The sequence below is a fragment of the Neovison vison genome, chromosome 6, assembly GCF_020171115.1.
Source record: "Neovison vison isolate M4711 chromosome 6, ASM_NN_V1, whole genome shotgun sequence".
Lineage (NCBI taxonomy): Eukaryota > Metazoa > Chordata > Mammalia > Carnivora > Mustelidae > Neogale > Neogale vison.
This window is the reverse complement of record NC_058096.1, coordinates 209,916,243-210,043,142: the sequence shown is the minus strand read 5'-3', so window position 1 is coordinate 210,043,142 and position 126,900 is coordinate 209,916,243. Positions and strand designations below refer to the sequence as shown.

The following is a 126,900-nucleotide window of genomic DNA, read 5'->3' as shown; positions in this document are numbered from 1 at the left end:
GGGGTTAGGGAGAAGCAGAGGGAGAGGGAGAGAGAAGCTGAAGCAGATACCATGCTGAGGGCAGAGCCCCACACAGGCTCCATCTCACGACCCTGAGGTCCTGACCTGAGCCGAAACCAAGAGTTGAACGCTCCACCGACTGGGCCACCCAAGCGTCCCTCAAGGGGCAGCCTCTTTAGAAGCTACCCAGAACTGCTTGGTCCTTGCTTGTGTCTCTGTGCCCCCTTCTAGTCGCTAGGAGCCCTTCTCCACCTGCCAGCCCGGGCCAGTCTGAATAATCCATCGTTCTTGGCAGGACGCCAGCTTTCTTATATTTTCCGTTCTCAGATGCTCCAGGCCCAGGGGCCTGGCTGGCTCTGCGAACACAGATATTAATTAGCATTAATTAATAACCCCTGAGGGGTGAGGGAGCTGCCTGTAGATCCCCAGGCTCTGAAGGACCCGGAGGCTGACTTGGGTCCCTGGTATGTGGCAGCTGGAGCCGGAGGTGGGCCTTGAGGTGGGCGAGGGCCCCTGCCATTGGCTGTTGGGGTCCACCATGCTCCGAGGGCGGGGCCCATCGATGGCACCAGCAGACAGCCTTAATCTCCCGGGCCCAAACCCCAGAGGTGGAGACTCGGGTCCTGTGGGGGCCTGTGGCTGCAGAATAGCAGCTGGACTGGAGGAGACCCTCACCCCGTGTGCCCAGAGATGGAGCCTGCAGTTCCCCGAAAGGCCACAGGTTCAGCTCAGATCCCCGCCTGGCACCCGCCGTGTGTGTGTGTGTTTCATGGCAGGCCCACACTGCCACCGCGCAAGTCCTAACCAGTAGCCACAGCTGTGACAATAGGCCACTGCGGCCAGCTCCGCTGCTTATCAGCCAAGTGGCCTGGAAATAGGGATTCCATGTACCTAGGCATCAGTCTCCCTATCTGTAAGATGGGGCTAACGCAATGTGGACTTCGTAAGATACTTGCAAAAATTGAATAAAATAATGCCCCTAAAATGATGAGGGCAGTGCTGAACACATTATAAGCTGACACAGGGAGAGAAGACACCGCCATGATTGCGCTAAAGCATGGAGGTGTTGGGTTGGGGCGGGAGGGGGTGCCTCCCCATTCAGGCCAAGTCTGATCACAGAAAAGGAATCAGACCACACTTAGGATTAGTCCCAGGGTGGTGTTGCCAGGGTGTGGGGGGAATGGGGGCTGAGCTGTGTCTCCTCAAAAAATATGTGCAGGTCCTAAACCCCAGTCCCTGGGAATGTGACCTTACTTGGAACTAGGGTCTTTGTAGGTATACTTAGTTAAGTTGAAGTTAGGTCATCCTGGGTTAGGGTGGGCCCTGGATCCAGTACGACTGATGTCCTTATTGGAAGAGGGGACAGGAACCTAGAAGACAGAGGCTGAGATCGGAGAGAGGCAATCACACACCAAAGAACGCCCCCGGCTGTGGGAGGTCACTGGAGGCCGGGAGGGACCCTCCCTCTGAGCCTCCAGGAGAAGCCAGCCCTGCCCGCGCATGATAGCGGACTCCTGGCCTCCAGAATATGGGAGAATCCGTTCCTTTTGTTTTCAGTTACCAGTTTATGGTACTTTGTTTTTGTCAGCCCTAAAAACCCAAGACAGGCATCTGTCTTCTTTTTTTTTCTGAAGTCATGTGGTGTCCCACAGCACTGTAGCTGATTTCCTCATCCTTTGTCAATGGACACATGGGCTGTTTCTCGCTTTGCATGGTCGCAAACCAGCCTGCCAAAAACACCCTAGCTCCCACCTCCACGCTCGAGAGCGCTTGTTCCCAGAAGGGGAACTGCTGGTGGCGGGTGGGAACACTGCCCGTTTTCATACACACTGCCAAGGGCCCCCCTCAAAAGTGCCAGGAAGTTTACCTCCACTCTGAAAGAGAGCACCCCAAGAGTTTGTTTCAAATGTGGGTCAGAGCTGCCCAGTGAGGCTGCAGTCTGGATGAAATGGTGCTTCTGTTCTAAAGAGAGCTGCGGAAGTGTTCGTGACCCATCCTTTGGGTGCTGTGTGGGGAAGGAACTCTCCTGGACTTCCTTGAACCTTGGGGGGTGGGTAGAGGGCAGAGATCCTGGATGCAGACGAGTCTGGTGAGAGGTGAGTCCAGAGAGCATGGGTAGGGGAGAGAGGAAGTGGGAAGGGAAGGGAGGGCAGTCAGTGAGGGTGTTTTCACAAGGGAGTGTCCACTACTAGCAAGTGGGGCTCAGTCCTGCTAGGGCCCTGAGACACCAGGTTGAACACACCCCTCAGAGCTTTCCCACCAGGGGGTTGGGGAGCCGGGTATTTATCCCGGTATTTATCCAGCACTTCTCATTGGCCACTGGGCAAGGGCTGCTCCATCGGAGGTGGGGGCGGGGTGGGGGGGGTGGGTTGCTTTCCAGAACTTTCTGCCGGCCCTGGGAACGGTCCGGCTTCTGGGGCTGGCAGTTGGATGAAGGGGTCAGCAGACCCAGGAGTGCCACCGGGATACGGGTGGGTGCTGGCATTCTGGGAAATCAGTGATAGATGATAAACAGGACAAATAAATCCCAGGGCATGTTTGCCGAGGGGGAATCTGTTGAAGAGAAAGAGTCAATTAGAGCAGGGCAAAGGTAAGGTGACAATGTTGTAGGTGAAGGTCCCTAACACCAAGCTGCGCACAAAGCAGGAGACTAATAAGTAAACATCCATCCCTCAGTGCTTCTCTCTAGTCCACAAAGAGACGTCAGAAGGGAGGGAGAGGGGGAGAAGAGAGAGAGAGAGAGAGAGAGGCTGGCCGGTGTGGAACAGGCACCTGGGCAGGGTGGGAAGGGAGGGAAGGAGGGAGGGAGAGGAGGCTGGTAATGATGCTGAAAAGTAATTGGCCCTTCTCTCTGGGAGGCAGTGAAACTCTAATTAGAATGAAAATGTGGTTTAATGAGGATGAAAACGGTAATTGTGCTGGGCAGCTCAGTCCCCAGGTCCCCACGGTGCCACTTTCCCAGGGGGCCTTTCTGGATCTTGGAGGGGCTGGGGTAGGGACTCCAAGATGACGAGGGGCATTGGTGGGGCCTGTTTCTCCCCTGAGAGTCCGCCCAGATGGCACGAGGTAAAGATGGCTTACTGGGCCCCACTTGCCCCAGGGCTGGCTCCAGGCGCCCACAGGGGCCCTGCCTTTCCATCCCACACCTGATGCTCAATAACAATACAGCAGTGATGCTGAAGCACTGATGTTGTTTATTGAGCACCTACTATGTGCCAGTCCCTTTACAGAGGCTAACTCACATTATGATTAAAATTATCCCCATTTTGCAGATGATAAAACTGAGGCGCAAAGAAACCATATAGGAGAGTATATTAAAAAGATGGTGACAAAAGTAGCCCCAAGTAGCCAGGGGTTTTCTTCCTTAGCCAAGTAAGTGCTGGGGGAACCAGGGCTTGCCAGCCTTTGAGGCCAGGGACCCCTCATACAGTTTCCCTGACCATGCTTGAAGTGTCACCCATTCCTCTCCATCTGCTGTTTCTCCTCTACTAGAGGAGGTGGGTGTGGCTGGGTGGGCCATTGGGGTGACTGGATTTGCAACACCTAGGACCCTGGAGGAGAGAGAAGCTGTCAGTCATTGTAGTGGGCTGCAGAACTGGGACCGAAACCCTCCTGACTCCTAGGCCTCAACTTCCTTGCCATGGAAAGCTGAGGTGTTGTTCAAATGAAGATTTAAGACTTGGATAAGATTTGGATAAGACTGAAGTTATAAAACTTCAGAGTCGGGGCGCCTGGGTGGCTCAGTGGGTTGGGCTTCTGCCTTTGGCTCAGGTCATGATCTCAGCATCCTGGGATCGAGCCCCACATTGGGCTCTGTGCTCAGCAGGGAGCCTGTTTCCCCCACCCCCCCACCCCCAACCTGCTGCCTCTCTGCCTACTTGTGATCTTTGTCTGTCAAATAAATAAATAAAATCTTTAAAAAAAAAAACCTTTGGGATCTCCATTTTCACTTCTGGAAATACCAATAATACGCAGTCTGCAACAAAGACACATCAGAACACAAACATTCATTGAGGCCAGGTGGGCAAGAAAGCAGATTTGTCTGGCCCTTCAAAGTGATCCTAGGTCAAGGAAGATTAGATTCTTGGCCATATATAGGGCAGATAAAGTGTTAAGAACCTTAATATACAAAGAGCACTTATGAACCAATAAGAAAAAGACAAATATCCCACGTGTGAAATTGGCAGAGCGTAAATAGAAGGCTCACAAAGGATTGATAGAAAGTCACCAAACTTCTTTTTTTTTTTTTGATTTTTTATTTATTCATTTGACAGATAGAGATCACAAGTAGGCAGAGAGGCAGACAGAGAGAGAGGAGGAAGCAGGCTCCCAGCCAAGCAGAGAGCTGGACGTGGGGCTCCATCCCAGGACCCTGGGATCATGACCTGGGCCAAAGGCAGAGGTTTTAACCCACTGAGCCACCTAGGCGCCCCGTCACCAAACTTCTTGCAAGGATGCGCAGTCCAACCATTTATCACCTAAAGATCCATTTTTAGGGACACCTGGGTGGCTCAGTCAGTTAAGTGTCTGCCTTCAGCTCAGGTCATGATCCCAGGGTCCTAGGATTGAGTCCCACATCAGGGTCCCTACTTCTCCCTCTCCCCACCCATCTGTTCATGCTCTCTCTCACTGTCTCTCTCAAATAAACAAATAAAATCTTAAAAAAAAAGAAGACTTGTTTTTACTTATTGAGCTTAACAGCGTGTGTGAAATTTTGGGGATACACACTTGTGAGCTCTCGTGGGAGTGCAAACTGATACAACCTTCATAGAGGCCGGTTCCAGATCTTTGTATTAAACAGTTAACTGTGTGAGCTCTCTGACCCAACAACTCCATCTCTGGGAATATGCACAGATCTATAAAGCGTAATGCAGGGTGGTTAAGAGCCCCATAATCATATGGCTGGGGTTCCAGTCCTGGCTCCATCATCTGTAAGCTATGTGCCCTCAGATACATGAATTAATGTCACAGAATCTCCATTTTCCCACCTGCACATTGGGCATATCACGAGGACTCCATGAGATAACGTGTGTGAAATGCTCATTTAGCACCTCTCCGAGCACATAGTAGGGGTTTTCTACTATCACAATAGACAAAAACCCTTATAGAAAGCTGGGAAACAGTGAAAGTATCCTTGCCCAAAGGGTCAGCTAAATACAGAGCAGAACACAAAAGTGAGCCAACATAGATTCATTGACACCGAGTGACCTGCGATATATGGACAGAAAAGAAGAATCTCAACGAAATAATGGCCATATATTTAATATATGATGAATCTTTAATATATGATATGATACTTAAGGTTTGCATAAGACATCTTTAAATGTAGGTGCTATGTTTCAGATACACATGAAAATATCGGTTGTTCAAACATTTTACGAATTTATATTTACTCCGTATAAAGCCTGCACAGAGGCTTTCAAATAGCAAGCGACTTTGTTGAATTTCTTCCAAACGGATATTCAGGGACCCAGCTAAGTTCAATTTTTAGATATGCCGTAATTAACATGGGACTTGAAAAAAAGAACGAAAAACAAAAAGAACACAAGTTTCAAACATCACATATAGCCACGTACTTTCAAAAGCATTTTGACCATGAATCAGGGCATTAATTTTTCTCATTGTAATGTAGTCTTCCTTAGGTTGAGAACTGAAGTAAAGATCTCATGAAGTAATATTTATCCTGTCTCTGTGCACTGAGTTCTGACATTTTCTATTCTCTTCTGTTCCATTTTGAAAGGCAGGTTGTTCTCATAAGCACAATATTTCTTCTCTTCAAGGCTTTGGTGGATGTTGCTGGACTGCTGGGTAGTGACAAGGAAAGGGGGTTGGGAGCGTGGGAAAAGTGTTATTTGACTTCACACCTGTTAGTGGGTTTTGACGTGTATGTGTGAACTTACGTGCACGTGTGTGCATGTGTGCATTGCGTGTGTGTGCCCACACGTGTGTGTGCATTTCACATACTCCTAAGTGTGCTCGCGTGTGCATACAGATAGGCACATGTGTGCCTGTGGGTTGGGATGAGGGCTGGGATGAGGGAGAGGCAAGTGGGGCAGTCACCTCCGGAGCAAAACCTCGGGGGGTGTCAAAAAACTCAGTCATCAAGATAAATATTTTAATGCAGTGTTTTTAAAAGATCAAAATAATGGAAAAATCCATGGGCACAAAATGCCAAATTTTTAAATAGAGCCAGTATCTGGCCCTGACTTCAAAAACCAGCCTCACTCACTTCAGCCTAATCCCGATCCTCTGTACACACAAGAGTTTGTACGTGTGCTTGCACGCACATGTGCACGTGTAAATGAGTATCTGTGGATGTGAATACATGTGTGTTTGCATGTATCATGCATTTATGGGTGTGGCGTGTGTATTGCAGCTGCATTATGGCAAGCACGTGTGCATATAGAGGAATTTGTAGGGCCTGTGTGTGCACGCGCACGCCTGAATGCCCAGAGAAACATCCAGAAAGATGTCCTTCAAGCTAACTATACTTTCTTCGGAGAGGTGAAAATTCAGGGGTTTTTCTCTCTTTGTCACTGGCCTTGATTTCCCCCCTTGGTATGTGTCATCTTACAACCAGAGTGAAAACAAGAAAGCCAACTTCACTATGGAGGGAAGGTCTTGGGCAGGGGTTTCCCTCAGGGAAGCTGCTGAGAAGGAAGGAATTGGGAGAGATCCCCAGATTTACTCACCATCAATAATTGCTGACATTCACTGAGCATTGCACTGTGGGCCAGGAACTGTCATCTCTTTGTTCTTCACTCACGGCTGGGTCTGTGGAAGGCGCACAGTGCTGAACACATGTTTGTTGAATGAAAAAGTGAATGAGCCCCCCCCCCTGGAGGCAGGACTGCTCTCCCTCTGTCTGAAATGCCCTTCCTGATGGTTCTCACATGGCCAGCTCCTTCTTGCCATTTACTTATTTATTTTTAAAGATTTTATTCATCTATTTGAGAGAGAGAGCATAAACAGGGGGAGTGGGAGAGGGAGAGGGACAAGCAGAATCCCCACCAAGCAGGGAGTGACACAGGGCTTGATTCCAGGACCCCGAGATCATGACCTGAGCTGAAGACCTCACCCCTTCTTGTTTACCACTGTGTCCCCAACCTTCACACTCCTGGCATATAGTAGGTACTCAGTAAACATTTGCCGAATAAATGAATGAGACACCCCCATCCCGTTACAAATGAGGAAATTGAAGCTCAGAGGTTCAAAGTCACCTGCCCAAGGTCACTGTGTTTTTCAGGTGGCGAGACCAGGACCAGGATTTAAACCCTTGTCCTTCTGAGACCAGAGCCTGGGCCATCAACCAGGACACTACCCTCTCCTCCAGATGGCATCAGACCGTGTGCCCGATGCTCCAGTGTGTCCTCTGGGTCTCCGGAGGCTGCTTACAAGTGGACAGTTTGCCAGAAGAGGCCCTGGGGATGATGGAAACAATAGTTTCTGTTTATTGAGCACCTACTGTGTGCCATGAGAGGGACTCAGAGAGGCTGTGCCACATGCTAGAGTCCCACAGCTGATGCACGAAACATGGCCTATATTGTGGGTCGAATTGTGCCTCAAGAAAGATATGTCCAAGTCCTAATCCTTGGAACATGTGAATTTGGTCTTACTTGCAACTAGGGTCTTTGCAGAAGTAATGAAGATAGGAACAATATAAGAACATCTTGGATTATAAAGCTGAGCCTAAGTCCACTGACGAGTGTTTTCATCAGAGACAGAAGAGAAGAGAGAAGGGCAGAAGCCCATATGAAGACGAGGCAGAGACTGGGGTGATGGGGCCAGAAGCCAGGGAGCCCCAGAGCCCCCAGGAGCTGGAAGAGGCCTGGGAGGATCCTTCCCTGCAGGCTTCTAGGGGATGCAGCCCCCAGGACACCGTTCAGACTGCTGGCCTCCAGAACTGTGGCATCATCTGTCATCGCTGCCCCAGGACATGAACGCAGTCTGTTCGTTCACAATTTAGCATCACTGTTGTCCAACGTAGAGAAAAGTGGAAAGGACTGCCCAGCGAGCAACCACGTGCACGCCCACCACCTTGAGTCTGCAGGTGATGCTTGCCTTGATTTATTTATCTGCCCTTTCACCATCTACCCACCCACCTCATTACTATTTTTGCGAAATAAGAATTAAAATATTTTAGAGCGGATTGAGGTTCACAGCAAACTTGTGGGGAAGCTACAGAGATTTCCCATACACCCTCTGTCCCCACCAAGCCACGCCCTCCCCCCTCCCGCTTATCACCAGCCCCACCCGAGGGTGCATTGTTAACAACGGATGGGCCCGCCCTGATGCGTCGTAGCCACTCCTAGTCCACAGCGAACGGACATTATCCTTCTCTCTCCACGTTGTACATTCTGTGGGTTTGGACCAATAAAGAATGCCGTGTATCCACCATTATAATCTCATTTGGGGTATTTTTCACTGCCCTAAATATCCTTCCTGCTCCACCTGTTCATCCCTCCCAGCCCCCACCAACCACTGATCTTACAGTCTCCATAGTGTTGCCTTTTCCAGAATGTCATCTGGTGGGAATCATACAGTACCCAGAGCCTTTTCAGATTGACTTCTTTCACTTAGCAGTGCACATTTAAGGTTCCTCCCGGTCTTTTCACGGTTTGATGGCCCCTTCCTTTTTTTTTTTTTTTTTTAAGATTTTATTTATTCATTTGACAGAGAGAGATCACAAGCAGGCAGAGAGTCAGGCAGAGAGAGAGAGAAGGAAGCAGTCTCCCTGCTGAGCAGAGAGCCCGATGCGGGGCTTGATCCCAGGACCCTGAGATCATGACCTGAGCCAAAGGCAGCAGCTTAACCCACTGAGCCACCCAGGCGCCCCGGCCCCTTCCTTTTTAGCGATAAATAATCCCCCCTGGTCTGGATGGACCCTAGTTGGTTTATCCCGTCACCTCATTTTTTAGTGCATTTCAAGGTACGTCCCTGCCTGCTTGCCACTTATTTTAACACAACAGCCAAAAGGATTTTTTTTTTTTAACAGTCAGATCATGCTCCTGCCCGGCTCAAAACTTTCCAGAGGACCCGGTTTCATTAGAGAGAAACCCGAAGGCCTCACTGTGTCCCTGTGCCCCTCCATCCCTCTCACCTGTCCCCTGCCATCCTCCTGGCCTATGCCAGCCCATATGGTCACCACTGGCTACAGTGTAACTTTTGAGTGTTTAAAAATGACCAAATTCATGGGCACCTAGGTGGCTCAGTGGGTTAAAGCCTCTGCCTTTGGCTCAGGTCGTGATCCCAGGGTCCTGGGATCGAGCCCCGCATCAGGCTCTCTGCTGAGTGGGGAGCCTGCTTCCCCCTCTCTCTCTGCCTACCTCTCTGCCTACTTGTGATCTCTCTCGCTGTCAAATAAATAAAATATTAAAACAAAATAAAAATTACCAAATTCAGATATGCTCCAAATGAAAACATCCCAGATTTCAAAGACTCAGTACAGAGAAAAGGATGTAAAATATCTCATTAATCATTTTTTATATTAAGTGCATGTTGAATGGGGAATATTTTGGCCATAGTGGGTTACATAAAATATAGGATTACAATTAATTGCATCTACTTATTTTCTACTTTTTAAAGTGTGGATACCGGGAAATTTTAAATGACCTGTGTGCCCTCATTTGTGGCTTCTTCCTATTTTTGTTGTTCTGCGCTAGTCTAGGATGTCCACTCCAGGAGGGCGGAGGGATTAAAGGTTCCCTAGATATTTGGTGAATGAATGAATGAATGAATGAATGGACAAACGAATCCAAGCCTGAATGGCCCCAAAGAGGTTCTAAGGCAAAGATTTATTCGCCCCTGGCAACGAGGAAAGACCTCTGCTGCTGTTCTTTAGGAGTTTCAGTGTGGGGAAGGGGGGCACCGGCAGGTTCATCCCAAGGCAGACCCCTGAGCGGCTGGCTCGCTGGCCCTTGGCCCCCCTCCAGCCTCCGGGGACGAGGGCCAGTCTCCGTGGCTGAGAAGGCGGGGCCTCGGGGAGGGGCACCAGCGCCAGGCGAGGGGCTGCGGAGCAGGCTCCGCCCGGCCCGGGTCTCCTCCCGGGGGCTGGGCTGGCGGGAAGGGGCCGGGCTGCCCGGCAGGCGGGACGGAGCCGGGGTGTCTGCTATCGACCGCACCGGCCGCTGCAGGGAAGCTTTTAGACCCGCCAGCGCGTCCCGGCGGGGGGGGGGGGCGGGGGTGGTAGCGGAGGTCTGGGCTTTCCCTCCCCTACCTGGGGACGGCTGGGGGCTTCCTTTGTTGCCTCCACGTCCCGCCCAGTCGCCAGCGAGGCCTGTAGGCTCTGGAGCTCAGATCGGAATCCCACTGCTCACGCCACTGCCTTCACACCGGGGGCGGCACCACCTGCCCCGAACTTTGCTGAGACACTATTTCCATCCAGCAGGTTCTGCTGCCTGCGTGCTCGGCACGTGCGCGGGTCCTGGGCCCGCAGCCCACCAGCGTCTGGAACGTTTCCACCAGAAGGTCTCAGAAGAATCCCAGCCCTCTCACCCCCACCCCTACCCCAAGCATTATTCCGATTTCTATCTCTGTGGGTTAGTCTAGCCTTCTGGAGAATTTCATGCCAACAGAAGTCCAGAGGGCGGTCTCTGGGTGCTGCTTCTCAGCCATGAGCATCCTGAGGTTCCCTAGTCTCCAGGATCTGCTGCGCAGTACTCCGTGTTGTGGATGGACCTCAGCCTGCTCATCCGTGCTCCTGTTGGTAGACATTTGGGGTGTTTCCAGCTTTTTGGCAAGAAGGAACAAAGCTGCTATGAACATTTGCCAACAGATCTTTGCGCAGACATATGTTTTCCTTCCTCTTGGGTAAATACCCAGGAAGGGAATTGCTGGGCTGGAGTGTGTGACTTTATAAAACAGAAAACACCTGGCAAGATGTTTCACGCTCGCCAGCTGCGGATGAGAGTTCCGGTTCCTCCATGGCTTGCCAGCACTTGATATTGTCAGCCTCGGATTTTGGCCAGGCTGATGGCTTGTTAGCCTGGACCATTGCTGTGACCTCTGCCTCCAATTCCTGCTTCTGCCCTGGATCCCCCAAGTTACTACTCTTGCCCCACCCCCAAACTAGGTACATGGTTTATCTTTATTATTTCCCTTTTCATTATAGAAAAATTTTCACACACGTGCAAAAATAAAAGACGAGAAGAGCCTGGATGGCCCGGTCATCTGACTTCTATAATAATCCACATTTTGCCCATCTTGTTTTATCTCTCACCTCCCAACTTTTTTTTTAATGGACTATTTTATTTTTTTTAAATTTTTTTATTTAAAGATTTTATTTATTTGTTTGACAGAGAGAAATCACAAGTAAATGGAGAGGCAGGCAGAGAGAGAGAGGGAAGCAGGCTCCCTGCCGAGCAGAGAGCCCGATGTGGGACTCGATCCCAGGACCCTGAGATCATGACCTGAGCCGAAGGCAGCGGCTTAACCCACTGAGCCACCCAGGCGCCCCTAATGGACTATTTTAAAGCAAATCCCAGGTACCATATTACGTCTATGAATAGCGCATGAAACTCCTCAAAATTAAATCAAATGACATCATGGCCTGCCTTGAAATAGTCCAGAGGCTTTTTATGGCTTAGAAAAATTTCAGCCTTCAGGTTCTACTCCTCCCCTGCCGTCAGGTGATGCTCCACTCACATTGTGCTTCTTGTCCTGACTGCACTCCAGGCTTGTTCTTGCCTGGGGGCCCTTGCAAGCACGTGCTATTCCCTCTGCCCGAAATGCTGTTCCCCCCAGGTATCTGCACGTGGTTCCTGTGGCAGGCAGCATCTGAGATGGTATCCCAGGGTCCCTGTCCCTCGAGTGAGGGCTGGACCCCTCACTTCTAACCAATAGGATGCAGCGAAAGGGACGGTAAGTCATTTCCAAGAAGAGGTTATAAGACTGTGACTCCTATCCTGGCGGGCTCTCCCTCTTGCTAGCATTCTCTCTTGTCCTCTCGCTGGCTTGCTCTGATGAAGCCAGTAGCCATGATGTAAGCCGAACTATGGAGAGGTCCATGTGGCAAAGAAAGGAGAGTGGCCTTCAGCCAACAGCCAATGAGAACAGAATTCTGCCAATAGCCCTGTGTGTGCTCTTGTAAACAGAGCCTCCGTGGTGGAGCCTTGAGGTTACCGTACCCCCCGTGGAGGCCTGGACTGCTGCCTCAGTGAGAGACCCAGTCTGGCTAAGCTATGCTGAAGTTCTTGAGCCACGGATGCCGGAGGATCACCCATGTTGTTTCAAGCCACTAGATTTGGGGGTACTCTGTTATACAACTCCCTCACCCCCTTCAGGTTTTTGCTGGAAAGTCACTTTCTTCACATTTGAGCCTTCCCTGGCCACCCCATTTACATTGCTACCCCAAGCCAGCACTGCCCCTTCCTCTTCCCTGCTTGATTTTCCTTATGGCTTGACCTTATCACCTTTGATTTTATTTTATTTTAATTTACTTAATTTATTTTAATTCACTGCCTGCCTTTCCTCCTGCTAGAACATTAACTCTTAGAGGACAGAGGACTCTGTTTTGTTCATTACTGCATCCCCAGCAAAACACTGCTAGGAACACAGTAGACCCCACTGAGTTTAAAGATCCAACCATCACACTTCAAACAATCACACACATCCCACGGTCCTGGGGACTGAGTCCTGCATCAGGCTCCCTGCTTGTTGGGAAGACTTCTTCTCCCTCTCCCCCTGCCACACTCATGCTCTCTCTTTGTCCCTCAAATAAATAAATAAAATCTTCAAAAAACCCACAAAAAACAAAAAACAAAAAAACTTGAAAGCTGTTCTTTTGTTTGTTTGTCTCTTTGTTTTTTAAGAAAGAGAGAACACATGTGTGTGGGAGCAAGGCACGCCCCTGGGGGTGGGCAGAGGGAGAGAGCAAATCCCAAGCAGGCTCCATGCCCAGTGTGGAGCCCGACGCAGGGCTCAGTCCCACAATCCTGAGATCATGACCTGAGCCCAAATCAAGAGTTGGACGTCCAACCCACTGAACCACCCAGGTGCCTGAAAGCCAGTCTTGAAGAGATATTTTGTTTTTATGTGTGTGTGTGTGTGTGTGTGTGTTTAAAGATTTTATTTATTTGTTTGACAGAGACTGAGAGAACACAAGCAGGGGGAGCCGCAGAGGGAGACAGAGAAGCAGGCTCCCCGCTGAGCAGGGAGCCCAAAAGGAGCCCAATGCGGGACTCAATCCCATGACCCTAGGATCATGACCTGAGCCAAAGGCAGACGCTTAACCAACTGAGCTACCCAGGTGCCCCTTGAAGAGATATTTGTAAACTCATGTTCACAGCAGCATTATTTTTTTTAAAGATTTTATTTATTTGTTTGACAGAGAGAGATCACAAGTAGACAGAGAGGCAGGCAGAGAGAGAGAGGGAAGCAGGCTCCCCGCTGAGCAGAGAGCCCGATGCAGGACTCGATCCCAGGACCCCGAGATCATGACCTGAGCCGAAGGCAGTGGCTTAACCCACTGAGCCACCCAGGCGCCCCAATAGCAACATTATTTTTTAAAGTTTATTCATACTTTTAGTAATTGCTACACCCAACGTGGGGCTCAAACTCACGACCCTAAGATCAGGAGTTTCATGCTTCTCTGACCGAGCCAGCCGGCCGCCCCCACAGCAGTACTGTTCACAATAGCAAAAATGTGGAAGCAACCCCAGGGCCTGTCAGCAGAAGAATGGATAAACAGAATGTGGTGCGTTCATACACGGGACTACGATTCGGCCTTAAAAAGGAAGGGAATTCTGACCCAGGCTGCAGCACAGATGAACCCTGAGGACATTATTATGCTGAGTGAAATAAGCCAGACAACAAATACTTGTGATTCCAGTTCTAGGAGGAACTTAGAGTAGGAAAAATTGTGGAGACAGAAGGTAGGATGGTGGGTGTCGGAGGCTGGGGGGGCGCGGAATGGAGAGTTAGTCCTTCACGGGGACGGAGGTTAAGATTTACAAGACAGAAGGAGCTCTGGAGGTGGACAGTGGGGATGATTGCATGGCACTGTGCCTTCGCCAGAGACACTGGACCCTTAAAAAATGGTGACGATGGCAGGGCACCTGGGTGGCTCTGTCACGTAAGCGTCTTGATCTCAGCTCAGGTCTTGATCTTGGGGTCGTGAGTTCGGAGCCCACGTTGGGCTCCACCCTGAGTGTAGGGCTTACTTAAAGAAAAAGAAGGGGGTGTCCCCCTTCCTAGAGCCAAACTGTGTGCAGACCATTCCTGCTTGCTACTCTCCTCCCCCAGTCCGATCTGCATTCCTTTCACATCTCCCCAGCTTTTTGGGAACTTTTCAGGGATGGGAAATCTTCTTCCTGCCCAAATATGGAACCAGAAAGCACTCATGGACTTGGAGAGCTGGGGAATCTGGCTTGGGCCCCGTCCGCTGGGGCTCCTTTGTTCCTTCTGAAGCTGCCTGGACACCCATGGCAGGAGGGGTCGTCCGCACTGGGGACACCGTCCTGCATGAACCACACTTTGGACGGGTCTGTGACGGCTGTCCTCCCCATCCCTCGTTCCTGGGTTTGAGGTCCATGGATTTGAGTCACTACAGGGCTCGGCAGGCCCTGCTCCTCCCTTCTGCCTTTTGCAGGTGCATGGAGGAGCCACGTTCACAAGGGTCTGTGGGCCCACACGACACCGAGAAGCCCCCGCCCTGGCTAGGGGCTGGCTGTTTTTCCATTTGCTCTGGTATGGACTGAATGGTGTCCCATGTGGGAGCCCCTCATCCCCGGTGTGACTGTGCATGGAGAGGGGGACTTTAAGGGGGTAATTAAGGTTACATGAGTTCAGAAGGGTGGCACCCCGAGCCCAGAGAACCGGTATCCTTATAAGAAGATGACAAGACCAGGATCTCGTGCTGTCTGTGCACACGCACAGAGGCATGGCCCCGTGAGGACACAGCGAGGACACAGCTGTGTGTCAACCAGGAAGAAAGCCCTCACCGACACCTTGGCCGTGGACTTCCCACCTCCAGAGCCGTGAGCTGTAAATCTGATATTTGTGTATAGATCTGTTGTTTGCAAGCCAGTGAGTCTGTTCTGTTGTGACAGCCTGACCTGAAACAGGACAGTGACCTGGCTGCTTGTGGCCCTGGGATCACCTCGCCTCACCCTTTACTAGTTTCCCTGGACGCGGCCCCACACCTTGGCTAGGCCTTCCTCGGAGGTCCCCTTGGCATGTGCCACCTGTCACCCATCTCTAGTCTCAACGAGTGATGAATATTGGGATGGCCTGGGGAGCTTTCACAATGAAGACCCTCAACCCTGGTCGGAGAGTCTGAAATCATTGGGTGGGTTTGGCTTTCGGGAGCTTTCAGACGTCCCAGGCTGATTCCAACGTGTGGACAGTGTGAAAACCCACTCATCTATAGCAGAGTTTCCCAAGACAAGGCCCATCTGTCCTCCTGGGGGACATTAGGCAATGTCTGCAGACATTTTCGGTCGTCACACATTGGGGCGTGGGTTTTATCAGCATCGAGTGGGCAGAGGTCAGGGACACAGGGAAACATCCTACAACAAACAGGATGGGACACATCAGGAAACTGAGCCAGCCCCAGAGGTCAGTCCTGCCGAATCCGAGAACCCTTGCCCCTAGGGGCACATAGACCTCGTTTTCCCCATGTGAAAGTGCACAACCCCACGTCAGGGGCAGGTGCTACTCTCCTCCCATTTTGCAGAAGGGAACACTGAGGCCCAGAGAGGGGCAGTGACTTGGCCACGCTCAGACCACAGAGCTGGGTGCTCACACCGCTCTCTAGCACAGAAAACAGCGAACAGTGCCCCTGACATCATAGAGAAGAGGAGAATCACAGAATCCGGGAGGGCATCCACGAGGCCCAGGGGTTAAGCATGCAAATTCAGCAGCCAGTCTGTGACCCTCTGGCTCTGACCCTTCAGGCAAGTGCTCCACCGACCCCACCTCACCCCTGTGCCTCAGTGTCCCTGTTCCTAAAGCAGGATTACGGCAGTCCTGAGACCTGCATGGGTGGGCTTGGCGGGGGCAGGGCCAGTGAGAGGGTGGGAGGGGGTCCCCTCGGAGCAGGTGGGGAAGACTCAGCTGTTATCGGGGGAAGAGCAGGCCAGGCTGGCCTAGGGAAGAGCCAGTGGGGCTGGAATAGAAGGAGGGAGGGGGGCCCTGCTGCATCCTCATGCCTTCTTTTCATCCTGAGCCAGATTTGGAACAGGGCCAACTCCACGTCCATCCGGCGATTACACACACTGGCTCACGGAGCCGATTCTGCACATCTCTTCCTAGCTTAGGGCTCAGTGACACCACATTCGCAACTTGAAATCGACCAAGGTGGGAAAACTTACACCATGGAAATTGGCAAACACCAGGCACGTCAGATCCCTTTGCCCCCCGCTGGCTCCCCAGCAGCCTACGGCTTACACCCCTCCGCACACCCCTCACACTCTCCGTCTCCATACAGGCTGCTACAACACAATGCCATAGGCTGGGAGGCTTAGGAACAATAAGCATTTATTTCCCTACGTTCTGGGGGCTGGAGGCAGGAGCTCAAGGTACGGCCGGATGTGGTGTCTGGTAAGAGCCCTCTCTCTGGTTCATAAACGGTGGTCTTCCTGCTGCATCCTCACACCACGCAAGGGGCAAGGGAGCTCTCTGAGATCCCTGTTAGGAGAACACTGACCCCGTTCTCAAGGGCCCCACCATCATGGCCGAATCACCCCCAGAGGAGGCCCCACCTTCTCACACTATCCCTTTGGGGGTTCAGAGTCCAACATCTGAATTTTGAGGGGACACAAGCATTCAGCTGGGAGCACTGCCCTACCCCTCCCCTGCTGTGGAAGGTGAAACCACTTTTCCAACTCAAAACAGACCTTCCCAAATGGCAAATACCAACAAGCTTAATGGCAAGGGAGGGGTGCGCCCTGAGGAGGCCCCTCCCAGCTGACCCCTGCCCACCCATCCTTCCGGATGAACAAAGCCCTCCTTGCAAAGGTGAGGCAGGTGATGGAGGAGCCCGAAGACAGCATCACATCCGAGGGTGACAGAAGTGTCACGAAGAAAACTGCAGCAGGATAGGGAGAGAGTGAGAGACGGGGGCTGGTCTGTAGATTGGGGAGCAGGGAGAGTCCCTTTTTGCAGCTCATGAAGCCCCCGCATCTTTCTGCCCCCCCCCGCCGCCCCCACCACAGCAGTCACTTGGGTGCCCTGAATCTTTTTTCTTACAGATTCCCTCTCCTCCCCACGTGCCCCTCCACCCCTGCCCCTGAATCCTTCTTAAGGCCCCCGCCCACTGCCCTGGGGCTGCCCAGCTCCCAGGACTTTCGTCATGCAAAAATTTCTCAGCTCCAAGCTCATTTCTGCTTGTTGAACTCATCTTTCACCCAAAATTGGTTTTGCCGCCTGCTCTGGGCAGCTTCCTTGCTCTTGTTAGAAGGAGACATGGGCAGTGACTAGGAGGTCACCCTGCCCTTCAGGGAGCTCCATGGTCGTCACCTCACTCTGTCTATACCCACCCCAGTGTAGGAGCCATTGAGGGTGGCAAGGCACCCCCCACTCCAAAGCCCAGGGCAGATCCAAGGCTTGTCTGCCCCTGCATGCCTGCCTTGCCTTAGTTTCCCCATCTCCCCACCCCAGCCTCTCCTGGAGGAAGCTCTAGAAAGAATTTTCAAACACTAGGATGAGGCAAGGCAGCCTGTCTCTTCCTCCTGCTCATGCCGGCTGGGGCCCAGCCCCAGTGGTCCCCCAAATGGGGGCAATTCCCACTGAGCTTGGACAGAGACCATTCCCATCCTCCCAGCAGCTGGAAGCCCCCCAAAATCTTAGACACCAAGTTGCATCCGCACCCCACTTGCCCACCCTGCCCCCCAACCCCCAAATCCGGGGGCTGGAGCCAGAAGCCGTGCCTTCTGTTTACAGATTGAGGAGGGGGGAGAGGGGTTGGCAAGTTTTAAAAGCTCATTAAGGCCTGAATTCTTTTTATAGATGAGGTTTCCTGCGACTTCTCTTTCCTCCACCCCCTCCGCCCCTCCCTGCCTTCTGAATGCCGTATTTATTTGAGTTAGAAAAATAATGAGGTCCCTGAGGTCGCACACAACACCTCGGCTCTCTAATCAAAGTATTGCTGTGAAATTAGAAATATATAGAAATCTGCGTGTTGGCCCGCGGGCCACCGGCCACGGATGCGAGCACGTTCACCCAACGCCACCCAAGCCCCACCAGACTGTCTTGGGGGGAGGGATATAATTAGCTGTTTTCCAGCAAAGTCTCTGCAGCAGAGAGCGGGATGGAAATGCCCATGGTACTCCCCAGTGGGGGCTGTGGGATGGGGTGCAGCCCACTCTGGAGACATTCCTGTCTGAAGGGGAAGAAGGATGGAAGGCTGGGTCCCGCCAGGCTGACTCCACCAGGGGTAGGGGTTCGACACTTCGGAGGCACTCAATCAAATATGCAAAATGAATCAATGAAAGAACAGTGACAAAGGACCACTCCAGGCCCGGGGCTGGTCTGCCTGGCCTTGGAGACCCACGTGATACTGGGGACGGAAGATGGGAGTAGTTTCTGTTTTCGGGGGTGGGGGGGGGCTCTGTCTTTAAATCTGGCCAGCCCTAAAGCAGACAGATTCAGGGTGCTTGTGGGGGAGCTGAGGGCCAGCGCCTGACCCACCATGTCTCTCCCGCCCCGGCCTCCCTGGCCTGCCTGGACCGGAGCAGGCAGCCCGTGACATTTACCGAGTCTTAGGGTGGCTTTGGCGGAGGAGTGGGGGGCGAAGGCAGGGAAGCCCGCCGTGTTTGTAGAACCTACGTGTGCGCGTATGTGTGTGTGAGTGTGTGGGACCATCGTGACTGTGTGTGACTACGTGTGAGAAGGAGAGTGTGTAATTGCGAGAATGGGGGATGGGGGTGTGGCGGGGAGCTTGAGGGTATGGGCGGGTGTGAGGCTTTTGAGAGTGTGTGTGTGTGTATGTGTGTGTATGGGACTTTAAGTGTGTGAAGGTGTGTCACTGGGTGAGGGTGTGAATGTGTGCGTGGAGGTGTGAGAACGTGTGTGCGTGTGGGAATTTGGGGGCGTGTGCGTATGTGACTATGGGGGGCCGTGGGTGTGTGTTTGGGGGGTGGGGGACCTGCTGGCTCGGGCTGCCTCGGGCTGCTCCCTCCCTGGGGCTCCGGCCTCCCTCAGTCTGTGCCCCCTCATGGCCCCAGCTGCTTGGGACACTCACCCTCATCCCATCTGCCCGAGGGGTCAGGTCTTCCCTCAGCCCAGCCCCCTCCTCCCTCCTTCTGGGTGTCTGCTCTTCTATTTCACGCTTGAGCTTCTGGGGCCTCTTTCCACTCCTCCCCCATGTCCCCTCTCCGGTGGGGGGGTCCAGGGGCTGGGCCACCTCGGAGCCCTTCTCCCTCGCTCCCCAGAGGTCCTCCTCCAGGTCCCCTAATTGTGTGTGGGAGACCCAGAGAGGCCGCTGCAGGGAGGTGGGAAGGGGATGCGAGCCTGGGGCCGTGGGGCTGTTTCCAGGAGATTCTTCCACCCCCTCCACTGACAGACTCTGGGTGCCCAGAGAGGAAGAGGGAGGGCACTGCAAGCTGACCCTCTGCTGTGTGGTTCTCAGCCTTGGCCGCACCTCAGGCACCTGCTCTAAAATAACTCTGATGTCCAGGCATCTCCCGCCTCCCCCGTACCCCACCAAGGTTGCACCCCCCCCCCCACAGCTGGAAGTAGCTAGAAGTACAGGGTCCCAGGCAAAGTCCAGAGTGGCTCTCAGCGGGATGTCGTTGCCACTGCGACCTTCCAGATCCTTCTCTGAGGTGGGACCGTCCTGTGCTCTGAAGGGCGTTGAGTGGCCTCCTTGGCCTTCTCACCAGACACCTGTAGCACTGTGCCCCGGGCCCCCAAGTCGTGACAACCAAACATGTCTCCGGACATTGCCGAACTGCCTCTGGGGGGGAGAATCGCCCCTGTGAGAACGTCTGGGCTCAGGGGACACGTGGGCCTGGGATGGGCACCATGATGCCAACCCTTTGCTGTCTCCCCGTGCCCTCAAAAAGCTCTGCTCCATCTTTTTTTTTTTTTTTTTTTTTGGCCACATTCTCCCCCTCAACCCCTGGAGAAGGAGACCAAGTGGGGAAGCAGAAGGAAAGGGGGATGAGGGTTGGTGGGGCCTACGGGCCCAGGACTGCAAGAAATGGGGGGTGGGGATGGGGGCTCCCCTCAGATGCCCAGAGCTCCGGCGGGAGCTGAAGGAAATGATTTCCACCTGCCTTCTCAGCAGCGCTGCCCCAAGGCTGCAGATTAAGAATCAATTAAGAGCGGGAAGAAGGATTTGCCAAGCGGAGGCGGCGAAAGCTGGGGCGCTGGGCTGCAAGACGGATGGGGGTGACTGGCAGGGGCGGGGGGGGGCTCAGTGGGCCCCAGAGGTCAGGGGGGAGGCTCGCTGAGACCGCAGTCCAGAGTAGTGGTGGAAATAGTGCCCGCCTCTTAGGTTGGTGGGCGGATTTAAACGTGTAGGCTCTAAGCATAGTGCCTGGCTTGCCAGGTGTTTGCTAAATAAACATTAGAGGAAGGATGGGGCCGGTCCTCCCCTAGCTGTTGTGGCTGGTGGTCACTGCGGGAGACACTGCCGGTGTCCCTGCCCAGGCCACATCCCCTGTCCTGGGCCAGCGCACCCACCTTCTGCCTGCTTCCGATGTCGGCTTCCAAGGACCCACGCCCGCCCCTTCTCTGGAGCTTGACCTGTACTGGGAGCCCTGTCCTCTGGTGATACCAGGGAGTCATTCTCTTCCATTCTCTTCCCCCCGAGGGGCAGGCAGCCCATAGCCAATTGCTGTCTGATATGGGGGTACTAGAGGCCAGCCACCTGGCCTCAAGTTGGAACAGAGGATGTAGTTCACACCCCCGAGCTCCCTGTGGGACTGGGCTGGGGCTAGATCCAGCTGAACCCACATCCCGGCTGAGCCCCTTCCTCTGCCCGTCCTGCTTCCCTCACTCTCTTTCTCCTGGGAGTCCTCTCCCCCAACCTCCGAAATCACGGGCATCCGGATTCCTGCCTCAGGTGCTGTTTCCAGGTGGTGCAAGTGGACTGAATATTTGCAGTCTCCCCAAATTCCCGTGTTGAAGCCCTAACACCCCCCCCCAAGGTGATGGTATTAGGAGGTGAGGCTTTGGGGAGGTGATTAGGGTTAGATGCGATGGTGAGGGTACCCTCCCCACCCCCCATGGGATTAGTGTTCTTCTCCCAACAGGTAGAGACCAGAGCTCCCGCGCGCGCGCCCACCCTGCCTCCCTCTCCCCCTACTCTCTGTCACGCTCCCTCACTCTCTCCCCCTCTCTCTCTGCCATGTGAGAACACAGAAGGTGGCTGTCTGTAAGCCAGGAAGAGAGCTGCCACCAGCAACTGAATGTGCCGGCACCTTGATCTTGGACTTCCCAGCCTCCAGGACTGTGAGAAATTCATCTGCTGTTGAAGCCACCCCCCACCGCTTCCCCATCTATGGTGTTTTGTTAGAGAAGCCCAAGCTGAGATGGTCACCTTCATAGGAGGAAAAGCCAGTCCCTCACACACCAGCTGGAATGCAGTCTTAAAAACTGAACCCCATTCCCTGTGAGCTCCAAGGCAACCTCCCCCACCCCCACAATTTCAACTCCTATTTCAAATTATATTGTGCTCCTGTCCGTCCAGCCACACTTTTCTAACCTCCCCTTTGCCCTCAATGACCAAGATGATGCTTTTTGATTTCTAATTATTTGTCTGATCAGTAGTATATTCACACGTTCAAAAAAAATTAAATACACAAAGAGGTGTTCTTTGAAAGGTCTGCCTTCTTACCCCAGGCCCCACTGGCCCAGTTTGCAAACCCCCAACAGATGTTCATTATTACCAGAAGCAGATATATCTTTCTGTAGTGTCTTTATGCAAGTACAGGCAAATATGAATATTTTTTCTGCCCCCTTTTTACATTCTATTCTGTACAGAGAAATCTTTTAAAAGAACAAATAGAATCATGGTTCTCCTCTGTTCCAGATTCTCCTATGTCTCGACCTGGGCATCTTGGGCAGGACGGTTCTTCCTGACGGGTGACTTGTCATGATGAGGGATGTTATGTGTCCCTGCTTCCATATCCAAATCTGATAATCAACCCCAGGCATTTTGACACCAAACTCTTGCCCATTTCTTCCCCTAATGTGGGGGGTGGTAGTAGTCCCTTCTAACCTTTCTCTGGTGCTGCCTCCCTTGTGCCCCTACCACTCTGGCCGTGCTAGCCTCCTCACCATTCTCTGAATACCCCAGGCATGCTCCCACCTCAGGGCCTTTGCACAGATCCTTCCTTCTCCTTGGGATCCTCTTCCTCAATTACCCCCATGGTTAATTTCTTTTTGATCCTTATTTAAATGTCACCACTTGAAAGAAGATTTCATTAACCACATATTTAAATAAATTCCCTCACCCATCATCATGTATCACTTTTGTAACAAATTACCCTAAAATTTAGTGGCTTCAAACAACAAACAATTGTTGTTTGAACAACAATTAGCCTGGGTGGCTCGGTTGGTTAAGTGTCTGACTCTTGGTTTTGGTTCAGGTTGTGATCTCAGTGTCGTGAGATCGAGCCCCACGTCGGGCTCCATGCTCAGCATGGGGACTGCTTGAGATTCTCAGTCTCCCTCTGCCCCTCCCCTGTTCTCTCTTCCTTTCTGTCTAAAATAAATAAATCTTTTAAAAATTATTTATTATCTCACAGTTTCTGAGGATCAGGAATCTGAGAGCTGAGCGGTTCCGGGTCAGGGTCTCTCCTGAGGTTGCCATCAGGATGTTGTTGGGGCTACAGTCATCTGAAGGCTGGGCTGGGGCTGAAGGAACCTCTTCCAAGATGGCGCACCCACATGGTTGTCAGTGGCGGTGGTCTTGGCTCCTCACTATGTGGGTCTCTACAGAAGGCTACTTGAGTGCCCTCACTACAGGAGGGCTGGCTTTCCCTAGAGCAAGTGATCCGAGAGAGAGGCTGAAGCCCTGCCACGTTCTGTCACTCGTGTCACACTCTGTTCATTAGAGGATGGTCACTCAATCCAGCCATGCTCAAGAGGCGGGTAGATGGGGCTCTGTTTCCTGACAGAAAGAGTATCAAAGCATTTGTGGATGTATTTATTTCATAATTCTATTTATTGTGATATAATCGACATATAACATTACATTTTTTAAAAAACATTTATTTATTTTAGAGAGACAGAGAGCATGAGCTGGAGGGCAGAGGGAGAAGGAGAGAGAACCTAGGCCGACTCCACGGTGAGCACGGCGCCCGATGCGGAGCTCATCTCCCAATCACAACCCAAGCCGAAACCAAGAGCCGGTTGCTCACCTGTGTGCACCAGCCAGACACCCCACAACATTTCATTTTAAGTGTGTAACATAATGATTATACACACACACACACATATATATTATATGTATATTATAATGATTATATATACATATATATATGCCATGGTCACCACTATAAGCCTAGTTCACACCCATTACCCGCCAGAGTACCAATTTTTTTTCTTGTGACGAGAGCTTTTAAGATCTGCTCTCTTAGGGGCACCTGGGTGGCTCAGTGGGTTAAAGCCTCTGCCTTCGGCTCAGGTCATGATCTCAGGGTCCTGGGATCGAGCCCCACATCGGGCTCTCTGCTTAGCGGGGAGTCTGCTTCCTCCTCTCTCTCTCTGCCTGCCTCTCTGACTACTTGTGATCTCTGTCTGTCAAATGAATAAATAAAATCTTTAAAAAAAAAAAAGATCTGCTCTCTTAGCAATTTTCCACTAGGAAGTACAGTATTGCTCACTGTGGCCACCATGCTGGACATTCCAAGCACGGGGCTTATGTATATTATATCTACAAGTTTGTACCTTTTGGCCAGCTTCACCCATGGGTAAAATGGGTGTGGGTGGACATATTCTAAACCCACCACGTTCTACCGTATGATTTCTTCTCTTCCCATGGTAAAAGGATATAGATCACTCATTTTCTTATTTGGGGCTCTCTTGTCCAGCTATCACGTAAGGTCCCCAAGAGCAGAAACTCTCTCTTCTATACCCCAGCACAGAGCAGCTGCTGGATCACGAGGTTTTCGTTTGTGATTCTTTGAAGCGGAGCCTGAAGTGAAGATTCAAAGGCAAGTCGTTTATCTAGGTGGTGACCCCAGGAAGCACCAGTGGGGGAGCGGGGAAGGGAGACAGACAGGAGACAGCTGGTGACTGAGGGTGTCTCCTCCAGCCGGTTGCCCCCGAGGGCAGCTGAAGCTCACTTGTGGATAGGGGCCAGGTGGGGGGGACCTCTGGGAGGTGGTGTCAGCTGGGGACCTCCGGGAGACAGTGTCAGATGTTGCTGAGAGGTGAAGGAGACGCCCATTTGTTCACCGCCTTCCGGCAGGAGAGACAACCCAGGGTAGGGAGATCATTTCCTACCATGCTCAGACCCGAGGGGGCTTCGAGAGCTTTAGAGAGAGCCCTCCAGCCACGAGCTGCTACAAATGGCAGCATCTGGACCACAGCAGGAGCCTGCTGAGATGGTGAGGCTGGAGGGATGTGAATGGGGCATCAACAGCTTCTGCTACAGCTATTAGTTGAATAATTGAATACAAAATTTTCAAGAGTTTCCTGGCGCCTACAGGACACTTTGGAGAGTGCACAGAGAACCACCGTGACCCTCCCTTATGTCCTGATGCTACATCAGGGATGGCAAACTTGAACGAGGACCCTAGGGCACAGCGTTGGGAGGCAGTAGGGAGTGGTGGGGACTGTGGAAGATGGGAGACACATTCCTGTTACACTCTGGTCAGTTACTGCCTCATGGGAATGTAGGCCCTGGCTTACCAGATTTTCTGGTTTTTATTGGAAGGGCAGACATCTGGATTTTTGTGTAAAATCATTAATTATTTAAGCCTTGGAGATCAACCCAAATATTTCTTAAGACAAAGCACACCTGTGGGCTGGTTTTGACCGGTTCTCACCCTCTGTGCTAGCCTTGTGGAGCAAATTACAGCTCTAAGAACCTGGCATATCTTTTAAAAACCCAAAACCTTTGCACACATTTGTTTCCCTCTGCCTCATCTGCCATCCCATTCCTTTTTTTTTTTTTTAAGTTTTTTTTTTTTAACAAAGAAAGAGAGAACATGAGAGAGAGAGAGAGAGGGAGGGAACACAAGCAGGGGGCATGGGAGAGGAAAAAGCAGCTTCCCACTGAGCAGGGAGCCTGATGCGGGGCTTGATCTCGGCACCATGGGATCATAACCTGACTGAAGGCAGATGCTTAATAACTGAGCCACCCAGGCGCCCATGTCATCCCATTCTTTTTTTTTTTTTAATTAAGATTTTATTTATTTATTTGGTAGAGAGAGAAAGATCACAAGTAGGCAGAGAGGCAGGCAGAGAGAGCGGGGGAAGCAGGCTCCCCACCAAGCAGAGAGCCTGATGTGGGGCTCCATCCCAGGACCCTGGGATCACGACCTGAGCCGAAGGCAGAGGCTTTAACCACTGAGCCACCCAGGCACCCATGCCATCCCACTATTATGGAAAACTCCTATTCATCCCACAAAACTCTACGCAGAAATTACTCAAAGCAAAACTCCCCTGAAACTCCTCCTAAGCATTTTCTTATTTTATTGAGTAGATTTGTTTATCTCTTCCTCCCCCGCTCTCCCCCCGCAACCGACACACACCATCTGGGCAGCCTGGGACTAGATCCCAGGACTCTGGTATCATTGCCTGAACCAAAGGCAGATATTTAACCGACTGAGCCACCCAGGTGCCCTGTATTTGCTTCTTTTCTCCAATATTGTTTGTGAGATTCATCTGTGTTATTGGAGATGGCAATGGTTTGCTCTTTTTCACTGCTGTGTAGTATCCCACTGTCAGACTATACTGTAATTAGTCTGTCTGCTCTACTCTTCCAGGCATCTGGGTCATGGGACTATTTACCCAGGAGCGGAATTGCTCCGCTGTGAAGAAGTAGGTCATCAGCTTTCAGAGATGTAATGAAACAGTTTTCCAAAATATTCTCATCTACTCTCCCACTGCCAGTGTGTGGGGTTCAAGCAGCAGAGTCATCTTCTTAAAATGTACATCAGACCAAAACCCTTTAATGATTCCTCATGGCTTTTAGAATCAAGACCAAACTAACTACCATGGCCTTTGGCCTCTCCTGGCCTCCTTCCCCCCAGCTCTCTGCTGTTCTTCCTTCCTCTTGGCTCCTGGTCACCTTCCCAGATGGTTCCCAGGGCTGGCCTATCTTCGGGGCCTTTCACTCACTGTCTTCTCTCCCCAGAAGGCTGCCCTTCCTCAGGGCTCACCAGCTACCTTCTCTGTCCCCATAACTCAAATCAAGGGAAATGTCTTGAAGACCCCTTTCCCAATGTCCCTCCCTATCTAAATTAGCTCCCTGGGTTACTCCTGTGGCTTCCTGTTCTTTCCCGTCAAGGCATCTATCACGGTTTAATCATGACAAGTTTGTGTGATTTGGCTATTTATTTCATCTATGCCTGCACATCATGCCCGTTCTAGTCCCTAAATGGCTTACAGGTATATGGTGCTTGTTCATGAAATTATACATTTAAAAATATATTGAACACACGTATAGCCCTCTGGCCCCTGTTAGACCCATTCTAGGCATTTTTCAAATATTATTTAATTGAAATGAATTAATTTCACTTTTCAAGTATTAGTGAAAATTAATTTCAACTTTCAAATGTTAATTTATTTCATTGGCTCCTCAATACAGCCAAGGAGGTTATTATCCTATTGATAGATAAGAATATAGAGGTACAGAAACACCAGTGCCCTCAACCTCTTCAGAGGCTCGGAATCCACCCCTGCATCCTTCACCTCTGACCATCTGATGCAAGAGGAGGAAGAGTAGTGGAGGATTTAGCAGGATAATTTAGGGGGTTGCGCTGGAGGTAGAACAATCACTTCCTCTGTATCCCATTGGCCAGAACTCTGTCACATGAGCCTGCTCAGCTATAAGGGAGGCTAGAAATGTAGTCTTCTCGTGTGTATAGGAAGAGGAAATGGGTTTGGTGAGATCATGGCTTCATGGTCATGAGTGCCTACTAAGTACCAAGTACCTTATCCATGTTCTGCTGTTCAGTGCTGGAAAGAAAGACAAGAAAAGAAGAAAAAGAAAAGAAAAGAGAGAAGAGAAGAGAAGAGAAGAGTAGAGAAAGGAAAGGGAGGGAAGGGAAAGAAAATAAAGGGAAGGAGAAGAGAGGAAAGGGAGAGAGAGACAAAGAAAGGGAGAGAGAAAGAAAGAAGAAAGAAGGAGAAAGAGGGGGAAGGAAGGAGGAAGGAAAAGGAAGGAAGAAGGGAAAGAAGGAAAAAGGGAGGGAGAAAGAAGGGAAGGAAGGAAGGAAGGAAGGAAGGAAGGAGAAAATCAAATACATAGTAGTAAATTTTTTAAAAATAAAATTTTAAATTAGTAAATATTTTTTAGGGGTACCTGGGTGGCTCAGCCATTTGCATGTCTGACTCTTGATTTTTGGCTTAGGTCATGATCTCAGGGTCATTAGATCGAACCCCATGCCAGGTTCTGTGGTCAGCAGAAGTCTGCTTGGGATTCTCTCTCTCCCCCTCCCTCTGCCCCTCCCCCTGCTCTCTCTTTCTCTAAAATAATTTTTTAAAATCTTTAATAAATAAATTAGTAAAAATTGTTTAAGTTCTTAAATCGATAAAATTTGAAATAAAGTATAAGAAAAAAAGTGATCACATGATATGTACGCATGGACAGAGGGTGTGGGGGGCATGGAGTAGGGATGGCCCTGTCCCTGTCTATGGGGCCACTAGTCCCGGACAGCAGAGCCCATTCCCAGATGAAGTAGATTCAGCCAGTGGAGTGAAATACCAAGTGCTCCCTGGAATCCATTCTCCTCTTTCCTTTGGGTATTAGCATCTTCTCAGTTTAGCTGGGGACATGGTTCCCCTGTTAGAGACTACTATCCCAGCCCCGCTTGCAGCTACGTGTGACCATATGACTAAGCTCTGGCCAGTGTGTGAGCATCAGCGATGTGTACAACTCCCTGGTATGTCCTCCAAGGAAACCTTCTGTCTTCCACTTCCCTTTCCCTGATTCTCAAAACTCAAGAAGGAATCCATAAGTGATGTGGATGGCAAAACTGTCCCACCAGCCCTGGACCTAGGCTAACCTCTGGATACTTACATGAGCAAAAAATAAACTGCAAGTTTTTTATAGTCACTGCAATTTTAGGCCTCTTTGTCACAGCATCAGACTTTGTGCAGGACTAACGCAATATTAGCTCTTTCCAGGCTAACTGCTTGGTAGCTGACCTACCTCCTCCATTCCTGTCATCACAGTACCCCCTCCCTCTTATAACTCTGATGTCCTGCACAAATCTTTCTAGATGTGTCCTGAGAGATTACTTTCAGGCTTCATTTATTCAAGATCCTAATGCTCTGGGCTTATCAAACCTTCTGTTCCAATCACCAGTCCACAGAGCTAGGTTCATAGAAGTCTGACGTTTTTGTTTCCCTGGCATCACTTTCCTTTCTACAGTTTTCCTTGGAAGAACCACCTCCAATCCACTTTTGGTCAACATGGAACCCCATGGCAGGGTCAAATCCCCCTCGTCTCTAGTGATGGAGCATATGGCCCAAGACGGGTCATTAGAACATTTCTCACTTCTGGTTGGTCCAGGGATGGACCAACTCAAGATAGTAGATGAGAGACAGACAGTCCTCAGACTTTTGCTGCAATTGTTGGGAAAGGGTATTTTCTGTCTGCCGGGGTTGCTGAGTTGTTGGCATGTAAGTCAGGAATGCATGGGACCATCTTGCTGCCACTTGTTGACAACTAGCCTGAGAAAGAGGCTAACACAGAGGAAATATGAATCAGGAAATGGACAGAATCAGACTCCTACTGACATCATTAAGTGCCTGGATCTGGTCATGCCTGAAGTCACACAGCTATTGTTCTTTTTCAGTGGTATGAGCCAAGGTCTTCTCTTTTTTGAATAAGTTATGGAAACTAAGGGTTTTCTTGTGTGCAAACAAAAATTGTTCTGGCAGTTGCAAAGACTTCACCTCTGACCTCACCCAAGGGTGACAACCCAGTGTTTACTCCATTAGACTGATCATCCACCTCCTACTCCGGGTCTTTCATTCTATCAGAAAGGAAGAAGAAAAGCTCCACTCAAGCTAACTTAAAATAATAATAATAGTCACCATCTTGTAGAACAATAAGTTCAGAGTTAGGGCAGCTCCTGAGTTGATTAATTCAGTGATCCAATGGTGTCATCAACTCAAGTTCCTTCTGCCCTCCCTGCATCTTAGTTTTGTCCTAAGACGGGCTCTCTTCATGGTCCGAAGACAGATTCTAAAACTCCAGGTGTTGTTCGCAGAAAATAAGAGATTCCAGCAGCAGAAGAGACCATCTCTTTGATGTGTCTTTTTTCAAGAGGAAGGAGCCCTTTCCTGGTTCTTCCTAACCTGAAATCTGGCACGTGCTGCCTGGGTTTGGGGTTCCTCCAGAAGCACACTGGGAAGCACAAGTGGATTGCAAGCAGTTTATCTGGGGTGTAAATCCAGGAAACACTGGTGGGGAGAAGGGAAATGATACAGGAAAAGGAGGGCAACAGACAGAAGGTGTAAATAAGCAGTTACTGCAAGGGGACCTGAGGTCCAACCCCACTGGGTTACACTGCAGAGACTGTGGACATGGACATCTGAGATGTCGCACCCAAGTGGAGCGGGACCTGCAAATCGATCCTCTGGTTCCCATCTGTCATAGACTGAGGGCTGCTCCCAGGCTCACTTCCGACCTGTTCCTCGTGTGGATCAGGAGAAACCCCCAGGCAGAGGGCCGCAGGTGATTAAGAATGTAGTCAGCACAAACTCTGTAAAGTTCGCAGGTAGAAGTGCTTTTTAGGGGCGCCTGGGTGGCTCAGTGGGTTAAAGCCTCTGCCTTCAGCTCAGGTCATGATCCCAGGGTCCTGGGATCGAGCCCCATATCGGGCTCTCTACTCAGCAGGGAACCTGCTTTCCTCTCTCTCTCTCTGCCTGCCTCTCTGCCTACTTGTGATCTCTGTCTGTCAAATAAATAAATAAAATCTTTAAAAAAAAAAAAAAAAGAAGTGCTTTTTAGCTTTTCAGGTGGGACAGTCCGTGCTGCAACTAGTCAACCGTGCCCTTCTAGGGCAAAAAGCAGCCTGAAGAAGATACGTAAACAAGTAAGGATGGCCATGCCCTGATAAACTTTATTTACAAAGGCGCCTCGCGGAATGCCAACAGTTTCAGGGGCCATGCCCCAGCCAATCATCAGTGAGGGGAAGGGAACGCCCAATGGATCTGGACCAATCAAGACCCAACCTTCGGAAGCACATGACCACTCACACTGCAAATGGATTGGCTGCTACGTTGTCCTAGGTTATTGAGGGGGGGGCAGGGGTCAAGGCCAGGAGGAGAAGCCAAGTGCTGGCAGTGCAGAAGTCCAAAGAGCAGGTACCAAGCTCTGAGATTTGTTTTTGTTTGTTTGTTTGTTTGTTTTTGTTGTCTGCATAGACGGTTGATGGCTGGAACAGGTGCCTGAAGCTCTCACCCTGACCCAGACCCAGGCCTGTCCGTCCCGCTCAGGTGGGGCAGACCAGACACTGGGTCCATGTGGGTTTCCCAAGGCACAGAGGAGCTGGAAAAGATGAGAGAGGAATTGGAGTGTGGCCTTCCATCTCATTAGCTCAGGTCCGGGACTTACAGGCGGAGCCTTCCAGACAAATCCTTTCTTTCTCTGAAAGCCCATCTTCCAATACTCTGCAGTCATTAAGCAGAATGAGGCGGATCTGGATGTGCCGATTTGGGGAGGGTGTCCAAGCTATATAATTAACTGGAGAAAAGGCAAGTGTGGAACAGTGCCTCTGCAATGATCCCCGTTTGTGAAAGGCAGAGGATTCTGGAGTGTGAATACAAAACGTCAGGGCGGATACACCGAGCAGGTCTTAGCAGGGCTGTATGGAGGCCGAAAGAGGAGCAGCCCGGAGAAGGACTCAACTCGACATGCTCTCCCTTTGACAGGGCTTGCATTCGTTTCATTTGATCACGAGTGTGCATTGCTTTTCTGCGAAAAGAAATTCTCATACCCACTGATGCTTTGTTGCTGTAGAGATGGGAAAGAAGTTAAAGAGGGAATCCCATAAGCTGGTTTCCCCCTAAGCAGGCCCTAAGACAGGGATTTAGATGCAAGCAGTTTAATCTGCAAGGTGATTCCAAGAAACACCAGTAGTGAGGCAGTAAAGGGAAGCATATATTTTTGAGCCAGTTCCCAATGTGGTAACTAGAATGCAGTTCCGCTGTTGACCTCCAGGAGGCAGCAGAGAGCACGTACTTCAGAGTCCGCTCCCCAGAGGAGAGAGCTGGGGTACTTATCCTCCAAAATTCTGTCTCTTGTTGAGGATGGTCACTCTTGGGAGTGTCCGCTCCCAGCACTTTCTGCCTGCAGACCCCACATGCTTGTATAAAAGCCTCAGGCAGGGGCGCCTGGGTGGCTCAGTGGGTTAAATCCTCTGCCTTTGGCTTGGGTCGTGATCTCAGGGTCCTTGGATCTAGTCCCGCATAGCATTGAGTTCTCTGCTCAGTGGGGAGCCTGCTTCGTCCTCTCTCTCTGCCTGCCTCTCTGCCTACTTGTGATCTCTCTCTGTCAAATAAATAAATTCTTAAAAAAAAAAAAAGCCTCAGGGAGAGAGACACGGGGGTGTATGCGCTAAGGGATGTAGAAATAGCACCAACCATATTTGCTTTACTGTAATAGAAAACAAGAGTTTGGACTTGAGCAGATGTGACAGTTGGATTTTACATCAACTTGGCTGGGCCATGGTGCCCAGATATTTGGTCAAACATTATTTGAGAAGTTGCTGAGACAGAACTTTTTTGGGTGAGATTAAGGTTTAAATCAGTGGGCTTTGAGGAAAACAGGCTGCCTTCCATTGTGTGGGTGGGCCTTATCCAATCAGGTGAAGGCCTCAAGAGAACAAAGACTGATGTCCCCAAGCAAGGAGCTCTGCCAGCATACTGCCTTTGGACTCAAACTGCAGCTCTTTCCTGGGTCTCCTGCCTTCTGGCCAACTCTGCAGATGTAGGATTTGCCAGCCTCCATAACTGCATAAGTCAATTTCTTAAAATAAACCTCTTTCACTGTATACATATAAGAGAAGTCAGAGAAGTCTCCTTTGTGAGTGACTTGCTTTAAATTTAAAACAAAGGAAAGTCAGTTTTGTAAATAAAATAAAAAGGCGTGAAGGGGACCACCTCTATCATGGTGCCTGGCAATTCTCCATAAGCCACACTTGCAAAGGCTTGAGCTACAACAAATCAGGTCCCTTTGGTTTCGAGGTTTTTTTTTTTGAGTGTGGGATGCGGGCCTCATGGAGCTTCTCCTTTTGCTTTTCCTGTAAGTAGCTGTTGGAACTTAAAAGTGTTTGGTTGTGTTTTTTGGCTTCACACCCATTCCCCATCTTTCCTGATCTGCTTCTGTTGAGTGTGGGTCGAAATAGTCTAGACCAGGCTTCCCAAACTCCCCCCTCTTCCTCCCTCTGTGCACTCTCTCTTGCTCTCTCATCTCCTGGCTGGACAGAGAGCATCCTCCCAAGGGCTCGGAGGCCCTAGAGTAGGTGGCACCACAGAACAGAGGGAGACTGGGTTTCCAAGTCGAGCAGAGCTTCACACCATGTCAGTGAGAAATAAGTCTGTAGCGTATTAAGCCATGGGGTTTGGGGATTGCTTGTCACAGCCACTGGGGTGTACTGATTCTGACTAATATATCATTTAAGCTTGCTTAATCCTCTGAAACAGTCCTCTGACATAGGTTCCATTGTTATCCCTGATCTATAGTTGAGGAACTGAGGGGGCCAGCCACACAGCCAGGATCACACAGGAAGTGAGAAAGCTAGAATTCTAACCCAGACCAGTTGCCTTCACAGCCCACTCTGACTCTCGGTGGTAACCTGCCAGAAGGTGTGAGTCAGGGCAAAGACAGTTCCCCTCCCTGGCCCTGAATTCCTTCTCCTACACCAGATCTCCTGCTCCCATGTGTGTGTGGGGGGGGGCGTGCAGTCAGCCTTGAGCCTTGTCCTCCCTTTTCTATCAGGGAGAACTCAGATGTAGCTTGACCTGCCCCTCTTCTTCTCAGAGGAGCCCACCCTGAGATGACATACGAGAGACATGGTACAGGGCTGGCACTTAATAAACTCTCAAGTGTTTGAGATTATTATCGTGGATAGTGGTGGGCACTGGCCAAAAAGCAGCTCAGCTCAATGGCTAAGCTGGACAGGTTCGGTTTCAATCCCACCTTCACCATTTGCTAGCTGTGTGACCTTGGGTAAGTCAGTCCACCTCTCTGTACTTCAGTTTCCCCATCGATAAAATGGGACTAACAATGCTATCGATTTCATAGAGTTATTGCAAGGATAAAGATATAAATAAGATGCTCCAACAGTGCCTGCCCCTGGTGTTAGGTTTTACTGTTGTTCTAGCGCTGTTCCTTATCGGGTCCCACCTCCTAGGTCCCTAGAACAGCTGGTTCTCTGACCGGAGCCTCCCCAGGCTGCCCACTACCTGCAAGACTCCCCCTGCCTTCCCCCTTTCCTGGCTCCTCACTGCTCCTGTCCCAGCCTGGGCTCCTGTGCCATTCCCTCCCCTCTCATTTGCCCCTCAGCCCCAGGGTGACCAGAACCCCTGCCTCGTGGGACAGCTTTCTAGCACTTTCCCCTTTTTAAGAGATTGACTGCAATTTCTATAATAACATCACATTAGCTAGAAATTAATGTCCTCATTAAGACAGCAATTAGGCACATTAGCGCAGCAATAAAAGAGAAGCTTATGAAATAATTGCTGGTTCCAAAATGCCTTTAATTTAGTGTTTTATATTGCGCCGTGTTATTAATTTTTTCCCTCGGCAGAAGATAATAAGAGAAACATTTGAATTGTGGGAAGGTTTAAAATAAAAAAAAAAAAATTAAAGGCAAGCGATGTTGATGCCTTTAGACAGATGATCTTTCTTCTTCCCTAAGCTCCCAGCGGTTCCGGAATCCATCAGATGATGGGAGGGATGGAGGTGGGGGGAGGCCAAGCCTGGGGTCCAGAGGAGGCTGGAGCCAGACCGTCTTTGATCCCAGAAGCAAGAGGAGTGGTGCCAGGTTTCTTCTCCCTGGAAGATAAATACCTGTTTGTTTGATTTTTTTTCCCAATGGTTTCCATCTCCAGAATTCAAGTACTTTCAGCAAACGTTTCCTCGGTACTGAAGTAGCTCTATCGCTAGCATCAGGAGGTTCCCAGCCTGGTGGAGGAGACAGGTGTATAAATGAGAAAACGCCCCGACAGACTGGGAATGGTGCTGTTTTGCAACCAGAAATGAAATCATGGATCTGGGACACGCTCATCCATGGATGGTGAAATCACTGGGGAAAAGGCAGATGAGGAGTATTTTGGTGCCCCCATCTGAAGCCCCGGGTCAACATTAACATCCCTAAATGTGGCACAGCTGGACACGAGGGGCTCCTTGGGGGAGCAGCAGAAGGACCCAGCACCACCGAGTGTCCTTGTCCCAAATCTAGAATCTTCCCTAGCTGTCTTGTGTTGGGTTCCCTCCAGTAGAGGACCCGAGACAAGGGTTTCAGAGCAGGTGTAGTTTATTTGGGAGGGGACCCTGGGAAGCAGGGGGAGGGGTCTGGGGAAGTGAGATAAGGAAGGGAAGGAGACTGTTTCAGGTAGCGGTAAATGCCATAACAACCACAAAAATTAGAGGAAGGAGTTATGAGGCGCCAGAGGGCGGCATGCCTGTCTTGAGGTAGGAGTGGCCTCTTAAAGGAAGGGATATGTGAGCTGGGACATAAGAGGTGAGGGAGGGACCCACGTGAAGATCTAGGGGAGGAAGTTCCAGGGTGGGGGGATGGGGCGCTTCACAGCAGGCACAGAGAGCTGACCTGTGAGTGGGTCCAAGCTTGGAGGGTGTGAGGCTCATCTGATGTGGCTAAAGGAAGTGAGAGCGGGAAAGTGGAGGGGTGTGGCTAGAGATCAGAAACGGAAGGAAGGAGATAGTAACCAAATCCAGGGCTGGAAGATCTGAGTCCAGTTCTGTGAGGAAGGGCAAGTTATGCGTAATGCACCCGTGCATCTGTCAGGCTCTGTGTCGGTTACCTATTACTCTTTACACTGCGTAACAAACAACCCCAGGTCCCATGGCTTAGCCAGTCAGCCTTAATGACAGCTCCACTGTCTACGGATCAGCGGGACATTTCTGGTCTTGGCTGGACTCGTCCATGAGTGTTGGGTCAGCTTTGGGCCTGGGAAGGACTCTGTCACAAGTTTGGGGCTCAGCTGGCCATATGTTGGTCTAGGATGGCTTCAGCTGGGAGGACAGGGCTATCTCCTTTATGTCCTTCACCCTTCCACCAGCTAGCCTGGGCTTGCGTCTGGTGACAGAGGCAGGATTTTCGGCGAGCAGAACTGAGCATCTCCTGAGCCCCAGATTCAGAAGCGCCTGGGCACTTCTGTTGCATTGGATGGACCAAAGCAGATAAATCACAAAACTAGCCCAGATTTGAGGGGTACAGAAATAGGCCCCACCTCCTGATGGCAGGAGCTACTCAGTGTGTACAGAGTGTAGACAGTGAGGACATCGAGCTGGATCCTTGTGGCAGTCATTCTACACCAGCTCTGGGACTTATTTGCAAATTTGGATAATCACTCCCTATCCCTCTCTGGTTAATCCCAAGGCATTCTAGGGTTCTTGACTCCAGCTGTAGCCCCTCTAGAGTTTCTCTTGCCCAGGTTTGCTCTCTTCAGGTCTCAACAGACCTGTAGCTTATACTGTTTAAATTTCTGACATGGCTTGCCTTCTTCCTCTGCTCTGGGGTGTGACTGGAACTGAAATTTGTTACCAAAATAGTTGGCTCTCTTCATAGTGAACCAAGAGTCGGTGTCAGCTACCGCAGGACAGAGGTTAGTCTGTAGGGTACCCCTGAGCAAAGGAGAAAGGGGCACTCACAGCATGGCTTGAGCTCACTCTGTGCCCCCTTGTGCAGTGTCCAACCTGCCCAACCATTCCAGCTTACCCTGATTATGGGATTGGAGAGGAAGAGGGAAGAGAAAAAAGAAGGGGAAAGAAATTCCACTGGGATCCAGGGCATCATTTAACCTTAGCACTCTGGTCAGATGAAGAACCTTCCTCAAATGGATGAGGGGCCCAGTGGGGAGCTGCAGCCCATCAAGCCAAGAAGGGCAGCTGGACAGGCAGCCTAACCTCTGTGGATCAAGGCTGGACCAGACCCTGTAGAGGAGGAGGGTCAGGAGAAGGGAAAAGAAGACGTAGGAAAGTCCCAGTTGAACCCACCCATCTAAGGGGAAAGAAGAGGATGGGAAAGTCCCAGTTGAATCCACCTATCTACTTCCCCACCCCCCATCCTGTATCCTGAGGAAATCAAGTGCAGTTGGGTTCTTGGTTGCCATAGTGACTGCCACAAAGAATTTTGGGGGGGAAAACACCCCGGGGGCATGAAGAAGCAATTCGGGCTCTCAGCTCTGGGAGGCAGGGGGTGGGGAGGAGGAGACTGGGATCAGAATCTCCTGGGGAGGAAAAGCTGAGGGAGCTCTGCCAGGGTAGGTGGTGTCAAGGAGCCTGGAACCTTCTGTGTCTGCTCCCCACTCCCCGCCAGCTATCCGAAAAGATAATGAGGGAAGGCAATCCCAGCTCTGGTGTAGAAGCTTCCAAATCTAAGCCCGGATTTCGCAGGCCCACCTGGGCGGTGGCCAGGTCCCCACCCACTGTCTGTGGGGGCGGGGCCTCCATAGGATTTTTTTTTTTTAGATTTCCGATTCAACCTTGTGGTGCTGGCTGGGGGAATCACATGGGCCTGAGACCCCTCAGATTATCCCTCCAACTCAGGAAAGGCCCAGCCTCAGTGCCCAGCCCCTCCCCCACACACCCCATCCTTCAGGCTGAGATGGAAAGGTCTACATATGCTGGGGTGCGGGGAGGAGGGTGGATTTAAACTCCCAGAGGGACCCTGCAGCCCGCTTTTCCTCCCTCTAGCTTCTCTAAACCTCCAAGAAAGCAGAGAAGGCACAGTGTGGTGGCAGCTGCGTGCTTTTTTTTTTTTTTTTAATCTGTTAATAAAACGCAAGTGAATCAAATCCGCTCCAAGGGAAAGGGGGGGAGGCGGCGGCCAGGCAGGGGCCATGGTGTTTGCAGAAGTTGGAAATTTAATAAGAAAGGAAAATAAAAATAGCCACGGTGCTGGAGACACAGAGAGAAGGTTGGGAGAAGTCTGCGGGTGTGGGACTCCAGGCTGAGTGGAGACCCTGCGGAGGAGGGACAGGGGGAGGGGCTCTGGAGCATGAGAGTCCCCAGAGTCTGGAGAGGCAAGGGAGGCCCCGCCAGGGGCAATAGGAAGGAGGGGGCTTGGAGTCCCAGCCAGAGTGGCCCAATTCCCAGGCAGATCTTCCACAGGGGTAAGTAGACCATTGAGGTTGGGGATTGGCAGTCTGAAAGCCTAGGTAAGGAGGTGCAGCTCCTGGCTTCTTGATCTTTGAGCTGGTTGGGAAGGATGGGCACCAGCAGGGCTACCCATGAACAGCTGTGCAGGGTGCTCACTGCACAAGAGTGCCGGACAGAAGCCAGAGCAAGGGCTGATGTCCTTCCTCTGTTCCCCCTCACCATACCCTTCAAGGGCCCAGAGGAAAAGGTGACTTTTAAGGACCCACAGAAAAGGTGGAAACAACCCAGATGTCCATCAGCAGATAATGGATGAGCAAATGTGGTCCATCTGTACATTGGAATACTATTAAGCCCTAAAAAGGAGTACTCTGATACTGGCATATGCTCCAGTGTGCATGAAACTTGAAAACGTCATGCTCAAAGAAGCCAGACACAAAAGATCACACATGATGCTTTTGACGTGAAATGTCCAGAATAAGTAAATTCATAGACATAGAAAGCAGACTGGTGGTCGCCAGAGGCTGGGGGGACAGGGAAAACTGCGGAGTGACTTAATGGGTACAGGTTTCTTTTTGGGGTGATGGGAATGTTCTGGAACCAGGTAGAGTTGGTGGCCGCACAACACTGTGAAGGTACTAAATGTCATTGAAGTGTATACTTTAACATGGTCGATTTTATGTTAGGTGAGCTTTACCTCGGAAAAAAAAAAAGGAGGGAGGGAGGGAGGAAGGAATGAAGCAAAGGAAGAAAGAAAAATAGATCATATAAAGATGAGGGAAGACCAGCTGGGGCCCTGCACAGCACTGATCCCACCTCCTGTACCCCCAAGAAGCCCAGAATTGCTGACAGGCCCAGAGGAGAATAGCCTCGGAATGCATTCATTTAGTCAACAAATATTTACCAAGCGTTTACTTTCCACCAGCAGCTATACGTGGTGGTGGAGGAATACACCCCTGCCCTAGGACTGACACTCCAGTGGGGTGGACTGACAGACCCAGCAAGCACCGCCTACTGGGCCTTGGGTGGCCGCACATGCGCACTGTGCAAGCAATAATATGGGTGGCGGAGGCCGGCAAGGACACCTCGAGCCAGTTTAACTGGGTGACCTCACTGAGGAGGGGAATTGTGAGCCAAGCTCTGAAGCAGGTAAAGAGGAGTCACATGGCACGTGGTGGAGGAGAATTCCAGGCAGAGGGAACAGCCAGTGCAAAGCATTGAGCCTTATTATCCGAAATGAGTAACACTAAATGGGGGGGCGCTCAGCAGTTGTTAAGGTTCTGCGAGAGGCTTTTTTTTTTTTTAAAGATTTTATTTATTTATTCGACAGAGAAAGATCACAAGTAGGCAGAGAGGCAGGCAGAGAGAGAGAGAGGAGGAGGAAGCAGGCTCCCTGCTGAGCAGAGAGCCCGATGCGGGACTCGATTCCAGGACCCTGAGATCATGACCTGAGCCGAAGGCAGCGGCTTAACCCACTGAGCCACCCAGGCGCCCTGCGAGAGGCTTTTAAAAAAATGTTCAATTCTGTCTTGGATGAGGCACCAGCTGGAAGATGGCACAGCCACAATCCCTGTAAATGTGCCCCCCACCCAGCCCAAAGTCTTGGATGTCTTTTCTTTTTAAGATTTTATCAGAGAGAGAGGGAGCACAAGCAGGGGGAGCGGCAGGCAGAGGGAGAAGCAGGCTCCCGGCTGAGCAAGGAGCCCGATCTGATCCTGGAACCCTGGGATCATGATCTGAGCCAAAGGCAGGCACTTAACCCACTGAGCCACCCAGGCGTCCCAAGTCTTAGATGTCTATCAGCAGTTGAAGATGCCCAGTGAATGCTAGGAGCAGGACAGCGCTCACAGCAACAAATCCTAGAAAGGACTTCTGCGGTGCCAGATACTACCATTCTACTCACTCATGTAATCCTCACAGTAAACAGCAATGACAACAAAAATATTATTACCTCTTGTGCATGGCTGGCTCAGTTGGTGGAGTGAGGGACTCTTGATCTCGGTATTGTAGTTCAAGCCCCAGGTTGGGTGGAGAGAATACTTAAAAAACAAGAACAACAACAAAAAGGGGCGCTTGAGTGGCTCAGTGGGTTAAGCCTCTGCCTTCGGCTCAGGTCATGTTCTTGGGGTCCTGGAATTGAGCCTGGCATTGGGCTCTCTGCTAAACAGGGAGCCTGCTTCCTCCTCTCTCTCTGCCTGCCTCTCTGCCTACTTGTGATCTGCCTGTCAAATAAATAAATAAAATCTTAAAAAAAAAAAAAACTTTTTAAAAAAGGTTATATCTCTATTTTCCGGGTAGGGAAACTGAGCCACAGAGAGATGAAGTGGTTTGCCCACATCGGCAAGAGGCAGCTGGTGGATCTGAACCCAGGTCGGCTTTCCCTGTATCCAGGTGAGCAAGGCCTGTGACTTTCTTCAGAAGCCCCATCCTTCAGGGTCTGGAGGCCTCCAGGTCTGTGTCTGAGTTGCCTCTGGTCCCGGGGCTCACAGCCCAGCCAGCAGAGGGTCCCAGGGGCAGGGGAGTTGGCAGTGACAGGTGATTGATGGTTTAATAGCTCAAGCTGGGACCCGGGCGGTCCTCGCCCACGCCATAGCGGGCAGCCCCTGGCAAGAGGCAGAGATGGGATAATTCGGTTACCATAAGGACGATGAAAACTCCAGAGAGAGAGAGGATGCGCAGACCAGGGGAGAAACGGAAGCTGGTCTGGCTGGGCTCAGATGGGAGGGAGGAGGCAGCTTCCCAGTCCTGTCGCGGGGTCAGGGCCCTGGCAGCCTCAGCCCCTTGCCAGCCGCAGCTGACTTCCTGTCTTGAGAATGGGGAGGCCTAAAGCCAGGAGCGAGAGGCCACAGGACGCAGTCGGGGCCTCAGAGGAGAGGGCAGCCTGTGCCATGGCCCGAAGGGGTGGGTAGGGGGCTAGAGAGGACTGGGGGCGCTAGGTACCCAGGTCGGAAGCCTCCTGTCATCCTTGACTTGATTCCTGTCTCTCTCTCCATGTCCTTTCCTCCACTCACATCCAAACTTGGACTTCACTTCTCCCACCTCCACAGCCCCACCTGGTCCAGCCCAGCATCGCCCACCTGGACCCGGACCTGCAGCCGCCTCTACCCTGGCCCCCCGCAGCCCGGCCTCGCCTGGAGGTCTGTTCCCCCTCAGCCCCCCAGGGGTGCCAGTGAACACCTGAGCTGGGTTGCTGCCCCTCTTCTGTTCAGAACTCAGCCGACTCCCCCCCTTAGATTGGTTTCCTGGTGCTGCCCTCGGGAATTCCCACCACACACCTGTATCATCTCAAGTTCTGGAACCTAGAGTCTGCTCTAGGTCTCCCTGGGCTGAAATGTCAGCTGATGGTCAGGCTCTAGGGAAGGAGCCCTCATCTCATTCAGTGGCTGGAAGAATTTAGTTCCTTGGGGTTGTAGCCCCGAGGTCCCCATTTTCTTGCTGGATGTCCGCTGAAATGGTGGCCCGCACTCATTGGCTTGTGGCCTCTCCCACCATCTTTGAAACCCGCCGGGAGAGTCCTATGTGGCATCTCTCTGACCCCCTTTCTGCCTCCCCCTGTTGCCTTTAAGGATTTGTATTATTAGATGAGGCCCACCCCATAATCAGGATTATCCCCCTGTCTGAAGACCCTTACAACCTAATTACATCTGAAAAGTCCTTTTTGCCATGTGAGGGAACATAGTCACAAGTTCTGGGGATTAGAATGTAGATGTCTTTGGGGGGGGGCATTCTAGCTGCCAACCTCCTCACTCAGAGCAAAACCCCAAGTCCTCCATCATCCCTCTGCCCTTGTCTCCCCACTTTCTTCCCTTCCTTCCTTCCTGCGACCTGGGCCTCCTCACCAGGCACATTCCTGCCTCAGGGCCTTTGCACAGGCTATTTCCTGGACCTGGACTATCTCCTCCCAGAAATCTGCAAGTCTCCTCCCTCACCTCCTCCAAGTACCCCCTCCCATGTCCCTTCCCCAGGAAGCCCTTCTCTATACCCTCCCCTCCCTCATTTACAACACCACAAACCCCCTTTACTACTTTCTTTTTCCCCACTGCATTTGCTGCCCTGGGATACACCAAAGATATTTACACGCTTATCTTATCTCTTGTCTGGCTCCCACCCAAATGTCTCCTCCACCAGGAAGGTCTCTTGTCTCTGCTGTTCCTTCCTGACTCCGCAGTGCCACCCCATGCTCTGCCCCCGGCACCCAGCAGTTGATCAATAAATATTTGTCAGATGGAATGGAGGGCAGGTAGGGCCCCAGTGTGAAGGAAGACCCAGGGTCCAGGGGAAGGCTGGAGGGAGGTCAGTATGAGGGGGGAGAGCAAAAGACCTTCTGGAAGAATCCTGGAGTCAGGAGGACACTTCGAGGAAAATGAACCAGCATGAAGCAGGTCTTACTCAAGGGGTGGGATCAAACGGAGTTCTAGTTTGGTTTCCTGCAGCAACTTAATGTGCTTTCACTGGGGAGGAGGGGGGCGGGCAGGGGTGTCAGCTGGATAAACTCTCAGCTTCCCGACTGTTCCATGCATCTCAGATCACAGATGCTCTTGTGGTCGCCTGAAGTCACAAGGCAGCTTAGGCAAGATTCAAGACCAGAATGTCCAGATCTGAGCTCAGATTGTGGTTTAGACTTAAATATGCCCACGCCCCCCACCCCGCCTTCCCCAGGGCCTGGTTCTGGGGGCCCAAAGTGGTGCAGGGGCCCATCCTTCCCTCCCTCCCTTCCTCACCTTTCTTGTCACACTTAAAGAAAACCAGAGCTGAACAAATGTTAAAGCGATGAAGATAAATTTTGTTTTTTAAAAACTATTGCGGTAGGGGAAAGAGAGCTCAGTGTAGAACCGGGCTCAGTTCTGATTTACAGCCAAGGAGCAGGGTCGGGGGCAGCGGATGGAAAAATACTAGGAGCAAACATCAGGAGGAAGGGAAGGTTCTAGCTCCACTGACTTAGCAGGATTCTTGCTAAAACTGGATTCTATAAGGAAGGACACGGAGAAGCCCAAGGTTGAGGACCAGTCAACACTCAGGATCTGAGCTCAGGGAGGGAACGGGGAGTGTGGGGGGTCAAGTGGCGGTCCCCAAAAGGACAGGTCCCACATCCTCACTCCTGGAACTTCTATTTGGAAAAAGGGTCTTTGCAGATAGGATTAAGTTAAGAATCCTGGGATGAGATCATCCTGGATCAGCTGAGGAAGTGACGAGTGTGTCTCTCTATAAGGGACAGAACAGGAGAGGACGGAGACAGCCGTGGGGCAGACAGGGGCAAACACAGAAATTACGGCAGTGCAGCCACCAGCCAGGGCGTGCCTGGGGTCACTGGAACTGGAGGCAGCCAGGGAAGATTCTGCTTTAGGGGTGCTGGGCTGGCTCACACCTGCAGTTCACAAGCTGACCCCCAGCACCGAGGGAGAGGAAACTCCTACTGTGTTAGTTGACGTTTGTGGTCCTTTGTTGTGGCAGCCTCAGGACGCCAGAGGGCAGCTGGTCCTGGTGGAACCGACTCTGTGGTCAGGAGATGCTGCCTTTTCCCAGGCCTGCCTGGTGTTCGCAGCCCATCCTGCCTTTTGTAAATGTTTTTAAGGAACCCTCCCACCTGGCCCCTGCCTCTCCCTTAAGACCTGCTCTCTGCTCAGCCAGATTCTCTCCCCCATTGGAACCCATCATATGCTCGCAGTTGGAGTCCCAGCACCTCCTCCAGGAAGCCCTCCTGGATGTACCCTGTTGTTTTTGATCTACCAGAGCAGTCACCAGCCCCTTTCTTCTGCCCTCCAGAGGCCATGAGGTCCCCAAAGTCCAGGGGACCCACAGCAGATTTTCCAGGACATCCTGCTGATGTTTTGTCTTTCCTTGGCTTGAGGTGAGGAAGGCACTCTGCTCTGTCCCTTTTCTCTTCACGGGGAGAGAATAAAGCTCACAGCACAGCCTCCTCCGAAGAAAACCTCCTTGTAAAATCCTCTCCAAACCTGCCTTCCTCAAGCCCTTTAGACCCTGATCAAGCGAGAGTCATAAAACCTATTGTGAGCCATCAACTTTCAAAATCTTGGTTTAGGGGCACCGGGCGTCTACCTTCTGCTCAGGTCATGATCCCAGGGTACTGGGATTGAGCCCCACGTCAGGCTCCCTGCTCAGCGGGGAGCCTGCTTCTCCCTCTCCCACTCCCTCTGCTTATGTTGCCTCTCACTGTCTCTCTCTCTGTCAAGTAAATAAATAAAAATCTTAAGAAGAAAAGGAAAAGGAAAGAAAAAAAAATCTTGGTCTGATGCTTCTCACTAGTCATCATATCTACTTATTTTGGGTCTAAATGAAAATGTCCATCTTAGCATCCTGTCACTCCAGTAATATCCAACGCTGGGGGCCTCTAATGTTTCTCCCTGAATATTCCCAGTTCTCCACCTTCCAGGAAAAGGATGGGTGGCACTTCCTGGTTCCCCTGGGGTTGGCTGGAGCCGTGTGATGAATTTTGGCCAATCAGCTGCAAGCAGAAGTGATGACATCACTGCCAGTTTGGGGCACTTAATTGCTCATGCAGGACCCTGCAGGACTCTGCTCTCTCTCTGCTGCTGTGACTAAGAACATTCCAGATAGTTGCTGCCCCATCAGCCTATATCCTGGCATGAGGATGACCCACACAGAGGCCCCATGTGGTCCCAAATGGTCATGTAGCATGAGCAAGAGATAAACCTTAAAGTCACTGAGATGTTGGGGTTACCAAAGCCTGGCCCAGCATCTCAGCTAGTGTATTAGTATTCTGTGGCTGCTGTAACAAATTATGGCAAATTTGATGGCTTAACACAGCATTTATTCCCTTACAGTTCTGGAGGTCAGAAGTCTGAAATCAGTTTCACTGGACTGAAATTAGAGTGTAAGTAGGACCCTGCTCCTTTGGGAGGTTTTAGGGGAGACTCTGTTTTCTCGACTTTTCCAGCTGCTAGAGCTGCATTGCTGTGTTCCTTGGCTCATGGCCCCTTCCTCCATCTTCAAAGCCAGCACTGTAGCCTCTTCTAACCTCCCTCTGCTTCCCCCTTTTAAGGACATTTGTGATTGCATTTAGGGGCCTCTCAGATAATCCAGGATAATCTCGCATTTCAAGAGCCTTAACTTAATCCCTTCTGCAAAATCTCCTTTGCCATAGAAAGTCACATTCACAGGTTCCAGAGCTCAAGAACTAATATCTGGGGGAGGGGAGCATTGTTCCACCTGGGACAGTGGGTTCACCTAGAAGCAAGGATTCAAATGCAAGTCATTTATTTGGGGAATGGCCCCAGGGAGGAGAGTGAGGAGATGGGGGGCTTGAGCTATGCCAGGAAGCCTGGGCCTGGCCACACCTGAATTTCAGCCCTCTTAGGGTACTGAGAGCACCCTGAGGTTTAGCAGCTTGAGTGACTGCTTTAAAATCTAAATTGGACCTGGTCACTTTCATGATCAGAACCCTCCATTAGCTTCTCAGAAAAAAATCTATGCTCCTCCCCACAGCCTATAAGCCTCTGTCACCTCCCTGCCCTCATCTCTTAACCACTGTTGCCCTTTCTCACCTCCCTCCGGCCTCCTCAATGCTTCTCAACACACCAATCAAGTTCCAGCCACAGGGCCTTTGAATGTGCCTTTCCTCCCTCCAGAAAAAATCTGCTCTCTGGGACATCTGCATGGCTTGCTCTCTCTCTTCACTCAGGTTTCTGCTTGGGGCATGGACTGTCCCCCAATATCCCTTTTCTTGTCTTTTTTTGTAAATAAATTATTTTTTACTGTGATAAAATACAATCCTGAAGTTTACCATTATAACCACTTCAAAGTGCACAACTTGGTAGCATTAAGTATATTCATAATGTTGTGCAACCGGCACCACTGCCTCATTCCAGAACTTTCCATCACTCAGTGGAAACCCTATACCCATTAGGTGGTCACTCCCTGTTCTTCCCTCAATTTTTCTTGTCTTTTCTATTGATAAGGCACCTTCATTTTTAAGCTGGGCACATGACCCCAGGAAAAAGACTTCATTTCCCGACCTTCCTTGAAGCTATGACATGTGACTTTGTTCTGGCCAATAACAGGTGAACCGTAGTGATCTGTGCTCCTTCACCTTCTGGGCGATGCCCTTGAAGGGGAGGAGTGGAGCCTCCCCTGACCTTTCGCCTCCCATTGGCTGCAAAGTGGCCATGCTGGGGAGGCATCTTGGTCCACCAAGAGAGCATGCAACTCTTGATCTTGGGGTTGTAAGTTCAAGCCCCACGTTGGGTGTAGAGATGACTTAACTTTAAAAATGTGCCTCTCGTTTGAGCCACTGCAATGTTGGATTTCTGTTCCAGTGGCCAAAATGATATTGTAACTACCAATTTGGTAATAGAATTTAAAATACCTGGCATTATCTTAGTGGGTGGGCAGATGGTGAGGATTCACACAGGACAGGCTGGGAAGCTGGTGGCCCTTGTCACGCAGGGACAAAATGGTTAGGTAGCCCATTGCTATAGACCGAATGTGTGTTTTCCTCCAAATTTAGATGGTGAAACCAAATCCCCAACAGGATGGTTAGTGGAGGTGGGGCCTCTTGGGGTGATTAAGTCATGGGGATGGAGTCCTCGCAAATGGGCGTCCTCACTGCTCTGCAAAAAAAGACCCCAGAAAGCTCGTTTGCCCCTTCCTCCATGTGAGGACACACTGAGAAGACAGCCATCCATGAACCAGGAAGCCGGTCCTCACCAAGTACCAAATCTGCCAGCTCCCTGATCTTGGACTTACAGGTTCCAGAACCAAGAAATAGATATCTTTTGTTTATAAGCAACCCAGTCTATTGTAATCTGTTGTAACAGCCCAAGTGGATTAAGCCACCTGGCATCTGTGAGACCCTTGAAGACAGCCTGTAGCTCTAGGTGGCTTAGTCTGTTTGGGTTGTTATGACAGAGACAATAGACTGGATGTATTACAGAACACGAGCCTTGCAGCTATGGCCGCCATGCAAGTCAGAAATGACCTGTGTCCTTTAAGCCATAATACTTCCCTCCCATCAGCATCCTTTCGGTTCCCAAGATCAGATGGCAAAGTTCTGGATGTCAGACTCAGGTAGTGGAGGAGACTGCTTAGTGAGCATACGGGCGGTGAGGGGGACCTGCATTTGGGGGCCGTGTCACTACAGCAGCCTCACATTTGCCTTAACTAATACCCACAGAAGAAAAATGCTTCCTTCATCAACCGCTATGGGGATTCAAGGAGGAAATCCACATAAAGCCACGAGCATGTGTCTGGCACCTAGAAGACATCCAATAAATGTTCGCTATTTCCCCACCACCTCCACCTCGGCTTTGGGGAAGAAGATGCCCCTTCCCAAACTGCTGGGGAAGCTCCTTTGCTATGTCTTTTGTTGCCAGGCATGAAACCCAGTCCCCTGTCTCCTCTGCAACCACAGCTCCTGTCTGGCAGACCCTCTCCCGCAGCTTGCTCCCTGCCTGATTCTGATAACTCTGTTCCCTCCCCATGTCCCTTCCTTCCCAGTTAGTTCCCTTAAACCTGTCCACCTCACCTCCTGAAATGCTCCTCTGCTAACCCCCAAAGCACACTGCCAGCAGCTGGCTACCAGGGGCCAGGACCAATTTCTTGCAAAACTTTTTATGATCCTCCCCTGACTACTAAGTGGTTAAAAATATCCACTCCGCCCAGGCAATTTTGCTAAGCTGGTGTCAGGGGGAGAAAGGGAGACGAGGGAGAGCTCACAAATGAAGCAAATTGCTGAAAATCGGATTTTTACTGTCTTATCTAGGAGCCACATGAGAGGAGAGGAGATTGCAATTTCTGCCGGAACTTTCTCACATCCCCGCGTCTGGGGCAAGCAAGTGGTGAGAGCAGGGGAGGAGCAGGCTGGAGGAACCTGGGAAGGAGAACAGAAGGAAAGACAGAGGCTGAAGAGGGAGGGAATAGGAAGGTGGGGTGGGGGGTGGTGAACAGGAGGAAAGGAGCAATAATTAGGGGCAGCCTTGAGAAAGGCTGGGGGTCCCCAGGGTGTTGGATGCCAGACCCCAGCCAGAGGCTCCTGCTGAGGCTGTACTTCTTTTGGAGATCCTTCACCCACCCACAGAGTCTGATTTTAATTGTCCGGCAGAGACGAGTGTCCATATAGGGAGGAGAAAGGGAGACAGACATAGGGATAAAGGCCATGTTCCAATGGAGACAGACACTGGAGTGATGTGGCTACAAGCCAAGGAATGCCTGGAGCCCCCAGAAGCTGGAAGAGACAGAGGAAGGTGGCTTTGGAGGTACACCTTGCTTTTGGCCCAGCGATAGTGACTTCAGATTTCTTGCCTCCAGAACTGTGAAAGAACACTAATATTATTTTAAGCCACTCAGTTTGTGGCTATGGGTCTGTTACAACAGCCCTAGGCCACCCATCTATACCTACAACACTGGGCAACTGAAAGGATTAGATGATTGAATATGCACCAAGGGCTTAGAAAAGTGCTTGTCATAGAGTGGGGAGACACTGCAGATTTGTTGAATGGATGAGGAAGTGTTCAGTGAGCTCCTATCATGTGCCGGTGTTGTGCTAGATGCTGGGGATAAAATGGGAAGCTAGCCCCAACCTGGTCTTTGGGCTCATGACAAATAAAACCTAGTTAGGGGACAGATGTGGATCAAATCAACATTCTAGTGAAGTGCAACTACCTAGTGAGGAATGGGCTCCAGAGAAAAGAACTAATTCTCAAAGAGCTTAAACCAGCCAAAACTTGACATAGATGGTGCCAGGGAGAGGTGTGCTAAAGGATGAGTAGGTGTTAAAAAGAGGATATTGGAGGAGAGGGAGAAACTTTGCAGATGATGATAACCATATGTGCAAGGGACCTGAGGCAGGAAGACGGCTTGGAGCATGTGCAAAATAGTGGGAAGACCAGGGTGGCTGGAAGAGAGGACAGGAAGGGGTAGGGGAGTGCAGTAGGAAGTTGATGCAACGAGCAAAGGTCAAATCACTCAAGACCTTGTGGGCCATATTGTAATTTTTGGCCTTTATTTTAAGAACCATAGAACTATTACAGTCATCCAAGTGGGGTTGATGATGGCTTGGACTAGAATGGTTGATGGAGATGGAGAGATGTAGGCAAATTCAAGGGATGGCTATAAAGGCAGAGTCCACAAGATCCATTCGGGGAAGTAGAGTTCATGAGACTTGGTGGTAGATTGGATGTGGAGGTCTGGAGAAAGAGATTTCATATAGACTAGGGCATTGAAGGTCTGAGATACCTATAAAATATTGAAATGAAATGCTGACAAGGTATTTAGATGAGGCTGTAGTCCTCTGGAATATAAATGTTATGGTCATCATTTATGGTGTATCAGTCAAGACAGGCTGCGTTATGCTGCAGTAACAAATAAGACCAACTTTTTGGGGGCTTCAAACACCGAAGCTTCATTTCTTGCTCATACTACATGGCTGTGATGGGTCAGAAGGAGTTAGGGTGGCAGGGGAGTTGTGGGGGGAAGACGTGGGATGGGGTGCCTGGCTAACTCAGTCGATGGAGCATGTGACTTTTGATCTTGGGGTCATGAGTTCAAGCCCACATTGAGCTTGGAGCTTAATAGGCTTACTAAGATGAATGAATGAAAGTGTGTATGTATGTATGAATGAATGAATGAAAATAAAATGCAATCACAAGAAAACAAAATAGAAGGGGTGGGGTGGATATGACTGCCCTCCAGGACCAAGGCTGATAAAGCAGGCACCATCTTGAATGTTGCCAATTGCCATGCCAGAGAGAAAGATTACTCTGGAGGGATCCCTTTCAGCAATGACATGATCCAGCCCAGAAGTGGCACATGTTAGTTCTGCTCAAAATTCATTGGCCAGAACTCACCATAGGGCCCCATTTAACCCCAAGAATGCCAGGAAATATGATTCCCTGGAAGGGGAGAAAAATATTTGGAGAGCAGCAGTCATGACTTAACCACATTGGCATGAAAGGGTGGTCTGGAGAACGACGGAGAGCCCCCTCAAACCCAACATTTAATGACCCTATAAAAGTAGGCCTGGGGGAATGCTAAGATTTTTCTGTGCATTGGTCTGGTGGCTGCTACAGGCAGAGGTCAGGCAACCCAGACATAGGCATGCCAGGAACTGAGAGATGAGAACATGGCCAGACTGGAGATCTTTCCTCCAGTAGTCTGATATTCTCCTAGAATCCCATTGCATTGGTTAGGTTGAGGCTGGGAAGACAGGCTAGGAATACAGAAGGCAATCTAGATATTTCAATAGGGACAAATTTAATGCAGGGAATCAGAGCCAGCAAACCCACTGAGAGGGCTGGGGGGAGTCACACCCCAACATCCAGGAAAGCAGCATATACAGGAGCCATAGAGAATCACTGTTGATGCTTGGTGACCCCAAGTGCCTACTCTCAACATCAGAAAGTGCCAGGCCAATCTCACAGCTGCCATTTGCTTGCCATTGACAGGACAAATGATGGCTCCTGTTTCTCTTCAGCCTAACAAATCTTGCATGAACTTTTCTCAATTGTAGACTCCACCCCATAGCCCTGCTGACAAGGGAGTCTTAGACATGTAGTTCTCAGACTCTAGCCCCTGAGGTACAATGAAGAATCAAAAGAGATGCAGAGTTGCTAATAGATAGTTGAGCACTCCCAAAAAGGTGGACCATGGAGACGGTGGCCGGAAGGGTTTGGGACCCAGTGACGTGCTGGTGAGGATTCCGAGTGATCATGGGCCATGGGGTGGACCCCCACTCCACACAGGCAAGACAGCTCCCTTGTTCCATGAGGCCATTCCTTCCCAGGCATCTCTTGGATTGTGTTCCTCCCTATAAAGCAGCAAAAATTAGATGACAGTGTGAAGCCTGAGTGATAAAGGGGGGGGGGCTCAGTCCATGGAGCATGAGACTCTTGATCTCAGGGATGTGAGTTTGAGCCCCATGTTGGATGTCAAGATTACTTAAAAATAAATTCTTAAAAAAAAAAAAAGTAAAAAATGGAGTCGTATTCACTGAGCTAAAGAAATGAGCTATCAAGCTACAAGAAGACATAGAGGAAGCTTAAATGCATATTGCTGAGTGAAAGAAGCCAGTCTAAAAAAGCTACGCACTGTAGGATTCCAACTATATGACATTCTGGAAAAAGCAAACTATAGAGATAGTCAAAAGAACCAGTGTTGCGGGGTGGGGGCCACGGGGGCACGCGCAGAGGGAGGACTAGGTGGACCACAGGGGATTTTTAAGGTGGTAAAACTATTCTGTGATAGTGAAATGGTGTTTCCATGAACTCTTGCGGTTGTCAAAACCTGTAGAACATGCAACACTGAGTGTGAACCCTGACACAGGGAGTGGACTGAATTGATACTGGTTTATCTGCTGTAACGAATTGTCACACAAATGTAAGACGTTAATGACAGGAGAAATTGGAGAGGTATATAGAACCTGTCTGCACTGCCTGTACAATTTTCCTGTAAACCTAAAACCGCTTCAATGTATATAATCTAGAGCCACCGGGATGGGTCAGTTGGTTAAGCGACCAGCTGGTCATGATCTCAAGATCGTGATCTCAGGTCGTGATCTCAGGGTGGTGAGATCGAGCCCCTCATGTGGCTCTGCACATTTTTTCTCCTTCTCCCTCTGTCCCTCTGCCTCCTCTCAAAAAACTATATATATATATATATATATATATATATGTTTGATTTTAAAAACCAAAGCACCGGCTCCTTGGGGCTGGATCATGCTCCAGTCAGCAGGTAGTCTCTGATAAACAGAGGTAATTGATTGCTGGAGCCGCACAAGTGCTCTAAGCATGAGCTCCCAGCCCCTACGGCTGGCAGCCATGAACCTCACGCTTCTGGCAGACTAGGGAACTAGGCTGGGCTGCTTCCCCTGTCAACCTGGAGAGTCTGTTTCCAGGGTCTGGGACTCCCTCACCTAGAACCATCTCAGGCTCTCCTGGATTAGTAAGCTATGGGGCCTCAGTTTCACCATCCATAAGTGGGCATGTAATATGTAATAGTTAGCATAGGCTCAGTTATGCTACGTAACAAGCAAGCCTGGGTTGTTGAGCTAGAAGAGGCTGTGTTTCCGGGTTCCAGACATGCTGCTTGTCCGCAGTCTGGGGAATGGGGCTCCTGAAAGACACACGGTAATGATACAGCAGGCCCAGGTTTGCAGCAGGTCAGCATGGCCGTAACAGATATTTCTGATATTTCTCAGCCACAGAAGCAGCCAACACACCGATGCTGACACTTTTGCAAACACGGCTGCCAGACGCCTGGCCCCTGCCTGGAGCCAAATGCTTTTCTGTCCTTCTCTCCTCCCTGCCCCACATTTCCTTTGGAGCTGGAGGTTAATAAACTCATCACTGATGAGCAGGGAACACGTCTGCAGAGGTTTTAATTACAGCAGAAAATTGGCCCAATTGGTATTTAATGTAGAGTAAGTGTCGAGTTAACTGGTCAGGGCAGGACAAGCTGAGGTTTGCATGGAGGTGTCCTGAGCCCTGCCTGGATGGTTTTCCCTGAGAGCCTCGAAGGGCAGGGGCTGCTGTAGTGTTGGCTCTCCCAGGGCTGCTACTGCACTTCAGAGATCCTGGGGGAGAAAAGGAAGCAGCCTGAGGTGAAGGGGTTAGAAGACATTTCTGAAAGCTCAGCTCAGGGCTCTGCTCTCTGGCCTCTTGGCTTTTCTCCTTTGCGATGTCTGACCTCCTTCTCTTCCAGGCAGCCTTGGAGAGAGTGCTGGCGCTTGCATGGACAGGGTGTCGGAGGAGCAGGAGAATGGCGTGGAGGGGAATTGGTTGGGGGTGGGGCACAGCTGCAGGAGCTAAACTGTTGTGTGTGTTTTTTTTTTTAAAGATTTTATTTATTTATTTATTTGACACAGAGAGAGAGCACAAGCAGGGAAAGAGGCAGAGGGAGAAGCAGTCTCCTGATCAGCAAGGAGCCCAATGTAGGGCTCGATCCCAGGACCCTGAGATCATGACCTGAGCTGAAGACAGATGCTTAACTGACTGACCTACCCAGGTGCCCCGGAACTAAACTTTCTAAGTAAGGTGTGGGAGAGGAGAAAGTGCCCCGCTTCTTCCACCTTGCCTCTTGGATCTGCCCCAGGGGAGCTAACAGAGGAACCTTTTTGGAGAGCCTGTGCTCAAGACAGAAAAAAAAAACCCAAAGCCCCAAGCAATAGGAGGCAACGGGCTAACAGAAGCCAAGTTCACCCAGAATCCATTACAAGCGTCACTACAATTTTCCATACATTCCAGGAGCCCCCAGGATGACTGCATCCTGTCCAGAGAGACCGTATAGATATAAAAGCATAATTTCTGGAATCAAACTGCCCAGATTCTAACTCTGACTAGCTGGATGACTTAAGGCAAGCGACTTAACCTGTGTCCCAGTTTTCTCATCTGTAAAATGGGGGTGTAATTTCTAATGGTGAGGCTAGGTGAGGCCGCAGAAACAAAAGAAACTCAACATCTCAGTGACTGAAAATCACAAGGTTTATTTCTCACTCATGCTTCATGTCTGCTTTGGGTCATCGTGGGGAGGCTCTTTTTATCATGGTCACTGGTGGAGCAGTCACACTCCAGAACATTCTAGAACATTGCTTCCGGTCATGCCAAAAGGAAATAAGAGCTTTGGAAGGTCATGCACAGGCAACTAAATGCTCTAGTTGGGAATGACAGGTGTCAGTTCCACTCACAACTCATTGGTTAGAACCAGTCAGGTGACCTCCTCCACAAGAAGGGCAGGAAGCACAGTTCTTGGCCAGCAGCACTGATGGGCCTTCTACTTACAGGTTGTCATAAAAATTAAGTGAGGTGGGGCACCTGGATGGCTCAGTGGGTTAAACCTCTGCCTTCGGCTCAGGTCATGATCTCAGGGTCCTGGGATCAAGCCCCGCATTGGGCTCTCTGCTCAGTGGGGAGCCTGCTTCCCTTCCTCTCTCTCTCACTCTGCCTGCCTCTCCACCTACTTGAGATTGAAATAAATAATATCTTTTTTTAAAAATTAAGTGAGTTAATAAATGGGAAATGCTTAGAACAGCGCCTGGCATACAGCAAACACTCTTTCCATGTTCCTGATTTTGTGTTTGACCAGGAAATGTGACCTCACCCAGGTCTCTGATGCTGATGGAGCAGGATCGAGATGGACCAGTGGCTGGAAGCCTGAAGATGTGCTCCAGGTGTGTGCCAGGGACATCCAACTACCGAGGCACCGATCAGGGCATACCCATGCCTGACCCTGAACTCAGACAAGACTACAGAGTTCCCCCATGCATTCCAGGGAGGGAGATGCAAGCTGGAGCCTGCCCAGACCCTCCAACAGGCAGCCCCCACCTCCAGAGACCTACCTTACGCCCGTGCCATGCATGCCACCCTGGGCGAGGACAAGTGCTCATGGCAGCTTCAGCGAGCGGCCCGGACCTCCAGAAGGTAGGAGGTCCTACCACCTGCCGCTACCCCTCACCGTTCTTCACTTACCTGTTGGTTGATGACCTTTCCTCTTGGTCGTAAGGAGCACTCCCTCAGAGGAGTTCTTGACCCAGAGACGGTGACAAGTAACGCCTGTGAGGAAACAGACCCCCAGAGTCATAGTCCCTTGCTCAGGGTCTCCCAGCAAAAAGTCATAGAGGCAGGATTCAAACCCAGGCTGGTCTCTGTTCCGAGAGTTAAAATATGTCACCACGCTTCCTCTTGGAGTCCACGTCTGCATCCCCTCTCCTCTACTAGCTCCCCACAAGTCCCACCAGCCTCCCTTCTGGACCCCGCCCCGCAGAACCAGGCAGCTCGGGAACCCCTGGTTTCCCCACCATCCGACCAGAGCTCATTTCAAAGGTGGAAACCGAGGCCTCCCAGACAACCAGGGAGACCCCTGAACAAGGGACATCGCCCAAGGGCAGGAAAAGCGCAGGCAACTCCAGGTAAAGCCAGGTGCCCTCCACAGACTCTAATCATCCCAGAAGAGCCCAGCCAGGCCCGCACCAGGAGGCTTCTTCCAGCAGCTTTGGCTTCTGCAAGAAGAGGGGAGAAGAAAAGCAGTGCCCTTTGCCAGCTCCCCAAACATCCTCCAGCGCCCCCCAAACCCACATGGGGACAGTGGGGGGCCGCGGCTGCCCAGGAGGGGCCTATTCCCAGCTTCCTCAGCCAGCGGTGGATTCCCAGACTGCGGGGAGCAGGGGGTGGGGTCCTGGCGCCCTGGCTGGCAGAGGGAAAAAAAGTGCCAGCGTGCCCCACCTCCACCCGGGGGACCTCCCTGCGCGTACATTTTGCGCTGTCCGTCCTCTGCTATGATGGGCAGAGATGGCCCCCAAAGTGCTCTGGCTTCCCTCATTCGCTGCAAGCTAAGCCCTGCCTGGGGCCTCCCTGCCCAGCAGGGGTAGAAAAGGCGAATTAAGGAGGATTTAGAGACCCGCCCGCCAGCTGAGAGATTAGATGAGATCAATATACAGAGGGCCGGGTGAGATCCCGCTGAGGGGCTCCTTAAGACCCGTGACCCTGAGAGGTAATTAACAGGCTTGCTGGGGTCAGCCAGACCCCTCACCCCCACCTCTACCCTATTCGGCAGCCCCCACTGGGGGCTGGGCTGGGGTCCTGGCTGGGGTCCTGGCTCCCTATTAGTCCTCCGCACCAGCCCTGCACAGGTTCAGAATCAAGGTCCTCCTCCAGCCACCTCTCCCGGGGGGCCTGGAGGGATCACTGTCTAGTCTCTGTCCCCCTTGGAGCGCTTGCCACCTGCCGGAAGCTGTCTAAAGCTTTATAGAGCTCCCTGATTTTTCACCACAATTCTAGAAGGCACGATGCTATCATGATGAGGTCTACTCTGCAGATGGAGAAATGGAGGCAGAGGGGGGTGAGGGAGCTTGTCTAAGGTCACACCACAAGTAACCATGAACCTGGGATTCAAATCCAGTCATTCGGGGTTCAGAGCTTGGGCCCCTAACCTTCTGGACTACAGTCTTCTGCCCTTCCCCCCACTCCCCTCCCCTACACAACTGGCTTTAACCCCTAAACAAGGCAAGACCAATAACCTCAACATATTGTCCCCCAGGCATTTTTCCAACACCTTTAACCACCGGGATCTCAACGGAGCAGCCACATGCAAGAGAAAACTCTATGACCTGAAGTACATGACACAAAGTCTGTGCATCAATGAAAGCATGTGACCCAGAAGGTGTATAAACTCCAGAAAGAGGGGGGATTCCGTTGATCTTGTCTCGAGGAGCCTAACACCTGGCATGTGGTGGGTGGTCAATATATTTTTGTGGAATTGAATTGAACTGATGGCCGTGGCCTTTACCTACAGCCCCTTTGCTCCTAGTTTAGTCACAATAACAACTGGCCAGTTTACTCAGGCTAGACAAACCAGCAGTGCTGAAGGAAAGAATGGGAAGAAGTCTTGCCTCCAGCACTTACTAGCCCTGCCTGCCTTCTTCCTTCTGTAAAATGGGTTATTGTGAGGGTTACAGAAAATTGTTAACAAATGTCTAACATGGTGCCTGGTACCTAGTGAGGACTAGATAAACATTAACTTGAATTTTTTAGGGGCTAGCAGAAAAACTATAAAAATAGACATAAGACCTCAAAAAAAAAAAAATCCAAAAAAGGAAGGCTGAGATCCTGTTATCTATAGAAAGCCTGAAAGGGAATTTGAAGAGCTACCTGTAACCCTGATGTTGTGATAAGAGCTGGTATTATCAATCCTGGACATTTGCACCTCCCAGCAAGCTGAGGAAGTGGGTACTACAACTACTGCATTTATAGATGAAGAAGCAGAAGCTCAGTGAGGTTAAGAAACTTCACCAAGATCACACAGCATGTAGCAGCCAGGCTGGGACTCAGACCCGGCTCTGTGTGACCTCAAAGTCCTGCCCCAAGAAAGACTAGAAGAATAAACACGTGAAGATCAACGGAGATATCCTTAAGGCTGGAAATGTGGGAGATCTCTTTTGCCTTTCGGTGCGCTCTGAGTGTGTTTCCTGCCTGTGCTAATAACAATAATAATAAAGCTAAATATTTTTAAAATTCTTTCTAAATATAACCCTTTAGGTAAGAGGAAAAGCTCAAAAGGAAAAAACCCATTGTGGTTAGGGTCCCCACGGGAAGCACTCTGTTAAGTAGGTGACTTGCGGTCTGTTATAAGAATGAAAGAAGCTATAGTATAAGGGAGTGTGGGCCCCTGTGAGGCTGGGGAGCCATTACCACCCTGAGGAGCTGTGGTCCCACTCAGGTGAGTGGCCAGCTTGCAGGACCGGCTCAGAGCTAACCCCACTCCCCACCTGCTCTCCATCTTCAATCAGAGCCTCCTTTTGGCTGAAGCTGAGGAAGCCAGAAGACCAGGGAGCCCCCATCTGCCCCAGCACCCCAGGGAAGGGTGGAAGAGGGTGAAAGTTCAATCTTTTTTTTTTTTTTTCCGTGAGGGAGAAGAGGGGCATAGGGAGAGGGAGAGAAAGATTCTCCATGCTGGGGGTCGATCCCAAAACCCTGAGATCATGACCTGAGCCAAAATCAAAAGTCAGGCACTTAACTCACTGAGCCACGCAGGCACCCCAATGACGCGTCAATCTTGAAAGCCACATGGGAACCACCTTATCCTACCCTCCTTAATGTAGAATTCAGAACCGGGGAGCTCTTCCACTGGTGGAAACCCCTTTTGGAGAAATATTTATTCTCCTGCATAAGATGGTACAGACAAGGACTTTGGCAAGAACAAAAACCTGGTAATAATCTAAGATCTAGCTGCGGGGAATGATCAATTATTAAGTGAATTATGGCCCCTACTATGGGAAACGAGACCAGGAAAAAAAAAAGGCGGTGCAAAAAAGCACCCAAATCTATTGTGATGATAGTGTGCATTGAATTGTGCCCTCTCCCTGCCAAAAAAAAGCACGCCCAAGTCCAAACCCCAGTACGTGCGAACGGGGCCTTATTTGGAAATAAAGTCTTTGCAGATGCAGTGACCTATGGCTCTCAAGTTGAGATCACTCTGGATTTTAGAGTGGGCCGCAAGCTCAGGGACTGGGGTCCTTACACAAGAAAGGAAAGGGGGATTGGAGAAACACAGAGAAGAAGGTCAAGAAATGCCAGGAACCCCCAGAAGCTGGAAGAGGCCAGGAAGGATTCTCCCCTAGAGCCTTCCCTGGGAGTGTGGCCCTCTTAACACCTTGATTTCCGACTTCTGGCTTCCAGAATTGGGAGAGGACACGTTCCTATTACTTTAAGTCCCCCAGTTTGTGGCCGTGTGGTGCAGCCCTCACAAGATACACATATCATGAATACAGTGATACAAGCAACTTTCGTAACAATGTGTGCAGTGTGATTCAATCCATGTCAAGACTGCTAGAAAGCACGAAGTAGCATTGTGGTCAATGGCCTGCCGACTGCCCTGGGGCCATCTGGAGTCGCCTGAGGCTTTGGTGGACAGTTTCCACACAGGCTTACAGCGGGACACCCCAAGCAGCCACATCCCCACCTGGGGGACTTCTCTTAGGGGTGGGCAGTGCTGTTACTGGCCCGAGGAGCAGCCCTTAGTCAGGGAGGCATGGGAGCTGGTGGATATGCCCCAACTCGGTGGGGGTGGGGGGCAACGCAGATGGGGGGTGGGCAACGCAGATGCACAATCAACACCCAGCTGTTCCCAGCGGGATTGAGCCCTAGGGGTCCACAGGGGTCACCTGTGCACTAATGCCCCACCCTGTTAGTTTCCTACCTTCCCTGTTGTACTAATTATCTAATCCTGCTTAACAAATTACCCGAATTCAGTGGCTTAAGATGATGATCATTTATTATCTCTCATGTTTCTGCGAATCAGGAATTCAGACAGGACACAGGGGAACTGCATGTCTCTGCTCCCCAGTGTCTGAGACACCTCAGCTTCAAGCCTCAAAGACGAGGGCTGGAGTCCTCTGAAGGGGACAACTCCTTGCACGATACGTGGCTGATGCGGGCTGTTGCCGGAGGACCTAACCAGGACTGTTGTCTGTAACACCCACATGTGGCCCCTTGCCGGATCTGGGCTTCCGTACAACATGGCTGGATGCCAAGGGCAAGCACTGAGAAAAAGAAAGGAGGAGGAGGACGACGATACTGAGGAGGAGAATAGGGAGGAGGAAGACGGAGGAGGAGGAGAAAACAGAGCAAACAAGGGAGAGCCAGGTGGAAGCCATGCTGCCTTCTGTGACCCAGCCTCTGAAACCTGTCAGAATCACTTTCTTTACACTCCATTGGTCGGAGAAGTCACAAACCCCACCCCGATTCAAGGAGAGGTGCACAGACCCTGCCTCTTGTGGGAGGAGCACGTTGTAGAAAGAGCCTGGACCAGGTGATAAAAATGAGGGGTGGCCATCTTGGAAATCACAACCTGCCTTTCCTTTTTGACTTCACCAATCCCTTACAGCTGTTCTTGGGATCACCTCCCAGACCCACAACTTGCCCCCAAATCTTTGCTTATCTCCGAGTCGTTGTCTTGGAGGGAACTCAGATTAAGACATCGCACAAAGACTGCATTTATACAGGTGGGTATAGTATAGGTGTATGTAAATATTTAGGAAAAGATCTGTAAGGATATACCCCAAACAGACAACAGTGTGTCCTCTAATGAGGAAACGGGGATGGGGACAGGAGGGTTCATCTGTAATACGTGCATTTTTTCCCCCGAGGAGGGATTTCCTACATCCCTTGTAGAACATAACAGACGGAGGGGCAGGATCAGGAAGCACTCATGACTTATCGCCGACCATAACACTGGCCTTGAAGCAGCTATGACTCTCTTAGTACACACGGGGGCCAGGAAGATAGGACATAGGCGACATCCTCTCTGTACCCTCAGCAGGGAACCACCAGCCCATTTGACAGCTGAGTGGAGAGCTTGGGGTGGCTCAAGGATCCAGGACTTCTGGGATCCTGAAGAATGCCCTCTCTATAAGAGTACTCGAGCCTCTGTTACCTAATCTATGAAATGGGTATTTCAATGGTCATCCCGCAAAGCTGCTCATGAGGGTTACATACATTATTACACAGGAGAGTGACTGGCACAGGACCTGGCATCTAAACACAGCAACAGATGTATTGAGTAACAGCCATAGTCGGGAAGTTGTTTTCAGTGCTTTTCAGGTGTGAGTCCTCATAATAAGCTATGAACCAGGAGCTATGATTGTCTTGATTTGGTAAAAGAGGAACCAGAAAGGTTAAGGAGTGGGTCAAGGCCACACAGTAAGGCTGCCAGACCCTCCACCTGTCTTTTGACTCTAAATGCAGTGCTCCCTCTACCCATCACCCCGCACTTCCTTGGGGGGGGGGACAACAATGAATAAGCAAACAGGAAAAAAAGCTAGAGAAAGACTGTTTTCTTGGCCTTTTAAAGGACTAGGAGGACTAGTATAACCCAGGGAGCAGATACCCCTCCCCTTTCCATCCTTAACTACTGTCTGGGTTCCACACAGAACCTCCTCTCATAACCAGGGGTTTGGGACAAAGCTGGTAGGAGCAAGGATCTCCTTCAAGATCAGAGGCAGGGGGTTCCCCCTCCCCCGACTCCCATTTCATTTTAAAGGGGGGAAAAGCTCCCCATGCAATGAGGCTGAGCAGCGGGTTCCTGGGGGCCTTGCAGCCCTGTTGTCATAGCAACCAGACTCACTAGCAGTTTCTAGCAGGAGGTGGCTGGGCCCACAGCTTGGGCTGGAGGGGATGAAGGGGTAGGAAGGAGACCTCAAGGGCACCCCCTTGTCCTGAGACTGGACCATCCATACCCAGTGCCAGAGGAGGCTAGGAACCCACATCACCCCAGAGACCCAGGGAGGGGCGCCACTACCCTTGAACTTCCATCCTGAATCTGGGGCAGCTGCTTAAATTTTCCAACTTTTGTCCACCCTGGAGCACTATTGTGAAGCCTCAGAGGAGGAACACTCGGTTTCACACTGCCTATGGTCCATACACAGCTTTAGGGGACATTTTCTTTTGTGTTTCCTTCTCCCCTTCTTCACCCTTGACTGAGGTATTACTCGGATAAGGTGAACTGCACAGATCTTAAGTTTCAGCTCAATGAATTTGCATGCATGTATATACCTGTGTATCCACCACCCAAACCAAGAGAGAATATGTCCATCCCTCCAGAAAACACCTTCATGCCCCTTCCTGAAGTCCATATCCCCCAATCTGACTTTGTCATCATAGATGAGTTTTGTTTGTCCTTGAATTTCATATAAATGCAACCATACTGCATGCCCTCTTCTGTCTGCTGTCTTTGACTTAACATTGAACCTGTGGGACGCATCCTTACCATCACAAGTATTAGTACCCTGTGCTTTTTCTTTGTTGTGTAATATTCCATTGCAAGACTGTGCCACAATTGGCTTATTTATTCTACTGTTGATGGATATTTGGCTTGTTAACAGATTGGTTCTTGAGATAAGCTGCCATGAACATTCTTGTATGTGAACACAGTGTACATTTCTATTGGGTAAGTACCCAGGAGTGCATCTGCTGGGTCACTGGGCAGGTGTGTGTGCATTTTTAGGAGACACCATCAAAGAGTTTTCCTAAATAGAGTGACTATAGCATTTTACATTCTCATCAGCAGTGTATGAAAGTGCCGGGATGCCTGACTGGCTCAGTCGGAAGAGCATGCAACTCTTGATCTCAGGGTCCTGAGTTCAAGCCCCACATTGGGTGTAGAGATTACTAAACAAAAATAAAAATGAGTTAAAAAAAAAAAAAAGTTCCAGAACACCTGGCTGGCTTAGGCAGTAGAGCATGACTCTTAACCTCAGGTTCATGAGTTCAAGGCCCACGTGGGCATGGAGCCTACTTTAAAAAAAAAAAAAAAAGCTCCAGTTGTCCACATCCTTGCCAACACTTGGTACAATCAGTCTGTTCCATTTTAGCCATTCCAGTTGGTTGTGTTGTGGTATTTCATTGTTTTATATGCATTTTTCTGATGACTGATGGCATTCAGCGTCTTCTCGTGTGCGTATTTTCTACTTTGATACTCTGTTTTGCTAACTGTTCAAGTCTCCTATCATTTTATACATTTGGTTATCTTTTCCTTACTGATTTGTAGGAGCTCTTTATATATCATGGACATGCATCCTTTGTCGGAAACTATTACAAATATCTTCCTTCTGGGAGAATATTTCCTACGCCAAATTATCTCCCTAAGTTCTGGACGGAGAGCCACGAGAGTAAATAACCTCAGATTATTATTTTTCCTGTTCCTTCTTCATGAAGAAGACAGGTGCCCTGACTTCCAAGAACTTTCATCCCCATTACATGCCCATGACAAACCAAGAACTTTCCATCCATTATATCCTTAAATCGTTACAACATTCTTATTTAATTCACTTATTCAACCTATATTTGAAAATCTAATAGATGCCAGGTATTGTGGGACACACAGAATAAAAATCAAGGTCTAAAAAGAGACTGTGTTCCAGTGAGGAATGGTGAGGCAGATTGTAAACCTGCAGACAAATAATCAAGGCCGTATCAGAGTGGGGAAAGTGCCAGAGAGGTGGATAGGTGGTGGATAGTTACTGGGGGTGGTTGGAAGAGTCCCAGGAATGAAGTGACATGGAGCTGGGGCGTGAAGAAGGTGGTAGAGCTAACCAAGTGAGATCTAGGGGGGGAGGGTGTTGTAGGAAGGGGAACAGTCAGTGCAAAGGCTCCATGAAGCTGGGGTGCAGGAAGCTATGGGGAGAGGGATCCCTGGGGAGAGGGATCCCGAGGAGGCCGAGTGAGGGATTTGAATCGAATCTAAGAGCCATGGGGATGGATTGCAGTGTTCTGAACAGAATGACATCATGAACTTCTTGCCTTTCCAAAGACCCCTCTGGGCACCTGCAAAGACTGAGAAGAGGAGCCCAGGGCAGAAGCAATGATAATCCAGATACAAGAGGGGGGCAGGACTAGGGTGAGGACCATAGAAGTGGGAAGAAGTGGGTGATGTGGGGGGGGATATTTTCTTTTCTTTGAATGAAGTATTACATGGATAAAATGAACCGCACAGATCTTAAGTTTCAACTCAGTGAGCTTTGTGCATGTATATACCTGTGTATCCACCACCCATACCGAGACAGAGTATGTCCGTCCCTCCAGAAAATGCCCTCACACCCATTCCTGGAAGTCTATATCCCCCAGTCTGACTTTGTCATCGTAGATGAGTTTTGCCTGTCCTTGAAATTCGTATAAATGCAACCATACCGCATGCCCCCTTCTGTCTGGTGTCTTTCACATAACAGTGAACCTGTGGGAGAACCATGCTTCAGGTTCCAGTTGAAGATGGTTATTATCATCCTCAACTTAGAGGGAACTGAGTCTCAGAGAGGTCAAGTGACTTGCCCAAGGTCACACATCCAAGAAATGAGGAAAGGGCAAGAAAATCCAAGTCTGACTTTTCAGATATGAAAGATACCATGTTGTGTGTGGCATGGCCTTAGAAAACCTAGAGATAGGTATCCAGAAGGTGGGGGACAACTTGGTGAGGGGGGTACTGCAGACCCCCAAAATCTACCTGTCTCTATGGTGGTCCCTATTTGCTCTACGCTGCAGGGCAGGCAAGTGGCAAGCTGCAAACTGAACTGAGATCCAATGTGGCATGAGGTGTCCCAAACTAGCCTGAGCCCTGTATATCCAGCGGGACCCATTCAGAGATGAAAAGGATCCATGGGCCTTAGGAGATCCAGTAAGTCCTGGTTGGTTGTTGAGTATTTGTGTGTGTGTGTGGGGGGGGGGATGGTGCTTGGGAGCTCCGGCTGCCAGCCCCATTAGCACCACCGTCATTATCCCAGATTTATGTGTGTATAATTCCACCCCCCCCCCCAATCGCTCCAGCATCTCCCCTGGCTGCAAACCCGACTCCCCCGGAAACAGCCGCGGAGCCGCCTGCCACCGGGCCATTAGCACGCAAGGAGGGGGGTGTGGGGGGAGCGAGCAGTCAGCAGGGAAGGGAGAAGGGGGGGCGGGAGAGAACGAGGAAAGAGGAGGGAGGCGGGAACTGGAAAGGATGGGAGTTGGGTGGCAAGATGGGCGAGCTGAGAGGAAGGAAACTGGGCGGGGAGGGGTTAGGGGGTCCAGGCGGCTGTTTGGGGGGGAACACGCGGCCCATCGGACTTGGCCGCAGAGAGCGGGCCCAGGGGCAGCCCATACTGACGAGGGACTCCGCTGGGCGCCCTCGGTCCAGGAGTTACTCCAAAGCCTCGCTCCCGGACGCCCTTCTGGGAAGCGGCCCACTGCGTCCCTCCGTGGAGGAGCCCATCTTCAGGGGCTGCCCCTGCGCGGCATCGGGATCCGGGGTGTAGAGCAGGATGGGGGGCGCCGGCTGCTGGACCCCTGGCGCGAAGCGGACTACCCCCCCCCCATGGCCCCTTCCTCCCCGCGTCCCGCCCCGCCCTCCGGGCTGGGGGCGCACCAGAGGCCCCTCTATTCCGAGGGAAATCAATGTCGCGTTAATGTAAGATTTCCAGGCGTGGGGGGGGGACTTCATAAAAGATGCATTGTTTCCACTGCCTGCTCGCCGCTCCCTCCCCAGCATCCTGCAAGATGGCGGCGGCCCCAGCGGAGGGCGCAGAGCCGAGCCGCCGGCCGGGGAGGGGGCTGGAGGGGGGAGAGTGCGGGCCCTCTCTCCTGCTGGGGAAGGTGGGAAGAGAGGCCGGGATGAAGGAAAGAAGGGGAAGAGAGGGAGAGACAGAGAGGGAGACAGAGAGAAGGGGGGCGCTGGGAGACCGGTGGGGAAGCGGGAGCCAGTCAGAGAGAGGAGGGCAGGATGGGGGGTTGGAGGGGCGGTGGGGGGAATGGCTGGGAGCCTGGAGGAGGGAAGAGATAGGCAGCCCATGGAGGTGGCACCGCGGGAGTCTGGAGATCTAGCCAGGGAGCTGGGAGGGGGACGGAGGGAGGGGGGAGGCAGGTGAGGGGGGAGGTTGGGGAGGGGGCAGGAAGGATAGCGGTCTGGGATGGGGTGAGCGAGGGAAGGAGGAGGGGAAGGAAACGGGTGGGAGGGGTGGAGAGAAAAAGGCAGTGAGGCGAGCCTGGGTTAAAGGGAATGGACCTCACCCCACCCCAAGCTGTCCCTAGGCTACACCCTCCCCTCCAGCCAGGGTCCCTGCCTGGCTCTCTCCTGGTTCCTGTGCACCCTCTCCGTGTAGATGAGCCAAGGAGAGCCATCCCCCAACATAGAGGTGGCTTCACCCCCTTGGCCTGGCTCCCTCACCCTCTTTCCTGCCTTGGTACCAGAAGTGCCAAACTGAGAGGGAACACACCTCCCCCATCAGTCTTCTGGGCAGATGGGCAGCCTCATCCCTCTGCTTTCCCAGGTTTCTGATAACCTCCCCTGTGGCCCGTCTGCCCTGCCCAGGCGTTGGCATGGGGCAAGACCCCTACAACGTCTCAACTCCAGGCCTACAGTGTGGACCCGGAAGATCTCCCCCACCTTTCCTTAGCAGGGATGGATATTTGGGTACATCTGCATCGGTTTTATTTTCTGGAGAGGCCTTTTGAGGTGCCCAAGAGGGGAAGCGGAGGCAGAAGAGAGCCTAGAACCCAGTGACCTCCTTACTCCCCAAGGGTCGCATCCTTGGCCCCAAACCACTCTGAGGACCTCCACTTCCTTGCCTGCTCCCCCATCCTCCCATTGGCAACCACGATGAGAGTTTTAAGGCCCCCCATTCCAACCTTCCTGCTGCACCATAGGGGAGCTCCCAAACGCCTGAAAATATCTTTAAATTAGGAAAAAGAGCTAAGCCGCCAGGGTCCTTTGGTCTATTAAAGGAGGAGCACAGGCCACCGGCGCCCCCACCCCCTTTACTCTGGTTTTGCATTTGAAGCGCTGACAGCAGATCCAGCTGGAACAATGACGGGGCCTGCCCAGCCGGCCCCAGCTGCTTCCTTTTCAGTGGCCCTGTGCCCCCTGCCAGGTGTGCCAAAATTAGGATGGCTCCCTTCTCCCGTCCTTTTCATCCCCCCAGGGCTGCTGGGGCCTCTGAGGCGCTAATGAAACCCCTGTTGCTGCCTTCCCTTTTCTTCGCAGAGCTGGCCTGGGGGAGGCTGAGGCATGGCTGTGCCTGGAAATCTGTCCTCTAAGAACTGCCCCCTGGAACATATTCATGTGCTATCCTCAGTCGGAGTCTTCATGCAGCAGCTCCCCGCTTTCCCCCTCCCTACTCCTCCAATCCCTTAAAGTCCCCTTGACAGCCACCTCCTCCAGGTAGCCCTCAAGCCTGCTGGCATTTGCTCTTTCTCTTACGGTTGGGCAATGGAGTCAAGGCTACCTGGGCCACCTCTTTCTGGCTATGTGGCCTCCCCACTGGGTGGCTGACTTAACTGTTTAGAACTTCAATTTCCCCATCTGTCAAATGAGGATAATTACAAAAGCCTATGTCAGGAGTCTTTTATGATGCTGAAAAGAAGTAGTGTCAAGTGGGTATGACAGCTCCTAGCCCTGTTGCTCCAGCCACACTGGCCCCTTGCTGAGTCCCCAAACACACCCGTGTCCCACCTGTGACTTCCCACTGGCACTTCTTTCTAGATCTCTCTACAGCTCCTCCTCTCTTTATTCCCGTCTCTGCTCATATGTCCACTCCTCAGAAGGAACTTCCTTGGCCACTTAGCCCTCCTCACTTGTATTATCACCTCCTGACATTATATTACTTACCTGAGCTCAGGCTCTGGAACCTGGGTTCAAATCGTGGCTTCACAGTTACAGGCTGTGTGACATTGGGCACGTTACTTCACTTCTCTGAGTCTCAGTTCCAACATGGATGAGCCCTCAGAACAGTGCCTGGCCTACACAAGGTGTAATTCCCAGAACTGATATTACTTGTGTTATTTCTGGGTGCTCCCCCCTCCCTCCTCCCCTCCTGAGGGCAGAGACTGGAGGGGAAGCGTTCAGTTCATTCACTGTTGTATCTCCAGTGCCCAAATGGCCTGGCACACAGTAGATGTTCAATAAATATTTGCTAAAAGAGTAACTCAGTGAGGTTCTACCGGTCCTGTCTGAGCCTGTCTGAGGTCTGTCAGCAGACGGTGCAGGGAAAGGTAAGCATGTGATTATCTGAACTTCAGTTGCTTTGGCTGTAAAATGGGGACAAAACTGCAACTCTCTGTGGTCAGGGTCCCTTAAGGAACCTAGAGGGATAGTGAGGGGACCCCAGGAACTGGTGGGTCCTGGCCCTGGTGCCATCTAGCTGCTGGTCTCCCACAATGCCCGGTGCCAACTCCAGATTGTTCACAGATGGAAAAGCCACTTTTTGTTTAAACCACTGCAGCTTGGTGTTTGATACTTATAGCCCAGTGCATCCCCGAACGGTGACACTGAATTTCTCTGAATCTCTAGAAATACTACAGGCAGTGTACTTGTTGGTTGATTTTTTTTTTTAAGTTAGAATATGGAATGAGGCTCAGGCACTGCTGCATAAAAAAGCAGAGGCATGGACATTTAACTAGGATGCATTTAACTAGGTGTTGATTAGGAAGAGAGAGTGTTATGGGGGGCATTGTGTCCCCGCTAAAAGAGAAAGACATATTGAGGTCTAGACCCCCAGTATCTCAGAACGTGACCTTATTTGGAAATAATGTTGTTGCAGATATATTTAGTTAAGATGGGGTCAGACTGGAGTTGGGGGGGATCTTAATCCAGTGTGACTGGATTATAAATTTATTCTAAAAAACAAGACGCGGACACAGGTACATGCAGGGACAATGTCACAGAAAGACGGAGGCAGAGGGGCACCCGGGTGGCTCAGTCGGTTAAACATCTGCTTTTGGCTCAGGTCATGATCTCAGGGTCCTCTCCTGGGATCCAGCCCCACCTTGGGCTCCCTGCTCAGCGGGGAGCCTTCTTCTCCCTCTCCCTCTGCTCCTCCCCCTGCTTGTGCTCTCTCTCTGTCAAATAAACAAATAAAATCTTCAACAAAATAAAAATAAAGACAGAGGCAGAGACTGGAGTGATGCGTCTATACCATAAGAAGCACCAAGGATAGCTGGCAGCCTCCAGAAGCTAGAAGAGGAAAGGAAGTTTCCTCCTCTAGAGCCTTCAGGTGGAGGGTAGCCCCTCTGATGGGTTTCAGACCTCTGGCCTCCAGAACTGTGAGATGAGGCCTGTCATTTCAAGCCCCTAGCTTGTGGCCCTTTGTGTGGGCTGCCACAGGACATTTATACAGGGGGGACGGCAGGCAGCAAGACACAGTGCTCAAGGTGCCCTGGATCTGGAGCCAAGCATTTGCCCACTCCTGACCTTTGGGAGCTTTAGGACCCTCTGCAGTCCCAGGGCCCAGACACAGACAAGAGTGTCCTACATCAATGGACACAGCAGCACCGAAAGTATCTGGAAGCCTTTCCAGCTGTCCAGAATCCACCCCCCAACCCCCGAATTAATGCCACTCAGATGCTCAGCACGCTCTGCGGTGGCTGCTGTCATTACTGTGGATTTCAGGTTATCCATGCCCTTGGCTCCCCAGCTAGGCTGGGATCTCCCCGAGGGCAGAGAATGGCCCTTTCAGGGTGCAAGACAGAACTACCTTCTAGAAAAAGCCTAGGGGTATAAATTGGCTTAGGTTCCCAGGCACTCAGCAATGCCTGTCTGATTGAAAGCAAAAGAATTAACCTGGGACTTATGAGCTGAGTGTCAGTGAAGACCCCAGTGCTAGTGTTGAAACTGCCTGGGTCTAGATCCCAGCCCTGCCCTTAAGGGAGTGGCTTTGTTGCTCTGTGCCTCATTTCCCTCCCCAACTATAAAACAGGATAATGACAATCCTACTTTGTAGGACCATTTTGAGAATTAAGTCTTTTTTTTTAATTTTAAGATTTTATTTATTTATTTGAGAAAGAAAGAGAACATGAGCAGGGGAAGGGGCAGAGGAAGGTTCAGACTCCCCACTGAGGAGGGAGCCTGATGTGAGACTTGATCCCAGGACACTGGGATCATGACCCGAGCCAAAGGCAGAGGCTTAACCAACTGAGCCACCCAGGCTCCCTGAGGATTAAGTCTTTTAATCCATTTCGAGTTCATTTTTATGAGTGATGTAAAAGAGAGGGCTCTAGTTTCATTCTTTTGCATGTGAATATCCAATTTTCCCCAGCACCATTTATTGATGGACTGTTCTTTCTTTCTTTCTTTCTTTCTTTCTTTTTTTCTTTTTTTAAAATTTTTATTTATTTATTTAACAGAGAGAGAGAAATCACAAATAGGCAGAGAGGCAGGCAGAGAGAGAGGGGGAAGCAAGCTCCCCACCAAGCAGAGAGCCCGATGCAGGGCTCAATCCCAGGACCCAGAGATCATGACCTGAGCTGAAGGCAGAAGCTTAACAACCTAAACCACCAAGGTGCCCCGAGACTTTCTTTTCTGTATTGAATATTCTTGGCTCCCTTGTCAAATATCAATTGACCAGATATGCATGGGTTTGTTTCTAGTCTCCTAATTCTCTTTCATTAGCCTGTGTGTGTGTGGTTTTTTTTTTTTAATGCCAGTGCCATACTGTTTTGATTACTACAACTTTGTAGTATGATTTGGAATCAGAAAGTATGATGCCTCCACTTCTTTCCCTCTTTCTTAGGATTCCTGTGGCTCATTTCAAGGATTAAATGAGATGGTGCCTGTCAGGTACTTCGAAGTCAGGGGCATATAGTAAGTATATGGGCTTAATGAGTGTAGCCTCCATGTCTGGGCAGGCAGCGCTGGTGCAATGTATATGTGAAAGAAGGGAGAGAGCTACCTCCCAGGGCCTGGAGGTCAGTGCTGGTGGCCTAACAACCTTCCTTTTATGTGACTCCCTTTCTCATGCAGGTGCTAGAAGAACAAGGGGCTGAACTCAGGGTTAGGAGAGAAACCCAGTCCAGCCTGACTTGATACCTGAATTCCCTCCATCATTATTGAGCACCTACTGCATGCCACCATCTGATTCATGATTGATTTGAAGGTCCTCCCTGACTGTGGAGAAGTAGCTGGATGGAGATTGGAGGGGAAGGGTGTCCCTTACTCTAACGAAAGTGAGAGATGGGGCTAATTTGGCATGAAGTGGGAGCCGGGCAGGTGGGGAGGGAATATGGATTTGGGATTGGCTGGGAGTTACGGTTGACAGGAATTGTTAGTGGACTGGATGTGAGGAGTGAGAGAGAGATGAGAATGTAAAGCAATTGAGTAGATGGTTTACCAGGCCCTGTCCCCCCCTCCCACATTCCTGTGGCTCTGAGCATGTCCAGTTATTTGTCACCCTATAACAAGTTACCCCACATACCTAGTGGCTTAAAATGATACATGTGTATTCCTTCACAGTTTCTGCTGGTCAGGAATCCAGGTATGACCTTAGCGGGGTGTCTCTGGCTCAGGGTCTCTCACAGAGCTAAAACCAAGATGGCAGCTGGGGCCGTGGTCTCTTCTGAAGGCTCGACTGGGGAAAATCTGCGGCCAGGCTCACTAGTCACTGGCAGGATTCAGTCCCTCACTGGCTGTTGATCAGAGGCCTCCTTCGGTTCCTTGCCACACAGGCCTCTCCTCAGGGCAGCTCACAACATGGCACTGGCTTCCCTCGAAACAAATGAAAAAGAGAGTGAGAGAAAGCACCCAAGATGGAAGCCACCATCTTTTTGGAAATTAATCTCGGAAGTGACATCCCAATCACCTTTGCTACATTCTGTTGGTTAGAAGAACGTCCTGGAGCCCCATCCACACCTGAGGAGAAGGGATCACACAGAGTGGGGATCACTGGAGGCTATTTCGAGGCTGCTAGCTCAGCACGCACATCAGTCCAATGGCTTCATACCGCCACACCAGTAACTGCCTGGAGGCTCTCTCACTGCAGACGCACCTCAGGCTTGCCTGGGGCAGCCCAGTTCTAGAAGATTCATTGGCCCTGCTAGCATACCTCACCCAATGAAGGCTGGATGTTGGCGGATGAACAATCCAGCTTCCTCACCGCTCATATGAGATAATTCTGGGGTGAATATCCCATAGGTCTCCACAGGGAGTAACCCCAAGTTATCCCAGTGTGACCTGCTCTTGAACACAGTCTTTACTGGGCACCCTCACTTCCCTATCTCATCTCCCCTCTCTTCCACCAGGGCTTCCTGCCATTGCCTCCCAAGTAAACCACTTGTACTCAGATCAGGGTGTCTCCTCTGGAGATCCCAACTGTGTTCCTTTCCTGGGCCTGCTGTAATAAGTTACCACAAGGTGGGTGGCTTAAAAGAACAGAGTTGTATTGTCTCATGGCTCTGGAGGCCAAAAGTCCGAAATTGAGATATTAGAGGAGCTGTGCTCACTCCAGAGGCTCCAGGGCAAGATCCCTGCCTGCTTCTCTCCTGGCTTCTGGGAGCTACAGACATTCCTTGGCATTCTTTAGCACATGGCCACATCACTCCAGCCTCTACCTCTGTCTTCTCCATGTGTCCTCTCTTCCTAGAAGGACACTTGTCATTGGATTCACGCCCCCACCCTGATCTAACACAATATCATGGCATGGCACATTAGCTAATGGCATACACAAAGACCCTGTTTCCAAGTGAGGTTTTAGATGTTTGACTAGGAAGTTCCCTCTACCCGAATGGCATTCTTTCCTGCAAATCCATCCATTTCACCTTCAAGTTTCTGTTTGAGGGTCCCTTCTGCAGTTTGGCACAGGGGACATGGGAGCCTCACTTATACCAAGATCCTATTATCTGTTCTCGTCTCACCTGATACTCCTTTGTGAACAGTTTCCACAATTGTATTACGTAGTTTTGAGCAGTTTTTTGTTGTTGTTGTTGTTGTTTGTTTGTTTTTTTAATATTGCTCTCCCTCCTTCTAGAAAGTGAGCCTGGGAAGGGCAGGACCCAGGAGATCACTGTGTCCTTTATACCTAGTTCAGGCATGGTACATAGTAGGTGCTCAATAAATATGCCCAGGAGGTTTCCCAACAAATTACTCTGTCCCGGTGAGGAGGATGCTTCGGACCTCAGACCAGCATCACCCAACCAGATAGGTCACTTGGTGTCTCAGCAGGATGTTCCAGAATTTTCTTACATGCACATGCGTGCGCACACACACACATACACAGAATGAGCCACCCCTCCTCCCCTGTCCCCAATTTCTCGATGGAATATTTTTTCCCGGAGCAGAAAATGAACCATTATTAAAACAACACGGCTACCGGCGGGAAAACCCATTTGTGGCGATTTATACCGCGTCACCGCGGCTGCTGAGAGGAAATGGGAGGAGAAGCGCGGGGTTTAAGCACTGGGTGAAGAATCGTGTTCCATCAGAGAGAGAACAGATGGGTGTTTTTTCTCCCCTCTCTCCCCCTGCTTAGGCTCCGCGTTAGGAATCCATGTCAGCCGTGGGTTTGTTCCTGGTGGTGTGATGGGGGTGACAGGGGAGAGGGAGGCCGGGCCAGACTGCTGGGCCCCAGCAGAGGAAGGGCCTCCCTGTCTCCCTGCCCCCAGCCCCCTCTGTCCCCTGGGTCTGCTGGCAGGTGCCTAACATAAGCCCCTTCCTTTAATGTTTACATTCTCCTATCACCACCTGGGATTTTCCTCTCCCTTCATTTCCTCCCTCATCCACCCTGTTTCCTCCAAGGCAGGACCACGCCCTGTCCCTTCATCCCTGGGGTAGGACATGCGGAGGATGTGTCCCCACCAACCTGGGAGCACACTGAAAGAACGGGGGGCTTTTTCATTTGTTTTGCTCGTTTATCCACACCCTCCCCCCCAACACAAAAACCTGATCCAGAGCCAACTTTGGGGTGGTGGGGAGAAGAGACGAACATGACTGAGTCATTTAGCTGTTTAAAAACCATCAGGGGCTTCTCTCCTTCCAAGTTGAAACCTGTTAGTTTGCCTCCAATGGCCCTTCCCAGTTTAGACCCCAAATACCTGTTCACTTTCATCCCCTCAACATCCAGCCCCCCTTCCCCGACCCCAGGCACCTTCTAGTCAAAACCAGCGGCCCATGTGTGGTCCCCATCTCTCCCAGCATGCCTTGCACCGTCACCTCTCTGAACGTCCCGATTCTGGTGCCTGGATGCCTTTCCCCCTCCGTGTCTACCTCCTGAGCCCTTGGGTTTGGCACCCAGAGCCCAAACCAGCCCACCGATGCCATGTGTTGAGCCCATGCAGGGTTTAAAAAAAAAAAAATTCAAGGAGTTGCCAGCTCTTGAATATCAGGCAACTGTTGCATAAAAATCTGTATTCCGGGCTTTTCATCAGAAGTTACAGCCGCTGAGGGGCTGAGGTCACATTCTCAGCAGGGGGTGGCACTCAGCAAGGGTGGCCCCCTGAGGAGAGGGCATGGGTTTGCTGGTTCCAGGGTTCTCATGTGGTGAGTGGTTAAGGGGACTCTGGACCCAGACTGCCCAGGCTGGAATCCCTCAACCTCCCTGTTCTGGAATCTTCCAAGTGCCCACCTGGAGCGATTCTCCTCACTTCTCCTTCCACCCTGGTGTCCCAGGAGACTGGGCTGTGTGGACTTCACCAACAGGCTCCCGGATCCTCTGGCTTGTGCTGGCTTCAGCCACTGAGGACCCATGAGGTGGGGGAAGAGGGGAGCAAGGGTATTTATTCCCTGGTTCAGCCCCTTACGCTGTGGCGCCTGTGGGCCCGCTGTGTCCTTGTCATAGGTTACAGGCACTCACCATCCATATCGCCTATGATGTCTCCAGGTTCGGACAACCTGCCTTGCCTCACCTCTCAGAGCTAGGGGTGCTAAGAACTCCCCAATTTTATGAGCCTAAGGAATGGTGCTCCTCATGGTTCCCCACATCTGTCCACACTTTGTAAATTTATTGCCTCATTGGATTCTGCTTACATTACCCACTTGGATCATGTGTTTCCTGCCAGGGCCGGCTGATTCAACCCCTGTGCCTCAGTGAACCCACCTGGTCAATGGAGATAACCATTATACCTGCCTCTAGGGTTGATGTGAGGGTTACATGAGTTTATATCGTATAAGGAAAGGACTTAGCAAGTGTTGATAAATATTAACAATTATTACCAGCCTTCAATACAGATCCTACCACCCCTTACTCGCTCCCCAACATGAAAGCTGGGGGTCACCTGTGCTACTGCTGACATGGTTGGTCTTGACTTGGCTGTCTGGCGTGTCTGCATTCCCTGCTGTCGCCTGTGGGATGTGGCTCAGCTCTGTGTCATCGACCCTGCTAAGAGAGTTTCCCTCCATCCTACTGCACACCCATCCCTGATCCTCTTCTCCATTGGTAGTGATCTCAGCACACTGAAATGATAAGACAGGGCTGCTTAAAACAAGGAATTGGTTCTCTTGGTTCTGGAGACCAGAAGGTTTTCTTTTGTTTGCTGTTTTTTTGTTTGTTTGTTTCTTTGTTTGTTTGTTTTTTAAAGATTTTATTTATTTGAGAGACAGAGAGAGAGCAAGCACAAGCAGGAAGGGCAGAGGAGAGGGAGAAGCAGACTCTCCCTGAGCAGGGAGCTCTACATGGGGCTCGATCCCAGGACCCCAGGACCATGACCTGAGCCGAAGGCAGCCGCTTAACCCACTGAGCCACCCAGGTGCCCCCAGACGTTGATATCCAGGTGTCCACAGGGTTGTGCTCCCTCCACCAGCTCTAAGGGAAGTTCCTGCCTTGCCCTTCCCAGCTTCTGGTAGTTCTTGGCTTGGGACCGCATCATTCCACACTCTGCCTCTCCCTCTGCGTGGCCTTCTCTGTGTCCTCTCTCCTTCTCTTCTCAGGACACTTGTTATTGGATTCAGGGCCCACCCTGATCCAGAATGATCTCATCAAATGATCCTTAACTTAATTACCTCTACAAAAACCCCCTTTTCCAGATAAAGTCACACTCGCAGGTGGACATCTTGTGGGGGCCACCATTTATGCAGGACAGGCCCCACAGCTTTCTGGAGTCCTGCCTTGCTTTCTTCTCTCTCCACTTTACTCAGTTTTTGGAAGTCAGGGGATAACCAGAGCCTGGACACCCACTTCTTGCTCCCTAGCCCACAGTGGGGGATGAAGGTGGGGTGGTTTCCTTGCCAGGAGGGGAGATGTAGGCCCAAATGCAATCTGAAGGCCCTCTGTTTCCAACGCAGGCCGAGCCCTCAGGTAGGCTGCTTCTCTGTGGGCTGCCAAAGAGCTGGGGTGAGGCCCCCACCTTCCCCGGAGCTTGCAGAGAACACTCGGCAAGCCCCCCAGAGGGTCCCTTCGGTGAGAGGCTGGGCTGAGTGGTTGTCATTCCTCCTTTGTATGCCAGAACTCTCCGTTCCCTTCAACAGTCTGCCAGCCGGCCTCTGACCTGCAGCCTGTTTCTTTCCAGGCCTGACAGGTTGGGTTCAGAGGGAGCGCTCCCCTGAGCTGAAGCAGATTTCTTTGCCTCCAAGCTGCTGTAGCCCTCGCTCCCCACGAATGCCCACAGAAACCACTCTGCCTTTCTCCAGACAGTGATGCCTCCCTTCCTTCTGACGCAAAATGGCCAGCTGACCCAGGGCTCCGTCTCTGACAGCCTCTGTGAGTTAACATTTTTTTCTTATCATTTCTTTTTAAGGTATAATTCACCCAACATAAGATTAACCATTTTAATGGGTACAATTCAATGCATTTTTGTATATTCAGGTATTGCAGAACTATCACTGGTACCTAGATCCAGAACATTCTCATCACCCTAAAGGAAACACTATATGAGCAGTCACTCCCTGCTCCCCCTCCTCCAGCCCTGGTCAACCACTGATCTAATTTCTGTCTCTCTGAATTTGCCTATTCTGGACATTTCTCATAAATGCAGCCTACAATCTGTGGCCTTTTGTGTCTGGCTTCTTTTACTTGGCATAATGCTTTCAAGGGTCATTCATATTGTAGGGTTAACTCTTTTATTGTGAAGCACATACTTCTTAAGAATATAGCTTAAGAATGCAGAATTTAAAAAATAATGTTCCATCTTTGTTACCACACCTGGCTCAAGATATAGAACATTCCAGTCTCTTGGAGGCTCCTTGAGGCCACTTCCCAGTGAACCGTCCAACCCCAAAGTATCACTTGCCCAGCGGCCCTCACCTGAAGGTGATTGTATTCCACCACACAAGGGACACATGTCACAACTGGCTTCTAGTGGAGAGAGACCCGGGATGCTTCTCAAGATCCTCCAACACAGAGAATAGGTCTCCCACAACAGAGAACCATCCTGCCCCAAATGTCAATGGTCTACAGTTAGGAAAAGTTGGGTCGCCAGACTCCATAGATTACCTCCATCTGTCCTTGAATGTCATAGAATGGGATCACACAGTAGCCTCCTTGTGTCTTGGACTCTTGCTCAACATTATGTCTTGAGATTCATCAGGCACCAAGGCTCTCCACAAATTCCTAGACCATCCTTTTTCATTACCGCATCATATTCCATTGTGTAAATATGTAATTACTTTCCATTTGCCAGTCGATGGCCACTTGGCTGGTGCCCTGGGGTGTCCAGGGTCTGAAAATCATGAATGTGTGTCTTTGGGTGGGAATAAGTGCCCATTCCCACTGGGAATAAACCCAGGAATGGAATTGGTGGGCTGGGACAATTTAACATTAATCAATCGGTCGGTGCTAGCTAAAGCTCAGGGAATTTTGCACAAAAATCCTGTATTCTGGCTTCTGTTGAAGAATCTATTCTGGCAGCCCCGAGCCTGACTTTGCACGTGGTAGCACTGACTGGAGTTAAGTAGTAGCAAGTGGCTGCTGGCTTAAAAGGGGGGTGCATCTCCAGCTCCCCATAGCTGCCACCCTCCCTCCTTGCTGCCTCACACCTGCCTCATTTCTGTTTTTGTTCCCTGGTAGGCATTTGGCTTTGTGGCACCTGTCCTGGACCCGTGCAAGGTCAGGAATTGATTCCTACCTTCCTGTGGCCATGGCCTTGACCTTCACGGGGCTCTCACCTCCCTTCTCAATACCCTTTCCAATTCCACTCCATCTCACAGAGCGAGCCTGCAGTCCCTTCAGACCTCTATTTTTCAGCTTGTGGGTTTCTGCTGTCGGATTACAGGCCACTTCCCAAAGCAGCCTTCTCTACTCTCTGGCAGGGGAGGGCCTCCCAGGGGTACTCTCCCATAGTTCCCACCTGTCTTCCATGGCTCACATTTGCATTGACAAGTCCTTGCCAGCTCCCAGCCAACTGCGACTGCATCTGTCTTATTCATTGCCACTTGCCCACGACCGGCTAAATGCACAGGGAATACCGACCATGGGGCATGGGGCATAAAGGGGAGAGAGGGAGAGCACTCTTGCCAGGTAGAATAAACCATTTACCTCGTCGTGCCCTCTGCAGAAGCAAGCTGGGCTCCTGGGATGAGCTGGGCAGGCACACGTCATCCTCAGAAGCTCTTTCCCCATGGCTGGCCCAAGAGGGTCTCCTCCAGCTATATCCCCCCCCACCCCGCCCCGAGTCTCTAACAGTGAAGGATGGCGAAGCGCAGGGCACCTTCCCTGAGGTCCTTAACTTCCCACAGGCCGACCCCCCCACCATCCCAGCCGTCCCTAAGCTCTGTCCAAATGTCTCCCAGTCAAGTCCCCAAGGCGACTCCTTCACCTCTAGTACTCTCCCTGACTCTTCACCTTCTCCCCTGTCTTCCTTCCCCCAGCTTTGCTCGGTGCCCTCGGTGGTCTCCTCCCAACTGCGCTCTCTCACCAGAGCCCTTCTCGCTCCCCAGCTCACACCCCCCTCCCCCCAAGCACCCTGCTGACTCCTCCTCCCTCATCTTCTCACACCTCCAACCTCCCCTTGGCTTGTTCCTTCCTCTCAGCAGCCCCCACCACAGACACGCTCCCTTCATTCCCACTTTGTCCCCTCACCCTCCAGCTCCTCCGCTAGCTTTGCGCTCTCCCCTCTCCTCCCGGGTTCCAGCGGCCGCGCCTCCCGCGCACCTAGGGGGGAAGGGGCGGGGCCTCCTCACCTGGAGGCCGCAGAGCAGCGGGGCAGCGGCCCCTAGCGGCCGGGGAGGGAGGCGCAGCTGGGCGCCCCTCCCGGTCTGTACCTAACTGGGAACCAACCACCATTCCTGCCTGCGCGCTGCTGTCTCCTTCCTGGACTCTTCCTTTTTGGGAGTGAAGGGGATGGGGTGTTTACAGTTCTCAGTGATGTGTCTGTCGAAAGATGACATTTCATCAGTCCTGATTGGGGCGAGGCGGGGGGCGGGTAGTGCAAAGGTTAAGGCATTCTTTTTTTTTTTTTTTTTTTTTTTTTTTAGGTTAAGGCATTCTATTGGCTCTGCCTCTAGGGTATGTCTCAAATCTGACCACTTTGCCCTCACCCAGTCCTGCTCCAGGCCTCTGTCTCCTCTTAACTGGCAGCTACTTTCCTAGTCTCCTGGCTCTTTCTCAGATTCCCCCTGTAATTCTGTTTTAACTGAGGAAAAATCCATATAACAAAATTAACCACTAAGTATTTTCAAGTGAACAATTCACTGTCATCTAGTACATCCGCAGTGTTGTGCGACCCCCACCTCTATCTAATTCCAGACTTTTCCATCATCCCAAAAGGAAACTAGTACCTGTTAGCAGTCAGGCCACCTCTCCCTGTTCCCCAGCCCCTGACAACCATTAATCTGCTTTCTGTCTTTATGGATTTAGCTCTTCTGGATATTTCATATAAAAGGAATCATACAATAGCTGGCCTTTTGTGTCTGGCTTCTTTAACTCAGCATAGTGTTTTCAAGAGGCATCCACGTCGTAGTGTGTGTCAAGATTTCATTCCTTTTTATGACTGAATAGTATTCCCGTGTGTGGATAGCCAACCTTTTGTTTATCTGTTCATTCATTGATGGTATTAGGGTTGTTTCCATCTTCTGGCTTCTGTGAATGCTGCTGCTGTGAACATTGGTGTACTAGTATCTATTCGAGTACCTGCTTTCAGTTCTTTCAGGGACACCCTCAGGGGTGGAATTGCTGGGTCATATGGCAATTCTATGTTGTGGTCACTGGGGAAACACCCCTATAATCTGCTAAACATTTAATTAGGAACACGCCATCCTCCTGCTCTTAGCCCTCCCTTGGCTCCCCATGTCATGAGAATCTAATCCTGACCCTCCTTGTGGCCCTTGAGGCTGTGCCTCATGGTCCCACCATGCTGGCCTTTTTGCTCTTCAAATAGTCCAGCCTGTTGCAACTGCAGGGCCTTTGTACTTGCTGTTCACTCTTCTTGGATCACACATGATAGGCTCCTCAGCTTTCAAGCTTCAGCTCAACTGTCTCCTCCTCAGAAAGCTCCCACAATCCCTGCATCTGCCCCAGAACCTCCCCACCTCATCTCCTTTCCCCCTCACTCCCTCTCTCCAGCCTCACAGGCCGAGTCATGGATTTTGCCCACTCAGTGTGTTTCTGCCTCAGGACCTTTGCACAGGCTGTGCCCCCTGCCTGGAACAACCTTACCCTTCCCCATGACTCCTCCCTCACTTCTTTCAGTGTTTATTCCAAATCCCAGCTTCTTTGAGAAGGCTTCCCTGACTTTCCCTATCTAAAATTGCAGTCACCAGCATGCCCTGTTTTGTCTTTAGTCTTCTTCATAGCACTAATCATCTGACATCCTGTATCCTTTGCTTGTCTGACTTCTCATCTGTCATTCTTAGAATGTCAGCCCCAGAACAGAGAATCTTCTGCCTCGTTCACCACTGTGTCCGCAGCAACTGGTACAGTGCCTGGCACACAGTAGGTGCTCCTTAGACATTTGCTAATTAGCTGAACCCTCCCGATCCCAAAGACAGCAGCTGATGTTAATCTCCACCCACTCTCTATCCTCCTGGCCCAATTCTGAGACCTTTTCACCTTGCTTTTCACTTGAGTGAGGGCATAGGATGGGATAGGGTTCAAACATTGTGCTAGGTGTGGTACAGGGAACCTCCGAAAGGGCCAGGGACACACAGAGCCTCACCTGTTCATCCCTCAAGGCTTGGACACATCTGCCATCCGCTTTCCTAGCACCCTGCTCACTTTCCAGGGGTAATTCCAACGTGCCTCCTGTTTCCGCCTTACCCACCAGAACCAGAATGCCCCTGAGAGGACTTCCAGGCTTGCTCTTGGGGCATTAGGGCTTCCTTGATGCCTAGCCCCATGCCTGCACTAAGAGCATGTAAGGGGCGCTCTGTATCCGAGGAATAAATAGAAGGAGCGAATGTATGAACCGAATAGTAAAATGACCTGCGGGATTATGCATCTCGTGCTGTGCTGTGCCAAGTGGGCTCTAGGAAAAACTCAGCTGAGCGCTTCTGGCCAGCGGTGAAGGTTGGGGCATTGCTCAGTTCCTCCTGAGTCCAGGAACACGTTTCATCCCCATCCTCCGTCCTAGCCAAGTCTGAAGCCCGAGTGCCCCGAGGTGCTAAGGTGGGCAACACGCAGGGTCCCCCAGATGGGAGGATCAGAACGTGAGTTGCCCTCAGCGCGGGACACCCTGGGTGTGGGGTTTTTCTGGTATAGGGTGCACAGGACGTGGGGTACCCAAGGCGCGGGTCACGCTGGGCATGGGAGAACCCGCGGCGCACCGCAGGGTGCCGGAAGCAAGAGTCACCCCGGGAGTAGAGAGTGGACGTACGGTGCACCGGTACCGACCTGCATGGTGCAGGGCACACGGCAACCGGGCAGGACTGCGCGCTCGGGCGGACGCGTTGGTTCCCGGAGCCAGGCAGTTCTCGCCGCCTCCACTGCGGCTGCGCAGCTGAGGGCTGGGGGCTGGAGGGCTGTCAAGGCTCTTTCACGCCCCCATCCTCTCCCCATCCTTTGCCTCCTGAGTCCCTGGCCCGCGAGGCCAGAAGACTGGGATGGAATGGCGGCTGGCTAAGCGATCCCGGCTGAGAGCAAGGCAGTAGGAAAAAGAGGAGGGGTTGGGAGGGGGTCCTGGCCGCGATTTTTTCAAACTGAGCCGGGAGTCCCTTAAAGCATGCCACCCCTTCGTTTTATACAAGTAAAAGCCACCCCTTCCCGCAGTCCCTGGAGAACGCAAGTTAGAACCACCTCACCTCCTAGGTAGGCTCATCAATCCCTAAGGTTGCTCTGCTGAAGAGGCGGGTGGGCTGCTCAGGGCGGGGGAGGAGGGGCGGGGAGGCGGTTCGGAGCCAGAGGGCTCTGGAGATGTCCAGCTTTCTCTGAGCTACACGTTTTTTCCCCCTTCCGATCCTGCTGGGTGTATAGAATACAGCCTTCTCCCCCCCTTCCCCTCCCCCCCGCCCCTGCAAACCAAAACCTTCCATGGGTCCTGTCAGGGATATATCTCAAAGTGGGAAACTGAGGTGTGGACAGTTAAGACACTCTCCCCCATCCCCACACCCAACACACCAGCAGTTAAGGAACCACAGGTAGATGAACTCCTTTCCGCATCCACCAACCTCTGCTTCCTTCACATTTGTTCTCTTAGATCCAGTTGTTGGGCTGCACCACCCAAATTCAAGGCTTGAGCTCTATAGCTGTAGAGTCCTGGGCATGAAAGGGAACCAAAGGTGGTCCACCCACCCTCTCCCCACTGGGAAGTTTTGGGGCCTGATTTGCCCCCAGGTTCTGGGCTATGAAAATCCCTCCCTAGTCCTGAAATGAAGGCTCTCCATAAAAGGGGGTGGAGGGCAGTTGGTTGCCATGGAGGTTGCCCCTGGTCACCCAGCAGGCCTGGAAGTCTGGTGTCTCCATTTTTCCCTATGTTCAGCCACCAGGATATGCTTCTTGGAAGGGATTCTTAAAAGCCAGGTCAGTGTGCTTGCAGATGTTCAATTTAGGCTTTCTTAGATACTCAGCGTTCCCATTCAAGTCTGGCCCAAGTTTTGTGTATTTACCACCCCAAACCCTCCACTGCTACTTCCACCCTATTCATTACCTGTTCTGCAAAGCCAAGCTTGGGTGGCAATGCATTCTCTTTCCTGGAGACAGAAACAGGGGTTTATCCTCCTCCCCTTCTTCAGCCCTTTCCCTTCCTCTATAATCTAGTTCCAGATTTGTCTGCCCTACTTCTCCACCACACCTCACTGTGCATATGCCCACTCTGGACCCATCAAGATTCAGCCAGGACTTTAGACTTTGCTTGCCCTGGCTGCTTTACTATTTAGGCCCCGCTTGGATGGACTCCCTTCCCTGAGGATCCAAGCCAGGGATTTGCTCCTCCTCATCCAACAGTCTTAGAGTTGCACCCATCTTTCATAAAACTGAGCCTGCAGCCAGGCTTCCAGGTCCCATCTCCCTAGATCCTAACCGGATCTTACCTCAAAGGACCCTCCAGCGGTCTTCACCCTTGCAGTTTTCCCCCAGCCCCCACCTGGCACTGAGTTATCTATTCAGCTGAAGTGCTTATTTTTGGCCTGGGGCCCGGTTTTATAGCCCCCACTGTGGGTCTTGGCAGTGACAGTCTGGTTCTGGGGATCCAAGCCAGGTTGGACACACTTCGCCACCCTGGAGAGGGGGTGCAGGGCTCCCTCTGCAGCTTCAGCCTGAAACCTGCCCCTCACCTCACTCAGCCAGATGCCTAGGAACCCTCTGGTTCCTTGCCCTACTTCTTCAAGCCTACCAGCTGCAGTGTAGTTGCTGGGCTGTGAAATTCCGTACCAGGTTTTAGATCCTGCCAAGAACCTAAAATTCAATTTTTTTTTCCTCTCCGCCCGCCCCCGCCCCCCCCCGTCCGTCTCCCCTCCCAAAGCGAGACTTTTGAGGCGTTTATAGATACAACCTCCACCTAACACTGCCCTTCCCGCTCCTAATGCCCCGTCAGCTCCAAGCCCATGTCCAGTTGCCCAGGACCTTCTCCCGGGGTCTTGTCCTGTCCCGCGGATTCCAGTCCAGGCTTTGCGTCCCTCCCCCGTCTTTTATTGTAGGTCTGGTCTCCCAGGGTAGCAGCCTCCTCAACGCATTCCCTTCGCATCGCCCCTGGATCCTGAAGCTGTTCTTACCGGCCTGCATCGTTGCAGCCAGCGCTCCGGATCCCTTCGTGCTGGAGTCCAGCCCTCCTTTTGCCCCTCCCCCTTGCACGTCTCTGCCAGAAAGATTGGGGCAGCCCGTGCCGCCTCAGCCACTAAGCAGCCCCCTCCTGAAGCCCCCTGCGAGCCCAGGTCTATGAATTCTAGGCCAGGTCTTGCTTACTCCCACTGCATTAGGCATGACGCATTACTCCGTCTCCCGAGGATGAGTCCGGCCCCAAATTTGCGTGCCCCGGGTGCCTTTGGCCCTGTCGCAGCTACCCGCCGCCCCCCCTTCCTCCCATCTTTGTCTAATCCAATCCGGGTTTTGCATACCCCTTCCAGAGCTCCTCCATTTCTCCCTTCGCCCGGATTGGCGCCTTTCCTTTACTTAACAGCTGGCGAAATCCTCTCCGGGTCTTCCTTGCGCCCAAGTCTCCCTTCCCCCACTCCCAGTTCCGACGCAGCGACCCAGCACGTCGCCTTCCCTCTCCTGGCTTTTCCAGAGGAGTTGGAGGAAGCTGAGGGAAGAAAAATCCAGTCCGGGTTTTTGGGTCGGCCCCCGGTGCGCTCCGGTTGGTTGCGGCGGCCGATCTTCGGCGGCGGCTCCGGGCCGGGTTTTGCGCGTGCCCGCCGCCCCCCTCCCGGAGCGGGTGCGTCGGGGAGAGGGGCGAGCAGGCGGCTTGTCATTGCTGGTGCCCGGCGCCGGCTCGGTCCGCGCGTCCTGCGGTGCCCACGGGCCCGGCCCGGCGCCCCCCCCTCCGGCCGCCCCGGGGGCGCGACGCCGCCGCGCCCGCCTCCAGCCGCGCCCCCCCCAGTTCCGCGCCGCCCGCCCCCAACCCGAGCCCCCCGCGGCCACTGCGGGGAGCCCGAGCCGTCGGCGCGGGAGCTGTTGGCGCTGCGGCGCCTCCGCCCCGCCGTCTGCCGAGGAGGCCCCGGCGGATGGGGCCGCGCGGGCCCCGGAGCGGCGCCGCCGGGCGGCGGGGGGCTGCAGGGGCGCCCCGGCTGGCCCGTTAACCCCCTCGGCCGCCGCCGCCGCCGTCGGAGGGGGCTGGGAAGTCGCCTGGGCGCACACGTGCCGCCTCCGTCGGGGCCGCGGAGCTGCGGGGGAGATGCGGGCCGCTGTCGGCGCCGCCTCGGGGGGCTCCGCCTCGCCCCAGCCCCCTGAGCTCTGACGCCGCCCCCGCCCCGCCGCCTCCGCCGCCTCCCTCCCCGGGAGGGGCGCGGACCCGTTCGCCCCCAACCCCGAGCCTCCGCTGCCGCGAGGGGGCCGCCTCTGGAGCTGTGTAATCCGCTTTTTTATTAAATTTTTTTTTTTTAATTTTTTGGCTAGTGGCGGCGGTGCTGGGCTGGGGGAAGGAGGGGACACGGAGGCCGCCCTCGCCCCGCCACCCCTCACCCTTTTCCCCCCCGCCCCGGTTCCGGGAGATGTGCCGGGCGGGGGGCCGGGGTTCGCGGAGCCGCAGGAGACACGCGCAGGGCCGACCCCAGAGCGGCGCTGGACAGGTGAGTGTCTGCGGGCCCAGGGTGAGGGGGACGCAGCAGCACCTGGGCCAGGTGTGCGGGCCGAGGCGGCTGGGGGGAGGACGGGAGCCGAGGCCTGTCCGGGCCGCGAAGGGGGAGGGGATATTGGAGCCGCGGACTCCCCGCACCTGAGCTGGAGGGGAGTCAGGGGCGGCCTGCACTCCATACCCACCCGCTTGAGGGTCAAGAGGGACGGCCCCCACGGAGCGCCGGGGACGCGGGGGTGCGGATGGACGGCCGCGGGGTGCCGGCGGGGGGAGGGGACCGTGAGTGTGCCCGCGCGTGGCTGCGTGTGCCCGCGCGCGCGCCAGCCTTTGTGGGGAAGCGGCGCGGCGGTGCCTGCGTGTCCCCGGTGCGTGTGCGCGCGGGTGCTTGGCGCCCTGTTTGTGTAGGTGTCTGGGTGTGAGCGGAGAGGGTGCGTGTGCGCGCCGCGCGCGGGCCCCGGCCCCCGGAGGAGATGTGTCGGGGGCTGGCACCGCAGGATGCTGGGCCGGGGATTGTTTTTCTCCTGGAGGCAGAGACGCGGTGGATGGGGAGGGGTCTGTTTGGGTGTCCGGCCGGCCAGCTGCAGCCCGGGGGCCAGCGCTGTCAGGAGGTGTGCGGCGGCATCTTCTCTCTTTCTCCGTGGTACCTGGTTAAGCATGGGTAGCTGTTGGGTTTGATCCACCCAGATCCGGGCTTTGAGGGGGGACAGCCTTTCCTCTCCCCCAGGTGTTCATTGGGTAGAGCTATGGGGTTTCGGCTGTCATCCTCGCCTCTGAGGGTCCCGGGACAGAAGTCCGGACCAGGAGAGGGTGGAGAGTGCTGTGGGTGCTCCAGGATCGGCCAGAAAATGCCCCCGCAGGCATTGGCCCAGTGCACCCCTGGCACCCATGTGAAGACAGCACCCTGCTTGCACAGCCCCCCGCGCACAGCCCAGTCCCTGCCCGTCCAGGCTAGGTCAGCACCCAGCCCAATCCTTGTCCAGCACCTCAATCTTCGTTCCTGGGCCATGACCACCGCCCCACTCGACCCTCCCCGGCCTTGGCAGCCACGGGGGTGTCCCGTCGTCCCAGTCTTGAGGCAGGGCCCCCTTTCTTCTTGGCTTCTACAGGACCCAGAGTCTGGGTTTGTCTGCCCACATCCAAACATGTGGTGTGCCTGGGGGAGCAGGGGGAGGGGTTCAAAATGGCTGCCAAGATGGCTGGTCGCCTCTCCGCCTTTCTCTGTCTGTTTTTCTTTCTCTCTCTCCCTTTTCTGCTTGCTCTGGTCCCTTAGCTGCTACAGGAGTCACCACAGAGAAGGGTTTGGACAGTGTGGGGACAGGTGTGGGGGACATTAAGGGTGATGTCTGCTCTAGGCCTGTTGACCTCGATGCTTCTTGGAGAGAGGCTGTTGGTCTCTGCTCTTCTTTCCAGCACCCCAGGGGCCGGCAAGAGCTTGTAACCTGACCCTAGACTCAACCTCTTCAGCCCAGCTAACAGCTTGGGGGCTCCCTGCCCTCCAACTGGCTCTTCTAGGCCCTGATACCCTGAATTGATCATTTGGGGTATTGGGGTGGCCCATGGAGGATTCCATCTCTCATCCTCTCTGTCTGCCCCATGGCCAGGGGCTCAGGACTCCGGGTGGGCCTGGGTCAGGCCCCAGCTGTGGGGGCAGGTGACTTCTCCTTCCTCCCCTCTCCCCACCCACTAATGCCAAATTTATTACTTAAAAGTAGGATGAAAACAGGGAGAATAAGAGAAGGAATACAACCTTCATTATCATATCGAGAAAATTATCCGTGATTTTCCTAACTAGCAATTTGCCTGCCATGCCGTTCAGAACTGACTTGCCCATTAATTACAGAGATGAAAAATCATCTGGAAAACGGAAAAGGGAACTAATTCGATCCCTGGCTGGCGGCAGTGGCACCCATGCACTGAGCCACATACGTGTGGGCTCACATGTGAGTGTCAGCCCTGCCGCTGGTATGGCCACCTTCCCCCTCTCCCCAGTGACCTCCCACAGGGCCTTAGCCTGCCCCATGCTTGTTGCTTCCGCCCTGTAATGCCCCACTAGGCCATCCCTCCGAAGGGCACCCATCCCAGCCTCCACTCCTGGGGAGCTGCTAGTGCCTGATCTTGGACTCTGAGGCTCCCCAGGGTTAGGGAGTGGGGAGCTGGGGAGCCAGCCTACCTGGGCCCTGGTGCCTGTAGGGAGGAGGTGGAAGGGAGACTCATGAAGTCCTGTTTCTATTCCCAGTGTGCTCTGGGGAGTCCCTTCTCCTTGGGGGCCTAGGAGAACCCTCCAGATATGTGGGGGAGGGGCTGGTGCGCTCCCTGGCTGGTCTGGACTCTGGACCCCCCTGTACCTCCACCTGTGAGAGCCACCTGCATCTGGAGTTTGCAGCTTCCCTATGGTCCCTCCCCAGCTCCTCCCCAACCCCCCAGCTGGTGGGTGAGCATGAGGTGCTTCAGCCCCAGCATGGGCATCTCTTGGGGGGTTGCTGATCCCAGGAGGTTGTGCTGCTCTGCTAGAGTGGGTACCCCTGATGGGAAAGAGGAGGAGTGAGACCCCTGCAGTGCATCCCACCCCCCCCGCCCCCTCCTGCCCTGGCCTGGCGTGGGGAGCTGGAGCTCCGGGTCTCTGCTCCCCACTACCTCTCCAGCCATCTGTGTGGCCAAGGACGAGTCTCTGGTTTCTGTGTGGGCTCCTCTCGAGGATCCGATTTCCAGACACCAGACACTTCCCCTCTTCCAGACCCCTCTTTGGGAGGCGGGAGGGGTTCCCTGGGTCTGGAACCAGACCTGGCTGCAGTGACCCTGGAGGAGGTGCCTGGGCTGGGTCTTGGCCACCCCCGAGAAAGGGGAAAGCAGGGTCCCAGGATGGGAGGCTGCTGCTGAACAGAGCCATGGTGGTGGTGGGGGGTGTCTCCCAACCCCTGGAAGCCAGTCCTCTGTCAGATGTCTGTGTGTGCTCTGTGTGTGATTGGGATGGGGACCTGGTGAAGCCTGTCCCCGTGTCATTGGGCTAGCCCCATGTTGGTAGGGGTCTCTTCGGAGCTGGTGCCATGAGTTTGGTGGAGACCCGTGTGTGTCTGCAGCTCTGCACGGGAGCGGGGTCTGCATCTTAGGTGCACCTGTAGCCCTGCGCCCAGGGGTGCATACATGGGGCTTCTCGGGCCAAGGCCCGTGCACCTCTTCATGTAGTCTGTGAGCACATGCCTTCTCTACAGGTGCTGTGCTTGACGGTGCTGTAGGGACAGTGCCTTTGTCCTGTCCTCTTGGAACTCATAGTCTGGCCACACATAGCAATTTCAGTCAAGAGGCTTGTGTCACAGGAGCCAGGGAGAAAGCTTATGTCTCCTTTCTGGAGTGGCCAGGGTCCCAACTGCGGGTGGGAGGGCGGCCTCAGAGTTGAAAGGTAGCAGCCCGTCTGTCCAGGCGCCAGCGCAGATCAGGCCATGGGGCGTCTTGGGCTTTGGTCCTGCGTGATCCTCCCCATCACTTCATCCCCTTCACTCCCGCTTTCCTTGTGGCTTCATCAACATTCTAAGCATGATTCTACCCCAGGGCCTTTGTACTGCCTGTTCTTCCATCTGGGACTCTCACCCAGACATCTGTAAGGCTTTTGCTCCTTCACCCAATTCAGATGTCACCCTGCCCCCCAGTAACCTTTAACCCATGCAGCCTCCCACTTACCTCCTGACTTTTCCTAGCACGGATGGCTTTTCTCACACTGTAATTTCTTGATTTATTATGGCTGCTTATTTATCATTTGTCTCCCCAGCCAGAGTCCAGGTGCTCAGGGAGTTTGTTACTCGGTTTGCTTTTGGATCCAAGATGCCTAGACTCATACCTGGCCCACAGTAGGTGTTCAAGCAGTCTTCCCTGAGTGTGTGGGAGGGGGTCTGTTGAAGGCCTGGAGACTCCCAGGTGAGTCCTCTGGCTGTGCATGGCAAGGACTCCCCGTCCACCCTGCCCCTCTGGGGGGACTGAGAGCTGCCACTGGGGGTCTGACCAGGCCAGCTCTGCACCTGTCTGCTATGCCCACCTGTGAGTACTCTCTCTGAGGTGGCCTCGTGGGTGCCCTGTGGGTGCAGGTACCTGTATGGCCCACCTGCCCCAGAGCTGTGTGTGAGCTGCTGTGTGTGCATAGCTGTGTGTGTGCTGTGGGGTTTAGAGCCTGGGGTGGGACACTGGAGGCACCCTCTGCTCATGCAGGGGATGGGAAACCCAGGGTCAAGGCCTGAGCAGCCCCTCCTCCTGGGGCACTGTCTCAGCCTCGCTTGTGGGGCGAGACCCTCATGTTGTTTCAGTCTGTGTGGGCCCTGGTGAAGCAGTGGAGCAGAAGCTCTCTGCTTTCCCACCTCGAACTCCAAAACTGGGGGAAGATAAAAATTTCAGTAAATAGACACTGAGACTAAAAATAGCCCTGCCCCCCAAAGTTAAGAATAGCCAGGGCCCCTCCCTCAGACACTCAGAATGCCCTGGAAGTCAGGAGGGGGCAGGCCAGGAAGCCGAGCGGGTGCCTGTGTCTGGCCGCGGAGAGGAGGTGTGGGCAGCCCGGGGCCGAGGGCCGGCTCTCTGGGCTGGGCTCTCGCAGACACGGCAGTCTGGTGTCGGGCCGGCTGTTCTTTGTGATGACTGTCCCGGGCATCCTGGGACTTCGGGCAGCGTTCGTGGTCTGTGCCCTCTAAATACTAGTAGCATCCCTCGTGCCCCCCACCGGCTGAGACACCTAAATGAGTCCGAGACATCGGCAAACAGACTGGGGTAGAGAACAAGACGGTCCCTCGCTGAGGAAGACCGTCACTCAGGACGGGGGTCGGCAGACTTTCTCTGTGAAGAGCCGGATGGTCACTCCCGGAGTTGGGAAGCTGGCCTAGCTGCCCTCGTGCGTCTTCCCCCTCTGCCTCTTCACAACCTTCCCGAAGTGGCAAGAGCTCTCTTGGGCTCCTGGCTGTGCAAAAACAGTCAGTCACTGGGCCCCAGGTGGACGCTTCTGCCCCAGAGCGCCCCCAAGGTTCCCTTGTGGTGGAAGTTGGGGCACCTCTGAGTGCACCCTCCTCAGCAGAAGAGCAGCCCTGTTGGGCCACGCTTGTGCACTTAGGGACATGGCAAGTCTGGTACAGTCTGTCCCTCTCACCTCCCTGCCCTCACCACTTCCCACTCCCCCATACTCCCCCAGTCACCCTGGGGGTGACTCAGCCCCAGGACCATTGCATGGGCTGTGCCTGCTGACAGGAACTCTTTTCTCTTCCTTGACCACCTGTATGGCTCCTTCCTTACCTTTGTGGGGCTTTGCTGAAGTGTCTGGTCATTCTAGATCACCCTATTTTAAATTGTACACACACACACCAGAGCCCCTGTTCCTCCACAAAACTAGTACATCATAGAATTGGCTTTTTTAGTGCCGTTTGTGTCGGACTCATCCGTGGATGTCTGTCCAGCTCCTAGGTCAGTGTCTGGTACCATGGTGCTCTAGAAAGGATATGTGGGGTCACCATCTATTATTTCCAAGCCTTGTAGCCACCCCAGGGGAGAGACAGTTCAGAGGAAGGACACAGCCCAAAGTGGGCAGAGTTGGGATTTGAATGTAGGACCCTGGGACTCTTCCCTCTTGCCCGCTGGACATCATCTCTACCTCCCTCTGGCCTCTGTAGCCACCACCCTGCCCCTTCACTGCCAGCATCTAGAGGCCGGGAGACTCCTGCCACCTCCCACCCTCTGCCTTGGCCATGGCTCCTACCACTTCTTTCAGCTGTGCGCTGTCATGCTCGAAGTGCAAGGCTTGAGGATGGGCAGTGAACAATACGCAGTGCAAATGTACCATAGGCCTCCATAGTGCCAGCTTCCTGTAGTGAGGAGCTTAGTGGAGGCACTTGGCCAGGCTGTAAGTCAGGGGGGCTTCCTGGGGGAGGGGGCCTCCCAGCTGCAGCCTGGAGGGAAAGGAGGGATAAAGTGGAGGGGGGAGAGAGTATGTGAGGAGAGGCCTGCCTGAGTTCAGAAAGAAAGTGGTGGCTCCAAGGGGAAAATGTAAGAGGTTTTATGGCCAGCCATGTAGAAAGGAGGCTGGAGGCTGGTCATGAGGGCAGAAGGATTGAGTTTGTGCCATGAGGTGTGTCCTTGGGGCTGGGAAAGCCTATGGAGGAGTCAAGGCCCCCCAGACAGGATGGGAATATTCAGCATGAGTTTTCTGGCTCCTGGGTGGGAGAGAACCCCAAAGGGAAGAAGGGGGGCCAAGAAGCCAGTGGGAAGAGGAGGCCGCTGAGGGCTGTCAAAGTGAAGGCTCTGGAAAGGGCCTTGAGACATTAGAGATGGGCTGGTGTGGGGGTTCTGAGGACAGGAGAGTTGACATGGTTTGCTGGGTGATTGGTAGGAGGGTGAAGAAAGGAAGCATGGGCTACATGGCAGGATTCTGGCTTTCATGGCTGAATGGACAGGAAGAAAAAAGGGGTGAGGGTGGGGTTCACCCACTGCTCTCAGCAGCCCCCCACCTCCTCCCAGTCTAATCTCCTTTGGCAGCAGAAAGAGTCTTTGAACTGAGTTAGGCTACGCCCCTCCTCTGCTCAGAAGAGCCCCTCCTTGGCTCCCACCTCACTTGGAGAAAAAGCCTGTGTCCTACCCTCGACTCACAAGGCCCTGCTAGCTCTGTCCTTTAATCTCCCCTTGCCCTCACCTCTTCCCACTCTCCCCCTTGCTCACTGGGCTACAGCCATGCTCCAGCAGATCCTACCTCGGGGCCTTTGCACGTGCTGTTCCTGCTGCCTGGGAGGTTTTCCCCGCCAGGTACCTAGATGGCTCATCGCCTTGACACTTCTGTTAAAATGTTTCCCTCTGGGAGAGGTGTTTCCTGAGTACCCTATTTACATTTGTACCCACAGATAGGCCCCCACAATCCCCCTCCCCTTCAGGCGTATTTTCTTCTAAAGCGCTTGTGACCCAGTGGGAACTATGTAACTATGCACTGAATAGATGACCTGTTCTCTGGGTCTGTTTTGTCTCTGTTCATTAAACAAATTAATAAGTGCTTGTTCTTGCCCAGGACTGGCCACGCAACAGAGAGCCATACTGACCTGTGATGGAACTTTCCCTGAGAGGTCCCCAGCTGGTGGGAAAGATAGACGTTCAACAGCACAGCCCAAATCCAGTTAGGGGGGCAAATGTGGAGGCTCAGTGTGTCATGAGTGTGGGCGTAGGAGAGACCAGCCAATACAGGCAGTCCTGGGGGCAGAACCTTTTGAAGGAAGAGAGGGGGCAGAGACAGGCACCCTGGCACTGTGTTTATGGGAGAGGGAGAAGTGTGTTGGGTTGGGGGCACCTTACGAAGCTAGCGCAGAGACGGGATTGACCAGGTGGCCAGAGACCAGAGCCTGAGATGCCATGCTAGGGCATCTGAGACAATAGGGAGCCATGGAGGGTGGTAGGCGGGAAGGGACATGGTTGGGTTTTCATTTTACAAAGATCCCTTGGGCTGGATGGAGAGCACATGGGGTGGGGGAGGCAGATGGATGGGGGAGACCAGGGAGGAGGCCTCAGCGGAAAGCGGCTGCTTCGAATGGCTCCCACCCCACTGTGGTCCAGTGCCACTGGGCAGCCGGAGTGACCTTTTAAAGCGGACAAATCAGACAGGTCCCACCCTGTGGCACTGACATGTGGTGGGAGGAAGATGGCAGATAGTAAAGTCATGGCTGGCATGCCGGTGATGGGTGCCAGGCAGAAAGAAGCCAGGATAGGATGGAGGAGTGCTAGGAGCAGCAGGGCCTCGCTGAGCAGGCGATGCCTTGGGGAGGCAAGGGAGAAGCGGTGTGGGGCTCTGGGGACGAGGGAACCACCTGTGCAAAGGCCCTGAGATGGGACCATCAGGTGCCTGAGGGTTTCCTCTAGGAACCAGGACTGAGTGAGTGAGCAAGGAGGAGAGTGGGAGGAGCTGAGGGCAGGAATGGGGCAGAGTGTACCTGGCCGAATGGGCCCCAGGAAGGACATGGGCTTTTGCTCTGAGTGAGGTGGGAGTCTCAGAAGGTTCCCAACAGAGGAGGGATGTGCCCTGACCCGGATGCTCACTGGCGCCCTCTAGCTGCTCTGGGGCCATCAGGCTGTGGGCAGCAAGGGTTGGAGACCTGAGGGGGCGGCGGGTCTGACCAGGGGGCAGGTGATGGTGCTGGACCAGGGAGGGAGTGGGAGGTGAGCAGATTCCGCAGGAGGGGCTGCAGGAGCTGCAGGGGTTTGATATGAGGGTGAGAAGGAGAGAGGGGTCCAGAGGGGGCACTTGGGAGGACTGGACTGCCCTCTGCAGGAGGTGGGGCTGGAGTGGAAGGTCTGGGGAGGACTCTGTGGTCTCTGAGCCCGCAGGGCCCTTCGCAGAGGAGGGCTGCGCGCAGGGCACTGCCCAGGCTCTCGTTCCACCTCTGTGAAGTTTATATGTTCGTCCCTGAGGCAAGACGGCGAAACAGACTTGAGAACGGCCAAGAGCTAAGCCGGAGGCCACAAAGCAGATTCAGACCTGGGAGGCCCTTTCCCCAGGACCTGCTGCATCTTTTTTTTTTTTTAAACTTTTGTTTAAGATTTTATTTATTTATTTGACAGAGACAGAGGGAGAGAGAGCACACAAGCAGGGGAGTGGCAGGCAGAGGGAGAGGGAGAAGCAGGCTCCCTGCTGAGCAGAGAACCCGACCTGGGGCTCCATCCCAGGACCCTGGGATCGTGACCTGAGCTGAAAGCAGTCACTTAACCTACTGAGCTACCCAGGTGCCCTGGTCAGCTGCTTCCTTACTCTGCCATTTCCTGAGGGCTTCCTGGAGGAGGCAGGCTTGTGGCAGTGGTCCCTCAGGCTGCTAGTTTCAGGGCCAGAAGCAGGAGACTTGTGTGGTGGGGCTCCGCTGTGAGGTGGCCCAGAGCCCCCTCTGCTGGTGCCCGCCCCCCAGGCATTCAGACTCCCACCCACTTGAGCAGAGGGTTGCCATGGCAACTGCACTCTAGGGCAGACTGGAGGCGCCCTCTCTCCTCCAGCAGCTGGTTCTCCTCCTGTCACCTACCCCGGCCCCATTTAAGGGCACCTGAGGACAGAGCCTGGGCCATGTTACCCGCCCCCAGGACCCGTGCTACATGCTCCCTTAACTTGACGCTGACATGGGGCTCAGGAGCAAACAGAGGCGGGTGTGGGTGGGGCTGGTGGACTGTCCACATGACCTGGGGGTTGGACATGCCTGGGCTCTAGTCCCCCTCCCTGGGGAGGCAGTAAGCCCGATTTTCCAGGCATTCAGTTAGGGTCATCCAAGTCTACTGAGGCTTGAGGTGGGAACAGACGCAGGTGCGGGTTCATCTGGCCCTGTGGGGGCAGTGGCTCTGGGTGTGCCCAGCGGTGGGGTTGGCTGGAGGAGGGGACTCTCCCGGCCACCAGAGGCTCCCCAGGCCAACCTGTGGGGCCAGGCTGCCTGGGTTCAAAGTCCCCTCATCACTTTGGTGCCCCTGGGTCCTCCTATTCCTCCTCTGTTAGATGTAGGTGTGTGCCTCTCCCCCATCCCTCTGCCCCCTCCCCCAGCCCTGCGTACCGAGTTCCTCTGGGTTGAATGAACTGTGTGTTTGCAGTGTTTGTGACGGGCACCGAGGTGTCAGCCACTGCCCCTGGCGCCACGGGAGCTTCCAGGACTGGAGCTCCAGCAGGCCTCCCAGTGCCATAGTTTGTGCGAGGCTCCCAAGGTTTGCAGCTCCGCCCTGTCCCCATCTCTGTCCCAGCCCACCGTTTGTCCTGAACCCCCATGTGAGTTTGCTAGGGCTGCTGTGAGAAAGTACCCCAGAGGACGGCTTTAACAGCAGAAACTCACTGTCCTAGTTCTGGAGGCCAGAATTCCAAGGTCAGAGTGTGGGTGGGGCTGGTTCCTCTGGAGGCTCTGGAGGGGTCTGCCCCATGCCTGTCGCGTAGCTTCTGGGGGTTCGCTGGCAATCCTTGGCTTGTGGGCCATTCGCGGGCAATCCTTGCCCGACCTCTGCCTCCATCCTCCGTACCGCCTTCCCTGTGTGTTGTCTGTGTCTAATATCTCCTTTTTATAAAGACACCACTCATACTGGACTAGCGGTCACCTTAATGGCCTCATTTTAACTTGATTACCTTTTTAAAGACCAGATAAGGTCCCATTCTGAGGTGCTGGAGAATAGGACTCCGACATACCTTTGGGGGGAGGGGCAGTTCAATCCATAACACCCTCTCCCGAGGCCTCGGGAATGGGCAGGCTCAGGCCTCCCAGAGTATGACTGCCACCTGCCCACATCAGACCTTGCCCCCCCACTTAGGTGCCCACTTAGGTGGGCACCAGGGGGCAGGCCTGGAGAAGAGAGGAGGGGACAGAGGTCCTTCCTGGTTCCTAGTACTCCAGCCCCAAGATGGGGCCAGGTTCTGGGGGCGCCTGGGGCTTTCTGTGGGGAGCTGGTCTGGGGACGGGCCTTCAGGGAGCAGTGGGTAGCCCGAGGGGAACACTTGAAGTGATGGCGCCTAGGCTGTGTGGGTCAGACTTGGCCCAGAGGTCACAAACATCTGTCTCCAGCTGCTCCCAGCACTGTCACCTTACGTTCATTCAGTAAAGATTTGTCTGAAGATGCCTGTGTATGTGGGTGCCCGGAGATGGACTTGGGATCGTCCATTTCTCTGGGGGCCTGGGGGTGCAAAGGAAATCCCCAAGGGGACAAGTCGAGTCACAAGGCAGTGACGTGATCAGTGGTGATGGTAGTGACAGCTGCTGCGGGGGACACTTTGCCGTCACTACATGTCAGCCACGGTCCTGTGTGTCACATGAGTGAGTTCATCTTGTCATGCAGCTGCCCTGTGGGGTACCCCCATTTTACCAAGAGGAGGTTCCAGGATCGGTGGGGGGCTGGACAGGCAGGCACTGACCACAGCGGAGACTGAAACAGTCTGGGGCAGCGCCCCCCGCATCTCTGAGGAGGGCACATCTGAGCTGAGATCTAAGGGCCATGGAGACAGGGACATAGGCTGGGGTTCTGCGTGGCCTCACAGATGGGGGAGCTGGAGCCATGGCAGGGCCGTAGCTGGGACAGAGTGTCGAGCGGTCTTTAAAAGCGTGCACCCCTCCCCCCCAGGAAACAGCTCAGGGTCCTCAAACAATGAATGGCTGAACAAGATGCCAGCCATGCTCGTGGGGGAATATTACTTGGCCCTGAAGAGGGATGGTGTGCCGCCCTACGTGACGGTGCGGATGGGCCTTGAGTGAAGGAAGCCAGTCGTGGAGGGGTAAGCACTGGCAGACTCCATGCAGATGAGGTCCCTAGAGGAGACCGGTTGTTGCCAGGGGTGGGGGCATGGGAACAGGAGGGGCTGCTCCTGAGGCCAGAGTCCTCTCTGGGGTGATAACAGAGTTTCGGAAATAGACCGTCATTGGGGCGGTCCAGCACAGAGAAGGCAGTTAATGCCACTGGATAATACACATAAAAATGGTTAAAATGACACATTTTATGTTATGTATCTATTATACCATGATTTTTTAAAGGCCTCTCTGGCTGCCAGTGGGGAGCCCAGAGTATAGGAGCAAGAAGGGCGGGGTGCTGCTGGGAGGAGGTCAGGGCTGTCGAGAGGGCAGCTGCTGGGGACAGACAGACACCGGCGTGACCCGGAGGTGCAGACCCAGGACTTACTCCCAAACGACGTCGGGGTGAGGGAGAGGGAGCCACGAACTTTAACTCCTGGGGCTGCAGCCCAAGGACCTGGGGGGATGCTGGGCCCGTGGACTAACCTGGGTGGGGACTTTGTTTTAGTCTGGTCAGGCCGAAGGTGATTTGGAGACCTGAGGGAGGTGTAGACGGTAGACAGTGAGCAGAGAAGCGGGGCTGGCCCTGCAGTGTGGCAGTCATCACAGGATAGACGATGTCTACAGCCAGGAGGCCAGTTAGACCCCTGGGAAGGAGTGGGGGTGGCGAAGAGGCCTGGGGACTCCACCTGAGGTCGCGCAGTGTCCTGGGTCCCGGCGCAGCCCGGAGGAGGGAGAAGAGCCACTGCCCTCAGACTCCTGCTGCCTGGGCCTGACTTGTACCGCGCTGCGGACAGCGCCCTCGGATGGGTTCCAGGCTGGCCTGTCACTTGTGCAGACTGCTGTCCTTAACCAGAACCCTGCTGGTTTGAGGCACAGAGGGAACTAAGGTTGGGCAGCAGGGGAAGGACCAGCTCAAGTTCACACCACTTGTGAATGGCAGAATTGGATCCAGACCCCTGTGGCTTGGCTGCCCCCAGAGCCTGGCATCCGGCAGCCTTGCCAGCATTAACCAGCCGCTAACTAGTTGGAGAGCCCTGGGGAGAGCCGGGGAGGGAGGGCGTGTGTCTGTTCGTGGAGGGTCAGTACCCCTCCTGAGCCTGACTGTGGGTGGGAGCTGAGGTGGGGAAGGGGCAATGAGGAAGCCCCAGCCCCCCACAACATAGGACTGTGAAATAATATAAAAGGAGCCGGAGTCCAGAGTGCCGCAGGCCATGCCTGGTCGGGGTTGTGGGGCGAGGCAGGAGGAGGGGGTGCTTCCTGAAGGCTGGGGGTGGGGAGGGTGCAGGCATGCTGGCCACACTGTCCCTTGCCATACAGCAAGCGGAGTCTGAGGCCTGGGAGGGGGTGTCCTGCGCGGGAGCGTGCTCCTCCCACCTCTGTTTCTTGAGAACCTGTCCAAGTCCCTGCCCTCCAGGAGCTTATGGCCTAGTAGGGAAGGTTGACCCCAGACCTGCTGATATCCTAAAGGTAACTTCAGGTGTGGCTGAAAGCTGTAAATCAGGATGGTAGGTGGGAACAGCAGGGACGTTTGGGGAGGTCGGGGTAGGTTGCTCTGTTGGCGTGGCCTTGGAGTTGAGTGCTGACCAGTGGGAAGCCATAGCAGGTGTACGAGGATCCTGGGAGAGCATTCCAGCCAGAGAGAGCAGCCCAGGAAAGCCAGGGGTCGGGGGGTGGCGAGGAGAGGGGGAGGAAGCTAGAGCCTCCTAGGAACTGGAGGGGGCCGGCCGGTTACAGAGCAGGGTGGTGTCAGGTCACCGGTGGCCTTGTGGCCCTGGTAAGGAATGCAGACCCCAGGGAGAGCCGAGGCGAACACTCGGATCTGCGTCATTCAGTGACCCCCCCCCCAAGCTGAGTGGAGGGCAGGCGTGGAGGGAGGGAGGCCAATACAAGCATGGTGTGGCAGGGTGGTGGTTCGGTCCTAGATGGGGGTGCGGGGGCCACAAGTGGGCAGGTTAGCAAGGTGCTCTGGAGGCAGAGCCATCAGGACTTGCTGGTGGAGCTTATGAAGGGGAGAGGTGGGGAAGGGTGAGGAATTGGGATGGATTCCAAGGTTTGGGGTCTGAGATTCAACGAATACATTGCTGTGTGCCAGGCCTATTCTAAAAGCTGAGGCTAGCTGTGAGCAAAGCAGTCCCGTGATTCCTGTCTGTCAGGGTCCGTCCCATGTAAGAAACAAATAGTTGCTTTTTTAAAAAATATTTTATTTATTTGAGAGAGACTGTGATGGAGAGAGAGAGGTAGCAAAGGCATGCGCATCGGGGAGGGAGAGGGAGAAGCCAACTCCATGCTGAGCTGGGAGCCCATCAGGGGGCTTGATCCCAGACGCTGGGATCATGACCTGAACTGAGTGAGCCACCCAGGTGCCCCTGAATAGTTATATTTGAACAAAGGTGTAAAGGAGGCCAGGGGCATCAGCCTTATGGGTGACTGTTGGGCAGAAGATACATATGGAGAAACTGGCAAGTGCAAAGGCCTTGGGGCAGGGGTCGGTGTGGTCAAGGAATAGCAGGAGGCAGGAGTGGCCTGAGCAGAAACGGGATCAGGGAGCTGGTGGTGCTGGTGGAGGGGCTTTCATCTAGTAGGGAAAAACAGTGACTGGGACTCTGTTGAGAGATTCCAAACAGAAAATAAGAGATGTGGAAGGTATTTATTGGTCAATGGCATTAAAACTGTGGGACAAACTGGGGGGGCAGCTAGAGAAGACAGAGCCAAGTGGTTGTTCACACACTGGACGGCTGGTTAAAACATGGGTGCTGGCCCTCCCCAGAGAATGTTTGTAGAAGTTCATGGCCAGGCTGGTGCCACTGGGCCAGGGCCACCATGAGAACCACAGTGCAGATAAAGCAAAGGGCTGAGGGCAGAAATCTGGGTTTGCAACTCTGAGCACATCCAGGGGAGACCAGAAGGGAGAAGGGAGGAGCGGCCAAGAATGGAGGAAATGGGTCAGAACGGAGCCCTGTGCCGGCGGAGTGGCCGTGCCCAGGGACAGGCAGATGTGTGGGAGGACTGCAGGGGAGGGCACACAATGCCAGCCCCCACTCCGGCCCCCTAGGGGACTGCACACCCCTCCCTTACCCGCGCCTGCCTGTCTCCAGCTTACCTCGAGAGTCCCCCAAAGGGGCAAGAGGGGACTCAGTTGTCCCTGGTCCCTGATCTGTGGCGCCAGGCAGCTGGATTCTAATTAGCTACCAGAGCTGGATAGACAGGAAGCAAGGGCTGAGGGCGGGCGTCGGGGAGGTTGCCATTCAAGGCCAGATGCCTGGGCACCCCCGCCCCAGCACCCCCTCAGTGCTGGGTGAGGAAGCCAGGTCAGGGAGACAAGTGGGCAGGGTTGGGATTTGGGGATGGAGAAGAAGCTTCCAGAAGGTCTTTGTCTCCCATGATAGAGGGTCTGAGGCCTGCCCGGGTACGGGTGGGCCCTTCACAGCCATGACATCCTGGTGAGGTGACTGCTCTGGGGGAGGGGATTTCGGGGTGGGGGGATGCTGTGAGACCACAGGAGGAGCTTCCAGGAGGTCCTCTTTGGTCCAGCGCGCCCAGTGGGTGGGTCAGTCTGCTGGCGGGGGGTGGGAATTAGTGTAAGACAGAGGGGGAGGGGTGCTGCTTCAGCCCCCACAGCTGGCTTGGGGGAGGTACCTGGAGTGGCCCCTGTCAGGGACCATGGGGTGGCAGCCCTCAGCCGCCAGCAGGAGGAGAGGGGACCGGCCCAAACACCCCTCCTCCTGGGCCTGCTGGGAGCCTGCCCCGCCTTACTCTCCCTGTTCTCCCCCAGGCTGGTGGGCCAGGCCGTGGTGCCCACCTGCTGATGTGGGGCAAGGCCCCCGGCACAGGACACTGAGCACCCCGAACACGCCCCCGGCTGCCGCCATGGCCCGTCTGGCCGCAGTGCTCTGGAGCCTCTGCATCACCGGCGTCCTTGTCACTTCGGCCACCCAAGGTAGGTGCCGCTGGGGCTGGGCGGGAGCCTTGCGCAAATGGCAGCTGGGAGGCCAGAGAGAATGTTGAAACACCTCCCGTCCACTTGGGGAAGAACCACGGTCCCCAGCTCGCCCCAGACCGCAGCGGAACCGAGCCGGAAGAAGACTTGGTCATCGCACTCCCCAGCATCACTGAGGGGTCCCTGGACTGGCCCCTTACCCCCAACACCTGGGGCGGCAGGCCCCCTCCTGCCAGGGGTCCTGGAACCTGGGATGCAGGGCTGTGGCCTCCTGGGACAGGACTTGCCTTCCCGGTGAGCCGAGACTCCTCTGTCTTATGTGCGTGTCTCTCTCTGTGATTACATCTCTGAGGCTCTCACTGGGAAGAAGGCTTAATTAAAGCATGCCCGCCGACGTTTATTTAAAAACAACTAATTACCCGGCTCGGCCCTATGCCGGCCCCAGGATCCTGCACATGCAACAATTAGTGCCCCCAGCTTGCCCGCCCACCGCCACCAATTACTCAATTACGGTCCCCGTGGCAGGCCCAGGCAGGGGCCAGGGCAGGGCAAAAGGAGAGGCGGGAAGAAGGGGCCTGCTGGCCTTGCCCCTAACCTTGGGCATGCCCCTAGCCGGCACCCCCCAGCTCTGTCTCAAGAGCACACTGTTGGTGGACTCTGCTCCCCAGTGTCCCTTCATGTAGCCCGATGCTCCCAAAAGCCACGAAGGCAGAGGGGGCATTGTTCAGCCAGGCACCAGGCCCTTGGCACTACTCTGGCCATCTGGCACCCTCTGCTCTCCCAGTGCCCACGTTATCTGCCCATCCAGGTCCTGCCCCACCGCCCTAGCTGGGCCGGGAGGGGCCACTTCCACCCCCAGACCCATCTGAGCCAACCCTCCACCCCCAGCCTCCCTCCCAGGCCCGGGAAGGACTAAAATTAGCTGTGGAAGCAGATGGTGCTAGAGGAACACATGTAATACTTTCCCCCTAGTGAGACTCAACTCACCCCAGAAAACCCCGGGGACCTGGCTGGCATCCCCCTGGGGCCCCCTACCTGATGGTGGAGGGAGCAGATTTCCGAAAGGGGTCTGCTTGGCACTGCTGCCCAGGGCACTGCTCCTTCTCTGTACCCATGAGCCACAGTCCACGCCTCAGAGCCTGTAAGTCCCCCTGCATGTCCCCACTCCCCGCTGCACCCTGCGAGGCCTGGCTGGGAACCAGTGCCTGGAAAGGTGGCTGATCTGGTGGGTGTGGCCCATGCGGAGCCCACTCTGTCCTGGAGAGACTGGCTGCCTCAATAAGTATTTTTTTAAAGATGTTATTTATTTATTTGAGAAAGAGAACACGAGTGGGAGGGGAGAGAATCTCAAGCAGACTCCCCGTTGAACGTGGAGCCCAATGCGGGACTCGACTCCCGGACCCTGAGATCATGACCAGAGCCCAAGGCAGACGCTTAGCTGCCCGAGCCACCCAGGTGCCCCTGGATGATCTTAACGACAGTCGTACTTCGCGCCCGCCATCTCATTGCCTCCTTCAGGCCTTTGTCCAAGTGTAACTGGTCAGGGGCACGCGCACCTGCTGCAGCCGCCCCAGTGCTGAGGAGGGAGCAGCGGCTCCGAAGGGAGGGACGGGGGCCGCAGAGGCGGTCGGTTTAAACCCCAGCCCTCTGGGGCCTGAGCCGGGGCTGTTGGTCCTCACAGGGCATGGGATGGGGCGGACGTGGGACCGTGCAGCCACACTGGGCTTGTTCTCCCATTGTCACGCTAACCCTCGCCACGCAGGGCACCATGCTCAGTGCTTTCTTCGGGAACATTCTGTAGCACACGGACTTCTCGAGGCCTAGCCCTGGGTTGTCAGTACTGATCTCACAGACTGGGAACAGAGGCCGAGGAGGCTGTCCAAATTGAGTGCGCGTCAGAATCGTGGGGGCGGGCACATAGGTCCGTCCGAGGGGCCTGGTTTCTCCCTGGAGATGCTGACTCAGCAAGCCTGGGGCAGGGAGCCAGGAGCTGCATTCCCAGCCAGCCGCTGTGTGCCGCCGGTCCCGCTGGCACCCCCCCCCCACAACCCCCAGCCACACTGAGATGCTCTGGCCCCTCGGATGTGCCTGGCCACGGAGTGGCAAGGCCAGGCGCCGTGGGTTCTTTCAGAATAGGAGAGCCTTTCCTCCCAAGCCATCTCTCCCGCTTGCATGGGGTGGCGTGAGGTTAGAGAGGCACCCAAGACCACCCTCGCTTCTGACACCAGTTGCAAGTTCGGGAGTCCTTTAGACCCCCCTTGGATTGGATGATTCCCTAGAAGCACTCCCAGAATTCCTCAACACTGTTATACTCGTGGTGAACAGTTAGAGATAAAATCAGCTGAGGGACGAGGTGCATGGGCCAGGGTCCAGGAGGGTCCCCTGCCCCGACTTCCCGCGGGTCCCTGCCCGTGGAGCTGTGGGCAGCGCCTCCTCCCCCACGAGGCTGCGTGACAGCACGCGCAGTGTACTGCCAACCTGAGCCCCGGGGTCCAGAGTCGTCACTGGGGCTCAGTCCTGTAGACCTGGGTGACCACCCACAGGACCGACCTCAGTCCCCAGCCCTTCCGGAGCTCAGCTGATACCCAGAAGCTCCTACTCACATTGTCCGCGTGCTCCTTTGCTAGGGCCACTGTAACAAAGGACCGCAGGCTGGGTGACTTGGACAACAGAATTGAACGCCCTACAGTTCTCGGGGCTGGGAGTTCACGATCAAGTGGTCGGCAGGGTTGGCTCCCTCTGAGGCCGAGAGGGAAGTTGCTGTTCCAGGCCGGCAGCTGCCCCTCTTCTCCCTTTGTCTCCACCCCACCTTCCTATGTGTGTGTCTCTGTGTCCAAATTTCCCCTTCGTAGAAGGACACTGGTCATACTGGATTAGACCCTACCTTAACGGCCTCATTTTAACTTGATCACCCGTTTCAAATTGGGTCCCACTCTGAGGTATGAGGGATTGGAACTTCAGCATATGAATTTGAGGTGGGGAGGGCACAGTTCTCCCATCACAGGTGTGTAGACCATCTGGCCTGGCCCAAGGCCCCCAGGCAGACAGATGCTTGGCAGGCAGGACACCCCCAGTGCTCAGAGGCACCTCCGAGCCAAGGGCAAAGACCTTACCGCACAGGTGGGCACACCGAGAGGCCCATCTTATAGATGAAAGACTTGAGGTCCGTACAGCCTGCGTCCTGGATAGATCCAAGCTGGGGGGCGGGGGGGGTGCATCTCCTTAGTGGGGTCTTCCCTCCCCATAGGCCTGAGCCGGGCCGGGCTCCCATTTGGACTGATGCGCCGGGAGCTGGCGTGCGAAGGCTACCCCATCGAGCTGCGGTGCCCAGGCAGCGACGTCATCATGGTGGAGAACGCCAACTACGGGCGCACGGATGACAAGATCTGCGACGCAGACCCTTTCCAGATGGAGAATGTGCAGTGCTACCTGCCCGACGCCTTCAAGATCATGTCACAGAGGTGAGGGCCCAGCCCGCCGGGCTCCTAGGGACCCTGGGTAAACGCCTGTCCTCCACATGCCCCCTGGCCCGGGCACCCTGTTCCCCTCCCTCTTCCTTCTGTGAGTCCAGCCCGTTTCCTGAGCACCTGCTAGGTGCCAGGTCCCGTGCAAACAGCCAGGGAGACCCAGCCCCCTTTCCCCGGCAGCCTGCACCCACTAGGTACCTCCAGAAGCTTGTTCCAGGATTCGTGGGAGAGGAAGTGGAGGTCTCGGCAGTGTAGAAGCAATAGCGTGACAGGGTGGAGGTGTCACGGGAGCCGAGGGAGAGCCCAGAGGTCACGCAGGCTGCCCAGAGGAAGGGACAGTCTCAACACACACAATTGCACGTGAGCATCGGAGACAAAGTGAGCGCCTGAGTGTGTGAGGCTGTGTGTGAGTGTGGGGGGAATGCCAGGGAGAGGCATCTCACGTGCAAAGCTGCGGAAGGCTTCCTCACACCCACTGCTGGCACCGCAGAGCTGGTTGGTCCGCTCTTCCTTCACCATACACGCCCCCCCGCCCACCCCCCCCCGATTTAACCGCCCCTTCTGCCGTGGGCTTCCCCTGGGGTCGCCGTACTACCTTTTGCCCCGTCTTGCCTGCCACAGGCTGTTCTCACCACAGCAGCCAGGGGGTGCCTGTGAACACCTGAGCGGGGGCACCCCCCTTACTCAGAGTGGAAGCCTTTCCCCTGAGGCCCACAAGGCCCTTCCCTGGGCCCTGTGCTCTGCTCCTGGTGCTCCATGCTCCCCCTCACTCGCTTGGCTCCAGCCACCCTGCCAGCTCCTTAGGTGCATCTCCCCTATGGGCCTCCTCTGGGTCTTTGCATCAGCTGTTCCTCCTGCCTGGAATGCTGTTCCTGACACCTGCAGGGCTCGTCCCTTTCCTTCCCCATGGATTTTCTTACCTGACTATCCTCTCAGTGAGGCCTGTCTCTGAAATCACAGCCCTCCCCCCCCAACTTCCTGGCCCCTTCCCTGCTTTATCTTCTAGCTCTGACACCAACCTTAGTTCTGGGGAATATTTTGCATCTTTATCATGTTTGTCTTTCCTCACTGGGCTGTCAGCCCCATGGGGACAGTGTGCTGTGTCTGTCACTGCTGTGTCCCCAGCCAGATACATAGCAGGCACTCACTGCATTTTTTGCTAAACACCTGACAGAGGGCAAGGTTCCCTCCAGGGCCCAGAGCGTGGAACAGAAGAAGGAAAGGAGGGCTGGAGCCAGCTCTGCAGCTCCTCGAATGTTGGCAGAGGATTCTAGAATAAGTCACCGGGCAGGGTCACGGAGAGTCTCCAGAGAGTTTTGGGTAGGGGACAGGTGTGGTCACGTGTCTCAGACCAGTGGGCCAGGCTGGACCCACCTCATTCCCTGCCCCCCACCTTTGCTCCCTCAAACGCACACCTGTCCAGCAGGCCTCCCTCTCCTCCCCTTTCCCTGACTCCCCTGCATGAGCTGCCCTAATCCAGCTCCCCGGCCTTTGCTTAGGTTGTGCCCTGTCTTCCTTGGGAATCCCTCTCCTCCTACCTCCTGCCTCCAGCTTTCTCCTTGGCCACCTCATCCCTTCAGCACCGGCCTCGGGGCTGTGGGGTCTCCATGGTCCCCCTAGCGTCCCCCCAGCTGCTGCCAGCTGGCCCAGTTCTGGCTTTCATGGGTTCTCGGTTCCAAAAGGGGGAACGCTGAACCGTGTAGTTCCAGAGGCCCAGGGACTGAGAGGCCGCCACTCTGCCATCTTAATGCCTGGAGGTGAGGCTCTTTGTATTAGTTCAGGTACAGCCCCGCTGCTGTGATGGAGACACCCGGAACAGGCAGAGTGGCTGGCCTAAACCACATCACAGGGGAGAAGATCCTCAGCCCTTGCTTCCCTCCGTCTCGGAGGCTCCCGCACCCAGCCGTTCCACGGGCCACCTTGGGCTCATCCCCGTCCCCCACCGGAACTCAGTCCCGAGTACTGCCAGCTGCAGGGGAGGCTGGGACGCGCGGCGTCCAGCCGTTCTCTCTTCTGGATACTGAGGTGAAATTCACCTAACACGTCCACCGCTTCAAAGCGAGCAGTTCAGTGGTGGCTAGTACATTCGCAGTGTGGCGAACCCACCACCTCCCTTTGGTTTCAGAGCATCTCCCCAACAGGAAACGCCATTCCCGGGAGCCGTGACCGCCACCCTCCCCTCCCCCAACCCCTGGCAGCCACCGATCCGCTTTCTGTCGCTGCACACTGACCCGTCCCAGACATTACATCTGAGGATCACGGAACGCAGCCTTCGAAGCCTGACTCCTTTGGCTTCACGGTGTCTTAGGGTTTGTCCACATCATGGCACACCCGAGCCTTCTTTTTAATGGTCAGATCATATTCCGCTGTGTGGATGGGCCACGCTGTGCTTAGCCATCCTCTGCCAGCCGACACCTGGGCTGTTCCTACCGCTGGCAGTTGTGTAAATGATGTCGCTGAGAGCACGGACGTATAAGCAGTGGTTTGAGCCACTGCTTCCCCCTTCCTTGGGGAACAAAGCTGCTGGGTCACAGGCAACTCACGGCTTAACCTTCAGAGGTCAGGGCTCAGGTTTTAAGGGCGTTGAGGTGGGTGGGTAGGACCAAACCTTAATGAATTAATGTCCTGCCCTGCCGAGACCTGGCCTGCGGTAGGGCCCAGAGACCTCCAACGGAGAGACAGACAGCACAGGAGAAACATCTTTCTGTTCATACATCGGCTTCCCTTTGTACATTAGTTAGGCTCCCAGAAGTTGGTGGGGACTCCGAGTCCCCAGGGGGCACCGAGACTAGCTTGTGCATGAGGTGAAGAGACGGCCACTGTCCTGACCGCAGGTCCTCAAGTCAGTGCCGCCCAGAGTGCGAGACCCATGTAAGGCGTGGCCCAAGGGGGACACGGACAGGCACTGTGAGCCTCTCGTCAACAGCATGTTGGCAGAGACACCGCCTCGTACACGTGGCTTCACGTCTCACTCTTCCGTGAACAGGGAGGGGCTTTCCAGCCCATTTGGGAAGAATGCCAAGGACGGAATGGCATCAGTGACACGCGGCTGGGATGTGAGGACAGGGAGCTGGGGAAGCAGTTTACGGGGCAGGGGCGCCCTGAGCTTGCTGCCCTACGGGGCCAAGAGCAGAAGCCTGGCTCTTGGGACAGGGACAGCAGACAGGACACAGAAGATGATGTCCCCACAGGTCCCGGGCCTTGGTTGCCACAATTCCGTCTCCACTTGGGGGTGCCCATTCCTCTCCTGACCCTGAATGCACCCCCCCCCACCCTGCCCCATTCTGGGCCGGTCTTTTCCTAGCTCCTCATCTCTTCTCTGCAGGTGTAACAACCGCACCCAGTGCGTGGTGGTTGCTGGCTCTGACGCCTTTCCTGACCCCTGTCCTGGGACCTACAAGTACCTGGAGGTGCAGTACGACTGTGTCCCCTACAGTGAGTCATCTTGTTCCTCATGCGGACACGGGCCCTTCCCCCTCCCAGAAGCAAGTGAGGAGGAGACACCTTGACCTTACACACACACACACACACACACACACAAACCCAACCAAGTTAGGACAGGCACAGCCGGGGCAGCAGAGCCTGCTCCCTCCCTCACACACTGTCTCCTCCCAGACCCCTGCCCCCAGTCAGTCCCTGCTCCACCCTCACCCTCCCAGGCTCTGTCCCTGTCCACAGGACACCTTCTCCCACTCTTGTTACCCTGGCCTGCTAACCTTGCCCCTTCATAGGTAGAAGGGCTCATTTACACCCTTCAAGTCACACCCTAGAACTTGCTTGGTGCATCTCCCCGTCTCCTGGTTCCCTGGACCTGGACCAGCTGCCCTCCAACCTCTCTACCTCCCTTCCCTTTCTGACCACCCCTTACACAGCCACTCTTCCCTCTCACTCACTTTCCTTCTTTCCTCAGCTCCCTGTCCTTTCTCTTGTCCCCGTCACCTCTCACGTACTCCCAGTCCTGCTACTTCCCAGTCCCGGAAGCGGGACTCCAAACCCACAGAGAGGCAGAGCGCCCTTGGAGGCCTGGCGGCAGATCTGGTGTGGAGGGCCAGGGGCATCTTCCACAGATACCTATCTCCTGGTTAGTGCGCCCATTACCATGAGAGCACTTCCTGTCTGCAAGGGAAGTGCTGCCATGTTGGACTGGGGTGGTCCCCAGGAAACCTGAGGAAGGTGATCTGGAGAGCCAGGGGCCTGGCTTTCTTGCATCTAGTCAAAGGGAACCAACAAAGACAGGGTCTCTCCTCCTCAGCATTCTGCTCTTAACATGGCCCTTCTTTCCTGCCCTCACTGTCCCTTCCCTTCTCCCCATCATCCATTTCCCTCCTCTCCCTGCCAGCTTCATGTAGCCAACTTGGAGGCAGGGCCTCCGGGCAGATGGGGGAGGAGGCAGGGCCACCAGAGTGAGGGGGACAGGGGCAGGGGAGCAGGAGGCCCTGTGACTCTCCCTCCTCTGCCCTCCCACCCCAGCCTCCCCCCTCAGCCTTTGATTTCTCCTCGCAGGTGATGACCTACGTGCCAGGGGAAACAGGATCACTTATGTGCTTCCATAACCTTCTTTTACTCCTCACCCTTTCCTTTCAGCAACTCAGGCCTCCAGCCGCCATCTGTGGGGGACGCCCATCTGATCCTTGAAGCCTCCCCACAGCACTGGGGACACTCTCCACCCACCCCCATGGCCGGGGCAGCACGGACGGGAGGCGGGAGACTGGGAGCATTGCACAGCAGGGAACGCAGGCTGGATTTGAGGCTTGGCCTGCCTCTTAGATTTTCTGAGTCTGAAACTTGAGCAAATGACTTGAACTTCTCTGAGCTGCTGCAGAAGGAGGCGAGAGGCCAGGAGAACACGCGTGTGAGGTGCCTGGCCCAGGGCTGGCCACGGAGCCCACTCCCTGTGGCCGAGTGCTGGATGCGAACTCTCCCCAGGGCAGAGGCTTTGTCCTGACCCCCCAGCGCCCAGACCCGAGCCTGGTTCAGGATGTGCTCAGTAATGGTACAGGTGCCTGCCCAAGCCAGCTTAGCACGTGTCTTCATCTGTGATGCTGGGAGAGGGTCCCTTCTGGGGGATGCTGCCAGGAGCAGAGAGAACATGGGTAAAGCTCCTCCTGCATCCTGGGCCGTAAATATATATAAGGAAGGAAACGGTGCCCACTTTTGCCAACTGCGTGGCCTCCGTTGTGTCGCTTCACTGCGCTGAGCCTGTTTCCCCGTGTCTAGACAGGTTTCTGGAAAGACTGCCTGGGAAGTACCTAGCGCTTGATCACTTAGGAAGCAGGAGGCACTTGGTAGTCATCGCTTTTGTTGTGACTATTCGTAGTGATTTTTACCAGTTATTGCTGTTGGAAATGAAAAACAAAACGAATGACAGATGATGATCACAAACCCTCCCGAGGCAGGTGAGATAAAGGGCGGGAAAAACATCCCTTGGTCCAAGTGGAGTCCAAAGCAAGTTGGCATCATGTGGGTAAAGAAGCAAGAAACAAGTTGGAGGGCACAGGGAGGAAAGAGGCATAGGACCTCCTGAAGCTGACCCCCACCCCCCTGAGTGTGGGCCGGGGGCCGTGACCCATGGAGACCGGGATGGCGCAGGGGATGGGCAGCCCCGGTCTGACGTAGAGAGAGTGAGCCCCGGGGGAGGCAGGACACACAGTGAATGATTCTGGGACACCGTGGGGCCACGTGTGCCTTCAACAGGCAGAACCCAGGGCTGAGGGGGTGTAGCTCCTGGTTCCAGAAGAAGGAGTTCCAAGGGTGACAGAAGCCAGGCCAGAGAACAGGGAGGCGGGGCACTCACTTGTCCCCCACTGTTCGCGTTCGCTGAGCACTTCCTGTGTGCCAGGCCCTGGATGAGGCGCTGGGAAGGAAGCCAAACTCTCCCCTGTAGAACCCTTGCTTGTGCCTCTAGAGCAGTGGCAGGAGAGCGAGGCCCTGGTCAGAGGTTCCTGAGGGGCCAGGGACACAGAGCCTGAAGGGGGAGCAGCCTGGGCAGCCATCTGGCCCTGGGCTTCAGAGGCTGGGGTGACCCCAGTGCTGGTGCAGGCGAGTCAAGGGTGGGTGCAGGGGCCCACCACGGGGAGGGGGCAGTGGGTGTGTGGGACTCTCCCGCCACACACACAGACACACCCCAGACAGGCCCGACTAACGCTGGATTTGCCTTGCAGCTGAGCACATTCTAACCGTGCCCCTTCCTCCCTCAGGTGCGCCCGCCCACCGGGCAGCAGGCAGGGAGCTCCTGGCTCCTGGGCCCCCGGGTCGGGGGGTGGGTGCTGGCCAGACAAACTGAGCCACAGGCTGGCCCCGGGGGAGCGTGGGAGCGTGGGAGCGTGTCTGTGCCCCCACGTGCTGTCTGTGACGTCCGCCCCCCCCCCAACTTCTTCCTTCTCTGCCTCTGTCTCCCCCACCCGGCTCTCTGAGGCCCAGGGGCTCTGCCTGCTCCGCCTCCCTCTCTCTCTGTGTTGGCTTTTCTTGGGTTGTGAGGGCTTGGGGGGAACTCAGCTGGACTCTAGCAAGGCCAGCACAGAAAGTGGGGGGGTGGTCGGCATGTTCTCCTAGCTGGGGGCGTCCCGGCCCCTGGAGGCACCGAACCCCCTCCCCCTGGGCCCCTGCTTCCGGCAGGAGGGCAGCAGGTGGGTTGTGCGGAGGGGGAGGGAACTGGGTGGCCCTTTCACCCCCACCACTCCCTCCCCAGTGCTCCCCAACCAGAGCCCTCCTTCCAGCTGAAGCTCCCCCCTCCCCAACCCCCACCACACTGAGGTGCTCCCACATGTCTGAGGGCTCGTCCACCTGCCTGTTTGTACCCCCTCCCCTGTGTCTCTCTTGGTCTCTGTCCTCGCGTGTCTCCCTCTCCCTGTGACTGTCTCCCCGACACCCTCCCCAGAGAAAGGGACTTGGGGGCGGGGGCTGAGCTGATGCTGCCTTCGGGGTTGGGGACCCAGGATGAGGAAAGGAAGGAAAAGGGGGCATGTTGCCAGATAAGAAACGAAAGCAATTTAATCTTTTTTTTTCTCTTTTTTTTCTTGCACATTTTTTTTTCAATTTGTTTTCTCTCTCTCTTCCGATGCTTAAAGTAGAAGTGGAGCAGAAAGGTAAACGCACTGTTACCAATGCTAACCCCTAACTCACACTTTGTTCTCGCCTGTACCGTACTCATGTGCCCCGCCCTCCCTGCCCGGCCCCTTCTTCTCCCCACCCCAACTGGGTCCAGTTGGTGTCCCCCACCCCGGGTGTCCTCCCGGTGGGGCCAGCCCTGGTGCCCCCACGGGCGACTCCACCTGCCAGACGCCCGAGGAAGCTCCTCTCTGAGCACGGGCAGGACCTTCTGTCTCTCTCTCTCTCTCTCTCTCTCTCTGCCTCTTTTTCTCTCTTTCTGTCTCCCTGCCCCTTCTTCCTAGTCCCAGCCCTTGCGGGGGGACCTGGCCTTCTCTCATACTTATTTTGCCTCCTTCAGGAGAAGTGTGTAAGCATCCAGGGCGGGAGGGGAGGGAGGGACCCCCTTCTCTGGCTCCTGACTGGGGGCAGAGTACGCGGGGGTGAGCGGTCTTCTTTCTCTTCTTCCTGCCCCAACTTTTGTACCATGTATCTGGCTCAGGGGAGGTGGGATGGAGGGGACACCTTTGTTTTCCTTTTGGGGAGCAGATTCCTTCTATCTCTCGGGCTTCTGGTGGCACAAGTTCCTTCTGGTTTGGCGTTTCCAAGGCCCAGAGCTGTTTTGGAGCACGGAGCACCCGTTTCCCCCCACCCCCAACCCCCATCCTTGACCGGCCGGGGGGCCCAGCCCTGGGAGGGATGTAAAGCTGCTCCCAGCCCTGAGAGGGCAGTCTGCCAAACTGGGGGCAGAGGGGTGGGGGTGGGCCTCATGGTGGGGGGAGCGCTGGGTGGGGGAACATTTTCTCTGGTTCTGAAACACTTGCGAAGCTGCAGTCAGGGTTTCTTCTGGGCTGTTTTGGTTAGAGGACGGGGCGGCGGGGGCGGGGGGTGGTTGGGGAGGTATAGGCCGGGTCTGGGGACTTCCACGAGCACCGTAATTTCTTGAGCACTGTAATTTCTTGTGGGGTTAGCCTTCAGCAGAGGAACAGGAAAACTCCATGGTGGGTGGAGCGCTCCCCTGCATCTGGAGAGGGGAGGGCTTGCAGCAGAGGAACTTGAATGGTGGGATATTGGGGATGGTCCCATCTTCCCTGGAAATTTTTGGGAAATTGACAGCTGTGAGGCTGGCTGTGGGGACAGGGCCCGAGGTGAGCCGTCCTTGCGGGATCGCTCTTGCCTTGAAATTACGGTGGTCTGTGGAGCATCCCCTTTGAGGAAGGTGGGGCGGGGTCCCTCCAAGCTGCTCCCCTCCCCTTGCCCTCCCCCATCTCAGAGAGGCCTGGGCAGCTAGCCCAGGCCCCCAACCCTCACTGCCCTGCCTCTCTCTCCCTCTCTCTCTCCCTGAGTCTCTCTCGCACCCAGCACCAGACACTCTTCTTACAGGCCCGGTGGTGGTTTGGATACCGGTGGTGGTTGATACCGCAGCCCTGGATCTTTTCTCTTCAAGGGTGGGGTAGGGAGGGGGGAGGGAAGAGGAGGTGTTGGGAGCTTGGTGCTGGGGAGGGTCCTTACTGTCAAAGGCCCCAGGCAGACCCTTCCTCATCTTCTCCCCCTTCCCCAGGGTAACCTCTAACCATGTTTTCCTTCTCCAAACCCTTCTGACCAGGTCAGGCTTTGAGACCTCCCACTGCCCCCTCACACACACAGACATGTCTGCTCAGGGGCCACAGAGCTGGCAGGGGTCCTGGCTTGGGGAGAGGGGAGACCTGGGCACAGAGGAAGAAGGTGGAGGCCAGGTGTGCTGGAAACAGGGTGCAGGCCAACAACCCCTCAGGGTATTGGGGACAAGGAGATGACGGAGCCCCAGGATGCAAGCCAGGATCCCTCTGGTTCCTGCTCACTTCTGGGTCCCAGGCTCCCCTCCCCCTCCTAAAACAGGGTGTGCTCCTGGCTGCTTTGCACCTGGGGCCCCTGGGGCCTAGCTGTCCCTGATGCTGTGAAGGGAGGGCTAGATATCCCCCACCGAAGCCTATCACAGAGTGAGGCTGAAGTGGGGGAATGAGGAGTGGTGCCTGTCCATAACCCTCTTGCCACTGGGGCTGCCCCCCTCCCAACCCCGCACTGGGTCCCAGCCCTCCCTGTTCCACATAGGGCCAGCTGCTTTGGTGACAGGCCAAGCAGGAGCAGAGAATTCACTGCAAACCCTCACCCTGGCCTGTCTGTGGGTTTAGCCATCAGGGTGGTGAGAGGGAGGCCCAGCCATCCTGGATGGAGGGGTATCTGGACATCACCACTCCCAAGTCCAGACCCCTACTGGGTCAGTAAGGGGAGGCTAAGAGCAGGTGGAACTGGGATGTGACGGGGCAAGGGTGGGCAGGCCAGCGGCGGCCAACGAGATGCAGTTGAGGTTTTCCTCCTTTTCAGGGAATGGGGGGGTGGGGCGGGGCCCCCCACCTTTCTGACATCAGCGCTGCCTTGGTCCCTCCTCCCGAGCCGGGGATGGTTGCAGGTAAATCGGGGTCCGGGGCAGGGGAGGGTGGGGGGGGGCCTGGCTGGGGCGGGCTGGGTCTTTATCCTAGCTCCTGGTTCCCTCCCTTGCCCCCTCTGAGCTGGACCTGGGACTGCCCCCCTGAGGGACCCTCAGTCGGGCCTGGGCCTTGGAGTGAATTCTCTGCTCACCCCTCTCTCCTCGCCAGCACTAACCCTTTCTTCCCAGGTGGTCTCCAGCGTGCCTCCCTTGGAGCCAGGACCTCGCCGAGGCCCCCCACCTTGTCTCTCTTCCCTCCACGCAGCTCTCCTCCCCCTTCCCCAACTCTCCCAGGGAGCCCCTTCCTTTCCCATGTCCCCAACCCCCCTCCCCTGTGCACCAGTGTCAGAGTCTGCTGCTGAACAGGCCCCATGAGAGACCTTGCTGGCTGGGGGCAGGGCTGGGCACCCTGCGGGAGGGGCTGGACTTTTCCAAAAACCCTTCCTCACCTGCTGATTACGTGGGTACTGGGTGTGTGGGGGGGGGCACAGGCTGCATCAGGAACTTTGGGTGCCTCCTCTACCCTGGAATGGGGGGCACTCCTGACACCCACAGTGGGTACGGAAACATCACTCTGCCTTACAATTTTTGCCGGGGGGGGGGGGTGGGGGGGGAGAGGGAGAAAACAAACAAAATCTTGTATCCTGGTGTGGTTGGTAAAGGATGGGACCCTCGACCCTAGCTCTTCCATAGGGGGCTGTGACGATGGCAAAGGAGCAGGGCACTGAGTCCCTGGAACCTCAAAGCCAGGAGTGGCTGCAGGGAGGGGATCTTTCCGCCCCCACTTAAGGCACATGAGGAAGTCTGGGAGGGCTCTTGCCAAACCCTTTATCCCCAGCCTGTGGGGTCTCCAGCAGCCAGGGAAGGAAAGAGGGGCACCACCTCTCCCCTCACCCCCCACTAACCCTGCTCTTAATGGCCTCCAGGGTTGACATCTCCAGGGAGAGGGGCAGCTGGGCAGGGCAGGGGTCCCAGCCCGGAAACCCCCTTCCCATCACCAGCCCTACCAAGCAACCGTGACTGCAGCAGCAGGAGGGGACAGCCTGGCTCCCCCAGGCCACGTGACCAACTTGCCTCTTTCTCTCCCCCCTCCGCTCCTCTTCTCCCCGTGTCCTCCCCGCCTGCCCGCCCACCCGCCTGGCCCAGTCTTCGTGTGCCCAGGGACCCTACAGAAGGTGTTGGAGCCCACGTCCACGCACGAGTCGGAACACCAGTCTGGCGCGTGGTGCAAGGACCCGCTGCAGGCGGGAGACCGTATCTACGTCATGCCCTGGATCCCCTACCGCACGGACACGCTAACGGAGTACGCCTCGTGGGAGGACTACGTGGCCTCGCGCCACACCACCACCTACCGCCTGCCCAACCGCGTGGACGGCACGGGCTTCGTGGTCTACGACGGCGCGGTCTTCTACAACAAGGAGCGCACGCGCAACATTGTCAAGTACGATCTGCGCACGCGCATCAAGAGCGGGGAGACCGTCATCAACACGGCCAACTACCACGACACGTCGCCCTACCGCTGGGGGGGCAAGACGGACATCGACCTGGCTGTGGACGAGAACGGGCTGTGGGTCATCTACGCCACTGAGGGCAACAACGGGCGCCTGGTGGTGAGCCAGCTCAACCCCTACACGCTGCGCTTCGAGGGCACGTGGGAGACGGGCTACGACAAGCGCTCGGCGTCCAACGCCTTCATGGTGTGCGGAGTCCTGTACGTGCTGCGCTCCGTGTACGTGGATGACGACAGCGAGGCGGCCGGCAACCGCGTGGACTACGCCTTCAACACCAACGCCAACCGCGAGGAGCCCGTCAGCCTGGCCTTTCCCAACCCCTACCAGTTCGTCTCCTCCGTGGACTACAACCCTCGCGACAACCAGCTGTACGTCTGGAACAACTATTTCGTGGTGCGCTACAGCCTGGAGTTCGGGCCGCCGGACCCCAGTGCGGGTAGGGACGGCTTCCCCTTACTCTGCCGCCTGGGCCCCAGGGTGGGGGGAGCATGCCGTGTGCTGAGAGCTGGGACCTGGAGGTGGCCCCGGGGATCCCTGGAGGGCAGAGTCGCACAGCGCCGGACAGAGGCTGGTCTGAGCGGTTCACAATTACCTCGTTCAGTTGTCACGGTTCGTGAGGTAAATTGAGGCACTGGGCAGGGGGTTAGTTTACTCCTTTGAGGAGTAACTCTGGACTCCGTGTCCCTAACCACTTAAGTTGCACTGCCTCCCTCGGGGGCCTGTGCACTCCTAATCCTAGAACCTTCCTCAGCCACAACCCTGGGTGGAAGCCTCCCATCAGTGACCCAGAACAAAGCCCAGCCGCCGGTACTGAGGGGGAGGGTCCTGCTGCAGTCTCTCTCTGCCACCCTCAGCCCGCGGCCCTCTCTGAGCAGCCCCAGGGCACTGGAGAGCCTGAGCCAGGCCACCCTTATTTGCATAATGGGGAACTAAAGCCCACACAGGGACAGACCCAGCCAGGTTATAGCGACCATAATGAGAGCAGAATGAGAATGGGAGGAGGCTGTGTTCACACATCCCATTCCCGGCAGGTTCTCTTTGGTTGCTCTCAGACCTCAGGCTACACTCAAGTGAGTTTTTACTGCTTTCTGGTGCTTTAGATGGTCTTGGGGACAGAGAGAGGCCAGGGGAGATCTCCCAGACCCAGTGGTGACCAGGATATCCTCCCTCTTCGGGGAAGGTACTAGCATGCCTGAGCATGCCATGGCAGGGCCCCGGGCACGGGGTGACCCTGTTTTGTATACCCTCTTCCCTTCCAGGCCCAGCCACTTCCCCGCCTCTCAGCACAACCACCACAGCCCGACCCACACCCCTCACCAGCACGGCCTCTCCTGCGGCCACCACCCCGCTCCGCCGAGTGCCCCTCACCACACACCCGGTGGGCGCCATCAACCAGCTGGGACCTGACCTGCCTCCAGCCACAGCCCTGGCTCCCAGCACCCGGCGGCCCCCCGCCCCCAATCTGCACGTGTCCCCAGAGCTCTTCTGTGAACCTCGAGAGGTGCGGCGGGTCCAGTGGCCGGCCACCCAGCAGGGCATGCTGGTCGAGAGGCCCTGCCCCAAGGGGACCCGAGGTGAGTACAGAGGCTATAGTCCTCTCACTGTGGCTGACTTGGGGAGGGGCCAAACCCAGTCTGGCCAGGGAAGGGCCAGGGAACATCCCAGCACTCAGCCCACACCCCTGTCTGTTTCCCCTGCCAGAGTGCGGGCTGTAGGAGGACAGGGCTTGCACCCGACACCTGCAGCTGTGTTCCCAGAGCCCAGCAGAGCTCTCGGGGCCTGGGAGCAGCTCAGTGAGTCCCCCTGCCCTGTCCCCTCTTGCAGTGCCAGGCAGACCATGAAGGGAGCCCACAGGAGGTGACTTGGGCCCCCGGCTTCACGCTGAGACGGACCGGGCCCTGGAGCAGCCAGTGGCAGCCCAGAGAGCTACTGAAGTGACAGGCGGGGTGGGGCCAGGAGCCCGTGCTTCCAAGTGGAGCAATCCAAGGGGAGGGTCTGCAGAAGCTTAAGGGAGAAGGGGCTTTGAAGATGAACTTTGCTAGAAAGTTCCGTTTCTGGGAGACAAAGATGGAAGGAAGAGGAGCCGTGAGGGGTAGCTTATGTCACCTCACAGTGATGCCTCTCTTGACTGTCCGGCCCTCTTCATGTCTGGTCTTCCGTGTTTCCTTCACCTCTCTTCACCTATCTGTCCCCCTGTCATCTCCTTTCCCCGCTGTGGCCCCTCTTTCTCTCCTTCCCTGTGGCTCCCTTCTCTGTTCCTGTCTGTCCCTGCAGGAATTGCCTCCTTCCAGTGTCTACCAGCCCTGGGGCTCTGGAACCCCCGGGGCCCTGACCTCAGCAACTGCACCTCCCCCTGGGTCAACCAGGTGGCCCAGAAGGTACCAGCAGCAGCTGTCCCTCCCAGATGGGCACATTTGCTTGCACACTGGGCCCTGGGTGGCCGGGCACAAGGCGCACTGGGGGCAGTAGAGCAATTGGGGAGACAAACGGGCAGGTCCGGGAGCCAGGACTGTGTGGGTCCCCTCCCTGGTCTACAGAGGGAACAGAGACGGATGGGGAGGGAGAAGGGGTCAGAGAGGGAGGGAGGAGAGGGGCCAAGCAGGTTGGGCAGGTGAAAAGGGAACATGTGGGAAGCAAGATGGTCTCTGAGATAGCTGGGGGTCCCTACTCCCACCTCACACAGATCAAGAGTGGGGAGAACGCGGCCAACATTGCCAGCGAGCTGGCCCGTCACACTCGAGGCTCCATCTATGCGGGTGACGTGTCCTCCTCCGTGAAGCTGATGGAGCAGCTGCTGGATATTCTGGATGCCCAGTTACAGGCCTTGCGGCCCATTGAGCGGGAGTCAGCGGGCAAGAACTACAACAAGGTGGGGCACGGCAGTGGGGCCAGGGGTGGTGGGGGCGGGTATTGCCCTGAGGGCTCAAGAGGGGTCCAGCCTGTTACCTCCAAGCTGGGCAGTCAGAGAGGAGAGGACTGATCCTAGGCATACTGGATCTTCCTCCTGAGCTGCCCTTGGAAGGTCCTTGGGGTTGAGGGTCCCTTAGGAACAGGTCTCGCTCATGCCCAGCCCTGCAGGAGAGCCAGCTTTCCAGGGCCCAGATGGGCCAGTGTTGGCATTAGGGAAGCTGACAGCACCTCCATCTCTTTTCCCAGATGCACAAGCGGGAGAGAACTTGCAAAGACTACATCAAGGTGAGGCCCGGAGGGTTCCTGCTGGCCAAGAGGGGGTGAGGCAGCCCTCACCATCATGTGGGCACGCCCCACGCAACACGGGATGGAGGCTGAGAGGAGGGTACGCAGAGGCAGAGTCCAGCCCAGGGAGCTGGAGGATGTGGGGGGAATCACAGTGCCGTCCCCTCATTTGCATAGGCTGTGGTGGAGACAGTGGACAACCTGCTGCGGCCAGAGGCTTTGGAGTCCTGGAAGGACATGAATGCCACAGAGCAGGTGCACACCGCCACTATGCTCTTGGATGTGCTGGAGGAGGGCGCCTTCCTGCTGGCCGACAATGTCAGGGAGCCCGCCCGCTTCCTGGCTGCCAAACAGAATGTGGGTGAGTGCTGCAGTCATGCCCAGGGCAAGATCAGGTGCACACCTTTCTTTTTTCAAGATTTTATTTGCGAGAGCGAGTGAGTGAGCAAGCAAGCATGCGCGTGAGTTGGGGGAGAGGGAGAGAATTTCAAGCAGACTCTGTTGAGCCTGATGTAGGGCTCAGTCTGCCAATCCTGAGATCATGACTGGGTGCAAATCTTCAACCATGGGGCCTGCCAGCTAGGGACGCTCTAGCCTCGGGCCTCTTGCTACAGCTGGGTCCTTGGACTGGAGACGGACCCTAACCCACCTGCCCTGCCATGCCCTGTCCCTACAGTCCTGGAAGTGACAGTCCTAAACACGGAGGGCCAAGTGCAGGAGCTGGTGTTCCCTCAGGAATACCCAAGCGAGAACTCCATCCAGCTGTCCGCCAACACCATCAAGCAGAACAGCCGCAATGGTCAGTGCCCAAGCCCTGGACTGGCATCCCCACTTCCTTTATGAAGAACATCAGTTCTTTTTTTTTTTTTTTTTTTTAAAGATTTTATTTATTTATTTGAGAGAGAGAGACAGTGAGAGAGAGCACGAGCGAGGAGAAGGTCAGAGAACGAAGCAGACTCCCCATGGAGCTGGGAGCCTGATGCGGGACTCGATCCCGGGACTCCAGGATCACGCCCTGAGCCGAAGGCAGTCGTCCAACCAACTGAGCCACCCAGGCGTCCCAAGAACATCAGTTCTTAAATCGTACTGGGTTGAAGAATCCAAGGAAAGGGTGGGGCTCATAACGACTCACAGAGTTGTTCTCCATTCAAGCAAGCATAACATTTCAGGGCATTTGTGGGGTCCCTCCAAAGCCCCAGAGCATAGGACACTTTGTAGTTTGCAGGGCTCACTCCTATGTAATGGCAGTCAGTTCTCATAGCTCAGGGAGGTCTGTCCCATTTGAGACTAAGGCTCAGAGAAGTTGGGGATTTGCTCGCGGTCACACAGCAAGTGAGGTGGGGGCTGGGGATGCAGTCCCTATGTCCTGGCATACTGCCTTGCTGTTTGGAATTGCCTACAACTGAGCAATGGTACACAGAAGGGCTCCCGAAGCCCCTGTTGCCTGGGCCACAGCCTGGCTTTAGAGGTCCCCGTGGCCGGTATGCTGGCTCAGGACCGATAGCACACCCTGCTGTGCCTCTCCTCTCCAGGTGTGGTCAAAGTGGTCTTCATCCTCTACAACAACCTGGGCCTCTTCTTGTCCACCGAGAATGCCACAGTGAAGCTGGCGGGGGAAGCAGGTACAGGTGGCCCCGGCGGCGCCTCCCTCGTGGTGAACTCGCAGGTCATTGCAGCGTCCATCAACAAGGAGTCCAGTCGTGTCTTTCTCATGGACCCTGTCATCTTCACCGTGGCCCACCTGGAGGTGAGCTGAGGCGTCCCCACCCCCCCTGGGGGTCCCACCATCTTCCGTGTCCCCAGGCTGTACATTCTCCCTACTGTGCGTTCACCCACCCCAAGAGCAAGTTACAACCCCTCCCTGGGGCACCAGTCCAACCCCCACCTCAACAGCTTGGGCCATTTGCCCCCAGAGATCCCACACTGCCACCTGGAGCCCCAGGCGCTTTTCTCATGCTTGTCACCATCCCCATAGCTGGGTTTGGGGGCTGGAACGGGACTCCCTGGATCTGACTGCCCGGCCACCACCACACAACAGGCCAAGAACCACTTCAATGCTAACTGCTCCTTCTGGAACTACTCGGAGCGTTCCATGCTGGGCTACTGGTCAACCCAGGGCTGCCGCCTGGTGGAGTCCAACAAGACCCATACCACGTGTGCCTGCAGCCACCTCACCAACTTTGCCGTGCTAATGGCTCACCGCGAGATCGTAAGCTGGCCGGCGCTCCACTCCTCTGGGCAGGCCCACTTGCTGGCCTGGCTTTGCATGGCATCCTAGAGAGCGCTGCATGGGCAGTGCCAGGGAAGACGAGCTTCGTGGGCATTGGGGGGTGGCACCAGTCTTGCCCGGGGCAGGAGGCCACATGTCTGGTTCTTCTGGTCATGGTCCCACCTTCTCCCAAGGCACTCTGGAGAAGCAAGTTGGTGTCATCTTTGTCATCTCTCCACAAGCCTCCCAGAGCATGAGGAAGTGAGCGTGCCACCTACAGAAGGGTGGGGGCCAGCAAGTTGGCCAGGGGGCAGAAGGCCAGATGGGCAGCGCTGGTGGTACTCACGGCCTATAACCTTGTGCACCACCAGCACCTGGCTGAGCCCAGGGTGAGCCTGGCCAGTGCAAGGCCAGAGGTGCTGAGCAAGCCCCCTGCTCCTATCCCCAGTACCAAGGCCGCATCAACGAGCTGCTGCTGTCGGTCATCACCTGGGTGGGCATCGTGATCTCCCTCGTCTGCCTGGCTATCTGTATCTCTACCTTCTGCTTCTTGCGGGGGCTGCAGACCGACCGCAACACCATCCACAAGAACCTGTGCATCAACCTCTTTCTGGCTGAGCTGCTCTTCCTGGTCGGGATAGACAAGACTCAGTATGAGGTGGGCCAGGGTTTAGGGGCAGAGGCAGGGGGGAGGAGAGGCAGTGCTGGCCCGGGTAGCCCGTCACCTGTGGTGCCCCTCCCTGCCGCCCCTAGATCGCATGCCCCATCTTCGCCGGCTTGCTGCACTACTTCTTCCTGGCCGCCTTCTCCTGGCTGTGCCTGGAGGGCGTGCACCTCTACCTGCTGCTGGTGGAAGTGTTCGAGAGCGAGTACTCCCGCACCAAGTACTACTACCTGGGTGGCTACTGCTTCCCGGCCCTGGTAGTAGGCATCGCGGCGGCCATCGACTACCGCAGCTATGGCACCGAGAAGGCGTGAGTGTCCCGTCCCCCGACCACCAATCATCCCCCGGGGTCTCTCCTGCCTGGCTCCCTGCTCAGCAGAATCCCCTGGGCCAGGACCTTCAGGGCAGCGGCCTTCCTGCTTGTGAGATCTAAGGCCACGGTCTGCAGAGCACCTGGGGGCTAAGATGGGAGGGAAGGGCTTTCCCGCCTCTGTCTACCCCAGTCCCCCTTCCTTTACAGCTGCTGGCTCCGAGTGGACAATTACTTCATCTGGAGCTTCATTGGACCTGTCTCTTTTGTTATTGTGGTAAGTGGGAAGGTGGTACCCACAGTACTAGGTCTCCCTCCTTCACACAAGGTAGCCTTGACCCTTGAGCCCCACCCCCACTCTACCCAAGCCCTGAGAGGGCTGGTTTGAAAACCGTCGAAACTGAGCAGCCAACTAAGAGGACAAGAACAGAGTGGGTCTGTAAAGCTCCGATACCAAAGCCCGTTCATCCAGGAACTGTGATTTGAGCCCCTGCCTGTGTCGGGCTGTGAGCCCTGTCCTCCCACCACCAGGAGCCACATTAACAGACAGTTGTTACCAGTCCGCAGGCACCTGAGGTCAGGTACATCAGCAGAGGAGGCCCAGAAGAAGGGGGCGTTGAGGCTGAGACTGGGGCAGGAGTTCACACTGGGAGGTGGAGGACCCCAAGGGACCCCCCCAGCCTAGCCCCGCTCCTGCCCCACCCCCAGGTGAACCTGGTGTTCCTCATGGTGACCCTGCACAAGATGGTCCGGAGCTCGTCTGTGCTCAAGCCCGATTCCAGTCGCCTGGACAACATTAAGTGAGCGCCCCTTCCCTACACCCCTGCCCCTGATAGCCCCTACCAGGCTTGGTCTCCCAGGGCTTCCTCAAATGCGGTGTGCTCGCCTCCAGTGTCACAGGATATGACTTTAAGGACAAACGTGGTGTTTTATTTTGCTTGTTGTGTATCTACTTAACAAGTTTTAGAAAACATGATATTAACATATCCAATCTGTGCTTTTGGGGACATACTTCTTAGGGTGAGGCCAAGTTGAAAAGTAAGTCCAATTCCGAGCCACTTAAAGAGAACTGGGCAGCATTCTGCCCCCCGTATTCCAGAAATACGGCCTAAAGCTGAAGGCAAATGACTGTTCTTTGCAAAACCCCAAACCCCAAGCTCAGGCCCTGGCTGGGTGAAAATACCACTATGTAGCCAATTCCCTCCCCCACCCCCCCACCAAAAGGCCCACTCACCCCAGATGGGTCTTTGCATATAGCATCCAGACCCACCTGAAGGAGGACACATGACAGCAGGAGGAGGTTTCTCCACTAGCAAGGAATTTGACATCCCTGTCCCCCTCCCCGCCCCCCCCCCAGATCCTGGGCCCTGGGGGCCATCGCGCTGCTCTTCCTGCTGGGCCTCACCTGGGCGTTCGGCCTGCTCTTCATCAATAAGGAGTCAGTGGTCATGGCCTATCTCTTTACCACTTTCAACGCCTTCCAGGGGGTCTTCATCTTTGTCTTTCACTGCGCCTTACAGAAGAAGGTGAGGTCAGGGAAGGGGTCCAAGTGTCTGCCTTCTGCAGTGGGACCTGGGTCTGCTGTGAGGGGAGCACAGGCTTGGGGTCAGTGAGGATTTAGGCAGGGGTAAAGAGGGTTCTAGAACAGAGCAAGATATGGCAACCTGGGGGAGCGAAAGAGGACGGATTTGGGGAGATGGGGGAGCACATGGCAGGATTGTGGTAACAGGACCAGCTCACCCACCCACAGTGTCGGGGTACAAACCACCCAGACGGAAGGTTTCTACTTCAGTAGGTACAAGATAAACTGTAAGTTCTGTAGTGATAAAGTTTCCTTTTCAACGTGCTGACAGGAACGCCCAGGCTCACACATTCCTGCCCAGGCTTACCTTCCTTCTCTCCCCTCCAGCCATCCTCTCCTCTGCCTTCTCTCAAACACCTAGACAGGGCTCACCTGGGGGCTCACTCAGTTAAGCCTCTGCCTTCAGCTCAGGTCATGATCCCAGGGTCCTGGGATCCAGTCCCACATCGGGCTCCCTGCTCAGCAGGAGGCCTGCTGCTCCCTCTCTCTTGCTGCCTGCTGCTCTCCCTGCTTGTGCACACTCTCTCTCTCTCTCTCTGAAAAATAAAATCTCAATAAACGAACAACAACAATAAAAAACCCACAAGAGCTAGATGGGACCCTCTTCGGGGTTTGTTCTTATTCCTCCCTACATATCCGCACGGCCTGCTGCCTGATCTCCTTCAGATCTTTGCTAGGATGTTTCCTCAAGGAGAATTCCCCTGGTCTGTTTGGACTCAAAACCCCCCCATCCACATCCCCCAACCCACCAGCACTGCCGGACTCCCTGGCCATTTTGGTCTGCACAGCACCCAGCAGCATCAGACATCCTATACAATGTGCTATTGTTCGCATCTACATATGTCTCTATGTACCAAAATACTAGCTCTTGGAGGTAGGGCTGTGTGAATGATTGGTTCTGTACCGTGTCTGGGGCCTAAACTAGGCCGGGAACATAGCAGATGCTCATTAAAGATCTGTTGAGTGAATGAATGAGAAACTCGGTGGATGTAGAGAAAGGAGGACAGGCCTGAGCAGGGGGAGTGCCTGCCTTCCTGGCTAGCTGCTGGCGGACAGGAGACAACGAAGTTTCTGAGGCTTGCGGGGGGGCCCCCGACTGCCAGCTGCATGCCCTCCTACCCCAGGTGCACAAGGAGTACAGCAAGTGCCTGCGTCACTCCTACTGCTGCATCCGCTCCCCACCCGGGGGCGCTCACGGCTCACTCAAGACCTCAGCCATGCGGAGCAACACCCGCTACTACACAGGGACCCAGGTATCTGGGCAGGGGCCAGGGCTCTGGGCAGGGCTCCCTGGGGCTGAGTATTGGACCCAAGACCCCGAGGCAGGTTAGCGCCCAGCCCAGGTCCCTAGTGGTGCTCAGCAGGCAAGTGGCCTCAGAAAGATCTTGCAGTGTGGGCAGTCTGGGTGTAGGGGGACTCACAGCCAGGCTGTGTCCCCAGAGCCGAATCCGGAGGATGTGGAATGACACGGTGAGGAAACAGACGGAGTCCTCCTTCATGGCAGGCGACATCAACAGCACCCCCACCTTGAACCGAGGTGAGATGGCATCCCTTGCCCTTGGCTCTGTCCCTCAAGATTCCTGGACCAATGTCTCTGGGCCACCTTGTGACCGCTGATGTTCTGGACAGGTACCATGGGGAACCACCTGCTGACCAACCCCGTGCTGCAGCCCCGTGGGGGCACTAGCCCCTACAACACCCTCATCGCTGAGTCGGTGGGCTTCAATCCCTCTTCACCTCCTGTCTTCAACTCCCCAGGTAAGAGCACTCTGGTTCAGGAAGAGGGTGACAGCCCTGGTCAGGGAGTGTGGTGGGGTCTGCATCCCGAGCTGCTTTGCTTGGGGCATCCTAGTGCTTCCTGAATTGGAGCCTGGGCTTGACTTTCCAAGCATACTCTCACCTTCTCTCTTTTCCCTCCTTGCCGGCACCTACAGGGAGCTACCGGGAACCCAGTAAGTGTGACTTGCCTGGTAATGTTTCTGAGGCCGGGAGGGGAATGCGGTAGTGGCCTCCAGGGATGGCCTCACTCAGGGAGAAGCATTTGGGTGCCCCCCGACCCACCGTCCCCACCCAGATCCCACACACACCTCATACACATACAGCCAGAGAGGATTATATTTGGCCCTCAGATAAGCATTGAAGGTGATGATGGTCAGAACACAGGAAATGCAGCTGATCACGAGGCCTCTTCATACTATTGAGATTCTGAACCTCCAGCGGGAGGAGACCTAGAGGGAACTGGTCCCCACCTCCCCCCCCCCACCCCCGTTCCACCAACTTGCTTCTGGGCTGCTATCCCCACTACCAGTGAGGAAGAATGGGAACAGGAGATCCCAGCCCCCGGGGAAGCAGGCACCCCCCTTCCCATGTGGCTACACCCATCACTGCCCACACTCCTCTTGAGCTGGGTCCCCTTTGCCTGCAGAGCACCCTCTGGGAGGCCGGGAAGCCTGCGGCATGGACACACTGCCCCTCAACGGCAACTTCAACAACAGTTACTCCTTGCGAAGTGGGGATTTCCCTCCAGGGGACGGGGCCTCTGAGCCGCCCCGAGGCCGGAACCTGGCCGATGCTGCTGCCTTCGAGAAGATGATCATCTCAGAGCTGGTACACAACAACCTGCGGGGTAGCAGCAGCGGGGCCAAGGGCCCCCCACCACCTGAACCCCCTGTGCCACCTGTGCCAGGGGGTGGTGGCGAGGAAGAAGCAGGCGGGCCCGGGGGTGCTGACCGGGCAGAGATCGAACTTCTCTACAAGGCCTTGGAGGAGCCACTGCTGCTGCCCCGGGCCCAGTCGGTGCTGTACCAGAGCGATCTGGATGAGTCGGAGAGCTGCACTGCAGAGGATGGGGCCACCAGCCGGCCCCTGTCCTCCCCTCCGGGCCGGGACTCCCTCTACGCCAGCGGGGCCAACCTGCGGGACTCGCCCTCCTATCCGGACAGCAGCCCCGAGGGGCCCAGTGAGGCCCTGCCCCCACCCCCGCCTGCACCCCCCGGCCCCCCGGAAATCTACTACACCTCGCGCCCACCGGCCCTAGTGGCCCGGAACCCCCTGCAGGGCTACTATCAGGTGCGGCGGCCCAGCCATGAGGGCTACCTGGCGGCCCCGGGCCTTGAGGGGTCAGGGCCCGATGGGGATGGGCAGATGCAGCTGGTCACCAGTCTCTGAGGGACCTCATGGACCAGGGGCTGGTGGCCCAGGCCAGGGAGGGAACCCTGGGTGGGGCTCCAGTGGAAGAGGGAGACTCATGGAGGCAGTGGCTGGTGGGCCACTCTCTCCAGGTACCCTTCAGCCGTGGGCCCTCTAGGCCCCTCAGGAGCTCTGCCGTGGGGGCCTGTGGTGCAGGGTTCACAGACAGGGTTTCCTACCAGCCATGTGCACCAGCTCAATTTGGGGGAAGTGCAGTAAGGAGGAGCCAAGAGGTCCCCAAGGGAGTAAGGAAGGAGAAATTGGATGGGTGCAGCCCACTCTTTACTTCCCCCTCACCCCTACCTTCCTACCCTCTGGAGGAAAATGAAGGTTTTGGTTTCCCTGGGTCAGAGGCCCTACTGAATGGAACCTATTCGCTGCTCCTCTCTCTGCAGCCAGAAATGCTGCTAGCTGCACCAGGAAGGAGCAGTGGGAACAGACAGGTTCCTCCTGCACTACAGTTCCCTACTCCTGGAGACTCGGGCCTCTCCCGAGAAAGCTCCAGGGCAAGAGGAATGGGTGGTTGTGGCTGCTGGTTTAAAGGTGGAACTTTCTCTGAAGCTCCTTCCCTCTGCTCTTCGTCCTTGCCTCCCCAGCAAGCCTGCCCATCAGCCTCCTCAAGTGCACCCAGTGACCCCCTACCTTGGGGTGACTCCTGATGAAGCACAACTCCCCGCAGGGCCGCCAGCCCACAGGGGTGGCCATATTTGGGCAGTTCCCAGTCCTGTGGGCTCGGCTATCTGGGGAGCAGATTTTGGGTCTGGATCTCCCTGGGGAGTGGGTCCTGGGCTTGGATCTTTCCCTAGGGGGCCATCTTACCCCTTCCTCTTCTCCTCCTCCTCCTTCCCCATTGCTGTAAATATTTCAACGAAATGGAAAAGAAAAAAAAAGACAAAAAAAAACAAAAAAAAAAAGAAAGAAAGAAAATCTCATCACTTGAAGCCACCGGGAGCCTGTGGCCCAGCCAGCCCGGGGCTTTCTCCGGAGCAGAGTGGCGCCACTGGGCCCTGGCAGCCAGGACTTCTCCGTGTATGTGTGCATCCCCAGCCGGGGTGGGCGGGCTGCCAGAGCAGCTTTTTACAATCCAGAGACAGAAAACAAAATCTAGAAGCAACAGCGAAACAAAGAACCTGTTTCCTTCCCGGCACCGTTTCTGTCGCCTCTTTCCCTGCTCCGCCTGTTCCCTGGCATCAGTCAGCCCTCCTGGGGCGTGTACCTCACTGCCTGCCCCAGGACCGGGGCCTGTCTCCCCCTCCCCTCCCCACTGGCCCAGGGGAGGCACCCTTACACCCAAAGATGCTTTTGCCAAGATGGCTGCGCTGTCCCTTTGAGTTCTTGCTTCTTGTATATTGCTTCTGGGACTCTGGGTGTGGAGGGACTGACTTCCCACCTAGAGCGGGTGAGGGTGATGGGGGAAGAAAAGTGAAGGCAGCAGGTGGTGGGTGTGACAGGGAGGCTGGGAGTGATGAAGTTGTCTTCTCTCTTGGGGGGAGGGGGGCCGCAAAGGTGAGAGATCATCTTCCCTACCCTATACCTTCCTACAGGGAAGGCAGAGCCAGGTACCAGGGTCTGCAGTCAGGACACCCTTGTACCAGGCACTCTATCCCAAACTTTAGACTCCAGAAGCTTTGGGCTGGGGATGTCTCCTGAGTACCTCTTCCAGCACCCTCCTCTCTAGCCGCTCACCCTGGCCTTCCCACCCTGCCCCCCAACTCCTTGAGAGTAGGGTAGTCCCGTTGCCACAGTAGCCCAGCCCTGTCATTGCCATTCTCCCAGGGGTGGCCCTCCACCTCTACTCTGACCCCTTCTTGTCTCTTTTGCCCCTCCCTCTTTTCTCACAAGTGCCATGAGTTTTCAAACATCTTGGGTCTCAGCCTGCTGCTGCCATAAACTACTTTGGGTTAAGGGGGGGGGGCTCTAGGGAGGAACTGGGGGAAAGGGACAGGTAGGTGGCTGGAGGAACCCTTTTTGCTGCTAGAAAGCCCCTCCCTTCTCCTGGGGAGCTGGGGCTGGCTTGTCCCCATCAGTTAGGGGAGAAGGGGTCAGACCAAAGATGGTGGTTTGTCCCATGTAGGGAGACAGGTGTGGGGAGAAGGCAGGGTTGGGTTCCATCTCTAGCTTTTTCGGGTAGGGAGGCTTAACCTCTCAGCTGAATACCATGGGTAAGTCTAGGTGGGGAAGAGAAATAAGGACAGGGACAGTCTTGGCCAAACCGCTCTGTGGCCTTCCTTGGCATCACTAGGCCAGGAACTCCACTGTAGGAAGGGGCAGCCAGAGGTCTGTGAAGAGTTGGCAAGAGGAGGGATGATGGAGAGGGCCCAGCACGGGTCCAGCTAGCGCCAGAGGCTG

General features: G+C 54.3%; 1 protein-coding gene across 3 annotated transcripts; it reads left to right on the top strand.

Moving 5' to 3' along the window:
• Positions 1-82,912: 82,912 nt before the first annotated feature.
• Positions 82,913-125,698, top strand: ADGRL1 (adhesion G protein-coupled receptor L1). 3 transcript variants are annotated; one of them, XM_044253809.1, is made up of 24 exons: positions 82,913-83,692; positions 98,707-98,871; positions 102,119-102,332; positions 105,664-105,773; positions 109,409-109,423; positions 113,038-113,838; positions 114,662-114,976; positions 115,677-115,780; positions 116,086-116,271; positions 116,559-116,597; positions 116,775-116,958; positions 117,274-117,396; positions 118,130-118,344; positions 118,636-118,806; positions 119,255-119,464; positions 119,560-119,780; positions 119,991-120,057; positions 120,489-120,580; positions 121,138-121,306; positions 122,487-122,615; positions 122,803-122,899; positions 122,992-123,120; positions 123,297-123,314; positions 123,788-125,698. In XM_044253809.1, exons 2-24 carry the CDS (start codon positions 98,802-98,804, stop codon positions 124,528-124,530), a joined length of 4,422 nt encoding a protein of 1,473 aa, XP_044109744.1. In that variant the 5' UTR covers positions 82,913-83,692; positions 98,707-98,801; the 3' UTR covers positions 124,531-125,698. The 3 variants fall into 3 exon arrangements, with proteins under 3 accessions (XP_044109744.1, XP_044109745.1, XP_044109746.1); XM_044253810.1 differs by lacking the exon at positions 109,409-109,423 and having other exon boundaries at positions 82,914-83,692; XM_044253811.1 differs by lacking the exons at positions 82,913-83,692; positions 98,707-98,871; positions 102,119-102,332; positions 109,409-109,423 and adding an exon at positions 111,789-111,873 and having other exon boundaries at positions 105,668-105,773.
• Positions 125,699-126,900: the final 1,202 nt, after the last annotated feature.

Bases quoted from the DNA above. Each gene is read 5' to 3' on its own strand.
- ADGRL1 (XM_044253809.1), top strand. From the start codon at position 98,802: ATGGCCCGTCTGGCCGCAGTGCTCTGGAGCCTCTGCATCACCGGCGTC. The intron at 98,872-102,118 runs GTAGGTGCCGCT...CCCTCCCCATAG, and splicing joins TGTCACTTCGGCCACCCAAG to GCCTGAGCCGGGCCGGGCTC. The intron at 118,807-119,254 runs GTAAGCTGGCCG...TCCTATCCCCAG, and splicing joins TAATGGCTCACCGCGAGATC to TACCAAGGCCGCATCAACGA.